This window comes from Schistocerca serialis, chromosome 1, assembly GCF_023864345.2.
Source record: "Schistocerca serialis cubense isolate TAMUIC-IGC-003099 chromosome 1, iqSchSeri2.2, whole genome shotgun sequence".
Taxonomy (NCBI): domain Eukaryota; kingdom Metazoa; phylum Arthropoda; class Insecta; order Orthoptera; family Acrididae; genus Schistocerca; species Schistocerca serialis.
This window is the reverse complement of record NC_064638.1, coordinates 86,464,165-86,608,343: the sequence shown is the minus strand read 5'-3', so window position 1 is coordinate 86,608,343 and position 144,179 is coordinate 86,464,165. Positions and strand designations below refer to the sequence as shown.

The 144,179-nt window shown below is 39.8% G+C and overlaps 1 protein-coding gene across 1 annotated transcript; it reads right to left on the bottom strand.

Moving 5' to 3' along the window:
* Positions 1-39,922: 39,922 nt before the first annotated feature.
* On the bottom strand, positions 39,923-137,051 carry LOC126462265 (cytoplasmic phosphatidylinositol transfer protein 1). Its single transcript, XM_050096059.1, has 8 exons — positions 136,869-137,051; positions 136,154-136,302; positions 111,104-111,192; positions 110,970-110,977; positions 100,744-100,815; positions 100,064-100,162; positions 77,095-77,250; positions 39,923-44,265 (listed from the first exon to the last, which is right to left on the bottom strand). The coding sequence occupies exons 1-8, from the start codon at positions 136,917-136,919 to the stop codon at positions 43,951-43,953; spliced, it is 939 nt and encodes a 312-aa protein (XP_049952016.1). The 5' UTR covers positions 136,920-137,051; the 3' UTR covers positions 39,923-43,950.
* Between the last annotated feature and the right edge of the window lie 7,128 nt (positions 137,052-144,179).

The window sequence follows — 144,179 nt, the reverse complement described above, 5'->3', positions numbered from 1 at the left end:
ATAAATACGACACTTCGTAATAATCTGGAACGTGTCAGGTTAATAAAAGGTGTCAATACAAGATATTACAATACACAAAATATTACGTGATTCTTAATTTTTTTGGTGGGGGTGGGGAAATTACCCACTTACTACATATCCAAAAATTCATCTAATGAGTAGAAGGAGTTACCATTCAGAAATTCTTTTAATTTCCTTTTAAATGCTATATGGCTATCTGTCAGACTGTTGATGCTATTAGGTAAGTGACCAAAGACTTTTGTGGCAGCATAATTTACCCCCTTCTGAGCCAAAGTTAGATTTAACCTTGAGTAGTGAAGATCATCCTTTCTCCTAGTGTTGTAGCCATGTACATTGCTATTACTTTTGAATTCGTTTGGATTCTTAATAACAAATTTCATAAGTGAATATATATATTGTGAGGCTACAGTGAAGATTTCTAGCTCTTTAAATAAATGTCTGCAGGATGATCTTGGATGAGCTCCAGCAATTATTCTGATTACACGCTTTTGTGCAATGAACACTCTTTTACTCAATGATGCGTTACCCCAGAATATGATGCCATACGAAAGCAGAAAATGAAAATAGGTGTGGTAAGCTAATTTACTCAGATGTATATCGCCAAAATTTGCAATGACCCTAATAGCGTAAGTAGCTGAACTCAAACGTTTCAGCAGATCCTCAGCGTGTTTTTTCCAGTTCAACTCCTCATCAATGCATACACCTAGAAATTTTGAATATTCTACCTTAGCTACCGATTTCTGATCGAAGTCTATATTTATTAATGGTGTCATTCCATTTACTGTGTGGAACTGTATATACTGTGTTTTGCCCAAGTTTAATGAGAGCCCATTTGCTGAGAACCACTTGATAATTTTCTGAAAAACATCGTTTACAATTTCATCAGTTAATTCTTGTCTGTTGGGTGTGATAGCTATACTTGTATCAACGGCGGGCTACAATCCCGCTGGAAAGGCCTACAAGCCGGTGGACCGTATATTACCGTTTACAGACGAAGGTGCGTCCTGCAGTGTGGCTGGCGACGAAGACTTCTCCATGCTGCCGCTTCCGTAGAAGATGCCCGCCGATGTCCGATCCCGAATTCTCCGATAATTATCCACAGATGCGGACAAGCAAAACTGAGAACTCAAACTCTTACTCAAAGTGCACCAGAGTACCGAAAACGACCGTCTCCTGCGACGACCGCAATAGAACTCAAGACCCCAAAACTTCATTCTACCACACAACGAGCAGCTTCTCTGTTTTAGCAAGAGAGGAGACCTGAGCCAGAAGCTGGCGCGGGGCGCTTTTCTGAACCGTGGCGCGATTGTAGGCGCCATCTTGGTGGGCGTGAGACCCACTTCCCAGGACTCGAATCACTGTGCCTCACCGACCCAAACATCGTTCCCCGTCCCACTTCTTTAACACAAGCCATGGTTTCACAACGTCTGCAATGTGGACGGAAAGCTATTTTGCGAGGCGCCAGGATTACGAGAATCGAAGCCTTAAAAGAAACCGCCGTTGGTTAGGAGGGTTCACAGTCCCCTCACCACACGGCCGACGCTTAGGTGGTTCTGCTACCCATTGTCCGTCAGGGAGTGGCTGCACGTCCGGAATACGCCCCGCCGCTACCTGCTCTGAGTCTCGTACCTTTGGCTTTACGACAGATCCAGAAGAAATATTTTTGTGAACAAGAAATGGATTTTCCTACTCATGCCATATAGACTCCTCACACGCAAATTTGGAGCCTCCATTCACTGCTATTACAGACCGAGCAGAAAGCTTTATGCAAATCGAAGTTCGATATGCCAAGAGAGTCGATTATCGATGTGTAAGAAAGATGAATTGACCTCTACGGCTTTTCCACATCTTCTGGAGGAGCCAGGAAGCCTGCCACCTTTCACGACGTCAGGCGCCACGTTAGCTACTATTTTGCCACCTGACAGCAACCTTGCAGCTTTCTTATTTGCTGCCGGCCGTGGTGGCCGAGCGGTTCTAGGCGCTTCAGTCCGGAACCGCGCGACTGCTACGGTCGCAGGTTCGAATCCTGCCTCGGACATGGATGTATGTGATGTCCTTAGGTTAGTTAGGTTTAAGTAGTTCTAAGTTCTAGGGGACTGATGACCTCAGATGTTAAGCCCCATAGTGCTCAGAGCCATTTGAAGTTGCTCTTCTCGCTTATGTTGTAATGAATCCAAACGTGAGCTTGAACAGGAGATTAGCATTCCTAAAACCAATGTATATCACTTTCCAAAACATCAGCAGTTCCATACTTATCATGTCCTGTTCTTTTTCTTATTTGCTGTTCTTGTTACAAATTTTAAAAAAATAGTTTGCAGTCTTTCTTACTGTTATAATGTTGTCACGTATATTTAACTATTGTATTTTTAGGATTGAATTTTTTTGACTATGATGTCATTTACGACGAAGTATGGCAGCAACATCACTACTATATTGCCACCTGGCGTGAATGTTCATTTCTGAGATACATGTTCAGACTTTTTTAGTGGTCTTCGTACAACTGTTACATACACATCCTATAAATTTTACATTTACGTGTAGCATGATGGTCCAGAGAAATACCTTGTGTGTACAACTGAGAGTTTCTCTTGTATTTCACTATTCTGACTCTGTTTTGGAATTTCCATATATGTTTACTATTTTTAACATATATCTGAAGATTGATAAGTCCCAAATGCGTATATTACGAGCAATAAAGTCATTCTATTTTTAAACATGAGATTTTGATTAGCGACCAATCCAGCCTTTATGCAGTATTACTTTCCATTTTCAATTTGGTTGAGTGTCTCCTATGTGACTTTATGTCGCAGCTGTTTCAATGTTTCTCGTTTGTCTTTGCATTTACTGTTGACTGATCGTAAGCCTCGTCTAGAGATCATTTAGGTTTTCTATCACGAATTACTGTGTTTTTATGTGAGATTTGAATTTTGGTGTCATTAACAAAGAGAATTTATTTCTCTGTATCTAGCTTGTTAAGGAAAGTCATTCAGTATTTCAACAAAAATGTCGGTTCTCCGATTCCCTAACACATGTCTCCTATATTAATTTCATTTGTACCTGACATTTACCGCACAGAAAATTTGGGTTTATGTGACTCGTGTGGTATTTTTATTTACACACACACACACAAATAACATCTCCGTATTAATTAATGTGCAACACTCTCGAAGTAGGCAGCAGCTTTCAAATAATCGCTGTAATTTCAAGAACGCAAGCTACCTTTCCTCAATGCAAGCCTATTGGTGCCTCGCATGCCATGCTGTTCACACTACCTCACGAAAAGAAATTTGTAGGCATTAGGTCGTGAAATAGTTGCGGTTAAAACTCTGACTCATCTCTGTTATGGAACGATTATGGAGACTACTATTCAGGCGGTCCTTAAAGTGAAGACGATAGTGTGCAAACACACTCTCGTGATGGAACCAAAATAGTTCTGTAACTGCCATCGGAACATTCAACATCAAGTCTAGTAAAAGTTACAGTAGAAATACCATTGTCTCCACCTAGCTGTTGAGTCGAGGGTAGGCTTCCAAGAAGACATAATTCCAGGAATCTCTTGGGGGAGAACGACACAACGGGGTACTCTTTCTCGCATGAAAATATATGTCTTTTTTCCTTCAGCTGTAAATCGAGCTTGTTTGACACCTTCTGTAGACATTTTGAGAGACTTGCTACTGTCCGATTTAGGTGGCACTACTCTTTAATCGCCGAAAATGTTTCGTTTGCATAGGAGAGAAGACACTGTTTTGAGAGCGGCCTAACAAAACAGAGAACACACGGGTCACTCGTGTTTAAGTGGTGGTGCAGATTCACGCGGTCAGCAGATTCCACAGTGAGAGGACAGAAAAAGTGCTGAAGCCCGGTTGTTCCCAGCGCGCCAGGCGTCAGCTTTACTGCTGTCCCAAGCACGACCAGAAATAACTCTTTTAACGATCGACACTAATAAATGGAAGGAGATACGAGAGGAGTCTAATGGCCTAGGCAATTCCATTTGCTGAGGAACAGTAGTTGTCTGGCGGAGCGTGAGAGTAATTTATTGCTGTGGCTAGCCTCTAAATTAGAGGAGCAGTAAAAATACCGCCTAATTGCTGTGGATGAGAGGCAACACTAGGACGTAAAATTAACACTGAGGTCCTTCTCAGTATACCTCCACAACTGTCCTAACCTACAGAAATGGGAACATTTGCCTGCATAGCGCGGGAGAAAAGATACATTCTCACCTGTGAAAGTAATAAAATCAGAAACAAGATTTTTCTATAACCTAAGGTATGTCGAGATCATGTTTATAGGTAGTATTTGGCGGTGAGGAATAAGTGATATCAGTGGTAGATATAATAATCATGAACAGTAGGGAATAATTCTGAGGATGGACTGAAATTTGTGCTCCTTCTGCTTTCTGAATTGTACAACTTTCTAATGTTATAAAACGAATCTCCACAGCGCTACACAATTAAAAGATGACTTTTTCGAAACCCCTTAGATGTATCCCATAGAGACGCATAAATTTGAAATTTGGCTCAAAGATGTCTACAACTATCCTTCGTAACGCTGCAAAAGCGAGGCGACCTCGAACTCGGCGATAATTCAGACAGCAAGGTGTCCACACATGCGAAAGAAAGGGCAGAGCTAAGAAGTTTACGTGAGGTACAAGGTGGGTTAATGATGTCACATTAGCACCAAATTCCTCCACAATTCTGTCCAACAGCGCCGTGGACATGTAACACGATGGAAAGGTCGTCACCCCTTCTTTTGGCGCCTCGTCGATAAAGGTCAGAACCGCGACGCCCAGCGTTGAAATCATCTCGTTTCCTTGTAAGCGGCCACAGAAAGCATTAGAGACACAGCCGCTCAGAACTGAAACTAAAAGGCCTTAGGGCGTGACGTAAAGAGCGTCAGTGAAAGCACTCTTTCCCTTGGGGCGCTGACTCCCTCACATTTTGTGATCGAAACCACAGTTCGCAGTGCGATGGGAAAAAGGACGACGTTCCTAATAATCTTTAACACTGCTGACATCCCCTGATGATTCAATGCTAACAGAAAAGCAACTGGAATCACTCAACAGAGGAAAGTTCACTGGACCTGACGGGATACCAATTCGATTCCACACAGAGTACGCGAAAGACCTTGCCCCCCTTTTAACAGCTATGTACCGCAAGTCTCTAGAGGAACGCAAGCTTCCAAATGATTGGAAAAGAGCACAGGTAGTTCCAGTTTTCAAGAAGGGTCGTCGAGCAGATGCGCAAAACTATAGGCCTATCTCTGACATCGATCTGTTGTAGAATTTAAGAACATGTTTTCTGCTCGCGTATCATGTCAGTTCTGGAAACCCAGAATCTACTCCGTAGGAATCAACATGGATTCCGGAAACAGCGATCGTGTGAGACCCAACTCGCTTTATGTGTTCATGAGACCCAGAAAATATTAGATACAGGCTCCCAGGTAGATGCCATTTTCCTTGACTTCCGGAAGGCGTTCGATACAGTTCCGCACTGCCGCCTGATAAACAAAGTAAGAGCCTACGGAATATCAGACCAGCTGTGTGGCTGGATTGAAGAGTGTTTAGTAAACAGAACACAGCATGTTGTTCTCAATGGAGAGACGTCTACAGACGTTAAAGTAACCTCTGGCCTGCCACAGGGGAGTGTTATGGGATCATTGCTTTTCACAATATATATAAACGACCTAGTAGATAGTGTCGGAAGTTCCATGCGGCTTTTCGCGGATGATGCTGTAGTATACAGAGAAGTTGCAGCATTAGAAAATTGTAGCGAAATACAGGAAGATCTGCAGCGGATAGGCACTTGGTGCAGGGAGTGGCAACTGACCCTTAACATAGACAAATGTAATGTATTGCGAATACATAGAAAGAAGGATCCTTTATTGTATGATGGCGGAACAAACACTGGTAGCAGTTACTTCTGTAAAATATCTGGGAGTATGCGTACGGAACGATTTGAAGTGGAATGATCATATAAAATTAATTGTTGGTAAGGCGGGTACCAGGTTGAGATTCATTGGGAGAGTCCTTAGAAAATGTAGTCCATCAACAAAGGAGGTGGCTTACAAAACACTCGTTCGACCTATACTTGAGTATTGCTCATCAGTGTGGGATCCGTACCAGGTCGGATTGACGGAGGAGGTACAGAGGATCCAAAGAAGAGCGGCGCGTTTCGTCACAGGGTTATTTGGTAAGCGTGATAGCGTTACGGAGATGTTTGGCAAACTCAAGTGGCAGACTCTGCAAGAGAGGCGCTCTGCATCGCAGTGTAGCTTGCTGTCCAGGTTTCGAGAGGGTGCGTTTCTGGATGAGGTATCGAATATATTGCTTCCCCCTACTTATAGCTCCCGAGGAGGTCATGAATGTAAAATCAGAGGGATTCGAGCGCGCAAGGAGGCTTTCCGGCAGTCGTTCTTCCCGCGAACCATACGCGACTGGAACAGGAAAGGGAGGTAATGAGAGTGGCACGTAAAGTGCCCTCCACCACACACCGTTGGGTGGCTTGCAGAGTATAAATGTAGATCTAGATGTAGATGTATTATTCTAAGGACATCGTGGACCAGCAACGACAATGAACGTGATAGCACCCCTTTGGAGTGAACTGCAGCCGGTCGCAGCTTTGGCTCTGGTGTTTAGGATGGAACCACTATGACTGCTTTGGACCGCGTACAGTTTTCGTCGAATGGCTAGGAGCAGTACCAAGCGGTTCCACCTTGTACACCAGAGCAAATACCGCAGTCGCACTGCGCTCGGAAGGAGAGCGATCACATTCAGTGTGGTTGGTAGCCCACGGTGACCTAAGCAAAGGGTTGAATCTTCCAGTGGATGTCAGCAGTATCAAAGCTTGTCAACAACGTCGTCTTGTTGCTCATCACACTGTGAACTGTTGTTTTCGACCTCGAAATGTGTGGAAATCAACGTTCTAATATGGATTACATCAGGGATCAAAGTATAATGTAGAAGAAAAAGAGGACTTATTGCACTATTAAAAACAGACAGCAGCCCTGAATTTGCTCACTACTTCAAAAAATACAAGTTAACTCTGAGTCGTGTAACAAGGGAAGCAAAATTAAGGGAAAATGACAAACTTATTATGGAATCATCAAAGAAAGCTAAGAAAATGTGGAACACAGTACAGAGACTTACTGGAAATGTGGAAACACACAAAAATATTGTATTGTCACAGGCGGGCAACAAGATCACTGATCCAAAATTAATTGCTAACCACTTCAATACTTACTACACCAATATTATTGGTGAGCTAGTGAAGGAACAAATAGGAAATCCATCAAACAAAATATTACAGGAAATTTTTGGAAATAGTGTAACAAATACATCCATGTTCCTTCGACCAATAAGTAGGGAAGAACTGTTAAACACCATATAGTCATTAGAAAATAAATATTCAGCCAGAGTTGACGATGTGCCAGACTAGATTATAAAAGTATCAGTTGAACAAATACTCGCACCACTGCTAGATATATGCAATTCTTCACTATCGAGTGGTGTTTTCCCGCAACAATTAAAAATTGCAAAAGTTGTACCCCTTTGCAAAAAGGGCGATCGGCAGCAGATGGTCAACTATAGGCCTGTGTCACTCCTCTCAGGTTTTTCAAAAATCATTGAAAAACTAGTTCTGTCACAATTAACTGATTTCTTTAACAAAAAAATATGATCTCAGGATGCCAGCATGGCTTCAGTCCTCAGTGCAGTACTGAAACAGCCACTTTTAGCCTCATAAATCGCATTTTAAATTCAGTGGATAATCACAAAAATGTTTCGCGGATGCCTGCCACACGAAAGTCTGGAATCCTATCTAGAAAATTGCTCTCAGACAACAGAGGTAAAACACATGAGAAAAAACGAACTTCAAGCTTATCAGTAGAAACCTCCCACATGAACCCACGGTGTACCACAAGGCTCAGATTTAGGTCGCTTTCTCTTCTTAATTTTCATAAACGACTTCCCCCTACACGTTCAACACTCCGAACCAGTGCTACTTGCAGATGACACGAGCATATTAATTGAAGATGAAAACGAAATGGCTCTAAGTTTAAATGCTAAAGTCACAAATGAAAATGTCACGGAGTGGTTTATGAGGAATAAATTACTGATAAACCCTCAAAAAACAGTCGTCTTACACTTCCATTCACAACAAAATAAAAACCGATTAAAACCAAACATATCCAAGAATTACCAGTGTCACTAAAACAAAATTTCTTGGCATCTACTTACAAGACAATCTTAAATGGAATTCCCACATCACATCATTAAATTCTAAACTATCGAAAATGACTTATGCGATGAGGATTATATGGAACAACACAAGTCCTGAAACAGTTAGAGCGGTGTATTACGCTTGCATACACTCCCTATTGAGATATGGCATCATATTCTGTGGAAATTCTCCTCACAGCATAACAACATTCCGGAAACAAAAAAAGATTGTGAGGATAATGAAAAATGCTAACAGTCGAAAATCATACAAACCACTCTTTAAAGAACTGGGGATTCTACCCCTACCATGTATCTATATGCTAGAAGTTGTCATGTACCTAAAAAAAAGCATGCTAAAAAATGGAAATGTATTTATTCAAAACAAATCTGTACATGAACACCATACAAGGGCAAATAGTGACATACAGAGACATCATTGTTATACCACACTATGCAAGAAAGGTGTATATCACTCAGGTTCACATTTGTTTAATAAGCGGCCAAGTAACTTTAAGGCCATAAACAAAATCCACAGCTTTAAAAAATCTGTAACTACATATCTATTGGCAAACTGGTTTTACTCAGTAACACAATATCTTGAAAAATAAGCTAATTTCTGTTGTAACAATATAAAAATGTAATGTAGCAATATAGCAATATAACAATGCAACAATTTATAAATGTAATGTATACAATCAATGTAACAATATATTAATGTAATGTCAATTTGTCCAACATCTAGGGTATAGTATATGTACCTCAAAGATTCAGGACGTAAATAAATAAATAAATAAATTTTATTATTTATTTTAGGAGAGGTTTCGTTGAAGCTCTTTATGACACCCCCTAAGGCCTTTTCGTCTGCACTCTGAGCGTCGAGGTGTCTGAAATGTTTTGCGTGGCCACCCATAAGAAAACCACGTGATTTCAACGCCGGGCGTTACGGATCTGACCTTCACCTGCCGAGGCTTCAAAAGAAGGGGTGATACGTGGGTGAGAGAGGGGTGGGGGGGGGGGGGGGGAGGGCAACCTCCCCATCGTGTGCTAGTCCACAGTGGCACTGGGCAGAGCTGAGGTGAAAATTTTGCCTTTGCGACATCATTAACCCAACTTGCACTTCACATAAACTTTTGAGCATTGCTTCTTTTCTCCGAGGTGTCGACACGTTGCTCTTTGAATCATTGCCGAGCCGCAGGGTGACATCGCGGGGCGCCACGCTTTTGCATCATTACAGAGGAAGATTGTAGGCACCTTTGAGCCAAATGTAAAAACTTACCTTTCTCAGTGGGAGACAATTACGGCATTTTGAAAAAGTCATCCTTTAATTGTCTTGAGTAGTGTAATTTCATTAATTATCTAAATACTGAAACAGCAAATACGTTTTCTCTGTCGAAGTACAGTAACTGGAAACCATCTCGGAGCCGTTAGGAACAAAGGGAGATATTCAGAAAATCGCACTGTATATTTATAGCAAATGTGCTCTAACTTCTGCAGTCACCGTGATAGCAGAAGAAAAGCAAGAATTGATACAGAAAATGTAGAAGTGCCTGTTGTTACAGGGAGGAGACGTACGTCTTTTTTAAGAATAAAGGCAGACATTAGTAGAAGTATGAACTACATTGATGAGTCAAAACATTATGACCACCTGATTAACAGCATGTTTGTCCACATTTGAAATGCAATGTAATGCAGCAGCAATTCTGCGTCGCATGGTTTCAACATGTCGTTGATTGGTTACCAGAAATACGAGACATTAGATATGGACATATCGCGCAATTTCTATAAATTACAGGTCGGTGATTTGCGGATGCAGAAAAATTGGAAATTTGTAGTAAGTTCCTATGGGACCAAACTGCAGAGGTCATCGGTCCCTAGGAATACACGCTACTTAATCTAGCTTAAACTAACTTACACGAAGGACAACACATGCACACACCCACACCCAAGCTCGAGGGATGATTCGAACCTGGGGGGGGGGGAGGAAAGTGCGAACCGTGGCAACGCCCCGCAGACCACGCGGCTACCCCGAGCGGCGCGGATGCAGATCTGGTGCACAGTAGCCCCTCTAATCTGTCCCATCGGATTCAGATCAGGAGAATTTCGTGGCCAAGACATCCACGTGAGTTTACCGTCATGTTCTTCTAAACACTCAGCCCGATTCTGGACTTGTGCCACCGACTGTTATCCTGCTGCAAGGTGTCATACATTACGCGTGAAGGAACGCAACTGGTTCGCATTAATGGTTGCACAGCTGTCACGTGCCTTCGATTACTACCACAAGTCACACGGAAGCCCAGGTGAAAGTGACCATACCATAATCAAATGTTTTTTATTCCAGTCTTTGATAACAATATTAATTCTTTAGACGATGACCGGTTTCAGTCCGTAATTACCATCCTCATTACGGACTGAAACCGGTCATCGTCTAAAGAATTGATATTGTGATCAAAGACTGGAATAAAAAACATTTGGCAGTATTGGATCACCGTTTGTACACGCGACTATGTCGCAGTTGGTGATACCATAATCACTTGGCTGACGACCAGTTACGATGGCGACAAAAATGTTCACTTACTCCAAACCTGATATATTCCACATGATACTGTCTCTTCATTATATGAGTAATGATGGTGGGAAGTTTGTCGTTTTCTACTACTGAGGTTGCGAACCACGCGGAAATCATGTACACTTACACCAAGAATTATGTGGGAATGATTTACAGAACCGCGTACAGCTCTATCGGCGTGCACAGCAGCAAATCCTCGCCAACCAGAAGTTATTCTCTGACGTTCTTTTTCCTGACGAATGTCCATATCAAACAAAGAACAGGACATGATAAGTATGGAACTGCTGATGTTTTGGAAAGTGATGTACATTGGTTTTAGGAATGCTAATCTCCTGTTCAAGCTCACGTTTGGATTCATTACAACATAAGCGAGAAGAGTAACTTCAAATGGCTCTGAGCACTATGGGACTTAACATCTATGGCCATCAGTCCCCTAGAACTTAGAACTACTTAAACCTAACTAACCTAAGGACATCACACAACACCCAGTCATCACGAGGCAGAGAAAATCCCTGACCCCGCTGGGAATCGAAGCCGGGAACCCGGGCGTGGGAAGCGAGAACGCTACCGCACGACCACGAGCTGCGGACAGAGTAACTTCGGCGCCTTCGTCTGTGTGAGTTCTACGTAGATTGCGTTGAAATTTCATACGTGCTGAAGCGTTAACAAGAAGAGGAAACACCAGTAGGGAAGATGGGTCTTTGCCAGAATATTGTTCACATTAGAGTTTCTCTGATTGAGTAGCATTATGACTACATTCAATGACAATAAAAGAAAAGTAACAGGAGCAAATAGCACTAAGGGTAGATGACACATTAGTAACCGATGGGCATAGTGTGGCAAAACCTATTTAACAAGTACTTTATATCCGTTACTGATAGAATGGGATTGTCAGGATCAGTAAATAATGTCCTTGAATATCTGAAACTAGCCTTTACAAATAGCTTCAGGTACATGAATATGTCACTCACTTCACCAAAAGAAATATCTTTAAAAACAAAGCGTTCTAGCGGTTACGATGAAATATCAACAAAGTTAATTAAGGCATGTTCTTGTGAGATTAGTACAATTCTAAGTTACTTGTGTAATCAGTCAATTATAATTGGGACATTTCCTGAATGGCTAAAATATGCAGATGTTAAGCCTCTATTCAAGAAAGGGGATAAAGAGATACCATCAAACTACAGACCGATTTCACTTTTGTCAGCATTCTCAAAAATTTTAGAAAAAGTAATGTACAGGCAGCTTCTCAACCATCTGACCACAAATAACATATTATCAAGAACACAGTTTGGATTTCTGAAGGGTTCTGATATCGAGAAGGCTATTTACACCTACAGTGAAAATGTACTTACTTCATTAAATAACAAATTACAAGCAGCAGGTATTTTCTGTGATTTATCAAAGGCATTTGATTGTGTGAACCACAATATCCTTTCAAATAAATTAGAATTGTATGGTGTCACGGGCAGTGCTGCAAAATGGTTCAAGTCATACCTCGCTAACAGGAAACAAAGGGTGTCAGTGCAAGGGACTAGTGAATTAAGTCATCAGTCATCATCAGAATGGGAAGAAATTACATGTGGTGTCCCACAAGGATCCATCTTAGGGCCATTGCTTTTTCTTGTGTACATTAATGATCTCTCATCAGTTACACTGCCAGAAGCAGAGTTCGTTTTGTTTGCAGATGACACAAGTATTGCAACGAATAGTATGTCCTGTGTAGTCCTAGAAAGATCTGCTAATGATATTTTGATGGATATTAATGAATAGTTTAAAGCCAACTCACTGACATTAAACTTCGAAAAGACTCACTATATGTAATTCAGAACCTGTAAGAGGTTTCCACCCAGCACATGCATAAAGTATGAAGAAGAGCAGATAGAAGAGGTTAACAGTCTTAAATTCCTGGGATTACAACTTGATAATAAATTAAGTTGGGAGGAGCACACCACAGAACTGCAGAAACGCCTTAACAAATCTGTATTTGCAGTTCGAGTGTTAGCTGACATAGGCGACATAAAAATGAAAAAGCTTGCAAAATTTGTCTACTTTCATTCCATAATATCATGTGGTATAATATTTTGGGGTATTTCTACAAGTCAAACAAAAGATTTCAGAGTCCAAAAGCGTGTAATACGTATTATTTGTGAAGTAAATTCACGGACGTCCTGTAGAAACCTTTTCAAAGAACTGGGTATACTAACTACTGCCTCTCTGTATATTTACTCCTTAATGAAATTTGTCCTAAATAATATATCTCTTTTCCCAACAAACAGCTCAGTTCATACATACAATACCAGGAACAAAAATGATCTGTACAAGGACTTAAAAACACTTCCTTTAGTTCAAAAAGGGGTCCACTACTCAGGAATACCCATCTTCAATAATTTGCCAGCAAACATAAAAGATTTAGTTACAAGTAAAGATCAGTTTAAAAGGGGCCTGAAAGACTTAGTGGCCAACTCCTTCTATTTTTTAATAGAAACAAATGATGTATTGTATATATTCATACTATTAGTATTGTTATTTCAGCTTAAAAAAAAAAAGAAATTGACATGTTCCACATCCACGAGGATCTCCTCACCACGGATCTATGGAACGAAAAACTAATCTCATCTAATCTAAATGCAGTTTTTAACCAGAGTCTACCTCTACTGTAGGCAACATATTGGTTAAAAGTACTACAGCGTTGCACTATATGACCCATACTGTAAACAAGGAAACGTTATGCAATTACTTTTCTGCTGCCTCACGTTCTCCGTAGATGCGTACATTTTGTACCTACTCTTCGCTGGTGTACATTGCACTTACACAAACCGTCAACTGAAGACGACTGAGAGACCGACTAGTGTTCATTTCCTCGTGCTTTTATTTGTATACTGTAAACTCCAACAAATGGACGAATTGCGCTACCCCACGAACCTACACTGTGAGCTACGAAAGGTCTTCAAAAAGTGAGTTACACATTAGTATGTCAGACCAAACAAGTTTTATTGAATCCTGCACTACACTTGAAAGTGACACAGATATACAACACTCATTTTCAACAGAGCCAGTGGTTGGAAAATTCTACCAATTATTACTTTAGTTGTGGTAGGTTGGGTACAGCGTCAACTGCGATCTCGGTCTTACTGTGTTGGTATAAGCGTAAATTTTTTCTATCCTGCAATGACATCATTCCAATGACATCACTGGAGTGGCCACCTTCCGACAGTGGAAGTTCAAGGAAGCAGGCAATCATTGATTTCCTCGGCGATAGGAGTCTGCTCCTTCGAGAAGCTCTGTGTGGACGTCTTCACCTTTGGAAAATCTCTTTCCCTGCCAGTTTTCTTTCAGCTTCCAGAAAAGGTTAGCTAGGCATTGTCGATGGCCTTCCTTCGTGACCATCCACGTCGGTGCAGCAACTGCCTGTGCCTTCTCTGGTTTCTAATTAATGCTTACCATTGTCAATTTTAGAGGTGTGATTGCATTGTGCATATGCAACAAGCCGTAACTGGGGCAAGAGCTTCCCCATCACTAGTTTTGGGTTAACGTAGGAGCACTAACTCTGGTGAGATTCCTCAGACAAACCTGATCCCGTACCTTGAGATTGTTAGGTCGTCTCCCTTTATTATAAAGTCTCGATCCATGCCAATAGGTGGCTTGAATTTTTTTCCTGGCCGGCCACCAGTTCTGTTAGGTAGAAAGTCATCAATAGACCATAAATTCGGCAGAGGTGAATTCGGCTGAAAGGTAAATTCAAGGTCACCTCGAATGTCCTTATGTGCCTCTTTTTTGGCAGTATTGAAACCAAACATTAAGCTCTCCAGTGTGTCGTCCCGCCCTGAATGGTCATGATTGTATAAGCAATTAATGTAGCATGAATGTTCTAGTTGACCCTTTCAGTCAGATATTAGTAGTGCTAGAGTGCCTCAACCCTAACGTAAAATAAAACTGTTTGAATACTTCAGACGCTAACACCATAGCATCATCCAACGCCAGAACCTTAGCCCTGATCCCCATAAAAAGTGGCTTTTTTCATTCCTTGCAGGCTCATCGTTTCAGACTCCCCATCGACCATTCGCATTTCACTACCGGCCCTCTGTCAGTTACCAAAAAAACTAATTCCTTCAGTTCATGAAATTCTTGGGATGTTGGGTAAACATCATCGACGATCTGTCCTGGGATTAATTGTTGGCAAACCTGTCTGTGAAAACTTTCAGTGGTTTCCCGTGATACTGCGGCCCTTGTCACCAGCTGAATAAGACTCCCTTTTACATGCGGATACAACATTTGCAGAATTTCAGTATCATGCAGCATAAATTCCTCTTTCTGCTCTTTGACCGACACCAAGTAATGCGAGAACTGAACCGTATCACCAGTTGTGTCAACTGAACGCTTGTTCTTTCATAGTTCCCAAAACCACATGTGGCAACCTCGAAAACTGTCGCACTGGCTTGCCCTGGGAACTTTCACCATCCTGTTCTGCGGTTACCACTTCCCTGTTACTCACAAGGGAACCTCCCCATAGCACACCCCTCAGATTTAGTTATAAGTCGGCACAGTGGATAGGCCTTGAAAAACTGAACACAAATCAATGGAGAAAACAGGAAGAAGTTGTGTGAAACTATGAAAAAATAAGCAAAATATACAAACTGAGTAGTCCATGTGCAAGACAGGCAACATCAAGGGTAATGTGAGCTCAGGAGCGCCGTGGTCCCGTGGTTAGCGTGAGCAGCTACGGAACGAAAGGTCCTTGGTTCAAATCTTACCTCGGGTAAAAGATTTACTTTCTTTATTTTCGCAAAGTTATGATCTGTCCGTTCGTTCATTGACGTCTCTGTTCACTGTAATAAGTTTAGTGTCTGTGTTTTGCGACCGCACCGCACCGCACTGCAAAATTGCGATTAGTAGACGAAAGGACGTGCCTCTCCAATGGGAACCGAAAACATTTGATCGCAAGGTCATAGGTCAACCGATTCCTCCACAGGAAAACACGTCTGATATATTCTATACGACACTGTTGACGGCATGTGCGTCACATGACAGGAATATGTTGCCGACCCACCTAACTTGTACACTTGGCGAATGGGTAAAAAGATTCTTCTACCTTGCCCGATTTAGGATTTCTTGTGGATGTGATAATCACTCCCAAAAAAGTGATGAAAACAGAAGAGTTTGTCACATAAACTGAAAATAAAAAATTAAAGTTTTCACTCGAGGGAAGACTTGAACCAAGGACCTCTCGGTCCGCAGCTGCTCACGCTAACCACAGGACCACGGCGCTCCTTATCTCAAGCTGTCCTAGTTGTTGCCTATCTTGTGCATGGACTACTCAGTTTGTATAATTTGCGCATTTTTTTATAGTTCCACACAACTTCTTCCTGTTCTCTCGATTGATATATGTTCAGTTTTTCAAGGCCTATCTACTGTGCCAACTTATAACTAAATCTGAGGGGGTTGCGATGTGGAGGTTTCCTTGTCAGTACCGACGCTGCCGACAACATACTGTTTAATGATAACTCCATGTGTGCCTTTACCTGGAAAAAATTATCATATGGCATTCCTGACCGGTAGGCGCCATCAGGGAAAGTTCGGCTGCCGAGCGCAAGTCTTATTTTAGTCGATGCCACATTGGACGACTTAGGTGCCGGTGATGAGGATGAAATGATAACGAGGACAACACAACACCCAGTTCACGAGGAGAGAAAATCTCCAACCCGGCCGGGAATCGAACCCGGGTCCGCTGCATGGGAGGCAAGCACGTTACCACTCGGCTAAGCAGGCGGACCCTTTGCCTGGACCACTTCACTACTCTCCCCTTACTTATACAGAATTTTCCAGTTACTCAAATGGTTAACATATGCTCTACCCTGGCCTCCAACCTCATCAGTTGGGACTGGGAAGGAACTTCCCCTTCCATAATTTAATAAAAGTCTCAGTCTCCTCCAAGGTTCACTGAACTGTTGCACTGCCTGTAATTACGTCTTGTTGTCCCTGAGCAACTATCTAAACAGGCTCTCCCAGTACCTGAAGAAGCTGGTGCGTCAGCTTGGGCACCGTAGTTGCAGGGACCTGTTCACGAATGGCCTCTTTGCAGGACAGTTCGTCCTTATGCAGTCAATCTATCGCCAGAACATCTCTGACAGCCATACTGCAGCAGCAAAAAAGTGAACAGAAATAGTACCGAGCCTTATTCTACACAACAGCTACGCGTGTGCACAACACACAGCCACGAGCTATCAGTTGGTGCTTAGGAAACGGCATTTGCAGCAACACAGGCTGTGAGGTGGATGTGGCTAGAAGCTGTGGAAGTGTAACGATACCCTTTATTAACAACACTGCTACTGAATACCATCACTAAACTATTGAAGCTGAACGCTTTAAAACGAAAGTATCTGGTAAGCCTTGCACAGAAGGTGACAGTAACAATTTGTTTGGAGAGCGAGTCTCATCGACTGCTAAGTGGTTGAAAATTGTTAATTTGTACCATGACATCGCAGAACCAGCCGGTAGACCCGCAATGATAGCTGCAAGAAACTTCCGCTATATGAGGCCTGTTTTACAGTGTGGTCACAGACATTCTAAACGACTTGCAAGGGAAATTTCAGGGTAGAATGTGCTGAGAAATAATTGTTAAGAAAAAATAGACACGTTGCGCTGTTTCCGAGATAATTAACATTGAAATTAGCCAATCAGGCTGTTGCGCGCTCAAATTCAAGCACCCCACATGATACATTTAGTGTCAGTTGTTATAGCTTAGATAATTGCGCTCTCTCGTTGTGTTTAGAAGACCAAGGAAGAACACGTTTGCCGACACTGTCTCTGGCGGGCCGCTTCAACTCGAGCGCAACGACCTGATTGGCTAGCTTGAGTGGTAGCTAACACGGAAACCCCGCAACATATCCAATATTTTTCTAACAATTATTTCTCAGGACAACCTACCTGCAACATCATTACAAGGTTGTCGGACGGTGCCGACCACCCTGTATATGCGTAAGCATCACAAAACACACTGTGTAACTTACCAATCGGCGATACTTGGGGGCGTGCTATTTTGAAATCCTCTCGGTCGAGCAAACGTAGTACTGTCCTGCCATTTTGGTGAGGGGTGGACTTGTCCCTAGGCGATCAAGTTTAGAAATCTCACAAGCTTGAGAGAACTTGCAGTAGTGTTTGTGAAATCGCAAAGGATATCGTGATCCGAATCATTTCCCGTAGGAAGGGCTCTGATTTGCACAATGCCTGTGAATGAACATCTTGGTCTCATGTTAAATTTCTCATGTCTCTAATTAAGGTTCAGGATAAGATTTTTCACGTGTGCACTTGAAATTACACTTATGATTGAGCACCTGAAAATCTACAGTCTAGACAGAATAAAATAATGTTTCTGTTTGCCTATTGTGTATAATCTGCACATGCATTTATGATGTGAAATGAATACCTACCAGAATGCAGATTTTGCGTAGTAAGGGAGGATGGCTCTGCTAGCAGCTTCAACCTGTGCATTAAATGCTATCGGTGCAGATTTCTTGACTACTAAACGGCGCAATGTCGCTGCGGGTCGATGATTTGATCTGCCTGCAAATGAGGCATCAATCACTTTTGGTAGCCGCCCCATTCCTCACATGGCAATGCCGAAATGGTTAGAGTTTATACTACTCTCCAACTTTCTGCGATGGATTTCACGCAGTGCACAGCCGATTCTGTGCTGCTGTCGTTGATCCAGTAACTGCTGAATGACATTCAGGCTTCCCGAATGGAAATTCACTTTATGAGCTTCGAGTGGTGCGCAACAACTCTGTCCCAGCACACTGCCGGTGTGGATGTCAGATCTCATAAGTATTTAGTCACCTTTTTTTTAAAGAGATCTCAACATCTATTTCCGCATAAAACTGGATACAGACACATGAAATAAATATGCGTGATATACTGAGGAGACAAAAGTCATGGGATAGCAATATGCACACATACAGATGTACAAGGTATAAAAGGGCAGTGCGCTGGCGAAGGTGTCATTTGTCCTCAGGTGATTCACGTGTTAATGTTTCCGCAGATTGTGGTCGCACGACGGGAATTTACAGACTTTGAACGCTGAGTCACAGTTGGATCTTTACGCATGGGACGTCCCGTATCGGAAATCGTTAGGCAATTCAGTATTCCGAGATCCACAGTGACAAGAATGTGCCTAGAATACCAAATTTCAGGCATTACCTCTCACCATGGACAACGCAGTGGCCGACGGCCTTCACTAAACGATTGAGAGCAGCGGCGTTTGTGTAAAGTTGTCAGTGCTAGCAGACAAGCAACACTGCGTGAAATAACCGCAGAAGTCAATGTGGGACGTACGGTGACCGTATCTGTTAGGACACTGCGGCGAAATTTGGCGTTAATGGACTACGTCAACAGACGACTGCCCCGAATGCCTTTCCTAACAGCACGACAATGACTCCAGCGCCTCTCCCGGACTCGTGACCAAATCAGTTGGGACGACCGGAAAAGCGTGGCCTGATCAGATGATTCCCGATTTCAGTTGGTATGAGCTGATGGTAGGATTCGAGAGTGGCGCAGATACCACGCTGTCAAGGTGCTGTGGAAGTTGGTGGTGGCTCCATAATGATGTGTAGTGTGTTTACTTGCATCACTGACGGGAAATAGTTATGTTCGTCTACTTACAGACCCTGTGCAGTCATTGACGCACTTCATGTTCCCAGTCAACGGTGGTCTTTTTATGGATCACAATGTGCCATGTCACCAGGCCATGATTGGTCACGATTGGTTTGAAGAACATCCTGGAAAATTTGAGAGAAAGACTTGGCCACCCAGACTGCCCGACATGAAACGAATCGAACGTTACAGACAGTTGTCTAAGTCCAACATGCAGCAGCACCTCTGGAACAGTATGGTCAGAAAGTTGATCAAGACTGCCATCAACTAGGGATTCTTCTGCAGAGATCAACAAATCGTTTCTCATGAGTCGTCCTCACTGATGTCTAGATCCACTTCAGATGAAGTTCCCCTCCCAGGAAGTCAAAGTGAGTGTCAATCTGTATCCAGCCCGCCAACACGATCAGGTTAGCGACCAGATCCTGATTTATTTTCCTCACCCTCAATTTAGTTGCTATGCCTCATGGCATATATTATACATGATAAGACTCAATTACAGTCGTGCCTTGTAGGATGCTTCCAATTTGAAGAAAGACACACTGCAAAAAATATTTCAAGTCAGTTAAAGGATGTTATCACTTCATATAATTTTAAAATTACTGTCATAATAACGGACAAGGCTTCAAAGATGAGATCAGCTGCCATGTTTTCGAATCTTCTGTCCCATGCTTTGTAAATACTTTAAACTTCACTGGGCAACACATCCAAGTCAACATAGAAAACTGTTGACAAGGTCAAATGGTTTTCAGAGTCGATTTACCTTAAGCAAAGTTGCTGAAGTCCAAGAAATTTAGAAAGAAAATTCAATCGCCATAAAGGGTGAGAAATCAATCTGAGAGAACTTCAATGATATCACCAGTCAGCTCCAAGGAAGTCACGACCTTAGATCTGCAGTGATGACCAAACTAGACAAATATTTGACAACTCGTATTTGCCTAGAAATTGACAGGTGATAGCAGGACACTGGGCTGCTGGAATAGAATGTCCAAATCCATATGAGAATACACTATAACGCAAGATTCAACCAACCATTCCGAAAATGTGAACTTTAAGCAAAATACAATTAAAAAATATATTTCATAAAAATTACTGCGGAGAAAACCTTTTAGGCAGCAGGTTAAGTTATCAAACCTCTGGCCGGATGGGCCCAGAACAGTGGTTCCCAACTTGGAGATAATTACCCACTGAGGTTCAAATGGCTCTGAGCACTATGGGACTCAACATCTTAGGTCATAAGTCCCCTAGAACTTAGAACTACTTAAACCTAACTAACCTAAGGACATCACACACACCCATGCCCGAAGCAGGATTCGAACCCGCGACCGGAGCAGTCCCGCGGTTCCGGACTGCAGCGCCAGAACCGCTAGACCACCGCGGCCGGCTACCCACTGAGGGGCAAAACGAAATTTTCTGGAGGGTAAGAACACGAAATGTTAAATTACGGTTCAGTCCGGTAACTAAATTACTTCAAAAAATCAATTTCACTACCTCATTAGACTAATAACTTTAAGAATGGTTGCTAATTCTAAAAGTGTCAAAAATGAGCATTAACGCATGACGGTACCTGGCGGAGGCCACAAAGAATATATTAACAGACATTATTGGAACTTGGCGCGCAGTAGGCGATCACAACTAGCTGCTGCAGGCTACTTGGCTGTATTGTTGCGGCAGTTCATTATTTACTCCGCCGAGTTACGTAGTTACCCTCTAGCTCATTTTGCTTCTCTCGTTAGTCACTTGTTAGCTCGCCAACCAAGTCGACGGATGCAAAGTGAGTGCCTTCGATTTCACTACCTTCTCAACGTATTTCGAATTGAGACGACAAACAGATGACTGAAGTTCTTCCTATTCAAGCGCTTATTGTTGGGTAAGAAATTCCTAATTAACAACACTGCTTTTCGTTTACTACTAGGACATAAAAAGTTGAGCCGATAAGATATAAATAGGTTTATAAGTTTCATTTTTATCTGTAGTTGTTGCCACTGAACAATAATCATAAAAAGATTACTACAATCTAAAAATTATTTAACAATAAGGACAGAGACACAGCTGTATTATCTCAGACGTGGGCATGGTCGTGATTAGAAGCTTGTGAGTTGAGGAAATCTAGAGGGAGAAAAATCCTCATGTAAGTCTGTGAGACTTACTCTAACAATATTCCAATTACAATGAAAAGAGATAGCATTCACTATCACCATAGTGCGGTGAATGGCTTCGCTTGTGACAAAGGCTACAGCAAATTTAACACCTGGTCATGCTTCGAAAGAAAACGCACACTTTGCGCTACATACGGCTGTGTGCCCTCCCCATTTTATCACAACGCTTGTGTTCGCAAAGCTGTCTCCTGAAAACGCCTGACCTAGGCATGTATAAAAAAGGTGACAGTACCGCTCCTGTAAAATTCAGTACGCAATGATTCATTGTTCAAACACACTGTCATAATTCTTTGTGGCAGACATTTTCGTCTTGCCACGCAAAGAATCGTGTGCCCACCTACGTAGATTTGATTCAAAATTGGTTCAATGGCTCTAAGCACTATGGGACTTAACATCTGAGGTCATCAGTCCCCTAGACTTAGAACTACTTAAACCTAACTAACCTCAGGACATCACACACATCCAAGCCCGAGGCAGGATTCGAACCTGTGACCGTAGCAACAGCGTGGTTCCGGAATGAAGCCCCTAGAACCGCTGGGCCACACCGGCCGGCATTTGATTCAAGGAAAGCTTAAAGCTGCAAGTTGGGTCGTCTGCTGCGCCGCTAAAAAAAGTTCTTCGTGTAAAGGAACGAAAGCTACAATAATCGGTGAAGTAGTTTTCTTTCGGAAAATGGTTTGCTTTTTGCATAAAAAATTAAAAACGACAGATTTTGGATTCGCATGTTTTTTCGCTATGCGGTCGTTGTGAAACTATTCGGTAAAAATGTTTGATTCTTTTGCATCTTAACCCGATATCGCAGTCTGATGATGACGATTCTTCGAAGTTGAGTAACTCACTTCCTGTTGTCCGAAAAATATGCGGTGAATTATGAGTGAGAAGTGCGACTGCTGATCCGCGGGAGACAGAAATTAGAAGTCTGAAAATGCCGTCTTTTTCCCAGATCCGTCTCCCAACCATCTCTACAAGCCTTTCGAAAACTTTTTTAGTCATCAGCACTCCATCCTCCATTTTTATGTAACTAGAAGGTTGTACCCATGTGCGTTTCTTATTTGAAGCACCTCATGCATCCACCAACTTTTTAAGCAATGTTGCTACTTTTCGGTTATTGCACTTGTAAATCATATATTGCTGCAAACGAAAGTAGCTACCATATCGAAATAATTTTTTATGTTCATAATAGACCAATAACTATTTCTCGTCAGTGGAGATTCGTATGCCAGTCTTACGCATAATTTTAAAGTGTCGTGCAAAAGTAATCTGAATACGTTAAGGTCCATCTACATTAAGTACTTCGCGTTGAACACGTCCTGCATGTTGCCGGTACTTCAAACGAATGTGAGTGTTCACGTTCATTCAGTCCGGGTGGGTCTGCGCCCCGTCGTTTATAGTGGTTCTAGCCGAGTCCCGCAACTGGAGCAAATTAAGACTGTAAATGCCGCATTTATTGTGCTGTACCGTAATCTGAAAAACAGCTGCTGTCTGTGGTTAACACCGGTGTTAAAAGGTAGGGTAACGTACGGTGGAAATGTTTTCTTTGAACTACACTCCTGGAAATGGAAAAAAGAACACATTGACACCGGTGTGTCAGACCCACCATACTTGCTCCGGACACTGCGAGAGGGCTGTACAAGCAATGATCACACGCACGGCACAGCGGACACACCAGGAATCGCGGTGTTGGCCGTCGAATGGCGCTAGCTGCGCAGCATTTGTGCACCGCCACCGTCAGTGTCAGCCAGTTTGCCGTGGCATACGGAGCTCCATCGCAGTCTTTAACACTGGTAGCATGCCGCGACAGCGTGGACGTGAACCGTATGTGCAGTTGACGGACTTTGAGCGAGGGCGTATAGTGGGCATGCGGGAGGCCGGGTGGACGTACCGCCGAATTGCTCAACACGTGGGGCGTGAGGTCTCCACAGTACATCGATGTTGTCGCCAGTGGTCGGCGGAAGGTGCACGTGCCCGTCGACCTGGGACCGGACCGCAGCGACGCACGGATGCACGCCAAGACCGTAGGATCCTACGCAGTGCCGTAGGGGACCGCACCGCCACTTCCCAGCAAATTAGGGACACTGTTGCTCCTGGGGTATCGGCGAGGACCATTCGCAACCGTCTCCATGAAGCTGGGCTACGGTCCCGCACACCGTTAGGCCGCCTTCCGCTCACGCCCCAACATCGTGCAGCCCGCCTCCAGTGGTGTCGCGACAGGCGTGAATGGAGGGACGAATGGAGACGTGTCGTCTTCAGCGATGAGAGTCGCTTCTGCCTTGGTGCCAATGATGGTCGTATGCGTGTTTGGCGCCGTGCAGGTGAGCGCCACAATCAGGACTGCATACGACCGAGGCACACAGGGCCAACACCCGGCATCATGGTGTGGGGAGCGATCTCCTACACTGGCCGTACACCACTGGTGATCGTCGAGGGGACACTGAATAGTGCACGGTACATCCAAACCGTCATCGAACCCATCGTTCTACCATTCCTAGACCGGCAAGGGAACTTGCTGTTCCAACAGGACAATGCACGTCCGCATGTATCCCGTGCCACCCAACGTGCTCTAGAAGGTGTAAGTCAACTACCCTGGCCAGCAAGATCTCCGGATCTGTCCCCCATTGAGCATGTTTGGGACTGGATGAAGCGTCGTCTCACGCGGTCTGCACGTCCAGCACGAACGCTGGTCCAACTGAGGCGCCAGGTGGAAATGGCATGGCAAGCCGTTCCACAGGACTACATCCAGCATCTCTACGATCGTCTCCATGGGAGAATAGCAGCCTGCATTGCTGCGAAAGGTGGATATACACTGTACTAGTGCCGACATTGTGCATGCTCTGTTGCCTGTGTCTATGTGCCTGTGGTTCTGTCAGTGTGATCATGTGATGTATCTGACCCCAGGAATGTGTCAATAAAGTTTCCCTTTCCTGGGACAATGAATTCACGGTGTTCTTATTTCAATTTCCAGGAGTGTAATTGCTCGGATCAAGGGCGAGAAGGGGGGGAGGCGGCAAATCGGGTTTCTGCCCCGGGCGGCAATTTCAGGGGGCACCAAATTCATTTCAATCAAAAAAAGACCTTGTTTCACAAAGTGTCTCAGCATCCAGAGCTCGTTGGCCTATCGGTTATTCTTATGATTTTGAAATTCATCCAGTTAGTTTTTGAACACATTCTAAGTTGATTTCTGAGAGAATCGTAAGTTGACTTTCTAATGCGCGCATAGTGTACGTGATGTCACTGCCAGGGGAATCCCGGTCGCATCTAGAAATGAAAAGACTTTCCCGCAGACGAAAGTGGGCGGGGCTATACGAGCTGAGCCGAGTAAACCCGAACGGATGACTGCCAGTCCCTGTTTATTTATGTGGTTGACTGGGTGTGTGAATGATCAGCGTTGTCATAATTATTAGCGAAATCCAGAGATTCAGACTACCATAGTGGAAATAAACGACTAACAGGAATAACAGCTCAGAAAGATTACATATTATCTTCTCGGTGATTCCAAGAAAATGAAATTTTGACAGAAATTTTTTTCCCCAGATCGGTACACTAACGGTTGTTCACTCTCCAGTAAGCAGCCGCTTTAAGTTCTATTCTAGGAAGAGCGCGGAAAACGCATTGTACGAATACGTAATAACGCTTGACCGGAGAATAAATACGGGATAACTCAACCTGTGTGTTAACCAGAGAATAAGTTTTGACAATGACAGAAATAGTTACAGAATTAGTGAAGACAAGATTGATTGTTAGAACGAGGAAGGAGAAGAAACGAGGGCATCACACAACTTATATGGAAGAATATGACGATCACAAATTTATATAAAAATTTCATACTACTACTTTCCGATCTCATGCTTGAGAAACTGGAGCGTATGAATGAGGTTTGAAGCTATTTCCAAACTTAAAACTCTTTGCTTGTAGTAGACCTAATAGGCATTTGATATTGGTACTTCGTGAGTTATGTTCTGTCATGTTTTTATGTAAAAATGACCATTTGTGCCAGAACAGTCTCATTTATTTGGCTTGTGGTACAATTGCTGCAGTATTAGAATGGCCTGTTTCGTTTTATCTAGCAGACAGTGACAATACAGATCTAATCGAATTGAGAAACTACACCAGTCTTGCGTAGTATTCGTATTAACAACGTTTTCAGTATTAGAAAACGACATTTCGATTTTTCATGGAGCAAAATGTTTGACGAACTTTGATAAGGTAATAGATTCTTTCGCAGAAAGAAAAGCAAGCCTTGTAAAACTGTAGCAATTAGAGAGGAAAAAAATTGCTGGGACCTAAGGATTGGAGAAATGTGTACTGTCTTGTTAGCCTCTTGTCGTTACTGGTTTTATGTTTACTATATTTAATTTTATGTCATACAAAAGAGAAAGTTATTAGCTAATAGGCAATAAAGCATTAAGATTTTCTCAAGAATTCTTATACTCCCAGTTACCGAGCCCCGTATCAACAATATTTCCTAATCGGGGCAAAAAGTTGATGGAGGCGCCCTGCCACTCCTCCCGCCCAATCCCTAGGTCCCAGCAGTTTTTTTTGTTTTTTTTTCTCTCTCTCTCTCTAATTTTGTTACAGCTTTACACGGCGTGCTTTCCTTCCTGCGACAGAATCAATTACCCGATCCATTAAAAATACAAATGTCGTTATCTAATAATGAAAAAGGTGTTAATACGAATAGTACCTAAGACTGGTGTGGTTTCTCGATTTCATTACGTCTATTTTTATCACTGTTGCTAGATGAAACGAAACAGGCCTTTCTAATATTGCAGCAGTTGTAACTCATGCCAAATAAGCGAGACCGTCTTGGCACACATGGTCATTTTTACGTAAATAACACGACAGAACATGATTCATGAAGAACCAGTATAAAATGCCTATTAGAACCATTACAAGCAAAAAGTTTTAAGTTAGGAGATAGTTTCACATTTCATTCATACGCTCCAGTTTCTCAGGCATGAGGTCTAAAAGTAGCAGTACGAAATTTTTATATAAATTTGGGATCGTCATATTCTTCCATATAATGTGTGTGATGTCCCCGTTTCTTATACTTCCTCGTTCTATCAAACGATCTTGTCTTCACTAATTCTGTTACTATTTCTACCATTTTCGAAATTTATTCCCTTGTTAACTCCACTAATCCTGACAGAACCACAGGTTGACTTATCCCGTATTTATTCTCTAGTCAGGCGTTATTACGTATTCGTACAATGCATTTTCAGCGCTATTCCGAGAATAGGAATAATAGCGGCCGCTAACCTGGGAGCGTGAAACTGGTAGTGTAGTGATCTGGAAAAAAATTCTGTCAAAATTTAATTTTCTTGGAATCATCGAGAAGATAATATGTAATCTTTCTGAGCTGTTATTCCTGTTGATCGTTTATTTCCACTCTGGTAGTCTGGATCTACGGATTTCGCTAATAATTACGACAACGCTGATCATTCGCACACCCAGTCAACCTCATAAATAAACAGGGACTGGCAGTCATCCGTTCGGGTTTACTCGGCTCAGCTCGTATAGCCCCGTCCTCTTTCATCAGCGGGAAAGTTTTTTTTTATTTCTGGATGCGACCGGGATTCCTCTGGCAGTGACATCAAATACACTATGCACGCATTCAAAAGTCAACTTACGACTCGCGCAGAAATCAACTTAGAATATGTTCGAAAACCAGCTGGGTGTGTTTCAAAATCATAAGAATAACCGATAGACCAACGAGCGCTGGATGTTGAGGTACTTTATGAAACAAGGTTTTTTGTTTTGTTTTTTCTTTATGAATATGAATTTGGTGCCCCATGAAATTGCTGCCGGGGCAGTTAGCCAGTTTGCCCCACCCCACCTCCTAGATTCGGGCCAGTGCTCACAATTAATCCCATCCAGTATAAATTTTGAGCTTTTTTTTTTTAAAAAAAAAGGGGGGGTAGGGTTTCAAACCGGCCAACTAGGAGCAGGAGCAGTCTCACAATACATTTTAATTTCCAGTGTCCTGAATGTAGGTTCGAGGGCTTCCATTACAAAATATACACGTTTGAATTCCACAGAGCGAAATACAGTGACGTGTGATAGAAGAATCCTACATGAAGAGGTGTGGCACTGCACTTTTGCACACTTAAGACCGAGTAACATGTCTTACATTTCCTCGAACATGTATGTTCTGTATGTGAAACTCTTCAGAATGATGTGTTACAAAATGAACATTTTTTGAAAAATCGATTTATTTTTATATTTTTGCCACCCTGTCTATTTTTGAAAAATCGATTTATTTTTAAATTTTTGCCATCCTGTCTCAAAATGCTTGAGGGGGGAGGAGGGGTGCGTGGCACTATCAAATTTTTGCACTGATTCAGAAGTATCACAGATCCAGGGCTGACTACTTGTTGACAAAGTTGAACAGTTTGAATTTTTTTATTGAATGTCATTTAAGGACTTAACATCTGTTGTATATGAAAATCGAATAATGCACACTGATTACATAACTGCAATATCAAGCAAACTTTCTGGCAACGGCAGAATCCTTTATGAGTTTCATGTATCATTCAATATATCAGCAGTTGTCACTGAAGTAAGTTTATTGTTCTTCACTTCATCGGTTTCACAAATGTTGCCATTGGCAACCCACTCCCAGTCATCAATTAGTTTAGTTTTTTATGTGATATTTACTGTCCTTAGAATCCCACAATTCCCAGTTTTCTCTACAAGGAGCTCTAAGTTGTTTAGTTTCTTTGTAGTAACGCTCCATACTCAATGGGAACCAACTGACACAATGTGAATATAAACACTCACTGGGTCATTGCACATGCGAATATTAAGTCATTTATGCAAAATGTGATACGCTACAACTTGTCATATAGCACACTGCATGGCGGCACTGTGCTATATTCACTTGTCAATTGTTTCTGTCTCATGTCAGCACTGGCAACCTTCCGCAACTCTGAGTATGAGAATCCCATTTCGGGTAGAATTCAAAATGCCTGGGATATAGTCCTGCAAGCACCGGATCCAATATGCAGTGACATGAACTCAATGAGTTGCCGTCCGGAAGCAGCCTTGGCGACAGTGAGCAGCAGTTCTGCGTCTCACAATCAGAGCGTACTGGGCTTTAGACTGCTGCAGCGTATTCTTTTATTCCGACCATCTCTTTCTCAGACGTAAACATGGTGCTGATACTCTGGCCAGATCTTCTCTTTCCTTTACCAGCTGATCGAGAGAGCTCCATGGTAAACTACAAATCTAAAAGCCTCGGGTTGCATCCCTGCTCAACCCTAGTAGTTTTATCTCTCACTTAGTACTTCTTTCCCCTCTGGCATTGTTTGTTGGGGTTAAAAATGCCGAGTTATACTATGGTTCAGGATCTATGTTAGACAGTAGTTCCCTCCATAACAGGCTGGGCAAATCAGTTGTAAAGTTGGAGGAAGGCAAGGTCATACCACCCCCAACAGGACCACATGTACTAAAACACTGTGGTGTTGAAAACAGTCTTTGGATTGATGAAGCTTTTTTCTTTGCTTACATAGAGCAATATTAACATTCGTGTTAAGGGGATACGGAATCGGATTTTGGGTTAAAAAATCGAATTTTTTTTTATTGGCGTATTATATTCTGCCATGTTTCCTCTTTAAAATGACGTATCATACATAGCTCTACTACAATTATAACTATTTTATTTTTATATATTTGTGAGATCGGGTATTGCGCTTTAGTTATACACGTCTCTCGTGGCTGACCATGAACTTTTTGGCAGTACCTTTAAAGTGACATGAATTCAAATATCCCGGTTTCCAGCGACTATTTATACACTAGTTGCCCGAAAATGTTTCTCTCTGGTTTCCTCAAGTTACTCTTTGACTTTGTGGCGGGACTGTTTTGTAAACAGTGTGATATAAGAAAGTAGTTGTTGTTGAGTTATTTCGTATTTAGTGCTTCATTTTTCGCAGTGAAAATGCCTAGAGCTAAAGCAAAAGTATTTAAAAAGCGTGTGAACTGGCAAAAGAAAAGAAATAATGATTCATTAGCAAAGCAAAGCAGTTCATCATCATCACTGTTGGAAAATGTGAATCCACTTATTACTGATTTGCCGAACGAACTTACACCAAATGAAAACAGTGCTTCTCATAAAAAACTAAGAGATTTGGAAGAGAAATATAATTTACTTGATAGAGGGAATGAAGTTTTTGAACTCATTGATACGAATATATTGTGTGAAGCTCTTGAAAACAGTTTGTGCTGCAAAAAATGTCATGGAAACGTTTCTCTGAAAGTAGAATCCCATGTTGGCCTGGCTGCCCAGTTTAATTTAATATGCAGTGTTTGTAAATACAGCTGTAAGTTTCCAAGTTCGGTTTCAGTAACTGTAAATAATGGATACAAGAAAACTGAACTTTATAGTGTAAATATTAGGTTAGTTTATGGATTGCGAGCAATTGGTAAGGGCAAAGCAGCTGGTGATATGCTATGTGGTGTTCTAAATCTTCCAAGTGCACCTTCAAAGTTTGAAGCTTACAATTATGTACTAGGATCTGCAGTTGAAGATGTAGCACAGAAGTCAATGCAGGTTGCTGTGGAAGAAGCAGTGGAAGAAAATGACGGCAGTCGTGACCTCACAGTGGCGTTTGATGGCACGTGGCAGAAAAGGGGCCACACCTCCAACAATGGTGTTGTAACAGCAACTAGTGTTGATACTGGCAAGGTTATTGATGTTGCAATAATGTCTAAATACTGTAGGTGCACAGGCAGGCTGAAAAATGAACACAGTGATGACTGTATTGCTAATTATTATGGTAGTAGTGGTGGCATGGAGGTTGCTGGGGTGAAGAAAATTTTTCATCGCTCTTCACAGTGGTATAATGTTCGCTATGTCAAATATCTGGGAGATGGTGACTCTAAAGCATTCAAAGAAGTTTTGGAAAGCAAACCATATGGGAACAGTGTAAATATAAGCAAACTTGAATGTATAGGACATGTGCAGAAGAGAATGGGTGCCAGGCTGAGAAGGTTAAAATCAGTTATGAAAGGGAAAAAACTAGATGATGGGAAAACCTTGGATGGCAGAGGAAGATTGACTGATTCCATAATAGACCGCATTCAGAACTGCTATGGCCTTGCAATCAGGCAAAATACAGGCAATCTTGAAGAAATGAGGAGAGCTATATGGGCTTTATATTTCCACACCGCATCCACGGATGAGCATCCACAACATGGTTTGTGCCCCAAAGGTGAAAACAGCTGGTGTAAATACAATAGGGGACTATCAACAGGAGAGAAATACATTCACCACCACAGTCTACCATCAGCCATCATGGCAGAAATAAAGCCCATTTTCAGAGATCTGGCTGACAGAAGTCTTCTGATGAAATGTCTTCACGGAAAAACGCAGAACCCCAACGAGTGCTTGAATAGTGTGATATGGCATCGTCTCCCAAAAACAGTGTTTGTCGGAATTAATACACTACATTTTGGTGTGTATGATGCTGTGGCAACCTTCAATCTTGGAAATATAACTAAATGCCAGGTCCTTCAAAAGTTGGGTATGTGTGTTGGTTCCCGTACGGTACGTGCTATGTTCTTTTTAGATCAGCACAGACTAAGGCATGCTGATAATATAATCAAGACATTAGTGAAAAAAGCAAGACAGGTGCAGAGGGGTGCCAAAAGAAGACTTGAAGATGATTATGAAGACTGTGAAGGGGGTATTAGCTACGGATCAGGAATGTTTTAATCTTCTTTCTCCGTTTCCCGTAAGTTTACTTTTTACTTCATCTAGGAACATTATCTCAGGTACTGGTCAACCTAGAAGTCTGAAATTTTTATGACGTAGTGACATAGGTCCCTATTACATACTGAAACAACGATTTTTTAATTACTTGATTTACAAAAGACTTAGGGGTGATAGTCTAGTAAAAAGCGATGGAAAAAATTTACTTAAAAATAAATGTACAATATCTCTGTAAGAAAATACTTTGACAATAAACTGTTGTTTCAGTATTGTTGTAACATATGAATGCACATACAGTAAAATTTTTACCTCTCTGTCTCCAGTAGTTTGTGAGAAAATGTTCCCTATAGTAGGCATATATTAACATTGCGGGGATAGGTGATTCCGTATCCCCTTAAGCTTACAATGAACAATAAAGCAAAAGTAATGCTGACACCCACGTTAAACTTACAATGAACAAAGTATAGCAACAGTATATTGATGATTCTGAGATTATGTCCAACTGCAGTTGAATTAATGCCAGGAGCAGTACGTAAATATGTATACACATCAGGCTACTAAATGTGCTTTGTAATAACGTGTGGCGAGACATTTATGGCAAAACATAAATTATTTCAGTTGCAAATAGTCATAAACCAGAACTCATCAGTATCAGTTGCATTATGTTTTCCAACATTTTCGTGACCCTTTTTCCCTAAACCGCATTATGGTGTGCTTCTTTCTCAAGTGTCCACACTTCAGACAACTTTCTCTTTAAATGGAAGCCCCAGTGTGCTCTGTGCAGTGAAGTGCTAACAGCAGAGATTATGAGAACCAGCAAATTAAAAGAACATTTTGAAAGAAGTTCACTGAAAAGCCATTGAATTCTTCAAAACAAAGAAGTTGCACTCACAAGTTTACATATGGGTTCGGCTGCTTTCCTCACTCAATAGAAGCTGGTCTTAAAGCTCCATACCAAATCGCTCTTCAAATTGCTGAAAACGAGAAACCTCATACAATAGGAGACAATCTCATCAAGCCTTGCTTTCTAGATGTAGTGTTGTTAGTTCTAGGAGAGCAACATGTAGGAAAGGTAAACAACATCTCTCTTTCTAACAACGCGATGAGAAGCCATGAGTTTGGATATTTTGAATACAATATTCAATGAAATAAGATCAAGTAGTTTTTTTGCACGGCAGTTAGATGTACTGAGTGATGTTGCATTTTGTTTCCAGCTGCTATGTTCGATACATAAAAGATGATGGCCTGAAAGAAGAATATTTTTGCTCGGAACCACTGGCCACTACTACACGTGGTGAGGATGTTCTTCGATCAGTAAAGGATTTTGCTGAAGGAAATATGTTGCAATGGTTGAAGTTGGTGGTTGAATGTACAGACGGAGACCCTTCCATGTTGGGCATTTGCTCTGGATTCCACAGACTGTTGAAAGAAGTTCATCCAAATGCAAAATTCAGCCACTGCATTATATATTGTTATGTTTTGGCAGTGAAAACACTTCCATCTGATGTGCTGAACATACTCGCCCAGGTAGTGGAGATTGTAAGCCATATCCGCGGTAGAGTTCTTGTTGGACCAAAATTTAATGTGCTCTTGTTCCACACAGAAGTTTGATGGTTGACATGTGGCAAGGTGTTGCATAAAGTACTTGCGCTCTGACCCCAAATTGCTTTGTTTCTAGAGAAGGTGAGGACAGAGAAGGAGAAAAACTCATATGCCAAAATAACAGATAATATACTTATTTCCAAACTGGCATATCTTGCGGATTTCTTTGCTGAAATCAATATGCTTAACCTTGGCTTGAAAGGAAATATGGTGAATATTTTGACGGCACAATATAAAGTTACCAGTTTTGTTCAAAGGTTTGAGATTTACCAACTGGGGCTGAAGTTCAAGACATTTCGGTGTTCCCAGAAATGACAATAATGCTCGATGCTAACAATGAAAAATGTTCATTCACAAATGGCATAAGTCAGCATTAATCATCAGTAATAAATTCTGACAATAATTATTTTCCTGAACTAGAGACACTACAAGTAAATGCCTGGGTTTTAAGAACATTTTCAGTGAACAAAGGAATATTTTCAGATAGTGAAATTAAATACGAAGCAGAATTTCTTGGTCTGAGTGAAGACAGCACACTTAAAACAGATTTCTCCAAAACAGAACAGGCAACATTTTGGAGAAAACTGAGTGGTGAATTTCCATTATTATCAGAAAAAGCAACAACAATATTGACTCCATTCGCCAAAACTTGTAGGTGGGAAAGTGGATTTGTGACTTTGGTGGCAATGAAAAAAAAAGCAAGGGACCAATTTAAATTGGAACATTTACAATGTGCACTAGCAGAGACCAAACTGAATATAAAAAAAGATTGTTCAAAATAAGCAGTACCAACCATCTCATTGACTTTCATTATTTCCTGGTTTAATACAACTCTTACAAAAACATGTCAGTTTTATTTGTTGAATGTTAATAAATTGTTGTATATTTTCCTGTAATTTTAAAAATTGGAACATTTAAACCTTTTTTCCCATAATAATGAATTAAGGATGGGTATGCCTTTTTACAAGTAAACAGTTGTTTTGTTTTACTACCCAGACATATTTCACCACAACTGCGGCATCTTCAGTGCCTTTTTTTTTTTTTTTTTTTTTTTTTTCTTACAGTTTACACTGTGCGAGTCCTGTGGCTGTCAATGGAAATCATCCACAGGTCTAGACTAGTAAATCATATCATCCTTGTTGAATTTGGACTGTCCTGAGCTGTGGCTGGATTGTATTTTGTTTCAAATACATTTTTGTGTATTTCCTCCTGCTTTTGTATTCTTTCCATCTCGTTTGTGAATAACTGCATTTTATTATTTTTTTTTCTTTTTTGCACTCAACTTCAGTGTCTAACTAAACTCTGTTGGGGTATTGGTTTCTATATGATCTCGTTCAGGAGTAATTGTCTCAAAAAGTTTGGGAACCACTGGCCTTGTAGAATTACAACTCTTATTCTACTATGGCACACTTCAGAGAGCATAGCCCTTCCTGAATGCACCAGACGGCAACAATTTCTGAGTCAGTACCCGACACAATACAGACAAAATAAGTCCAACTCCACAACATATACAAAAAGCAATAAATTCACTGCCAAGTGTGACAGTGCTTGCTGAGCCGCCAACCTTTATGAACCAACAACATGAGACAATATACCTTCCAATATGAAACCAACCAATGAAAGCAAGGATTTTTTAAATAGGTTTCTACACTGGCAACTGCTCCAGTTCATATGGCCGACATAATTCTATCTTTAAACTGCTGCACAGGAAAGTGAAAATTAATGAAACCACTACACCGTCTTTCTTATGTAACCACATCCAACTGCTTAAGCATATGTAGCACTATAAGAGCGACAGAATTCAGAGTCTGCTGAACCAGAACAGTAAAACAGTGCAATAACAGCATGGTACAGTTTATAAAAAGAAATGAGCCAATAACAACTTAATTGTTTGGCACACAGTACTTATAGTAACAAACTTCTCACCCACAAGAAAAAGTGCAGTCAGCAGCAGCAGCAGGAGCAGCGAGAAGGCCAAAGACATCGTGCGATTCATAGGACAGGACACAGCCACATGCAGGCGTAAACTGCCCACGCACAGCAACAGCTTCCACTATGGGCACTGCTAACACCAGTTCTGCTATGCCAAGAAGGCCTCATGACATGAAGTCCCATCTACTGTACCGCCTCTCCTTGTCGCATCAAGCCAACAGCAACCCCTCCTTGCTCTAGCATGGGCTACCCACCCAGACCAAAACCGCCGAACCACTTTTCACACAGGCGTACTGCCCTTTCCTGATCATCCCTGTAACTCTCTCTCCAACTTTGGTGCAAATCAACCGACTTCATGACCATCCTAGCCCACTCCATTAAATCTTTATGCAACCAATCATGGCACAGCATAGGCAAGCGAAATGGAAGAGCTGACATACAACCAGCATCAAAGATAAAGAATAGGTGCTATGGCTCAGAAACAATGATCCTTTAAATTCGTGGGAATCCAGAAAATTGCTCTACCCAATATTTTGCCAGCTACTTCTGAAAAGATTGTGTATTCTAGCTATGTTGGTGACCTGTAGGTGTATCTTTTCAAGACCAGAAAAAATATACAATAAGGAAAGAAAACAATTCACCTGGAGTAAAATGTGTAAAATTTTATTTCTAAGTCATAACACTGATTAGATTTTTCTTCTTAGACAGATGCAGGGTGGAAATTATTTAAACCAACAAACTCTGGGAGGTTACACGGGACACCACAATAAATATTATTCTCTAGTGTCATATTTCCCTGTGAGGATTTTTTTAAACCAAAATTAATTAATCCAATAAACTATGGGAGGTTGCATGGAACAACGAAAACACTTTTTCTAATGCGTTTTACTATAAGGACAAGAAGTATTGCTAACAAGTTTTAATTCATTATTATGATGAGACAACAATGTTAACACAACACGATTACTAAATTTACAGTAAGCTTCAAAAATGCCCCCACTGACCTGTATACAGAGTCATGTTCCATCTAACATGATCAATTCCTAGTGCTGCTGCTGCTGCTGTCAGGACAACCAGACCCTCTGATTCAACAGGGATTGTAAATAAGGCTGCATATCTCTCGTCACACAAAAAAAGTCCAGGGGAGTCAAAGCAGGGAATTGAGTAGGCTGACCACAAACATTTATTTTACCTTTACTGCCCGATTATACAACATACCAGGCTCCAACACTAGGTTAGTGTTAGTTCTGTTTGCTACTGCCCATTGCAACAACATTTAAATGCAAATGTATGGCTTGGATTGCCTATGGGACCTCATCCAGAGTTTGATAGCAATGAAATATATGCCACTGAGTAGGCCACCACGTCATCCAAAAACTTGAAAGAATTCCCTACCATGCCTCAGGATGTAGAAATAGAATGAGGGGAACAAGACTACACTGTTCATAGTCAGCACTCTACTTTAAGCATGCATACTGGGTCCAGAATCTGTCACAGCTATCAGGTGGTGAATCTTGATGTGTACTGGAGCCAACAATGACTAACACAGAATCAGCTTTTGTCATCCAGCACAAGAGCTGCCTACTCTTGACATTCCATTCCAAGCTCTTAGGGCACCCAGAAACTGTACTTCCACGGTTTCAGACATTTCTTGCAACATCCCAATAAGCTGTGAGCAAGCTTTCACCCTAAAATCATTTATAGAAGCACCCCTCCTTGTGTAACTAAGGCAGTGGTGCTGTACATTTTCTGGGACTAGATTGTGAGATGGTTTTAATTTTTGTGGCGTGTTGATCCTTGCAATAATTCTTGTTCATTGGAAATTATTTCATACCAATCCTGGAGTTCATTTGCATATTGTTTCTCATCAACTTTCTATACCAATGAAGGTTTTTACCACTTAGTTGTTCAAAACGATTTTTAAAGATGATTTTGCAGTACTGTAGAATCTTTCTTTGTAATAGTAGGAAGTAATTTGGCTACTTTATTTGAGAAATCTGAAGAGAGCGGAGTATATGGGCATTGCCCATGTCATCTAATGTGGGACACTGTCAGTGGCTTCATAGTAGTCAACGTCTATGTAAAAAAGTCTATATTTGTCAGTTATCACTTCAGCAATGGACCAGTGTACTCACAGTACACACAGTATATACAGCTATGTAAGTTTCTGTGTTCCAACAACACAACAACAGTAGAAACATTTGATTAAAAAATAAATAAATAAAAAATCCAAAACTCTATCATTAATGAGTCTACTAATGTCCACCTCTTATTATTAAATAAGAAAGTTCAGAGTGGATAGTCTCTCCCATCAACAACAGATCTGGGTGTCCAATGACTGTTTTCCACCTCAGTGCAAGGTAGAAGTGAGTGTACATAAGACATTATGACCACGTGAAAGATAACACAATGGCAGACAGTCATGTAAACTCAAGTCTCCTTCTGCACAGCTGCACCTGATCTTTTTCTGTTGATATCTCAAATTGAGTGTGAAACAACAGTCCCAGTACCACAGTCAACCAACACTTCCTAATAATTAAGTCTTGTCATATGCTAAAAGTATGAGAATATTTCTAACTAAAGTAAAAGAAGAAATTGTACAGAAAAAGTATAAATAGTGTGTTACAAAAGCAGTCACAAGTACTACTACATAAATGACATATGATGTAAATGATGATTTTTCAAGTTTTATTAAATATTTACTTTGTCAGTAAGCAATTCCTTAAAAAAATTATTTTTTGTAATCCCCTACAGTGTTGTTTACTTGAACAAATCGTAACAAGGTTTAAAGATGTAAATACCAGCTATGTAAGAATACATTTTTGCAACATGTTCCACCAGTTTGTGAGGCTTCGCAGCTTCAATTAAAAATGTCTCTTCACAAATGACACACATGGGTACAAAGGATGGGTTTCTATATTTCAAGTTTTCATAGACTATTTGCTACTACCTCTTCTCAACCATTGTGAGAAAATATCATTCTGAAATGTTTTGTTACAGACTACACGCCATACTTCTCTGCCTGCTCCATCAAATATGAGAAGAAGCACAATGGTATAATAAATATCTATTCAGCCGCATCATTATCAATACTGAAGATCCTTGCTGCTGGAAAGATGGTCTCTTCCATGCTTGTGTGCTCTATGCACATACACTGACTCCAAGACGATCTGCTGAGCTGAAGTACCACTTCTAGAAAATTATATTTAGGGAAATTTTTGTTGTTATACGTTTTTTCATATTACTTATTAAACAAACATCTGAAACATAATTTCAATCAATTATGCCAATTTCTGCTATCATGTCTAATCATACACTAATGTAATTGTATTAATATTTGTAAATTTTGTTTGCAAGTGGCCAAAGGCTCATACAAAGCATCCACACACACACACACACACACACACACACACACACACACACACACACACACACACACCTCCTTCTATCTGCCTGACTACCTTCCTGACTACCTTTTTAATTCATCTCCCCCTCAGTAAGAGAAATGCCATATTGAGAACCACTTCTAATGAATAAATTTCATATGTGCTTCAGTTCACAACAAATACTGTCTTCTGAAGTGGGGGTTAGTGGAACACACAACCACTGACTTCAAACTCACCAAAACCTCCATTACACCACAAAAAACCTAATTAGCAGGTTTCATTAGGCCAATGACAGTAACACGGGTGTTTACATTTGCTGAGAGGGTTCAGCTCAAGAACATGGGCAACAGATCTCCGTATACATCCATGTGACATTTTCAAATTTCTGCAACAGCCTGCATAACACCAACTCATATTGACTCATCTTAAGACAGTGTGGTTGTGTTGACTGAATCAAGTGCTTTGTCATTCTGAATGGAGAACCTATAGTGGCAAATACGGTAAAACCTAACTGAATAGCATTATTGCAATGCTCAGTTATACATGTTCCCAAAATATTGGTTATTTTGTAGAAGAGGCTAAATACCTTAGCTAAATGTAATAACTGCAAGTATTTCCATTGAAGCAAGCAAATCTTAGCATGGTGTCAAGTTCCCTATAAAACATCCTTCCTTAGAATACTCGAGTCGCTTAATCAGAGACAAAATCCCTAACACTAACTTATGGTGATGTAAAACCTATTTACAGAAATTGACAGCAAGATATGAAAATAAACAATTTTAAAAGAGGATATGCTCTGTGGTAACAAACATTATTGCCTGTAGGTGAACTGGAATGGAAAATAATAAAATCTTTATCTGTCAGCATCACTTCAACACTGGATCAGTGTACTGACAGTATACACAGTATATGCAATAATCAAAATAAATTGACCATTTCCTCTTTAGTTTGCAAGAAATATCAGAAAAATGGTTGTCCGAACAAGAAGGTTTGTGTATCCAACTTCAGAAGTGGAACACTATGTAACGAAGAAGTCATTCCAGACAGTGTCAGTGCAGTCTTCAAACTTCTCATATTCTCTACAACGTAAGCAACTACTTTCCCTTCAATATTACCAGACAATTGGAATTCTGTTGTCAGCTATTTCAAAACTTTACAAACTTATTCATATAGACAAATACTGAAGCATTATGGATATTTTCTGGAAGCAATTTTTAGGTTTTCCTTCCTTCCAACATGCAAATGAATGAATGACTGCCATCTGTAACAACACAGCAAAGCAGTACTATACACAAAAGTTTTAATGATTATTTAATGTACAATATGTTCTGCAGATTCTAAATTCAGTTTTGATTTAAATGCAATAATTCAAGTTAGATATTTTGAATTCCGATCATAGAGCAAACAAAACCATAATTTCTAAGAATTGCTAATGAAATCAAGATTAAAATCATACCAGGTAGTTAACTGTATGCTCACTTAGGTTAAAATAAAATAAAACTATACTAAAATGGGCTTAACATTTTGCCTTCAGCCCTACATTACTGCTTGTATTTGAGCAACTGATAGTCACATGTCCTGTCAGCCTGTCACATTGCTCTACTTTCCTTTTCTTAAGTTTTCTTTCTTTGCATGCTACAGCCAGAAATGGTCAATAACCAAAAATGAAAACAAAATGTTGCAGTGCAAAATCTGGGTTTTATTCTACAGATATTTATCCAACAACACAATACATAACTTGTGTACAGACATTTTTACTATACATAAATACATACAAGAGATGACAACAAGTCTTCATTTTTTCTTTTTACAAAGTCATATAATGCAGACTCAAGACAGTGTAAAACAGACAATATTTTGCACACTAATGAGGCTTGCTTCAGTAACACTCAAGAATGGGAGAAAAAAATCCAGGTATGAGGCTATTACTGAGTCAGTATATTGCAAGTGTAAGAAAATAACCATAGACAAATAATGGTCAAGTACACCAGGGAATAACATCTGGCACACTGTTATTGTAAATAATAATAAAAAAATAATATAATTGTGCAAAGTAATCTTCAAGCTGCTGCTTCTTGGATTGCAACTTCTCACATAATATAGAGTCTGAGCAGAAATACAGTAATTTTAACACCCTGAGACAATATTGATGATAAATCCCTATAAGGTACAAACACACCAATACTCAGCATGAAGCTCTTCTGGAGAAATCAAACATCAGGAGTAGCATGACTAGTGTTTCAACAAATACGAACATGCTATATTAAAAAATGCTTACATTAAATGCAGTCACAGCTCCTCTTTGAAAGAGCGAAATCTGGAATGAACTACAGAGGTCAAATTACACTTGAAAATACTGTAAAATCCAGATCTCACAACTCTAATTTCTTGTAATTCGGGTTTAAGTTGTTTGGTCCCTAGTAATTTTTTCCCCATCTCTTTCTTCATATAATTATCTAGCTCTCCCTTTTACTTCTTTACAGCATCTGCTTTCTTTCTGACCTGTTAGCAACATAAAATCAGGGTTTTACTGTATAATGACTAACACTAAAATCAGCATAAAATAAAAGTTTCTTCCTGGGTCCTCAGATATAGTTAAATAGCAATGGGTAACACACACACACACACACACACACACACACACACACACTCACACACGGTGTGGGGTGGGAGGAGCACATTAACGAGCAAACACTTTGCAAGGAAGCACACAATTAATACCATACTTAAACATGTCTCAGTTCTTTAATAAACACCAGTGTTTTTCTCACAGTTTTGATTGTGCTTGAAGTGGAATAAGCTAACAAACCACAGACAATCTTTCACAAAACTGAGTCATAATTTAAATAAACAAATTAACTGCACAACTTTGAAATCTAGAATGTAACCAGGAAGCAAACCTTTATTGCCAAAAAAATTGTGCCTTGTGAAATGGAAAGAAAAGTTTATTACCCCCCACAACACACACATACAAATAAATAAATGATATATCAGTTTGGTCTATGGACGTACTCGAGAACTTTTGCAGTTTGCATTTAGAGAGGAAGATTCTTTTATAGAGTTGCTTGTTGTAAGATACGTTCTCACAGGCTCTCTTGACTTTATCATTTTGAGTTAATTTTCTAACATCCAAACGAAAAAAAAAAAAAAAAAAAAAATCCACATTACAATTAAGATATGATTGTTCCCTGACTGCAGACTCATGCAGCCACATTAAAAAATTGAACTTATCGTTTCAGATAAACCAAAATATTTCACTAATAAAAATCCATAGGAAGTAAGTGTCTCACGGCTGTCAAAGAACAGCAGAACGCACATTCCAAAACAGAAATGTACAAGCATGATGTGGATATCTCCACAAATCTGTACTTCAATCATTCAAAGTACACAAAATAGCACTGAACATTAATCCACATCAGAGTCATCTAGTTTATGGACTACATGATGAGCAAGCACATATATTACAATATTTATGGATAAAATATGTCCAAGGTGATCAAACTTCCTATGATTACATGAACTTAAGGTGGTTATTCCTCATAAATAACAACAATGTAAATCAGATGCAGCAGCTCACAATGGAGAGATATTGCTTTATGATTGTGGAATAAGCAACCATTTCCCACACATACACTAATCCTGGATATTAGAATAGAAAGTTCAGAATAAGATGTATGAGATGCTTAATTGAGGTGATGTGATAATCCACAATATTTCTCATCCACCTACCTTTAAGAACACTATATGTCCGGCAGATATGTTTTTCCCCTTCTGTTCCATAGTACTGATATTTTTTACAACTATTTGCATCTTTTCTCATACCTAAATCATTCAGCCAACATTTTTTCCACTGATGACGTGTACTGAATATTAATTTCAAACCCAGGTGCAGCACACACCAACACAAAAATCTCAGTACCAGGCAGTAAATGTACTGACCACTATATTTGTTCCAATTAAAGTCTCCAAGTAAATGTATTCTATGTCTTTATGGTGCTAAGGAAACTTACTCTCTGGACAACCCTAGGACATACATAGCAGGGTTTGTACAAACCTCTCATTGTGCCTAAATGTCTAGTCTCCCGTCATGTTGATGGACTACTTTTTTTCCAAATGAATAATTACTGATGTGGCCTGGTTGTTGTAACCTGTTTTCATAAGTAGCACAAATTCACCACTTTTTGTACAGTTGGACAACAACAGCTCTAATGACAAACAGCTCTTTACTGTAGTTACAAGTGATTGAACTCTAATTGCTCCAATTAAATTTAAAATATGAACAATAACATTGTACATTAAATATTATGTTCATGTCCCATTTTCATTTCCGTTTATCAGCTGGAAACATTCAATGCTATAAGGTATTGGGTCATAAAAACTAAATTTATCATCATCATTTTGATGTAAGGATACAAATGGCAAACATTTTTTCAATGTTTACAAGCAAACAAATTTTACATAGAATTTTAACTATGTTATACCTGGATGTTAGCAAATTAAGTAGAGTATCTATATCAAACTGCAAAGAAACATGTATAAACTATTTCGATATAATTTTTTTGCATCATCCACATGGTGAGAGTTGATTATGTGACAATATAGTAAAGTTACATAAACTCTGTAATGGCACAGCCACATCAAGTACTAATTACACAGAAAATCATTCCAAATAAAAAAAAAAAAAAATTAAAACAATCTTCTACACAGGAATCTCTCTACTGTATTTTTTAGGACAGCCTAAATTTTAGGAACAAACATACACACACATTTAAGGATTTTCAATACATATCACATTAATGACGGCTAATACATATAATGCAGTTATATATGCCAACTGCTAAAACTATTAAGAAAGCTCTGCATTTCACATTTGGAAAAAAATTGCATTTCTTGAAGAAAATATAAAATTTACAAGAATATATGAATCTGTCAAAAAAACATTCACTAAAATTTTTCCAATAATCACAATACAATTTTGTGCATTAATCCCCTCTTCTTCTCATTAAAGAGGTATTTTAATAAGTCATAGACACTGTGTGGGACAATAGTACAAAATTAAAATAACAGAAGACTATCTTATATCTTACAAAGAAGTCAAATGTTTTATACAAGGATGACAAGACCAGTGCAAAACAGGTAAAGCTTACTTTCAATTATATGCTAATTGATTATGCCAAGAATGAATCTGCAGTTGACAATAATCAGTAACGTCAGATGCAATTCAAAGACTTTTCATGCGCATTCTTGTGGTATGTTCACTTGCCGATCAAGTTTGAAGAAGACAGTTTACAAACTGTCAAGTAGTTAAACTGAATTAACATGTTAAAGACAAGCATGTAAAGATGAAACAGGTCTCCACAAGTACATGACAGATGTGAAAGAAAAACTTTACTATTAACTTAATATTATCACCCTTTTGTCAAAATGTAAAAGGAACTGTTTTATAAATAATATTTCTGATAGCTAACATTAATTTACATTTTTAATTGCACAAATGCAACAGGTAACATTAAATATTGCTGCAGACAATGCTTTGTACTTGTCATGATAAGCAGGAAGGAGATCTTATCACTCTGTCAGAGCACAGAAAGCCACGACCATAAATAACTTATCAATAGTACATCAAAATATAACAACTGAAAGTCAACACTGATTGCAGATCAGATACTGTTGGCAACAAAGGCTCAAACATTAGAGATACGCAAGATGACAACATCTTATGACCAAGAGAACCAAGACCTAGGAGTTTTTGGAGTGTCAGGAACGCTATCAGCTGGTGTGACACTTGATGTGACAGTATCAGGCAGAGCAGCAGGTGTGTCTGTGATGTTTGTAAGTGCATCTACAGGCGCCCCTGCAGTAGACGGTCTTGGACTGGAAGGAGATTCTGTGTTCCCACCAGTTACCTTTGTATTTGTCTCCTTTTGCATGCGTCCTTCATATGCACGTACATCTTCCAAAGTCATTCCATGCCATTCATCGATCCACGCAAATGCTTGTCTGTGGCCCAGTAATAAGATTTCCCTTATTGACTGTAACAGAGAAATTTTTCCTTATAGACTGTAATAGAGAAATTTTATAATCATAATGTAACACTTTCAAATGAGAGCCAAATGTTTTCACAGTCAGGTCTCACCAAAACATTTATAGCTTTGCAAACACAAGCACATACCAACGATAACTGACAATTCTGCCCGGTAAACCATTCAGCAATGATGATCACAATGGAATATGTGGTCATCTTCCGCTGTATTGGATATTACAGAGAGTGGGTCAGGGCACCTCCCTATCTTGTTAACAGATTACATCTCTCGTGAAAATTAGAATTACTAACCATGAAGGGAACTTATTAGCATATTCTTAACTTTGTGTTCATACTATCTTTTTCCCGACAAAAGAGTCAAAGAGTTTTCTCCTGTTTGTTTATGTCACAAGTTATTTGGTACTCTAGATGAGTAAGCTCCAAAAGTACTAAACTACAACTACAAGATCAGTGAAAAATCACATTATATAACGATTTCTTTCCACCCATTCTGTGAAAATAAGTAACAAAGTGAAAAAACTTGCAACGAAGATTAGAGTTTAACATCTCGTCAACAACAAGGAAATTACCGAGAGAGCACAAGTTTGGATTTGACAAGGATGGGCAGGAAATCAGCCTTGGTCTTTTCAAAGGAACCATCTGCTTCCCTCATTTACATGATCTAGGAAAGAAGAAACATGGCAGAGTGATCTTTAGAACTTATTCCAAAAGCATAAGAGACAATTGTGGTTATAATGTGGCAAAACATTAAAAATTTCTACTACCGCTACTATATAACACTTTCCTAAATACACACAAAAACAAATATCTCGTTATTCATCAATTCTCAATTGAAGGGGATCTAAAATGGTACAGCAGAAAAATGTGGCTGGCTTATCAGTATAGGTGCCACCATTTCCTGTTAGAAGTTTCTGATACATCTGCCTACAATTATCTTCAGAAATCATCATATACACGCTTTTCTTCCTGCATTTCAAGACTTCCTTATTTTTTACCCCTTCATCACTATTACAATCATTGTGTCATTGTTTTAAATGATTGAAATGATTGTGGAAAAGCTATAAATAGCTTGGTTTTGGTCCTCTGCTCTTTCAAGAATTTATTGTACATCCAATCTCTGTTCTGATATGGCTAAGAGATATTTATTTTCTTATTATAAATATAATAATATTTTTTATATACAGTAATTTAACAACCCCTCCTCCCCCCTCCCACACACACACATTTCAATGTACCTTGTACTCTGTACAACATGTCAAGTATATTAGAACACACAGTGTCTCCTATGGTAGCAGTGCAAGTAACTACAGGGAGTAAACTAGATGGAAGCTCTGACTTACTCACCTGTTAACTGAATCCACTAACTACACTCCAATCAAATCATTGCCCTCTCAATATGTTCCTGCTGATTGCTGGAGGATTCCAACAATAGTGCACAAGATAACCACAGGGAATGTGTTACTTGGAACTTGCTGCTTAACAGAACATATTGACCAGCTGTAGTACCTGATGAGTGGAATAAATCCTAAGTGGCGAGTATAGCTTTATCCTGTTACTACAACAAGGAGGATGAATTCCATGGTTGGAATGGTGATTTCAACATCAGCAGCTTGATGTTCCACACCTCTAGTAACTCTTCTTCCCACTGGCACAGGTCTGGCTCAACATTGATATTGTGGCACACGAGGGATATTTTAACTGTTTTAAACCCTAGAGGTTTACTTGGCTGCAAGATCAGCTTGTTTATTTCCCCTGATTCCTATGTGTCCCAGTGAACAGCAGAATGTAACCTCCTTTCTCTGTCTTTGGACGAGGAGAAGTATCTACAATATATTCTCAACCATTTTTATGAAAGAAGTCAGTGAAACTTCTTTCTTTGGTCATACCTCACTTTTTATATGTTCCAATTAACTCAGTGTTTTATACTGCAAGGTATCTGGCAGGCCTAGCATGACGGCATGATCATTGAAAACTACTGAGTGATCCAGGAAGTTTTCCAGTTTCATCCCACCAGTCTACAAGATAGTAAATTACTGTGGCAGTCTAAAATATTATAAAGCATATCTAAAAATATTATTCTAAGAAATACTTTTATTCATTGTGAACTTAGAGACAGCTATGTGATCATATAATTCAATCATAGGTATTAGAACAATTATGGCACAGTTATTTTCTCTTTTTCTTTCTCTTGTGCAGATTTCAATTGAGTAACTATTCATTATCAGATAGTCAAAATGTGTGGTTTTAACATATGTATGTACAAGATCCCATGCCAATAGCCATCTCAGTGTTACTGTTTGGAGCAATCATCTTCTGTTTGTAATAGCTGGGACAGCTATTGGCATGAGCCCTTGTATGGAAGTGTGTGAAAACCACATATTCCGCATATCAGATATTATTATAAACTGTAAAGGTTATGCACTGTAAACAAATAACAAAACAGAAATGACTGGTTCTGTTAAATATATTAATACCTAAAATTATTTATTGAACTTTTTTACCAAATTGTCAAATCTAAAATAATTATAGGAAAGGAGAAAGCTGTTATTATTGGTTACTGGAATGCAGTAGTTTGAGAGAACACACAAAAATATTACTGGGAATTTCATGCTAGGGAAAACTAACAACAAATGACAACAGCTGGTTGATCTTTGCAAAGAAAAGAAGATGTCATCCGTCAACAAACTATTCCAACAGGAGGAGGAGAGGAGATACACATAGGTTGCATCAGGGGTACAGGCAGATCCCAAATTGATTACATTAGTGTCAGAAAGAGGTACTGAAATGAAATCAAAAATGTAAAATGTATCCTGGAGCTGATGTTTGCTGTGACTGTGCCCTAGTCTGCAGGAAAGTTCACCCGCAACTAAATAAAATAAGAAAAAAAAAAAATTTAGACTAAGTTCTGATGCAACAAAACTGAACAATGAGAACTCCAGGATATGTACAACAAGGGAAAGGCAACCATTTACCTATATCAGACACATGTGGATGACAGAAACACATAACCGGGAACAGTCTTGGCTTTAGCTTTTGAGCTCTTGATCTTTTTCTAGTAAAAGTGCTCATGTTCACACACACACACACACACACACACACACACACACACACACACACGCAGGCATGCAAATACACATTCTCAAGCCACTAGATCACAAAACGAAAAGTTTTTGTCAATGAGGTTTATGAAAAAGGATTTCCAAAGCTTTTTTTTTCCTTTTTTACCAGTATCTAAGAAACTACAAATGACAAGTGTATAGACTATTGTACACTATGTTTGGTACCCCATGACCCCAATATATTGACAAAGGTCATAAGTGACAAAATATCAAACAAACGTTATCAAAATCTTGCTGAAGTTTGTGTTTAGGCATTCTCCTATGAAGGCATCACCTACAAACTAATACTTTGTACAGCAATGGATAGCTGTACACAACTATCCTATCCCAACCCATTCATGGGCCATCTACAAGAATCCTTTCTAACCAACAAGAACCCCTAACCCCTCATCAGAATCAGATCTATGTGATCTGGACCAAAACTGAGGACACCCCATCCACATTCCGGCAGAACCTCAATACCCTCTCCCCCATTCACTCCACCTGATCCTCCTCAACACAAGTCACATTTATCAATGTTGACCTCAACCTCAAGAAGGGTAAGTCACGTGAGGCAAATGCTGGGATGGTTCCTTTCAGAGGCCAAGACCAATTTCCTTCCCCATCCTTCCCTAATCCGAGCATGTGCTCCATCTCTAATGTTCTCATTGTCAATGCTATGTTAAACACTAATCTCCTCCTCCTCCTCAAGAATGGTGACATCAGTACCTTCATCCACATCTAAACTACCAACCACCAACAATACCTCTACTCTGACAGCTGCTGCCAATTAAATACCAAGAAGTCTCTTCAAAACAGCTTTGTCACCATGCTTGCCGTGCCTGTAATGATGAGCAGATCCTTTACAAATACGCCAAAGGTCTCACTAAAGCATTCACAGATCAAAATTACCTTCCCAACCTTGGCCAAAACCAGATATCCTGTGCCTTGTCCCTCCAGTCACCTGCCACCTCCCACATACATCCAGTCAAAAAGCAGCACTTCTCCAGTGACTCAGCATCACTAACGACAGAAGCAAATAGATCACAATCTCTGATAGGGTTTCAACCACCTCTCATTCTGCTCGAAATGAGGAGTAACCTCCCAACCCTTCACACAGTGGTATTTTACCATTCACCAAACCTATGCAATATCCTTGTACATCCCTAATCCACTCCTCCAAACTCCTTGCCTCATGGCTCATAGCTCTGCAATATACCTAGATCCTACCCCATCACAGAAGGGCCACTTGTGAAAGCAGCCATATCATCAACCAACTAAGCTACAACACCGTGCCACTTTCTACGTGGGCATGAGAAATAACAAGCTGTCTATCCACACAAATGGCCACTGCCAAATTGTGGCCAAGAGACAACTGGATCACTTAGTTCCTGAACATGGCGCCTAATATGATGTACATGACTGCTTCACAGTTTGCACCATCTGGACTCTTCCTGCCAACAGCAGCTTTTCTGGATTCCACAGGTGGGGACTCTCCCTACAACATATTCTTCATTCTTGTAGCACCTCGGCCTCAACCTTTGCTGGACCCTGTTATCCACCGATTTATCCTTTCCCTACTCCCACTCCAGCACTACACAAACTTTTTGTCCTACAAATGCACCTACTAGACTTTTCTCCTCCTCTAAACCCCCGCCCCCCTGCCCCCCCAAAAACACATGCTGCACATAGCAGTCCCATGCAGGTCCCCATCACATCCCTGCACACACACGTACGCACGCAGGCAGCGCAGTATTTTCCTCCACACTTTCCTTCCCACATCATCACATCATATCTCATTCTTACACCCTACACCCCCCCCCCCCCAATACAGTACTCACGGTCATACCACAGCACACAGAGACAATAGTCATGTATATGTGAGGTGTGGTTGAGTAAATGTGCATGTTTTCCACTTTGGAAGGTGGACTCTGTCCGAGAGCTTATACATTTTAGCACTCCTTTTCACTGTGCCTGTCTTTTACTCAGTGCCTCCTCTATGTGGTGATTAACATTTATCCTTTCCATATTATTGCTGGAAAGATAGTGATACAGAAAAGTGTGACAGTGATACAAATATAGCCCCATTCTTATCCATCATCTATCGGAGATCATTGGAACAGCGGAAAGTTCCATGGAACTAGAAGAAGGCCCAGGTCATAGCAATCTACAAAAAGAGTAGAAAATCAAATGCACATAATTATCAGCCAATTTCACTGACATCGATTTGTTGTAGAATCATGGAACATATTTTGTGTTCAGATATAATGACCTTTCTAGGCTCTGAGAAGCTCGTCTGCAGAAACCAGCACGGTTTTAGGAAACAGCAGTCATGCGAGACACAGCTGGCCCTACTTGTGCATGATATACAACACGTTCTAGATACTGGCTCCCAGGTTGATGCCATATTCCTTAACTTTCGAAAGGTGTTCGACTCGGTTTTGCACTGTCGCTTGCTCCAAAAAGTGCGTGCTTACAGTCTATCTGTTAACATATGCGGTTGGACAGAAAGTTTTCTAACAGACAGAGAGCAGTATGTTGTCATGAATGGGGAGACTTCAACAGAAACAAAACTTAACTTCAAGTGTGCCCCAGAGCAGCATAACAGGTCTGATTCTTTTTACGATTTACATAAACGATCTGGTTGACGGTATTGACAGCAGCATTAGACTGTTTGCCGATGATGCTGTTGTCTAGAGGAAAGTAGTATCACATAAAAGTTGTGAACAAATCAATGAGGATTTGCAGAAAATAAATGCCTGGTGTAATGGCTGGCGGTTATCTCTCAATATTAGAAAATGTAACCTATGCGTATAACAAAGAGAAAATCCCCATTAATGTACGAGTACAAAATAAGTGCCCAGTCTTTGGAAGCAGTAACCTCTGTCAAGTATCTGGGTGTAACTATTCGAAATGATCTCAAATGGAGTGATCAGATGACACAAGTAACGGGTAATGCGAACACTAGATTGTGATTTATTGGTAGAATCCTGAAGCGATGCAGTCCTTCAACAAAGGAAATTGCTTACAATACTTTAGTTCATCCAGTCTTAAAGTATTGTTCGTCTGTATGGGACCCTTCCCAGTTGAGTCTGATTCAAGAGATTGAGATGGTCCAAAGAAGAGTGGCAACATTCGTGACTGGTACATTTAGCCATTTAGAAAGTTTGAAGTGGGACACACTTGCAGATAGACGACACACTAAATGGAAGGGACTGCTCACTAAATTCCAAAATCCAATCTTCGCCGAGGATGTAGAGCATATATTATTACCACCAACTTTCAAATTGTGCAATGATTACCATTCAAAGATAAGGGAAATTAGAGTTTGTACTGAGGCATTCAGTCAGTAATTTTTTCCTCACGAACCCTCGAGTGGAACAGGGGAGAAATATGACTTTGGTGTGAATAGTGCCCCCTGCCACACACTGCTTGGTGGCTAGTGTATAGTATACGTAGATGTACATAAGGCATTTGACAATGTAAACTGGATCATCAAGACAGGAAAACAATCCAGCAGCTTTACAGGAATCAGAGAGAGGTTATCAAAATAAAATGCTGTGACGCAAAATCTGGAAGAGCAAATAAAGGTGTTCCCCATTACTCTTCAACTTATACACGGAATAAAATAAAAGAACATACGGTGAAATAATAACTGTATGTGGAAAAAACATGAAAATGCTTAGATTTTTAGATTATATACACTGAAGTGCCAAAGAAACTCGTATAGGCATGCATATTCAAATACACGGATATGTAAACAGGCAGAATACGGCACTGCGGTCGGCAATGCCTATATAATACAACAAGTGTCTGGCGCAGTTATTATATTGGTTACTGCTGCTACAATAGCAGGTTACCAAGATTTAAGTGAGTTTCAACATGGTGTTATAGTCGGCACATAAGTGATGGGACACAGCATCTTCGAGGTAGCAATGAACTGGGGATCTTCCCATAAGACCATTTCACAAGTTTACTGTAGCTATCAGGAATCTGGTAAAACATCAAATCTCCAACATCGCTGTGGCTGGAGAAAGATCCTGCAAGAACAGGACCAACGATGACTGAAGAGGGTCGTTCAACATGACAGAAGTGTGATCCTTCTGCAAATTGCTGCAGATTTCGATGCTGGGCCATCAACAAGTGTCAGCGTGCGAACCATTCAACAAAAGATCATCAATATGGGCTTTCGGAGCCAAAGGCTCACTCGTGTACCCTTGATGACTGCATGACACAAAGCTTTAAGCCTCACCTGGGACCGTCAGTACCGACATTGGACAGTTGATGACTGGAAACATGTTGCCTGATTGGATGAGTCTCATTTCAAATTGTATTGAGTGGATGGACGGGTAGAAGTATAGAGACAACCTCATGAATCCACGGATCCTGCATGTCACCAGGGGACTGTTCAAACTGGTGGAAGATCTGTAATGCTGTGGGGCAAATGCTGTTGGAGTAATATGCGACCCCTGATACATCTAGATATGGCTCCAATAGGTGATACATGTGAAAGCATCCTGTCTGATTACCTGCACCCATTCATGTTCAATGTGCATTCCAATGGACTTGGGCAATCCACCAGGACAATGTGACACCCGAAATGTCCAGAACTGCAATAGAGTGGCTCCAGGAACATTCTTCTGAGTTTAAACACTTCCGCTGGCCACCAAACTCCCCAGACATGAACACTATTGAGCATATCTGAGATGCCTTGCAAAATGCTGTTTGGAAGAGATCTCCACACCCCCTTGTACTCTTACGGATTTATGGACAGCCCTGCAGGATTCATGGTGTCAATTCCCTCCAGCACTACTTCAGACATTAGTCGGGTGATGCTGAGGGAATTAGATTAGGAAATGAGGCACTTAAAGTAGTAAAGGAGTTTTGCTATTTGGGGAGCAAAATAACTGATGATGGTCGAAGTAGAGAGGATATAAAATGTAGGCTGGCAATGGCAAGGAAAGCGTTTCTGAAGAAAAGAAATTTGTTAACATCCAGTATTGATTTAAGTGTCAGGAAGTCATTTCTGAAAGTATTCGTATGGAGTGTAGCCATGTATGGAAGTGAAACATGGACGATAAATAGTTTGGACAAGAAGAGAATAGAAGCTTTCGAAATGTGGTGCTACAGAAGAATGCTGAAGATTAGATGGGTAGATCACATAACTAATGAGGAAGTATTGAATAGGATTGGGGAGAAGAGAAGTTTGTGGCACAACTTGACCAGAAGAAGGGATCGGTTGGTAGGACATGTTCTGAGGCATCAAGGGATCACCAATTTAGTATTGGAGGGCAGCGTGGAGGGTAAAAATCGTAGAGGGAGACCAAGAGATGAATACACTAAGCAGATTCAGAAGGATGTAGGTTGCAGTAGGTACTGGGAGATGAAAAAGCTTGCACAGGATAGAGTAGCATGGAGAGCTGCTTCAAACCAGTCTCAGGACTGAAGACCACAACAACAACATGCCACATCACGCTGCAGCACTTCTGCGTGGTCGGGGGAGGGGAGGTAGGGGTCCTACATGATATTAGGCAGATGTACCAGTTTCTTTGGGTCTTTAGCAAAGTAGTGTTTGCTAAAGAGTCAAAGAAACCAAATCTGAATATAGTCTCCAAAAGATCATAGAAGACACTGAACAAAGTATTTTCAGAGAAATACAATATGAAAATAAAAAAGAAGAAAACCAAAAATCTTAAATGCAGTACAGTTTCAATAGCAGCAAACACACATTTGCATGAAGAGAATCAAAAGCAAGCCACCAGATTTAAGTACCTGGGTAGTACAATAACAGAGAATCATAGATCATGGCGGGTGATTAAATGTAGAATTGTACAGGCTAAAACAGCATTTAATACAGAGATGAGGAAGCTACTCCATCATGAAATTTTAGTTTATACATCAGGAAACAGTATGTAAGAACTTATGTTTGTAGTATTGCCCTATATGATTTGGAGACACAGAGAAAGAATGATCAATGAAGAAGTCTTTAATAACACAGGAAAGATTTTTCTGAAAAACTATCAAGGGAAAGAGAGCCCAATGAGTTAAGACACCTCATGCAGATATTGCCCATTCATTGTGAAATTAATAGACAAAAAAATGCTCGAGTAGAATACAAGAGGAAGAGGAAGACCAAGACTTCAGTACATCAAGCAGAAAAAAAAAGATTTGAAATTGTTAACATACTCTGAAATGAAGATACCTGAAGAAGATACAGAAAATTGGAGGTGGAGAATTGCTGCTTTCCAATCTACAGATTGAGCACAGAAGGAGAAAAAGTGGGAGAAGAAGAAGAAGAAGAAGAAGAAGAAGAAAGCACTGGGCAAGCAACGGTAAGGTATGAAAACATTTTATGTACAAAGTACATGGTGCGATCACTTTAATGTGACCACCGACTACCGTATTTACCCAATTATAAGACAAGGTTTTTTCCCAGATTTGTCATTCAGAACATACATAGTCATCTTACATTCACAAATTAAATTACTGTTGCCGAGGTTAACATTTTTACGTTGTTTAATAGAGTAATACGGATAATTTTACGCGTATGGATGAAAATTTGGCTATTGAGGGCATATGCAAGTTTAATTTTGAAGAATCCAGAAGGGCAGGACTGGGCAAATGCTACTCACATGCAAACAGGCTCAAGACTTCCCGATACGCCAAAGCACTCAATACAATGTTGGCATAGCTTGAAAAATCATGTGACATTTGACCTGCGTGGCGCTAGTACAAGGGATATGCGAGAAACTATGAACTAGCTGGTACAACAGTCTGTTGCTCATTTAAAATTGCACCATTCTGCGAAACACAAAAGAAAATAGCACTAAATTCCTTCATTTTACAAACTCTCATTTTATTTGAAACAGTTCTGCAGTATATGTTCTCATACATGTATGGATTCTGTGTACAAACATTACTGCTGCTTTTTAAGTAAAGATAATACTCAAAAATGAAAATGTTGCCTTTCAAAAACATTACTACATTCTGAACCCAGATCAATAACTCATTTGATTATCAGAGACTGTAATGATTTACTAAGTGGGTTGCAAAGGAGAAATTCGGTTGCTGGTCACGTATTAGAACACCGGATAAAAACATTATCAGATTTTAATCAACTTTACAACACGGCGGTGACATGAAAAAACAAAAAGGAAAACCAACACAGAATGAAATGTTTAACAAACAAAATAAATCATATTAAACTGACTGTCATTGATGACACATGAACAAATTAGAGTGGCAAGGCCTGTCATAGAGATAGTACAAATAGGTGTCAGTAGATTGCGGGATGAGCGAAGTTTGAAAACTGGACTGAGTAGTGATTAAGTTCTTTTATTTGCGTATTAGTTGCTGTTGCTACATATGACTTGCACCCTAGGAGATACTGGCCCGTGTCTCACGCCTGCTCAAACACAGCAGTATGGAGGGGTTGGAGGTGGAACAGTGATTCCAGTTTGACAGAAAACTAGCACATTACATCATGTTGCCAACCACGGGAATCTATATCGTGTACTTTGACTTTTTAGGAACATCTACCACTTTTAAACTGTGATTTGCCTGAATCCATTTGTAGTCAGCATTGAACCAAATTTGAAATTAGACAAATACTCAACAACATATTTCATTTCTGCAAAAAATGATAAGAGTCTAGAGAGATGGTAAAAGTCTAGATAGGTGCCAGTGGTGTACTTAGGTGTTTTGTACTGCAGTGTTATCGATGCTCACCGTGACGTATGACAGGAACAAAAGGCTGCTGGTTCTATGCAGGCAATGTGAGAGTAGCGGGCAGGTGATAAGTTTGGAGGCAAGAGACATCCTCATGTCAGCACAGAAGCAAAATCCAATATGCAATCGGATAAAAACAACTGTGTTCTCAGGTCTCATGGTAACCACAACCTCAGAAATCACAACATATTTGAAAGAAACAGCCAAATATTTGTGACAAACAAGATCCAAATTTCACAGCTATTCTGTTAGGATGGTAATGATTAAAAATAGTGATACCACAGACGACAGGGTTAGTAAGTGAAAAATGTAGAAAACAAAACATTCAGTGAGTTCATGTAAACCATTTCTTTTCATTTATTTTATTTCTCCTTGTTTTACCAAAATATAGACCGACACTAAATGGCATAAATTTAGAATATATATAATGGCACCTTTTTAGTGAGATACTTTGCTAGTAAAACAGTCTATAATTCTGTTTAGTCAGAATATGTTAAAAATAAATTTTAAGAAGCATCTTGAGAAAAACAGGTCATCTTATAATCAGGATTTACTCAAGTAAATACATTATGTTCAGTGTCACCATGCAACAACCATTCACTGATGGCTGGCGGCAGAACTAGCAGTGTAGGATACATGAAGTGGGAGAGGGGACACAGAAAACAGTGTAGTAGTTGTAAAGCAGAAATGGAGTGATACGTGCAACTGTTGAGCAACTGCCTGCGCAGACAAACCAGGGGGCTACCAACAGTGTCTTCTTAATGACCGTTCAGCAAACATTGCTGCATATGGACCTCTGCAGCAGCACTCGATTCATGTACCCATGCTGACTGTTCACTGGTGATGAAGGGTGGAATTTACATGCAAATACCACAACTGTACGTCCACTAACTAGCAACAAGTGGCCTTTTCTGATGAATCACATTTTATGCTCCATTGGACAGATGGTCGTTGGCATGTGAAATGCCTGAACACCCTGCAACAATTGTTGGAAGGCTCCAGGACAGAAGGGCAACGGCCTTACCGCAGTGGGTACACCGGTTCCCGTGAGATCACCGAAGTTAAGCGCTGTCGGGTGTGGCCGGCACTTGGATGGGTGACCATCCAGCCACCATGCACTGTTACCAGTTTTCGGCGTGCACTCAGCCTCGTGATGCCAATTGAGGAGCTACTCGACCGAATAGTAGCGGCTCCGGTCAAAGAAAACCATCATAACGACCGGGAGAGCGGTGTGCTGACCACACGCCCCTCCTATCCGCATCCTCAAATGAGGATGACACGGCGGTCGGATGGTCCTGATGGGCCACTTGTGGCCTAAAGACAGAGTGCTTTTTTTTTCCAGGACAGAAGAGGGAGTGTTATGGTCTGGAGAATATTTTTGTGTTTGTGCTCTGGACCCTCAACCATGAAAGCTAGCACAGCTGACCACAGCACTAAAGTCAGCATGGCTCCACATTATCTGTTGGTACCTTCCACAACATTATTGACACTCTTCCCCTCGCAGCAGTCCATGCTGCAAAATGTGGTTATTCAGGCTTTTGACAGATGGTCACATTAATGTGACTGGACAGCGTATATTCTGCATGCCTGTCACATCACAAAGAAATCTCTTATCCAGCATTTGGAGCATGCTGATGCAAATCCAAAACTATAGAATTTTGAATAAAATGTCATTACCAGTTGCACTTTAATTTTATTTTAAAAACTACAATTGGTTTTGGCCCTCAGTGCCATTATCCAGTGGTTATATGTTGGACATCCCGAGAAAACAAAAAATGAGTCTTCTACGTTTTCTCAAGACGTTTGACATATAATCACTGGATAATTGTCTTGAGGGCTAGAACCAGTCATGGTTTTTAAAATAAAAATTAAAGGGCAACTTGTGCTTGCATTTTATTCAAAACCACACAGAAATTCTGCACAATTTGAAGTGACATTTACCAGCCTTGAAACAGGGGCTAGGAATGGAACTGATATTAAAAGCTCATGTGGCCAGAACATGGTGAACTGCATATAGTACCTTCAGGTATGATGGTTTGTTTGAGCCATAAACCATGAATCTGTATGTAAGCAAACAAAACTGGAGTATGCAAGATCTGTCTCATACACATTTACTACACACAATGCACTTTAAATTATTAATTGCCTTGAGAGGCCCAGTATTCAGGTCTTTCAGATGTGGCTTCTGATCAAATGCAACATGCAGAAACTTCACCAAACCTACCAAATTTAAAAGGATGGCACTCACTACATCACAGCCTTTACACTGACAATTTACAAACCGTAGTTAATGCCTATTTCTCTAATCTTCCAATTCTCAACTGCAGCAATCATGCATTGCTGCAAGGCTGAAGGAGAAATTGGGACCTTAAACATGGGTTTTTACTGTGGATGTAATAGAGTCTACTGCTACTGCAGACATCACACTTAAAAAGCTACCTTGAGGGAGCATTCTCTTGCACAAAGTGATCAGATAGGATTTAACAATTATGTGTGTGCAACACTGTGTGAAGAGCAAGGACAGGAAGTCATTCAGCAAGTGCCATGTGTGGAGCTGACAAGGATATTGTGCCTCCAAGTAATGTCTTAGGCTTCTCAAGATCAAAGGAAATCACTATTAGGTGATGCCTGTGCAGGAAAGCCAATTACAAATCTGCCTGCAACAGAGGCAGTTTATTAGTGATGACATTGAACTCCCACTGAGGGCTATTAAGGAACTGCCTGGATTCAAAGAACTAGAAATGGTGGTAGTTGAGTATGCACGCAAAGGTCTTTCCCAGGTTTCAAGAAGGGTATTCCAAAAATGTACTTCCCTCAGTAGAGCACTGTCCTGTTACCCATAGTAAGTTAAAGTTTGAGGGATATTTCCTTAATATTCATGGTCTGGGCCACAGACATGCTGGACCTGCTATATGCACATGACACAACAGAGTTGAAGCCAGTTTCCATATGGAAAAGGGGCAGCAGATATAAACCCATTCACTGGCAAAAGCGGAATCCCAAAGGTCCTTCCCAATAATAACTTAGAGGCAAGTGAAAGCAAGAGCCTGACTGATGGTCGCAATGACTCAAGTGAACTATTACACCGTGCTCTCAACATCTCCTTGGATAATCAAGAGAATCCTACTGTTGATCACATCATTAATAGTGCATCAATTACCTGAATGGTTAGCTGAATTAACATTAGCTCATGAAATATTACGATCACATCTCTTTGTTTTTCATAATTATGAAACAGCATTTTGCCCTCCACCTGGGAAGTTTCTAGGTACTCTGGAAATAGTCTGCAGCTGAACCCCAATACAACTACGTGCCTGTCCCCAGTTGCAGAATGGCACTCATCACTCCACCAAGGGACAGACTATCTTTTAAGCTACCTTCAAGATTTGATACTAATTCGTCATCAGCACAGTTGTGTGTACTGGTGATGTGATTCACCAATTCATTAACACTGTGTCTATGTCCAAAAACAAGCAGTTGGGTGACTGGCTCCTGTTTCACCTTGCTGGGACCCCATCTCGTTAGATCACTTTTGGGCACTGCCTGATCTGCTAGGTGTATCTATATCAAAAATCAGTCATGAGCAGATCATCAAAATGCCTGTCACTGAACAATTTGTATAGAAGCGCTGAAGTCAAAATAAACGACAGTGAACACTGCTCAGTATGGGTCTAATGGACTGATAACATTTCCCAGCACTAGCTCATGAATGTTGAAATCTTCAAACCTAATCACAAGCCCACCCAGCACACTTCCCTCAAGTGCTCTCCATTTGGTACACCCCATAGGCAAATTTAGGATACTGAACACTATGCACATTGCAAGCAGTGTCCAATTACGCACCCTCCCCACAGCCTAATAGGCATACACTTAGCCAAAGTCAATTTACAGATCTGATTATAGGAGGTAACAAGTAGAGTACTGCACCTACATGACCAAACTGCATGACAGGCATTCATTCCCCATCAATCGCTTCACACTCATTGCAAAAGTACGTGGCTGACAGTTTCCTCATGCACCGTCATGCAGATGCACACTCAGTGAGTAGTGCATACTCACTAAGTGGGCCTGGCCATGCAGCTAAGGAAACAAACTCTAATAAGCTTTGTCACAACATGGCAGCACTAATGGGCCTGCCAATTGTTGAAGAATGTTACTGATGGTCACTGATTTAGATGAGGAATTGTAAATTTGTTTGAATGAATAGCTGAAGAAATAATGCTCCCATCAAGTTTGCAGCTTGTTGAGAAGTGTGACCACTTATAATTGCCAACATAGTTTATAATTAACAAAAAATAATTCAATCCAGCAACACTGTAGGCTGGCTCTCCTGAGTCGAGCAAATAAACTAATAGGACACACAACAGCTGTCATTGTGAACTGCACTGACCACAAAGAGAAAGGAAGCGCAAGATTTAGCAGTAAGCAGATACGGACAGCATTTGAATCAATTTCTGTCTGCATCACTATTCAAGTAAGTAGATCTTATGAAACAAATCTCTTCACAAATAAAAACAAATCTCTTCACAGATAAATTACTCGTGTTTACTCTGTTTAATTCCTGCTTCTCGTACAGAATTCTATAAGTGATGTTGGTTTCCTTTGCTCGCTGCAGTTTCTGTTTAGTAAATATTTACAGTGTAATACATGCAACATAAAAACACAGCCTTTGCAATTGAACTACTGACACAGTCCAATTTAACTGACTCTGCACTTGCCAGTACTCCTGCCGCCCTCAATAGTAACAAGCAAAGCACTCTACACAAGTAACCAAATGTGAGATGCAGCTAACAGAAACTCTTAATATGTAACATCTTCATCCATTGTACCAAGGTTGCTCGTACTATCAGCTATAGATGTCTCACTGATATAAATATGCAATTTGTTAATGTTTGTAGTGTTAAAAAAATGAGCAATTCAAGTAAGACCTTGTGGTTGCTAACAACTACCATCAACAAACTTTAAAGTCTCCTAAAGTGTTTGTGGAATGCTGCTGGACATACAAAGTCATCTGAAAGTCTTTAGTGCTAACTAGGAGATTAGAAGATGGAACAGCTTTTCAATCTGACACGCATCAATGCAATTACACAGATTTTTCAGATTGAAAAGATTCAGAGCATACACTGAGGTCCAAGAAAAAAACAAAAGAGGTGTTCACAATATTGCAGCACACTGGCAACTGTTTTTATCGAGAAAGTGGAAAGAGACAGTTGAAAGAATTTTTTCCTTTTCTACACCAACTCCAATCATTGCAGCAACATCTTACACTTCATTTAAAAACAAATAGTTCACCTGTATTATGGTCCATTAGCGAGAGTTGCTTACAACAAACTACAGATGTATAACAACCAAAAAAGTCAACAAAAACATAAAAAGGAAGTTTGTTTTGAACATTATTTGGGAGTTAATGCCAACATCATGAATTATTTGCCAAAAACTGCATCGGAATTGACGATTTCTCAATTTTTGCTGAAGGAACTGTGATTTGAAAGTCTTACACCATTACCTGGAAATGAAGAAAATTTCAGGAGATATAACACAATGATATCCTCTTGGTAGATTTAGAACATATTTTCTGTAGTGTCTCACAATGTTAAATCTTTAACAATCAAACAACCTATTTGACGAGATGTTTGAAAAAAAGAGTTGTTCTGAAAACTAATTTAAAACAAACAAAATGTACATTTCTTTAATAAATGACAAATAAATGGAGCAATAAATGTCATTGGATTCAAATTTATCTATTTGTAATTCACTTAACTGATGAACAAATGTTTTTGTTTGTGTAAATGAATAATGTTTCGAATAAATATTTTTATTTGTTATTCATGAACAATAATTTTTATCTGCATTTATTATTCATCATTCACATACGTTTTGCCTCACTCTGGTAGTAAGGCAAGCATACTGTGCATGCACACACCGAAAATTCACAACATATGTGCAAGTGAGTGCGAGTGGATAATATCTGTATGGCTGTGGACTAGCATGTAACATCAGCATGGCTGTTGGCAAGTGCCCACTTGTGTGTCATCTTCAGCAACATCCGCTGATATCTTGGACGTGTATTCATGCTCTCTCTCGCACACTTCAGGTGCATGCTGGCCATGTGAACGCGCCGCACACTTGCGTGATTCTTGCAGCAGGTATGTCATCCACTTATGGAATTACAATATTAATAATAACCATTACTACTGTCTAATCATGGATGAGGAAGAAAACCTACAAAACTCTGAAGAAAATGACATGTGCAAAAAATTGTAACAAAAAAGTAAACCGGTCTCCAAGCTAAAGATTAGATTGAACACTACAATGTTTTACTGAGCATTGTGTGCTCTTAGATTCCACCAACCTATGAACTGACTTTCCCAGCAAGTTATAAGAGGACCTAAGGTTTTATGTGGATTTGAAACCATTATCCACCTCGGTATAAACCAATTAGTGCTAAGAGTGAAGGATGCAACAATGGCAAAAAATGTCCTACAAGCAACTGCAGATCCAATCATGTTGTTGTCTGACACTTACCCATTAGCCACAGAAACACACTAGTAAAACATATTAACTTCTCTGCAACTTGTATTCAAATATCAGCTTGTGTATTCTTAATATTTACTGAGATTTCAGCTTCTCAGTTATTGCAACAAATGATGCATGACACAATTCAACAACATGACTCTCTAGTTAGGTTAGCGATACTTTATGGAGATAGATGGATAAGGAACAGTTGCCTGTTATAGAAAAGGAAAAATGCCTCTATTACATGAAAACCGTGATACATATATACTAAAAATCATTAGGCAGCAAACGTATAGATAAACAAGAAACACAATTTCATAGTGAGCACTTCTTACACTGATCTTGTCTCCACCACAATAAGTAAGCAGCAATAAAATGGCGTACAACTTGATGGAAATAAAATATCTGACTGACAGCAATAATATGTTTTAATCATTTCACTTCTATTGATGAGCTGTCCATGTTTTGTGTCCCTGTGAATCAGGAATTAGGTAGTCATAACAATAGTCACATTTCATAAACAGTTCAAGATATCAAAATTAAGTTTTTTGCAAATGACAGCATGCACAGAGGCACATATGTTGTATGATAAATATTCAAAACACTTTTATTCACCGAGATATGGAAGTAACTCATCCACAGCAGCTAGAGATCGGCCATTCAGGTCACTTACAAATGTCAATTACACTATAGGGAAAACGCAAGTACTGCGCATATACACATTCATAACAGAATTGCTCTTTCAAAGTTTAATATAATAAATATTATAAAACATTAAAACCCGATATTCATTTATAAACACTCTGTATAATGACTAAGAATAACTGTCTACAGAAGAAATGTTTCACATCACAACATTTACCACAAATAATGACTAAGAACCAAGTATTACTCAACAAAGCCACTTTTTGAGAGAAAGAAGAACAGTAACAATCACTAATACTTGGCATTTTTACACATGGAGAGCTGTCACATGCTAACTACTTCACAACCCTTAAATGTTAACTGGCACTTTGTATGATATTTATTTATTTACTTGTTCACAATTACGTCATCATATCATATGCTAATCATGTTATCACACTGGCATAAAATTATTACTACTTGCTGCACACTCAAAATATTCAACTACTTTTATCATAATACCAAACGTCACTTCGTAAGTATTCCGGCACAGTGGAGTGAGAGTGAATAAATGCCTCATCCAAATAAACCATTGGTTGTCTGAATCCCGGCAGTTATTTTTTTGTCCTAAAAATATAGTACTGTATACTCCATTGAGATTTGTTTGCTCAAACACCTTCAAAAAATGATTTCACAAAAAGAACAATTTTTCTGAGCACTTTTTTACCAGGCTAGAGTTTGGTATAGTTGGCAACATGTGGCATATGCTACATCAGTATGTGTAGGATGTGTTAGTTATGCTCGATGAAAGGAGTAGTAACTCTAAATTTTTCTCATTAACAAATGTTGCCAGAGGTGAAAGAATTGAAAAGTAACATAAAAATCCCATGAAAAACTGTATAAATGAACTATTAAATAAAAAAATTACTTTTAAACCAATTAACTGAATAAAAATAATGATCAATGCCATTTCAATAAAAATTTTAAAATACAGAAGTTTACTGCACCTGACAAGGTTCAAAGCCACAAACTCCTGCATGTTAAACTATTATCCTATCCACAACACCACGCAACAAGTCTATGTAACATGAATTTTTCAATGTTACTGAGAATCATGCAAAATTCTGAAAACTTTTTTCATCAATAACTCGCAAACAAGGGTCCGCCAGAGAGAATGGCTGCACGGTGTGATACCTGGGATCTTAACCTACTTCACCATATATTTGATTTCAAAAAGTCGATCCCACCACTGGGGACCACTCCTTGTAAGTTATTTCAGGTGAAGTATAAAAGTGTATTTACACATATTGTCAATGAAATTACTACTCTAATCATTTTGTTTCTCCTCCTCCTCTGCAGTAAATACTAAATTCATTTTCCTCAGCACAGTTTTGTTCTGACTTCAGTATCACACAAATTTCTATCTCAACACCAATATTTTGCATGCACATTCCTTTGCCTACCTTGTTGGTAACGTCAATTTATCTTCTTTTGACTGCCTATTAATTCTATGAGTTCATATCAAACTATGATGTCTGCCCACAAAGACAATTTATCTAATCACTTTCTGAACATGCAAAGTGAATTAACGATGTACAAACTTGAGATCTCTGTTAGCTGTGTTTGTTCAGCTGACAGGTATTTAGATGAAAGGTCAGATGTAACAAGTAGTTGCACTGAAATCCTCCTCCAACATGAATTTTGGGCAAGATATAAAACAGTCAGATTAATTAGGACACATATGGAAGGAACATATTTCTTTCTATACTCTGTCTACTAATGGGATAATAAGGCAACCAAATATACACCATACAAGGATACCTAGTATTCATACAAAAGACATGATATGTCACATTGGGATTACAACTTGATAATAAATTCAGTTGGGAGGATCACACCACAGAACTGCAGAAACACCTTAACAATTTGCAATTCGAGTGTTAGCATACATAGCCGACATAAAAATGAAAAAGCTTGCATACTTTGCCTACTTTCATTCCAAAATGTCATATGGTATAATACTTTGGGATAACTCTACAATTCAACCAAAAGTTTTCAGAGTCCAAAAGCGTGTAATACGTATTATTTGTGGAGTAAATTCACGGACGTCCTGTAGAAACCTCTTCAGAGAACTGGGTATACTAACTAGTGCCTCTCAGTATATTTACTCCTTAATGAAATTTGTCCTAAATAATATCTCTCTTTTTCCAACAAACAGCTCAGTTCATACATACAATACCAGGAACAAAAATGATCTGCACAAGGACTTAAAAGCACTTACTTTAGTTCAAATAGGGGTCCACTATTCAGGAACACTTATCTTCAATAATTTGCCAGCACACACAAAAAATTTAGTTACAAATAAAGATCAGTTTAAAAGGAGTCTGAAAGTCTTACTAGTGGCCAACTCCTTCTACTCCATAGACGAATTTTTTAATAGAAGCAAATGATGTATTGTATATACTCATACCATTAGTATTGTTATTTCAGCTTAAAAAATGATGTATTGTATATACTCATACTACTAGTATTGTTATTTCAGCTTAAAAAAAAAATGACATGTTCCACATTCACGAGGATCTCCTCAGCATGGATCTATGGAACGAAAAACTAATCTAATCTAAACATTACAGCAAAGATCCAAATTTGTGAAGAAAATCTGAAGATAAAATCATACACGTAGAAGCTGACTTACACATCAAGTCACTATTAAAAATATGGCTGATGTAGGAATTCACATCGTATGACAATTTTGTGTTGAAGATGGCCTACACATAACTGAAAAATTAGCGAGCATAAAAATTTCATTAAAAATTCAGCAGTGCAACCTCTAAAAAAATCTCTGTGTGCGCGCGACACACACACACACACACACACACACACACACACACAGTATCTTACTTAGCAAAAGGATATTATTGTTGTGGTCTTCATTCCAAAGACTGGTTTGTTGCAGCTCTCCAAGCTACTCTATCCTGCGCAAGTCTCTTCATCTCTGAACAACTACTGCAACCTACATCCACTTTAATCTGCTTACTGTGTTCATCTCTTGGTCTCCCTCCACAACATTTACCACTCACACTTCCTCCAACACTAAACTGATGATTCTTTGATGTCTGTGATTGTATTCTATCAACTGAACCCTTCTTTTGGCCAATCTGTGCGGCAAATTTCTTATATCCCTAATTCTATTCTGGACCTCCTCATCAGATACATGACCAAGCCGTGGAATCTTCAGCACTGTTCCGTGGCACCTCATTTCAAAAGGATCTATTCTCTTCTTGTCTGAACTGTTTATTGCCCCTTTCACGTATGGCTACAATGCAGACAAATACCTTCAGAAAAGACTTCCTCATAGTTAAATATATAATTGACGTTAACAAATTTCTCTTCTTCACAAACACTTTTCTTGCCCTTGCCAGTTTACCTTTTATATCCTCTCAACTTCAACCACTGACAGTTATTTTACAGCACTAATAGCAAAATTAATCTATCAATTTTAGTGTTTAATTTCCTAATCTAATTCCCTCAGCAACATCTGATTTAATGTGACTAAATTTGGTTATCCTTGTTGATGAAACTCCCTGGCAGATTAAAACTCTGTGCCGGACTGAGACTCGAACTCGGGACCTTTGCCTTTCGCGGGCAAGTGCTCTACCATCTGAGCTACCCAAGCACGACTCATGCCCCGTCCTCACAGCTTTACTTCCGTCAGTGCCTCGTCTCCTACTTTCCATGCTGTGAGGACGGGGCGTGAGTCGTGCTTGGGTAGCTCAGATGGTAGAGCACTTGCTCTTGAAAGGCAAAGGTCCTGAGTTCGAGTTTCGGTCTGGCACACAGTTTTAATCTCCCAGGATGTTTCATATCAGACCACTCTCTGCAGCAGAGTGAAAATCTCATTCTGGATCCTTGTTGATATTCATCTTATATCCTCTTTCAAGACACCATCCATTCAATTCAATTGCTCTCCCAAATCGTTTGCTCTGTCTGACAGAATTACCATTTCATCAGAAAAACCTCAAATTTTTTATTTCTTCTCTCTTAGTTTTCATTCCTTCTCCAAATTTTTCTTTGTTATCCATTACTGCTTGCTCAATGGACAGAACGAATAACAGCATAAACTACAGTCACGTCTCATTCCCTTTTCAACCAGTGCTTCCCTTACAAGCCCCTCAACTCTTGCAACTGCTGTCTGGTTTCTGGACAATTTGTAAGTAACCTTTCACTCCTGTATTTTACCCCTGCTACCTTCATAATTTCAAAAGTGTATTCCAGTCAATATAATCAAAAACTGTCTCTAAGTCTACAAATGCTGTAAACATAGGTTTGCCTTACCTTAAACCAATCTTGTAAGAGAAGGTATAGGGTCAGTATTGCCTTGCATTTCCCTACACTTCTCCAGAATCCAAACTGATTTTCCCCAATGTCGGCTCTACCAGTTTTTTCACTCTTCTTTAAATAAGTTGTGTCCGTATTTTACAACCATGACTTATTAAACTGATTGTTCAATAGTATTCACACTTGTCAGCACCTGCTTTCTTTGCAATTGGAATTATTACATTCTTCTTGAAGTTCTGGGGTATTTCACCTGTCTCATACATCTCACACATCAGGTGGACTATTTTTGTCATGGCTGTCCCCAAGATATCAGTAGTTTCGATGGTACGTCATCAACTCTAAGGCCCTTGTTTCCGCTTAGGTCTTCCAGTGCTCTGTCAAATTCATATCGCAGTATCGTGTCTTCCATGACATCTTCAACTACCTTTCACTCATACAGTCCCTCGATACATGGAGAACAGTGATAAAACTGACAAGCTGCAGGGACGGATTCTTGGCTGGGAATGGAGGGAAAAAGTCCTATGAACATGCGTCTGGAAATGTATCATTGATATACAAGGTGGGGCTGACGAATGACAGTTCCTCTGACCATGTGCTGTGTGTTTCTTTTATGTTGCAGGCTGTGCAATTGACAACATACTGCAAGCAGCAGAGTGGTTCGGTATTCAAGTCAGGAACAAGCTGAGATCGTGTCGGTGAATGGCCAAGAAGATGGGAACTGTTGTGATCACACAAACTCCCAAAAATCATTTGAAATGCTGTGTGATGTGACTGGTGCCTGTGAGAGTACTTGTTCTGGTATAGCCATGCTGTCTCTCAACCATTTCCATCTGCTTGGTTAGTTCCCAACATGAATACCGAACCATTCTGCTGCTTACAGTGCGCTGCATCAATCACACAGCCTGTAACACACAAGGAACATGCGGCACATGATCAGAGAACTTTCATTTGTCAGTGCCCTCTATCGTGGCAATGATACATTTCTGGACACATGTTCACAGGAACTATTTTCCTCCATTTTCAGTTAGGAATCTGTCCCTGTAGTTTGTTGGGTTTATTTCTGTTCACCGTGTATACTCCTTCAACCTTTGAGCTTTCCCTTCTTTGCTTAGTACTGGTTTTCCTTCTGAGCTCTTGATATTCATACAGCTGCTTCTTTTTTCTCCATATGCTTCTTTAATTTTTCTATAGGCAGTATCTATTATTTTCCCTAGTTATATATGCTGCTGTAGTGTTACATTTGTTCTCTCGCTATTCCTGCTTAGCCATTTTGCACTTTCTGTCAATCTCTCTCTCTCTCTTTAGACGTGTATATTCCCTTTTGCCTGTTTCATTTGCTGCATTTTTATATTTCCTCCTTTCATCAATTACATTTATTACCTCCCGTGATATTTAAGGATTTCTAACAGGCTTTGTCTTTTTACTTATTTGAGCCTCCGCTGCCTTCACCATTTCATCTCTCATAGCTACCTGTTCATCTTCTACTGTTTTTCTTTCCTGTTTCAGTCAGTCATCATCTGGTTTCCCTTCTGAAATCTCAATAGCCTCCGGTTCTTTCAACTTATCTAGGTCCTATCTCCATAGTTTCCTACCTTTTTGCAATTTCTTCAGTTTTAATTCAGAGTTCATAACTAATGAATTGTGATCAGAGTGCATTTCTGCCCTTGGAAATGTCTTACTATCTAAAATATGATTCCAATGCCTGTCATAGATTTATATAATCAATCTGACATCTCCCAGTTTCTCCAGTTCTCTTCCATGTATACAATCTCCTTTCATTTTTTTAAACCAAACATTAGCATTGATTAAACTATGCTCTGTGTAAACTTCTACCTAGTGGTTTCATCTTTCATTTCTTTCCTCTATTCCACAATCACCGACAATTTTTCCTCCACTTCCTTTCCTATTGTTGAATTCTAGTCCCCCATCACAGATTTTTCTCTCCCTTAACTATGAGTAATTTCTTTTATGTCATTATACATTCTTTCAATTTTTACATCGTCTGTAGAGATAGCTTTTACTACTGTGGTGGGTGTTGGCTTTGTATCTATTTTGGCTATGATAATGATTTCACTATGCTGTTCATAACAGCTTCGCTTATTTCCATTTTCTTATTCATTATTAGAACTATCCCTGCATTACCAATATTTTATTGTGCATTTATAACCCTGCATTTGCCTAGCCAGAGGTATTGTTTCTCCTACCACTGAACTCCCTATCCATGTCCCTTTTTAAATTTTCTAACCTACCTGCTCAATTAAGGGATCTAACATTCTATATTCTGACCCACAGAATACCAGTTTTGTTTCCCATGATGACAACATCCTTCTGAGTAGTCTCCACTCGGAGATCAGAATGGTTGACTATTTTACCTCTAGAATATTTTACCAAGATAATGCTACCATCTTTTAACCTTACAGTAATGTTGTCATATTGGTTGTAGTTTCTCCTTGCTCTCAGCTGCTTGCAGTATCAGCACAGCATGGCCAGGTTCTTTGATGTTACAAGGTCAGTTCAGCCAATCATCCAGACTGCTGCCCCTGTAACTATTGAAAAGGATACTGTCCCTCTTCAGGAACCACAAATTCGTCTGGGCTCAACAGATATCCCTCCATTGTGTTTTTTCTACAGTATGGCTGTCTGTATCACTGAGGCAGGCAGGCCACCCCGCCATGGTAAGTTCTGTGGCTCATGGGGAAGAGTGAAAGGATAGCATTCACAAAAAATACTTGCAATGAGCTCAAAGTATCATGATGTGGTGCCTGTAAAAAAAAAAACCAGCAGCCAGCCTAACTGGTGAGCAGAGCCCAAAAGTACAATGAGGGACCAACACAGAAATCAGAGTGCCAACAGTGGGAAGTGTTCATATAGCAAACGTGAGTGAGTGTTGGCCAAAGTAAACAAGAGTATGGTCTAGAGCTAGCTTGGGGATGATCTCTCAGTCCACAAGCTCACACAGTCCACGAGCTCATGCCAGGGAAGTTATGCATCTGAAGCAATGAAAGTGACACTCCCGCTGCTTATGATGGAGTTGCAAATCACTTCGACTCTACGTCACAAACAACTCATCATCCAATACACAGGAGTCCGAGGGTGATACCAAATCCCTTGCTCCTTTAAGAGACACACAGGGCTGAAAATGCCCTGGCCTCACCATAGGCATACCTGCCTGGGGTTCTGCTAGGAGCATTCCACCAGGACATCAGAGATGACACTGGTGGTGGTGATTGTCTGATGCTCCACCACCAGAGGTGGTCTGGAGATGTCTAGAAGGAGGGCAGGCACTTAATCCTAGCTGCGTTGAAGATGGAGGGAGGTTCTCCATTTCCATCAGACCCCCCCTGGAATGCAGGTTGCCTATGTGGCAGTTTTCTCCAGTTGAGGGCACAAGTCATAAGGCAAGCAACATAAAGGCAGTGTGAATGTCTGTGGGTGTAGCTCAGTGGTGTAAGCAAGGGTTGGTTGACCCTTCCTGCCCATGGCACGGGCTCCTGTTTGCCTGAGATATGGACATGCTGCTCATTTTGATGAAAGCATAGCTGGTTCACATGGTGTGTCGGGCACTGCCAACCCACCACAATTATTATACTGGGTCTATACGTGGACGAGGAAAAAAAATTCCCGGATTTTTCCCGGAATTCCCGGTTGAAAGTACATTTCCTCCCGTGTGAAAAGACACTTTTCCGTGTTAAGTGAGAGTATACTTTTCCTCAGGACTGTAAAACTTATCAGTCTTTTGAATTGTTATGGTTTTATACACGGGCGTAGATTTTCCCGGGACTTTAGAAAACAAAACTCAGGGAACCAAACACGTTTTGGGAAGATGTCTGACGTGCAGCAACATGTACACTGCACATTTTCATATTACGAAAGTATAAATTCGAATTCCACCAAACACCGCAAGTTACTTTCCAAAGCATTGAAATCGTGATTGCGATGCGCTTTTGTAAGCCAGTCACAGCTCACGTCACGTGATCTCGCCACCCGATGACAGCGGATATTCAGAACATAGGACGCGTGATGTAGTCGGCCAAAAGCAACATCACTGTTAGGTAACGCGAACACACAATAGGGAAAGTTAATGGTTTAAATTAATATACGTAGTGTTGCTACAAGAAAAGAAAAGCTTCCACATAGAATGTTGCCCCTTTTTTGCACTTGTTACACTTTAAGATACATCACACAAATGTGCCAATAAAATGTCTAAGAATGACATAAATGTTAGATCTTCTGGGCTCGAAATTATTCTAAATCATCGTACTCAAAGAGTTGATTTTTAAATGAAGAATCAAAAGCTCTGGGATACGTGAAATTCATCGTACATTCTCGCACATAGTTCATCTTGTGTAAAAGGAAATTTACTTTGAAAGTAACGCTTTTCAAACCACCATTCGCAATATTTTCCAGCCATTCGCAATATTTTCCAGCGACCAGTTAGAAATAGGTTCGTTTCAGCACTTGCCAGAGGGCATCTGATAACAAGCGTCTTACATAATGTCATAAAAGAAACAAGACATTAGAGGACACTCGAAGAGCACGGGTATTTTGTGAACCATACTAAAATGCATAATTCGGCTTAAAGTGCACATTCGTATGTCCAGATTCGGACATAAATATTCTTGGAGTACCAGCACTGTATTATCTCATGTTTGGTCCTTTATTATGGTATAATGCCATATGTTCTAGAAGATGAAAACATGCACCTGAAATGCAGCGAACAGTTGAAACTAGCCAATAGTGTGGAATTAAACACTCCGTTTCAAATAAATTGGAAAAGATGAATAAAAACCAAATTTCTTTAGCATATCGACAGAAATAACTTCATTGTTGCCCCCCCCCTCCCCCCTCGAGCGTTTGAAGTAGGACACCAAAAATATTTTAAAAAATAGACTTTTCAAAAATGTCCATTTTGTAGCGCACATCTTTCTGAAGAGCCTGATACATAAAATATGTGTGTTTGAGGAAATGTAAGACATTGTTTGGTCTTAAATGTGCCAAAGTGCAGTCCCATGCCTCTTCACACAGCATTCTATCGCACGTCACTGTATTTCGTTCTGTGGAACTCAAACATGTAACATTTTGCAATGGGTGCCATCAAACTATATTCAGGATAGGTGCCTCTCCTGCTCCCAATCGGCCGGTTTGACAACCTGCCCCTGTTTAAAAAATAAAATTAAATTAAAAAAACCCTCACAATAAATACTGGATGGGATTATTTGTAACCGGGAGAACAGTAACTCTTCAGAAAATTTGCACTCGCACTCTTTATTGCCTGTTAGCTAATAACTTTATGTTTTGTGTGACATAAAATTAAATATAGGATACATAAAACCAGTAAAGACAATAGACAAGCAAAACAGTACACATTTCTTCAATCCTTAAGTCCTTGCATTGTTTTTCTCACTAACCTTAGTACAGCTTTACATGGCGTGCTTTTCTTTTGGGTAAGAATCTATTAGCTCAACAAAGCTCGTCAAACGTTTTGCTACATGAAAAAACCAAGTGTTGTCTAATACTGAAAATGCTATTAATACGAGTAGAAGCCAAGACTGGCGTGGTTTCTCGATCTGATTATGTGTATTTTGTCACGAAATAGGTCTGCCCAATATTGCAGCAATTTAACACGCACCGAATAAACGACACTGTTTTGGCACAAATGGTCATTTTTATAACACGACAGAATATAATCAATGCCTATTAGGCCTACTACAAGCAAAATGTTTCATGTTAAGAAATAGTTTCACATTTCATCCATACGCTCTAGCTTCTGAAGCAGTAGTACGAAATTTTTATATAAATTTGGAATCGTCATATTCTTCCATAATTTGTGTGATGTCCCCGTTTCTTCTCCTTCCTCGTTCTAACAATTTTGTCATTACTAATTCTGTGAATAGTCCTGCAAGGGTTAAAAGTTATTTTCAGGTTAACTTGACTAAACCTGCCACAATCACCATTTTATTTATCCCGCATTTTTTCTCTGGTTAGGTGTCATTATGTGTTCGTACAACGAGTTTTCCGCGCTGCTCCCACAATAGAACTTAGCTGCTGCTAGCCGGGGACTATACAACTGGCCCTTACCAGTGTAGCGTTCTGGCAAAAAAGCGGGAGAAGGTACTACTCATATGCGACTCAAATGCGTATGCGCATGAACTCACTAGCACCTGCTCAAATGAATCTACTGTAAGCAGTTGTGACGTCACACTAATCGGAGGAAATTTGCTGTTACGAAGCAATGCATAGTCTTCCTAAAGCTGTTGACACATTTTGCTGTTGGCAGACGCTTGTGTGAGCACTTGTTTTGTTTCTGTATATGGTGTATTTCCTTGGCAACTTTGTTTTATTTTCGTTTTTTTTTTTTTTAAGTTTTATTGCTGCAGTATTATTCTGCAGTAGCGAAATACAGTAATATCGTTTGTTAGAGTATTGGTTCTTACTGGTCAATGTTACAAAAATTTAACTCAAAACTAAAACAATGAAAAATTCCCGGAATTCTAAAAGAAGTCCCGGGCTTTTCCCAGTTTTCTCCCGGATGAAAAAATTCCCGGGTTTTTCCCGGATCTCCCAGTTGTCCCGGGCCGTACACACCCTGTTATACAACTTTGCTGCCCCTTATGCCCCATCACAATGCCTTGCCTCTATCCAGGTGACTGCACAAATAAGCATGCCTGGACTGTGGAATTTTGCCAATACCTTGGAATGGCCCATGTGTAAGAGGTTACGGCACTGGGCACAACAGGTCAAAAAGATTGCATGGTTGATGGTCATGCAGCACTCCTGCCGGACTGCGCCCACTGATTGGAGTTGCCCAGTAAGATCCGAATAAACTGAACAGAGCATCCTTTTGAGGTACTGTTTTCTTTAATTGTGACTTGAATGTCTTTGACCAACCACTTGATCTCTTCACTTGGAGCCAGATAGAACACCTCAGTTGTCAGGTGCTGAATTTCAATCTGGCAGCAGAATGTTTCAAAATCCTCAGCCAGGAACTGACAACCATTGTTGAAGACTAAGGTGCACAGCACACCCCCAATAGAGAAAATAGCAACTAAGACCAAATCTTAGTGTGTGATATCGTGGAGGAAAACTGAGCAACATAAGAGAAATTAGACAAGTTGTTTATCACCAACAGCCACTTGGCCCCCATCAAGGGACCAACAAAGTCCAAATGCAGCTGATCCCATGGGTGCTCTGCCATGAGCTATGGAGAAAATTTTTGTGGTGGAGGCACCTGGTTGTGGGCATCCACTAAACAGGCACACACCACATGTTTTATGGCAGAATCAATTGCTGGTCAATGGAGATGTCACTGGGTACGCACTTTTACGTGGGACATTCCCCAATGGGATGCATGCAACATTTGCAGAATGTGTAGTCACAGCAATGGTGACATAATGAAGGAGGAGGAGGAAATTAGTTTTTAATGTCCAATCAACAAAGAGGTCATTAGCGACAGAGCACAAGCTCAGATTACAGAAGGAGATGGGAAAGGAAATCAGCTGTGCCCTTTCAAAGTAACCATCCCAGCATTTGCCTGAATGATTTGGGGAATTCACAGAAAACCTAAAACAGGATGGTCGGCAGTGGGTTTGAACAGTTGTCCTCCCAAATGCGAATCTAGTGTGCTAATGAATGCGCCACCTCACTCAGTTGGGTGGAATAATAATGCGGCAATTCTGATCTGTAGCTAGCAGTAGAACACCCTTTACAGCATTGAACCTATCATAAAGTTTGAAATATGTCCAAGGCACTGGATCTGATGCTTTGGGAAAACATTCTGGTCATCCCTGCTGGACCACTGTAATGATGCTGTGCAGGAGAGGCTCCTCACTCGTAGCTGCAGCGACTTTCCATGCAGTCAGTGTAAAGACAGTATCCTGAAGGTTTTGAGCCAGTGCAAGACAGCCTGCCTCCTACTTCTCGAAGTTGACATCGAGATCGATTGGTAAGCGTGACAAAGTGTCTGCAGTCTCGTGCTGGGAGGTGGGACGGTAGTGAAAGTCATAAGAATGGTTACTGAGAAACAAGACCCAATGCTGTAAATGCTGTGCTCTTCTGTCCAACAGCTTGGACTTGGGGTCAAAAAGGAAGGTGAGTGGCTTTATGGTGTGCAACGAGGTGGAACTTAAGTGTTGTAGAAGAATACATGGAACTTTTTTATGCTGTTTTTGAGCACATGTGCCTATTTCTTGATCTAGGAATAATTTCTCTGTGCTCCTGGCAAAGCCTTGGACATGAACACAATAGGCTGCTCAGAGCCATCAGGATTTCTGTAAGAGAGAGTGGCACCAGTGTCATACTGGGACACACCTGTGGCCAGAGTTGAAGACCTATTCTGATACTGAACTAGGCCAAACAAGGACTGGAACATGCTGCTTCAATTACTGAAACACCAGCTGACAAGCCTCCGACCACTCAAACTTCGACAAAGCTGATTCAATGGATGACAAAAGTGAGCAGCTCTTGGAATGAATTTCACATAATAATTTATCTTCCCTCAATAGGACTGCAGTTCCCTAATATTCTTACAATCTGGTACTTTGTCCATCACTGCAACATATTCTGCCATTGGAAGTACGCCATCCTCACTTAACACATGCCCTAAGTATGGCACTCCTGGAGCACACAGTTCACAACACAGCCTGTTGTCTAACAGTTGCTGAAAAACAGACTACAAATATGGAAAATGCTGTTCTCTTGTGGAGCCAAACAACCAAATGCCATCCAAATAAGTGACCAGCATAGAATGTCTTTGACAAGTCACTTGGGAAACACTGAAATATTCATAGAGATGAAGCTACGCCAAATGGTAAATGGTTAAGTTGGTACATCCCAAAAAGAGTATTTAATACTTAAGATGCACCAAGACTCAGCATCCAATGGCAATTGCAAGAATGAGTGCCTGAGGTCAATTTTGAAAAAATATTGACCATTAGCCAACTTAGCCAACAACTTCCCTGAATGTGGTATGGGATAAACATGTACTTCCTTTGTGCACTAACTGTGTGTTTAAAACTGCCGCAAAACTGAACATTGCCATTGGGTTTCTGGATCATGACCATTGGGGTGGCCCACTAGCAGAATGAAGCCAGTGACAACAGCCCAAGATTCTGCCATCTGTTCAGTTATACCTACAGTTTATCTCATGGCATGGGGTGGACTCAACAGAACTTAGGAGCTACCGATGGTTTCAGCGTAATGTGGGCCTCAAAATTGGTGGCTCAACCCTGATCCTTACAAAAGAAGTTTCTCAAATGACTGTAGCAATGTCTCAAAATTTTAAAATAGCGTTACACGGGAGACAAGGTTAACTTTGTTGCCACTTCAAATTCAATAATTGTGAGAGCATCAAGATCGAGAATATATTCCGCCAACTTCAAATTTACAACCAAATGTGTGAGGTGTTGCCCACATATTTGTGTTTGGCCTCGACTAGTAGTTGTTCTTGATCAGACTGGTAGAGGCCCTTCCGTTCAATTGAAACCTCATGCCACACCCAGCTACCTCCAAGTCTTCCACAATATGGTGAGGCTGCAGAACTGCTGATGAGCTGGTGTAATTGATTGCTAACACAGGAACGTTACTCCATGGCACGAGCAGCATTTTCTGAATGTAGCTGCTAAATGTTCCAGCATGTGTCAGGCTTCACAAGTTACATAGAAATAGTGGCATTATCTCCTTTTGTGTGAAGACCAAAAATCTGGGCCAGAATGCTGTACCTGTAGTGGTGAGTCCTTTGCAGGGGAAGGATGGTGCTCTGTGCCTGCAGTAAACTTAGTGGGGGACTCACGTGGCAGCAACTGAGTAGCTGGCCAGTTTCAGGATGCTGTAGTACCCTATGTCACAATGCTTGACTGACCAACTTTGTGGTGTGCTCATTAAAGCCTGAATAGCCTTCGATTGAGCTGTGTCCTGCTAGCGTGACTCATCAATTTCCGCCACCTGTCAATCTGCAAAAACATTTTGGCTTCAGCAATAAACACCTCTGCTTCTGCACTTTGTGTTATGTCTTCTAAGGCTGGATCTGAATGTGCTAATGCCTTAGTCTGTACTGCACTGTCTGGCAGTAGCCACACTACAAAATAGCAAATTAGAGTGTCTGCACACAATAGGCTACATTGTTTACATCCAAAATGTCATCTAAGTGCTGACCCCTGCAAGTTGGCTATCTGCACCATGTACAACTGCCTGGAACACTTGTGATGTTGATTAAATTGTAAGTATGCAGCTATCACGAGCATCTGCCAACCACAGCCAACTCCTCATCTGACATACAGGAATCTGGTGGGGGCATCAAACCAACAGAAAGTTTAAATTAAAAATTTTGATGATCTATTTTTAAAAGTGATTACTAACGTAAATGTTTACAGACCAATCTCCAAGTGTTTCCTTTTTTTCTGAAACTGTGTATGAATTTCACCACAGACAGACAGACAGACAGACAGAGACAGAGAGAGAGAGCTCCGAGAAAATGGTAAGATATTTAAGTACTTTATTGATCATCAAGAGACACTTACTCTTTGTATCATTTCTTCAACTCTCGTCTGTAGTCCCCAAACTTCAAATGAAACTTGGACTAATTTGTAAGAACACATAATGGGAGATGTTTTATCTCGCCATCCTTCAACAAGTGGCCCTCTACCAGTCTTTTGCGATCTGAAGAATCTCAAATCCTGAAAAGAAAACAGTGCAATAAATTCACATGGTTCCATTAGCTATGATAAAGATAATTTTTTAATTAAGTAATATACCATGGATGTCTATTCATATGATCCCACAGTTACAGATACCCATAAATAAAAAAAAAGGTAGATACCAAACTGAAACAAGTTGTTTCATTGAAAAACATTTGGTACTAGCAATAGAAAACTAAACACACATTTAATGGTGTGCAAACTGCCATGTGTTGTTGTTGCCTTCAGTAAGAAACAGAGGTCTGATAAGATGCCTTTCAAGTTCCAGACAGAATAACATTCACCGTAGCAGCTCAGAGAAAGAAAACTTTAATATAGTACTGGTCAACTGCAGGAGCATCTATGGAAAGGTCCTGGAACTAATCTTGCTTCTACAACGGTAACAACACCCACATAACAGAAAGACAGAAAACTGACTGAAACTTCTGGTAAATAGCAATGAAAGTCTTAAGTCTGAGTGGCATGTTTATATCAGATAGGTTGAATGCTGGGGCTGGAGATGTGTTTGTACCAACAAAAATTATGATAATCTCTAGTGAAATTGGTACAGATTCAGAATGTGAAATAACTTGGGTGAAGATAAGTGTTAAAGGTGGATTAAACATGGTCATACTGGATGCTTTTCCAAACCTCCTGCCTCAGCAACAATAGTGGCGGAGCAGTGGAAGGTCAACATGGAGAATATTTTGCATAAATTTCCTGGTCATGTCTTGGTTTTAGATGAAGATTTTAATTTACCAGCTACTGACTGGGAGACTCTAGTGATCAGGGTGGGTAGCAGGAAGAGAGAATTGTGTGAATTTGTTCTAAGTGCCTTATCTTAAAATTACGTTGAGCAGTTAATCTGAGAACTGACTCATGAAGATAACATCTTAGACCTGCTGATGACAAACAGACCCAAGTTTTATGACTCAGTTGCCGGCCGCGGTGGTCTAGCGGTTCTAGGCGCGCAGTCCGGAACCGCGCGACTGCTACGGTCGCAGGTTCGAATCCTGCCTCGGGCATGGATGTGTGTGATGTCCTTAGGTTAGTTAGGTTTAAGTAGTTCTAAGTTCTACGGGACTGATGACCACAGTAGTTAAGTCCCATAGTGCTCAGAGCCATTTGAACCATTTTTATGACTCAGTTAGTGTAGGACATCAGTGATCATAGGGCCATTACAGCATGACTGAATACGGTTGTGAATAGGAATACAAGGAAATGCATAAAGATCTTTCTGCTCAGCAAGAAACAGATTTCAGATTACCTGAGCTGTCAGCACGAAAATTTGCAGCACTTACAACACTGAATATCAACAGACAAAATTCGACAGCATTTTACAACATGCTTTAGACAAGTTCCGAGCAGAATTGTGAGGAATGGAAAAGACCCACTGTGGTTTGACAACCATGATAGGAAGCTACTAGAAAAGCAAAGAGAGCTTCAGTACAAATTTAAGTGTAGCCAAACCCTCACAGGCAAACAAAAACAAAAGGAGCCAAAATTAGAGTGAGGGCCAGCATGAAGCGTTCAATGAATATGAAAGTAAAACTAATTACACACTTGACAAAAACCCTATGAAGCTCTGGTCTTACGTTAAATCAGCAAACGGATTAAAGCCCGCTGTCTAAACAGACTGTCACCATCATGGGACTGAAACAGAGAATGACACAGAGAAGGCCGAAGTACTAAACGTCTTTTTCCAAAACTGTAATTGTTACATAGAGGAAGATAAAATTGTAGTTCCTCCTCTAAATCATCACAAGAGCAACAAAATGACAGATATCAAAATAAGTGAGCAAGGTATAGAAACCCAACTGAAGTTGCTCAACAGAGGAAAAGCCACTGAACCTGATGGGATACCCATTCGATTCTACACAGAGTATGTGAAAGAACTTGTCCTTCTTGCAATGGTGTACTATAGGTCTCTATAGGAGCAAAATAATTCCTAATGATTGGAAAAAGCACAGGTAATTCCCATTTTCAAAAAGGGTCATCGAAAAAATGCACAAAACTGCAGTCCTATACCTCCGACATCTGTCTGTTGTAGAATTTTGGAACATGTTTTATACTCGAATACAGACAGAGAATCTACTTCGTAGTAACCAACATGCATTCCAAAAACAATGATCATGTCAAACCCATCTCACTCTGTCCAACCAAGAGATTCAGAAAGCAGTAGATACAGGCACCCAGATGGATGCCATGTTCCTCGACTTTTGGAAGGCATTCAATATAGTTTAGCCCTGCTAACTAATGAACAAAATACAAACATATGGGATAACAGACCAACTGTGTGATTGGACTGAAGAATTTCTAGCAAAGAGAATACAACATGCCATTCTGAATGGAGAAAATCCTTCATATATAAAAGTACCTTTGGGCATGGCACTGGGGACTGTTACAGAACCATTACTATTCACAATACTGAGTATATAAATGACCTTGTTGGTAACATAGGAAGTTCCATAAGGCTTTTCACAGATGAAGCTATGTATTCAGAGAAGTAGCAAAGCAACAAAATTGTAGCAAAATGCAGGAAGACCTACAGAGGATCATCAACTGGGACTAAGTGTGGCAACTGTCCCTCAACATAAACAAATGAAACATATTACGAATATGTAGGCCGAAAGACTCTTCATTGTATGATGATGTATTGCACAACAATCAGTGGAAGCAGTTACATCCATAAAATATCTAGGAATATGTATACAGAACAATTTGAAGTGGAACGAACACATAAAAGTAATCACGAGTAAGGCAGGTGCCAGACTGAAATTCAATGGAAGAACCATCTTAGGAAATGCAGCCCATCAACAAAGGAAGGGGCTTACAAAACAATCATTTGGCAAATACTTGAATACACTCTTCAGTATGAGATCAATGCCAGATAGGATAGGGAAGATCCAAACAAGAGCAGCATGTTTTGTTAGAGATTCATTTAGTAAGTGTGGAAACATGATGGAGTAATCCATTTCTGGTGGCAGACACTGCAAAAAAAAAAAAAAAGCATTCTGCACCACAATAATGGTCCATTGTCATATGTTCCGAGAGTGTACACTCCTAGAAGAGCATAACAATATGTTTCTTCCTCCTACGTATATCTCGCAAAAAGATTCTCAAGATAAAGTCAGAGAGATTCAAGCCCACACAGAGGCTCACCTGCAATCGTTGTCCACATGAAACATATGCATGTGGAACAGGAAAAAGAGGAAGCAACTCTGGTATAGGAAGTACCCTGTGCCACACAGGGTAAGCTGGCTTAAAGAGTGTAGATGTAGACGTAGGTGTAAGACGACAGGTCTGATGCAGTTCTTCACAATAGCCTGCCACGATCAAGTGTGCATACCAAAGCCACTTTAACCAGCTTACTGTAGCCTAAACTTGATCTCCCTCAACAATTTTTAGTTCCACACTTTCCTTCTTTGAAAAATCATATATTTCTTGATGTCTCATGACACATGCCATCACCCTAGCCATTCTTTCAGTAAATTTGTGTCTACAAAGAACTTCTCTTCCCAATTCAAATCAGTGCCTCTTCGCTAGTTTCTCATCTACCCATCTAATGCTCAACATCCTTTTCAAACGTCACATTTCATAATCTTCCATTCTGTTCTTGTGTGAACCATTTATTATCCAAATTTCACTTCACATAAAGTCATACTCCATAAAAATACTTAGCTAACAAATTTACATTCTACTGATCTGATGGAATTACATTTTCCTGCAGACATATGAGTCTCAACTTTACATTCGATAAGGATAGAAGCTGAAGCAATGAATTAAAATTTGTGCCACAGCCCGGACTTGAACCCAGGTCTCCTGCTTACTATGCAGATGTCTTACAGTGGTGTAATGGTTAGCCCATCTAGTGGTGTAATGGTTAGCCCATCTGCCAATTTACTAGGAGATCCGGGTTTGAGTCCCAGATATGGCACAAATTTTAATTCACTGGTTCAGCTTCTATCTTTATCAGAAAAAAATTATATTCAATGTTAATAGATTAATCTTTTTCAGAAATAATTTTCTTGCAACTGCCAGTCTGCATTTTATATGCTTTTTATTTCGGCAGTTATTTTGTTGACCAAACAGCAAAACTTAACTATTTCTTTTAGTCTGATTTTTTAATCCAACTCCCTCAGCATCACCTAATTTAATTTAACTACAATCCATTACCTTTGTTTGACCTCTGTTGTTATTAATAACTTTTCATCGCGTTTTGTTAACTTCCAAGTCCTTTGATATCTCTGACAGAAAATCATCATCAACGCCAAAACTGAAGTTTTTATTTATTCTCCTTGAACTCTTAATTCCTTTTTGAAATTCCTCCTTGATTTCCTTTACTGAATGCTCTATGTACAGACCGGATAACAAATATGATAGGCTGAGTGAGGTACGTATCACTAACTCCCAATGACCACCATGTGCATTATGGATGCAAATGCGCATGGTGGTCATGCCCAATGCAAGTTGGTGATATGTACCCTTACTGTTGCAAACCTGCCTCACACCCTTCTCCGTTACTACCTTATTTTCATGTCCTTTAACTCTTGGAACAGCAGTCTGGTTTCTGCACAAGTTGTAGGTAGCCTTTCCTTCCCAGTGTTTTATCCCCGATACCTTCAGAATTTCAAAGAATGCATTCCAGTCAACACTGTCAAAAGCTTTCACTAAATCTATAAAAGCTATACATGTCCATTTGTTTATCTTCAATCTATTATCTAAAAGAAGTAGTCAGATCTGTGCTGCTTTGTATGTTCCCCCCCTTCTCCCGAATCTAATCTCATGTTCTTTCAGGTCTGTTTCAACCAGTCATTTCCCCCAACTATAGATAGTCTGTGTTGGTATTTTGCAACTATTATATTAGTAGGAAAACGGCATTTCACTTCGTTTGGTCTCTTCAACTAAGTTACCTGCCAATTATCTTATCAGTCAAATAAAAGGAATATATAATCTAAATCATCATCATATGATGAGGCACTTAAACAAGTTGGGAGACTAACTACTATCATATGAAAGTGACTTTGGATTTTTCTGTAATTTAAACTCGTCTTCATTATTGGTATGAGATATTGTCTACCACATGCTCAATTCACAAGACACAAATTTCTTGGAGAGAGCAAGTTGAGCATTACAGTAGTTATATTTTACTGCCATTAAGTCTCTGCCATTGTGCCTTGGCTGGTGTTCAGTTGGTTGGAGACTTGCGTCAAAGTTACACCTTTTCCACAGATCTCAAAAAACATGTTGGACTGGTGATGGGACAGGAACATTAATCACACAGCATAACTAACATTGGCGTAAGAGCAGCACTATGTAGCTTATGGAGCTCATACCACACACTTTCTGCAACTAAGAAAACCAGCTGGTGAACTATGTTGCAGAACAATACACACTAACATTTCTTACGTTAAACCATGTAAGTCAAAGCAATTTGAAGCTGTTGCAACTGAAGGACAGTTGCAAAATACTTAAGAGACCCATTCTGGGGGGCAATGCAGTAATGAACAATTGAGGATGGAACACAAGTAACTATAAGAGAACAGCTTGCTTCTCTGTGAATTAAGACGCATTGAGCACCAAATAAGCACATGAAAATGTGGTAGGTACATGAATTTTTTGCATGCAATCTTTCTTCAGCAAATGTCCATAGTCGTGACTGTTTACAGTGATTGATCATTAATTAAAATAAAGTGTCTTTCAATCTATTTCCTTAGAATTTGTCACATTTGTTTACAGTAGAACTTCACTGATCTGTCCTGTAAGGGATTGAGAGCATGGCCGGAACACAAAAAAGGTCATATAAGAAGAACACTTTTATTGGCCCATATAATCGCAATACAGTACAGTTCAATTTTAATTTTCATCCGTAAATACTGCCTGAAATATTGTTCCATGTTAAAATAGTAACAAAATGAAGAGAAAATTTAATAACTATGCATACCTTACTACAGTACTGCACTGAGACTTAACTTACTTGCACCTGACTGTTTAAAACATGAGAAATCATGTAATAAAATTGTTCTGTTCTTAAGCAGGACGAAAAGAGACTTATGTTCTTTTGCTTAGCAGACAGACAACACTGATTTTTCTGCAAAGTTCTGCCATGTCCTAAACCACAAAATGTCTGTTGGGGTAGACGTAGGGCTTTGTTCAATTTATTGAAGAGCTCCATCAAATGCATTTTTAGCATATGTATGTGATACTTGAGTACTCAAGACTTAGGTTCATTGTGTTTATCTTTCTGTTCTCACTGGTTGTTCGAGTTACAGCATCAGTGATTTCTTCATCAGTTAAGTCTGAGTGCACTGTGCAGTCAACATCCGCTATATTGATCTACTCACTCACATCACTTGGCTCAATGTCTGGTTGTAAAGGTAGTATCACATTTTTACATTTAGTTGGTGCCATAATTTAGTTTTACACACTATAAACTGCAATTTATAAAACAAATGCATGGACAGTAACACTTACTGATTGAGTACCGTATTTACTCGAATCTAAGCCGCACTCGAATCTAAGCCGCATCTGAAAAATGGGGTCTAGTGAAGCAGGGGATACAACCCGTCGGCTTTGACCAATGACGTCATACATTAGTCATAGATAGTAATGTCTTCACTTCGAGGCATAGATAATAAAACAGTTCTGTGTTCCGGAGAAGCGCTATCATCATACATTAAAATTAGTGTCTTACTTTCGTTTATAGAAATGGATTGGTCTGTTTGTGGGTATGTAATTTTCGTTGCTGTCTGTCTAGGCGAGCTTCGGTTATTCCTCGATATTTCCGTGTGGTAAGCTCACTTTTCCATTTGCTTCTTTCACTGTATTTCACAATTTTGACATATTTCACAGTTTTATTCCACCAATATGTGTATTTTTGTCTTGTGAAGTACGCAATAGAAATTTCTCCGCTGTCGATCTTCTTTCGTTTCCCAGCACTAGTATCAGTACGACATTTGCGAATGTGTACTTGCTATATTACAGGCAAAAGCCCCTACACAACTAAAATTTGTATCCCGTCCTTCACTTCGCCTTTACACTGACACTATATATGTCAATTGGCGAGCAAGATACAAATGTTGCGTATAGCTATAGAGCTCAAGTAACGAATGGGATACTATTAGTGTCCAAGGCAACAAAAAAAGTGTACCCCATAGTGAAGTACGGGATACAAATTGTAAATGTGTCATCTTCTTGTCTCCGTGTAGTTCAATTGAGGTACAGGTTGCAAATGTAACGTACGTCTATTTCCACCTTTTCATTACCAGTGTACATATATCGAGGCCAATGGAAGTCTGGCATACATATATTACATAAGTAGGTCCTTCTGTCATCAGTAGTACTGATATGAACGTAAGAAAAGACTGTTAGTAATAGCGGAGACAAAATAAACAACACATCTAGAATTTGTATCCCGTGTTCCACTTAGGGTTTACTGAAGTGGAGGATACATCGTTCAAGCGAAGAACAGGACAGTAATGCTAGTGAAAACGAAGACATCGACATGTTTGGGTAATAATCAATCATCTAACTGTGGCCAGACAGGTTGTTCAGGTAGGATGTGTGAGGCATAACATCCGTGCACACGGCTGTTAATCAACTAAGCACCTTTTTCTTCCGAAACATTACTACTTGACCTCCACAGTTTGTGCTTTCTTTGTATTCTACTGACAAAGTACCTTAATTCTTTTTAAATTTGTTTTGGTGTCCCTGTTTCATAATTTTTAAAAACTTCGGTATTTTTCTTCTTTTTCCAGCTAAAAGTGTTATACACCATCTTGTACATATTAAAATACTTACAGCAAGCATGGTTAAATTTATCTTTTGTTATTGTTGTTACTCCATGTGGTCCAGATATTTTTACAGTTTTCTGACCATGTCTGTTGCAATACCTCTGTTACATTACATGTGTTTAGATGATTTATTTGGTGTTCGTATTGAGGAGAAATGAATTTGCTTGTGTGGCTGGGTGTGAGTCAGCACGGCGAAGATGGCGCACAGCCACTGTAGGTGAGCTCAGGTATCAAGGTAGTCAGCATGTGGCCAAACATGGATAAACCTAGAACAGGGGGACTAGGAAAGTAGCTGCTTGCATTGCTTGACTGCAGAAGATGCACCAGTAGTGGCAGTGTTAAAGACAGTCTAAAATATGGCTACAGACAAGACTTGGAAATTCAATACTAGATCACAGTTCCATAGTAGATTAAATCTGAATACATCTGCAGTCTCGGAAGAATGAGGTGCATCCAATGAAACATTAATATTTTCAGTATCTTGGAAACTACAGATGTTAATACTCTGTAGTGACTGCATATTTTCACTATGACCTTTATCATCAGTAACTTCTAAATGATTCATGCGATTTCAACAAAAAATGTTTCAGATGATGGCATTGCAATATAGTTTTCACGTCTGAAAGCTACACATCTCTATCTATTTCATATATTGACTTATTACAGTTTTATATCTTTTCCATTATGCAAATGTTTGTCAGAACACCATAGTCTCCACACTCACAACACAGCAACTGAATGCAGTATGGGTTGCCTCATATGTTGTCTTATTTGTGTAGTTAGCTAATGAATATTTTACCATTTTTTGCCAGCAACTTTATTTTAACACTGATTATGGCTGATATAAAAAACCACTGTACAGGGTGTTTCAAAAAGAGTACATGTATTCTGAATGCATATATTTATTAAACTTTAAGACATACGAATTTAAAACTTTACACACATATTTATGAACCTCTCAAGTTCAGATTACAGTTGTTCAATATGTCCTCCATCAGCGACACAAACAATATCACATCGAAACTGAAATTCCTCCCATACTCAGGCAAGCATGACCTTTGTCACTGATGTTATGGCAGTACGGATCCGGTTCTTAAACTCTTCCTCGTTCTGTGGGACTGGTGGTACATAAACATGGTCTTTAATGAAACTCTACAGGAAGAAGTCAGAGGGTGTGAATTCTGGTGACCGTGGAGCGCAGCTGGTGCATGCTAAGTCGCCAGCTCCTCGATGACCAATCCAACAGTTCAGTAGTGTTTCATTTAGATATTGACCAGGGTGTATACACGGACAAGGAAAAAAAATTCCAGGATTTCTCGTCGGTTGAAAATACACTTTCTCCCAGTATACTCTTCCTCGGCACTGTAAAACTTATCAGTCTTTTGAATGTTTATGGTTTTATATGCCGATGTAGAAATTCCCGCACTTTAGAAAACAGAACTCAGGGGGGGAAAGGGGGGGGGGGACACGTTTTGGAAAGATCTTTGATGTGCAGCAGCAACATGTAAGCTGCATATTTTCGTGTTACAAAAATATAAATTCGAATTCCACCAAACACTGCATGTTACTTTCCAAGGCATTGAAATCGAGATTGCAACGCGCTTTTGTAAGCCAGTCATAGCTCATGTCATGTGATCTCACCAGCTGATGACAGCATAGGACACGTGATGTAGTCAGCCAATAGCAAGATCACTCTTAAGTAGCACAAACACACAAATAAGAAAAGTTGATGGTTTAAATTATATACATAGTGTTGCTACAAGAAAAACAGAGGTCTCGAACATTAATACACTGCAAGAGAAGCTAAGCTTCCACATATAATGTTGATATTTTTTGCGCATGTTGCACTTTAAGATATATCACACAAATGTGCCAGTAAAATTTTTAATAACGACATAAATGTCTGATCTTCTGCACTTTAAATTCTTCTAGATGTTCGTCCTCAAAGAGTTGATTTTTAATTGAGAGTCAAACGCTCTGTGATTTAAGAAATTCATCGCACATTCTCGCATATAGTTCATCTTGTGTAAAAGGAAATTTACTTTGAAAGTAATGCTTTTCGAACCATAATCCGCAATGTTTTCCCGTGGCTTGTTAGAAACTGATTCATTTCAGCAGTTGCCAGATAGCACCGGATAACAGGCACCACAGCTTTTGCGCAGCTATGATGACACAGGAAGCCCGTATGTTCGTACATGTAAAACATTAAAAGATCTTGCACTATGTCACAAAAGAAACAAGACATCAGAGGACGCGTCAAGTTCATCGGAATTTCATGAACCATACTAAAATGTATAATCGGGCTTAAAGTGCACATTCGTATGTCCAGATTTGGATGTAAATTTTCTTGAGTACCATGTTTGAGTATCTCATGTTTGGTTCTTTATTATGGCATCATGCCATGCAAGCTAGAAGATGGACAACGTGCACTTGAAATGCAGCGAACAGTTGAAACTAGCCAACAGTGTGAAATTAAACACTTTGTTTCAAATAAATTGACTGCCTCAGCGCAAAATATTAATAAAAGCCAAATATCTTTAGCAAAGTGACAAAAATAACTTCATTGTTCTGCAAGGTGATTAATGCTTGACTGTCAGAAAGGTGGAACTTTAAAATAATAATATATTTTAGCCTTCCATAATTATCTGGCCACAGAAATACGTTTTGTTTTCATTTGATATGAGAGTAATAAATGAAGAGGAAACAGCAAAATCACTAAATGTAAACACAGGTCACATGGAGACTACCCACCTCCCCGCCACAACTCAGACTGCTCTGTGCATCAGCCCCAGATCTACGATATTTCCGAACTGGGGCAATACTAGATAGTGGCGCCCAGCCACACATCCGTAGCCCAAAGCGGGAGAAGGTACTACCCATACACGACTCAACTGCGCATCCACAAGAGCCTGCCTGTAACTGCTCAAATGAATCTATGTCAACAGCTGTCATGGCACGCTCATCGGAGGCAACTTGTCGTTCTGAATCATTGCATAGTCTTTCTAGAGCCTTTGGCACACTTTGCTGCTGGCAGATGCTTGTATGAGCACTATGTTTTGTTGTTGTATATGGCAGATTTCCTTTGCGGCTTAAGTTTTATTTCCGTTTTTTCTTCCTCTTGTTAATGTTTTGTTGCTGCACTATTATCCTGCAGACGCGGGATACAGTAATATCCTTTGTTGGAGTATTGGTTCTTACCAGTCAAAATCACAAACATTTAACTGAAAACTAAAACAATGAAACATTCCCGGAATTGTAAAAAATTCCCAGGCTATTCCCGGTTTTCTCCCGGATGAAAAAATTCCTGGGCTTTTCCCGGATCTCCCGGGTCGTATACACCCTGTTGACGCACTTGTGACTCCAGTGAGAAGGTGCCCCATCTTTTTGAAAAATGAAGTTGTCTTCTTGTATCCTCGGAAACAACTAGTTTTGTAACATAGTGAGATACTGCTGACCGTTAACCATGTTTCCATGAAAGAAGAATGGGGCGTAAATAGATGATCGTGATATCACACAAAACATGTTGACTTTGGGCGAGTCTCTTACATGTTCAATGGCTGGATGTGGTTTCTGTAGGCTCCAAATTCGAACATTGTGTTTGTTTACCTGACCACTAACATGGAAAGTCGCTTCATCAATGAACATGATGCATTGTCTGTAAGTGCTATCATTGTCAATAGCATCAAGAATCTCATTAAAAAATGCCAGATGTTTGCGTTTGTCATCAGGATGCAGAGCTTGTAACAGCTGTAACTTGTATGGCTTCATAACCAACCGACATCTTAAAACACACCAAATTGTTGTAGGCAGTTGTAACTCCCAACTGGCACGATGAGTTGATTTTGTAGGACTATGTCAGAAAGAGGTTCCTGAAGAGGGGCAGCAGCCTTTTCAGTAGTTGCAAGGGCAACAGTCTGGATGATTGACTGATCTGGCCTTGTAACATTAACCAAAACGGCCTTGCTGTGCTGGTACTGCGAACGGCTGAAAGCAAGGGGAAACTACAGCCGTAATTTTTCCCGAGGGCATGCAGCTTTACTGTATGATTACATGATGATGGCGTCCTCTTGGGTAAAATATTCCGGAGGTAAAATAGTCCCCCATTCGGATCTCCGGGCGGGGACTACTCAAGAGGATGTCGTTATCAGGAGAAAGAAAACTGGCGTTCTACGGATCGGAGCGTGGAATGTCAGATCCCTTAATCGGGCAGGTAGGTTAGAAAATTTAAAAAGGGAAATGGATAGGTTGAAGTTAGATATAGTGGGAATTAGTGAAGTTCGGTGGCAGGAGGAACAAGACTTCTGGTCAGGTGACTACAGGGTTATAAACACCAAATCAAATAGGGGTAATGCAGGAGTAGGTTTAATAATGAATAGGAAAATAGGAATGCGGGTAAGCTACTACAAACAGCATAGTGAACGCATTATTGTGGCCAAGATAGATACGAAGCCCACACCTACTACAGTAGTACAAGTTTATATGCCAACTAGCTCTGCAGATGACGAAGAAATTGAAGAAATGTATGATGAAATGAAAGAAATTATTCAGATTGTGAAGGGAGACGAAAATTTAATAGTCATGGGTGACTGGAATTCGAGTGTAGGAAAAGGGAGAGAAGGAAACATAGTAGGTGAATATGGATTGGGGGACAGAAATGAAAGAGGAAGCCGCCTGGTAGAATTTTGCACAGAGCACAACATAATCATAACTAACACTTGGTTTAAGAATCATGAAAGAAGGTTGTATACATGGAAGAACCCTGGAGATACTAAAAGGTATCAGATAGATTATATAATGGTAAGACAGAGATTTAGGAACCAGGTTTTAAATTGTAAGACATTTCCAGGGGCAGATGTGGACTCTGACCACAATCTATTGGTTATGACCTGTAGATTAAAACTGAAGAAACTGCAAAAAGGTGGGCATTTAAGGAGATGGGACCTGGATAAACTAAAAGAACCAGAGGTTGTACAGAGATTCAGGGAGAGCATAAGGGAGCAATTGACAGGAATGGGGGAAATAAATACAGTAGAAGAAGAATGGGTAACTTTGAGGGATGAAGTAGTGAAGGCAGCAGTGGATCAAGTAGGTAAAAAGACGAGGGCTAGTAGAAATCCTTGGGTAACAGAAGAAATATTGAATTTAATTGATGAAAGGAGAAAATATAAAAATGCAGTAAGTGAAACAGGCAAAAAGGAATACAAATGTCTCAAAAATGAGATCGACCGGAAGTGCAAAATGGCTAAGCAGGGATGGCTAGAGGACAAATGTAAGGATGTAGAGGCCTATCTCACTAGGGGTAAGATAGATACCGCCTACAGGAAAATTAAAGAGACCTTTGGAGATAAGAGAACGACTTGTATGAATATCAAGAGCTCAGATGGAAATCCAGTTCTAAGCAAAGAAGGGAAAGCAGAAAGGTGGAAGGACTATATAGAGGGTCTATACAAGGGCGATGTACTTGAGGACAATATTATGGAAATGGAAGAGGATGTAGATGAAGATGAAATGGGAGATATGATACTGCATGAAGAGTTTGACAGAGCACTGAAAGACCTGAGTCGAAACAAGGCCCCCGGAGTAGACAATATTCCATTGGAACTACTGACGGCCGTGGGAGAGCCAGTCCTGACAAAACTCTACCATCTGGTGAGCAAGATGTATGAAACAGGCGAAATACCCACAGACTTCAAGAAGAATATAATAATTCCAATCCCAAAGAAAGCAGGTGTTGACAGATGTGAAAATTACCGAACTATCAGCTTAATAAGTCACAGCTGCAAAATACTAACACGAATTCTTTACAGACGAATGGAAAAACTAGTAGAAGCCAACCTCGGGGAAGATCAGTTTGGATTCCGTAGAAACACGGGAACACGTGAGTCAATACTGACCTTACGACTTATCTTAGAAGAAAGATTAAGGAAAGGCAAACCTACGTTTCTAGCATTTGTAGACTTAGAGAAAGCTTTTGACAATGTTGACTGGAATACTCTCTTTCAAATTCTAAAGGTGGCAGGGGTAAAATACAGGGAGCGAAAGGCTATTTACAATTTGTACAGAAAACAGATGGCAGTTATAAGAGTCGAGGGACATGAAAGGGAAGCAGTGGTTGGGAAGGGAGTAAGACAGGGTTGTAGCCTCTCCCCGATGTTGTTCAATCTGTATATTGAACAAGCAGTAAAGGAAACAAAAGAAAAATTCGGAGTAGGTATTAAAATTCATGGAGTAGAAATAAAAACTTTGAGGTTCGCCGATGACATTGTAATTCTGTCACAGACAGCAAAGGACTTGGAAGAGCAGTTGAATGGAATGGACAGTGTCTTGAAAGGAGGATATAAGATGAACATCAACAAAAGCAAAACAAGGATAATGGAATGTAGTCTAATTAAGTCAGGTGATGCTGAGGGAATTAGATTAGGAAATGAGGCACTTAAAGTAGTAAGGGAGTTCTGCTATTTGGGGAGCAAAATAACTGATCATGGTCGAAGTAGAGAGGATATAAAATGTAGGCTGGCAATGGCAAGGAAAGCGTTTCTGAAGAAGAGAAATTTGTTAACATCCAGTATTGATTTAAGTGTCAGGAAGTCATTTCTGAAAGTATTCGTATGGAGTGTAGCCATGTATGGAAGTGAAACATGGACGATAAATAGTTTGGACAAGAAGAGAATAGAAGCTTTCGAAATGTGGTGCTACAGAAGAATGCTGAAGATTAGATGGGTAGATCACATAACTAATGAGGAGGTATTGAATAGGATTGGGGAGAAGAGAAGTTTGTGGCACAACTTGACCAGAAGAAGGGATCGGTTGGTAGGACATGTTCTGAGGCATCAAGGGATCACCAATTTAGTATTGGAGGGGAGCGTGGAGGGTAAAAATCGTAGAGGGAGACCAAGAGATGAATACACTAAGCAGATTCAGAAGGATGTAGGTTGCAGTAGGTACTGGGAGATGAAAAAGCTTGCACAGGATAGAGTAGCATGGAGAGCTGCATCAAACCAGTCTCAGGACTGAAGACCACAACAACAACAACATGTCAGAAAGCAGTTTGAATTCGTGCAACATTTCCTTCAGGAAGATGAGGGCGGTCAGGACTCTTTCCTTTACATACACATCCGGTATCTAGAAGCTGTCGATACCATTTGCGAATTTTCCACCCATTTGGAGCATCAATTTGATACCTCATCCTGCAATGTCTTTGCACTGTAATCACGGAACTGCACTTTGCAAACTCGAGAACACACAATGATTTCTGCTGTGGAGTAGCCATTTTAAACATATGATGGTTACCAAGCAAAACAGAAGACAGGTGACATCTAGCGACTATTAATATAAACTAGACTCTGTATTTGTTTCTCCAACAGCCGAACTGAGGTGCAGCAATTAATAGTTTGGGCAAAATAATACTTTGTAATACATATATTCTTTTTGAAACACTCTGTATTTTAAAAATGGTCAGTTGCATGTACAAGCTGAAACCATCAATGAACTCAGAATGCCAAAAGGTGCTGTATCAGTGCTGCCAAAGTTACTGCTTAACAAACATTTAACAACATTTTATTATCATTTAACATAAACACACCTGTGTGAAGATTGTGTTATTCATTTATCATCAACTATTATTTATACTTATTGCAAATGGTCTGAGTGGGACCAAATGTTAATAACCTCCCATTTATTAAATATTGTAGTAATATGCTAGTTTAATGCAGAAGGTGGTCAAGTAAAGTCAAAGTAAGTCTTTAGAAGCTAAGAATACTGTATATTTTGGTGGGAATGGCCTTCAGCCAATGAGAATCAGGCAGTGGCAGAGCTAAGCTTGGTACTGGAGATGGGCACTTAGTTCTGAGAGCTGGAAGAAGGCGGACCTGCTGAGATAACAAGTGGTATTCAGCTGTGAAGATGGTAGGTTTTGGGTGGTCAACAGCCACTCGAGTACTCTAACTTTCAAGGTGACTTTAATTTTCACGAGTTCTAAGTGTGTTCCAGTTCTGAACTCTGATTTTTCTGCTTGCATTGTGGAATTAAGAGTGGAGACAGTATGTGTTTATACTATTTAGCTGATGTATGTAGGTATGTGGTCACCATACCTAAGCTTAATTTATTTTGAGCTGGTGAATGTTTCGTGTTTTGTAATCACAGAATGGGATTTAGTTTTCATGCATCTTTGATGATTAGCTGGGGTATCTGCTACCATTCTTGTAGTGCACTTAACGCAACTTTACTGCTTTTCAATATGCTTTTATTTCTGATTGTATTATAACCATTAACTTTAAGACACTCTTTCCAAATATTTATGATTATTTGATTGAACAAACCAACAATTATTCAAATGATCCTCTAGTGTTTGTCAACATCAATTTCAGGCATTAGAAAAAATACCCTTTTGATTAATTATTTAATCTTCTCTCATATTTAATACAAATGATTATTTTATTAATTTGCAATTCCAGCGAATCCATAGACTATTTGACTGCAGGATCACAGATACAAATTATTATCTGCAGTGAGTTTAGCTGCTAGGCATGAAAGCAGACACATGCAGCTCGACTCTATGACTTGATCAAGGCTACCTTCGTAAACAGAGTCGCACATAGCTCAATTACCAATCTACTGTGTTTAGCCACTTGAGCCAGGTTACAGCTGCTGTAAAAGACTAGTAATGTCACAAACTGAGCATCTTTTTCTTCTTAAACTTTACCCCTATCCCCAACAATCTGTGCTCTCTTTGTACTCTGCAGACCAAGCATCTTCCTTCTTTTTAAGGGTGTTTCAGTTTCCTTATTTCATAATTTGTAAAAACTTCAATATTTTTCTCCTTTTTCCATCAAAAAGAGTTACACACAATAATGTGATAACAAACATCTTAAAACAAGCAAGGTTAAATTTATCTTTATTTTTGTTACTCACATGGTCCGGAAACTTTTCCAATTTCTTGGCCAGGTCTGTAAGAATACATTCATTACTCAAATGCAAGGACATTAACTGCTTATGCCACAGCAAGGATATCACATTTTATAACAGCACCACTTAGTCCTGTACTTTGACTTTATGACTAGAAACACTAAGTGTGCTTGAAATTTTACTGCTGTACTTGGGCAGGTATTTTAATGAAGTCAGAACTCACTAGTCTGCAGTTAACTTTGACCTCCATGTTGGGCAGTGATAATCAAACACTGTTCAAGCATTATTGCAACATTTCAAAACAGCTGTTAATATTGTTGTTGTTGTGGTCTTCAGTCCAGAGACTGCTTTGATGTAGCTCTCCATACTACTCTATCCTGTGCAGCCTTTCATTTCTGGGTAACTACTGCAACCTACACCCTTCTGAATCTGCTGAGTGTATTGATCGCTTGATCTCCCTCTACGATTTTTATCCTCCACGCTTCCCTCCAATACTAAATTGGTGATCCCTTGATGCCTAAAAACGTGTCCTGCCAACCGATTCTTTCTTCTAGTCAAGTTGTACCACAATTTCCACAATTCTGTTCAGTACCTCCTCATTAGGTAATTGAACTACCCATCTAATCTTCAGAATTCTTCTGTAACACCACATTTCAAAAGCTTCTATTCTCTTCGTGTCTAAACTGTTCATGTTTCACTTCCATACATGGTTACACTCCACACAAATACCTTCAGAGAGGACTTCCCAACACTTAAATATATACTCGATGTTAACAAACTTCTCTTCTTCAGAAACGCTTTCCTTGCCATAGCCAGTCTACATTTTATATCCTCTTTACTTTGACCATGAGTTATCCCTCCTTAAATAGCAAAACTCATATACTCATTTCCTAATCTAATACCCTCAGCATCACCTGATTTACTTTTCCTACATTCCATTATCCTCTTTTGCTTTTGTTGATGTTCATCCTATACCCTCCTTTCAAGACACTGTCCATTCCATTTAAGTGCTCTTCCAGGTCTTTTGCTGTCTCCGATAGAATTACAATGTCATCGACGAACCTCAAAGTTTTGATTTCTTCTCCATAAATTTTGATACCTACTACGAATTTTTCTTTTCTTTCCTTTACTGTTTGCTCAATATACAGATTGAATAACATAGGGGATAGGCTACAATCCTGTCTCACACCCTTCCCAACCACTGCTTCCCTTTCATGTCCCTCAACTCTTATAACCGTCTTCTGGTTGCTGTACAAATTGTAAATAGCCTTTCGCTCCCTGATTTTACCCCTGCTGCCTTCAGAATTTGAAAGAGAGTATTCCAGTCAACATTATCAAAAGCTTTCTCTAAGTCTACAAATGCTAGAAACATAGGTTCCTCTTTCGTTAACATATCTTCTAAGATAAGTCATAGGGTCAATACTACTTTACGTATTCCAAAATTTCTACGGAATCCAAACTGATCTTCCCCAAGGTTGGCTTCTATCAGTTTTTCGATTTTTCTGTGTAGAATTCTTGTTAGTATTTTGCAACCATGACTTATTAAACTGATAATTCGGTAATTTTCACACCTGTCAACACCTGCTTTCTTTGGGATTGAAATTATTACATTCTTATTGAAATCCAAAGGTATTTCACTTGTCTCGAACATCTTGCTCACCAGAAGGAAGAGTTTTGTCATGGCTGGCTCTCCCAAGACTATCGGTAATTCTAATGGAATGTTTTCTACTCCCCGGGCCTTCCTCTGTCAAATTCTTCATGCAGTATCATATCTCCTGTTTCATCTTCATCTACGTCCTCTTCTGTTTCCATAATACATCGCCCTTTTATAGACCCTCTGTATACTCCTTCCATCTTTCTGCTTTCCCTATTTTGCGTAGGACTATTTTTCCATCTGAACACACTATGTTCACACAGGTGGTTCTCTTTTCTCCACAGGTCTCTTTAATTTGCCTGTAGGCAGTATCTATCCTACCCCTAATGATATATGCTTCTACTTCCTTGCATTTGTCCTCTATCCATCCCTTTTTAGCCAATTTGCACTTCCTGTCAATCTCATTCTTGAGATGTTTTTATTCCTCTTCGCCTGTTTCATTTAATGCATTTTTATATTTCCTCATTTAAATTCTATATCTCTTCTGTTACCCAAGGATTCATACAAGCCCTCATCTTTTTACCTACTTGATCCTCTGCTGCCTTCACTATTCATCTCTCAAAGCTACCCATTCTTCTTCTACTGTATTTCTTTCCCCTGTATCTGTCAATCATTCCTAATGCTCTCTCTGAAACACTCTACAACCTCTGGTTCTTTCAGTTTATCCAGGTCCCATCTCCTTAAATTCCTACCTTCCTGAAGTTTCTTCAGTTGTTTTAATCTACAGTTCATAACCAATAAATTCTGATTAGAGTCCACATCTGCCATTGGAAATGTCTTATGATGTAAAACCTGGTTCCTAACTCTCTGTCTTACCATTATATAATCTATCTGAAACCTTCCAGTGTCTCCAGGTGTCTTCCACGTAGTATAAGTATATTCATGATTATATATTCATAGTATACGTATATTCATGATTCTTAAACCAAGTGTTAGCTATGATTAAGTTCCGTTCTGTGTAAAATTCCAAGAGGCGGTTATCTCTTTCATTCCTTACCCCCCTTCCATATTCACCTACTACTTTTCCCTCCCTCCCTTTTCCTACTATTGAATCCCAGTCCCCTATGACTATTAAATTTTCGTCTACCTTAACTATCTGAATAATTTCTTTTATCACATCAAATATTTCTTCAATCTCTACATCATCTACGAAGCTAGTTGGCATATAAACTTGTACTACTGTGGTAGGCATGGGCTTCATGTCTGTCTTGGCTACAATAATGCGTTCAATATGCTGTTTGTAATAACTTATACACATTCCTACTTTTTTATTCTTTATTAAACCTACTCCTGCATTACCCTTATTTGATTTCGCATTTATAGCCCTGTATTCACTTTAGTGAACTTCGCTAATTCCCACCATATCTAACTTTTAAATTGTGAGACATTTCCAGGGGCAGATGTGGACTCTGACCACAATCTATTGGTTATGAACTGTAGATTAAAACTGAAGAAACTGCAAAAAGGTGGGAATTTAAGGAGATGGGACCTGGATGAACTGAAAGAACCAGAGGTTGTAGAGAGCTTCAGGGAAAGTATTAGGGAACGAGTGACAAGAATGGGGGGAAAAAATACAGTAGAAGAAGAATGGGTAGCTCTGAGAGATGAAATATAGTGAAGGTAGCAGAGGATCAAGTAGGTAAAAAGACGAGGGCTAATAGAAATCCTTGGGTAACAGAAGAGGTATTGAATTTAATTGATGAAAGGAGAAAATATAAAAATGCAGTAAATGAAGCAGGCAAAAAGGAATACAAACGTCTCAAAAATGAGATCGACAGGAAGTGCAAAATGGCTAAGCAGGGATGGCTAGTAGACAAATGTAAGGATATAGAGGCACATATCACTAGGGGTAAGATAGATACTGCCTACAGGAAAATTAAAGAGACCTTTGGAGAAAAGAGAAGCAATTGCATGAATATCAAGAGCTCAGATGGAAACCCAGTTCTAAGCAAAGAGGGGAAAGCAGAAAGGTGGAAGGAGTATATAGAAGGTTTATACAAGGGCGATGTTCTTGAGGACAATATTATAGAAATGGAAAGAATATAGACGAAGATGAAATGGGAGATATGATACTGCGTGAAGAGTTTGACAGAGCACTGAAAGACCTACGTTGAAACAAGGCCCCGGGAATAGACAACAATCCATTAGAAATACTGACAGCCTTGGGAGAGCCAGGCCTTACGAATCTCTACCATCTAGTGAGCAAGAAGTACGAGACAGGCGAAATACTCTCGGACTTCAAGAAGAATATAATAATTCCAATCCCAAAGAAAGCAGGTGTTAACAGATGTGAAAATTACTGAACCATCAGTTTAATAAGCCACGGCTGCAAAATACTAACATGAATTCTCTACAGATGAATGGAAAAACTGGTAGAAGCTGACCTCAAGGAAGATCAGTTTGGATTCCGTAGAAATGTTTAAACACGTGAGGCAATACTGACCCTACGACTTATCTTAGAAAATAGATTAAGGAAACCTATGTTTCTAGCATTTGTAGACTTAAGAGAAAGCTTTTGACTATGTTGACTGGAATAATCTCTTTCAAATTCTGAAGGCAGCAGGGGTAAAATCAGGGAGCGAAAGGCTATTTACAATTTGTACAGAAACCAGAAGGCGGTTATAAGAGTCGAGGGACATGAAAGGGAAGCAGTGGTTGGGAAGGGTGTGAGACAGGATTGTAGCCTATCCCCGATGTTATTCAAACTGTATATTGAGCAAACAGTAAAGGAAAGAAAAGAAAAATTCGTAGTAGGTATCAAAATCTATGGAGAAGAAATAAAAACTTTGAGGTTCGCCGATGACATTGTAATTCTATCAGAGACAGCAAAGGACCTGGAAGAGCAGTTAAATGGAATGGACAGTGTCTTGAAAGGAGGGTATAGGATGAACATCAACAAAAGCAAAAGAGGATAATGGAATGTAGGAAAATTAAATCAGGTGATGCTGAGGGTATTAGACTAGGAAATGAGACGCATAAAGTAGTAGATGACTTTTGCTATTTGGGGAGCAAGATAACTGATGATGGTCGAAGTAGAGAGGATATAAAATGTAGACTGGCAATGGCAAGGAAAGTGTTTCTGAAGAAGAGGGATTTGTTAACATCGAGTATAGATTTAAGTGTCAGGAAGTCGTTACTGAAAGTATTTTTATGGAGTGTAGCCTTGTATGGAAGTGAAACGTGGACAATAAATAGTTTAGACAGGAAGAGAATAGAAGCTTTCAAAATGTGGTGTTACAGAAGAATGCTGAAGACTAGATGGGTAGATCACATAACTAATGAGGAGGTACTGAATAGAATTGGAGAGAAGAGGAGTTTGTGGCACAACTTGACTAGAAGAAGGGATCGGTTGGTAGGGCATATTCTGAGACATCAAGGGATCACCAATTTAGTATTGGAGGGAAACGTGGAGGGTAAAAATCATAGAGGGAGACCAAGAGATGAATACCTTAAACAGATTCAGAAGGATGTAGATTGCAGTAGGTACTGGGCGATGAAAATGCTTGCACAGGATAGAGTAGCATGGAGAGCTGCATCAAACCAGTCTCTGGACTGAAGACCACAACAACAACATCTAATTTTAAACTATCAAATTTCCTTTTTAAATTTTCTGGGCTATCTGCCCAATTAAGGGATCTGACATTCCATGCTACAATCTGTAGAAAGCAAGTTTTGTTTCTCCTGATAACAACATTTTCCTGAGTAGTCCCACCTGGAGATCCAAATGGACTATTTTACCTCCAGAATATTTTACCCAAGAGGACACCATCATTATTTAAACATACAGTACAGCTGCATGCCCTTGGGAAAAACTACAACTGTAGTTTTCCCTTGCATTCAGCCATTCGCAGTACCAGCACAGCATGGCCGTTTTGGTTGATGTTACGAAGCCAGATCAGTCAATCATACAGACTGTTGCCCCAGCAACTGCTGAAAAGGCTACTGCACCTCTTCAGGAACCACCTGTTTGTCTGGCCTCTCATTAGATACCAGATACCCCTCCGTTGTAACACCTACGGTACGGCTGTCTGTACCAATGAGGCACACAAGCCTCTCCACCAATGGCAAGGACATGGTTCATAGGGGGGGGGGGGGGGAGGGGGGGGGCACAGCAGCCAGAAGCTGTTGATATTATATCCCTTAAAGTGAGATGCACTTAAGGATCCATGCTCACCACAAATAAATTTTAATAACATGTTCATGAAACTTCGTATTGTTTCATTACAATCACAAAACACGTAAATTTTCAAAAATATATTACACATATACAGCAGATTTCTTCTTATACTTTTCGCTTATATTTTCCAATGAAGGATAAATGTTTTAACCTGCAATGTCATAATGAAATACATAACTTGTTTAAATCAACAATGTCTTTTCTTGGGCACCTACATATCACTAACGACAGTAAATTATTGATCACCTAAGTTACACAGTATGTGCTGAGGATGGCAGAACTTACCTCTTCCTCTTTATAGTGTTTAGGACTAACTTCATCGTACGCAATGTCTATTTCATCTATACTTCTCTCAGCTAGAACCTCTGGCGTCAGGTTGAGGCACTGCAGGCAAACAGAGAGATATCAAAAACTGTCCAGACTTTACATAAACTACATTTTTAAACAAACTTTATTACCAAAGCATCAAGTAACACTTATTAGAAAGATATTCAGCCTTCTTTGGAAAATATAAAATGTGATCAGCAGACCTCACAATGATAACAAATAAAATTAGCCTTTCTATAAACTTTATTAAACAGTCACAAGTACAGAGGTATGCAATGAGAAAATTTCAGTGGTCCAAGACAGTGAACGGAGAAAGAAGACTACCTAAATTATAACTGAAAGCTTTTACTAAGAGTTTACTGCATCTTTTAAGAAAAAAAATGCATGATAAAATATGAAAGTGAAATCTAGAAAAAAAAGAAAGAAAGAAAGAAAGAAAGAAGAATGAAACATTAATAATAAAAAGACAAAAACAAATAAATGTCAGTAGGTGTTACTTCAATACATGTTTGAATATTTGAAATTTGATAGCTACCCAAAAAACCTAATAGCAGCACAAAAAACAAAAATATATTTCCATTAGGTGGTTGAGTTAATAATTACTCTTAACTGAAAGGTAAATCAGTAATTTTACTTACATTTTCAGTAGAACCATTGTTGTTTTCATATTTTGTCTTGATGGATATGTTGAATTTTGGTATGAATGAGCACTGAAACAAAATTTAAAACGAAAATTTTAATGGTCTCGTACAGGACTTATGTGTCACATGTCAAACAAAGCCTTCAACGGGAATGGGTGGAAGGCAAATTTATTCTAACACTGTAAACTGCACTTAAAACTTAATCTTAATCATTCACTAAACTCACAGTTTCCGTCTTCCAACATCCAGCAAAGATATGAACATATCATGGTGCTACTAACTAGTTCTTCTACAGGAGAGTATGTAGAACAGAGCTGTAGAAATCTCACTATTAGCGTATTAATTACAGAATGACTTGATTTATTAATGGTATGTGGAAAATGGTGATATCCATATTCATTTTTACTTATTTCTTTTAATGAGTGATAAATTTATGACAGTTTCACCAGAGTTCATCCTTCAGAAAAATCTAAGCACAATTTCACAATAATGCTGTTATGGAACTCAGTATATGTCATATGGAATTATTCAGCTACTAGCAGAAACTATCAAGAGAAGAAAGACAATTAATGAAACATCCTGGCAGGTTAAAACTGTGTGCCAGACCGAGACTTGAACTCGGGTTCGGGCTCAAGTTAGAATCTCGGTCCAGCTCACAGTTTTAATCTGCCAGGGAGTTTCATATCAGCGCACACTGCACTGCAGAGTGATAATTCCACTCTGGAAGGTAATTAATATTATCTTTTGTGCAAAACCCAATTTTAGCAAAAACATTCAAGTGATGGAGGTAACAGAAGAGAAACTGAGTATCATTATGCTTCAGGATTATCTATAAGTGGCAATTCAGGTATTTTTCAATAACTATTTCTGACAATGAGACTGACATGACAGTTATCAAAACATAATTTACACCTGGCCTGCCACAAACTGCAGTTTCTCAGAATGATATTTATATTAACTGTTATCCATAATGCCAATGCAATTTAATGATGGTAAATATAAGTGTGTAGTATCAGAGCAAAGTGACACATCATCTGGAAATATGAACAAAGATCAAGTATGTCTACAAGAACTTTCTGATAAATGTTCCATATATATTCACCATGAATGGTGGACAGTATGCAGGCTACATGAAAGTAAGAGCAAGTGATTTTTTTTCCTTCTTTTTTTGTGTGGGAAAGTCAAAACAATCATCACTAGTGGGCACTTAAGAGCAGCTGCAGCAAATGAAAGACTATCTTCCAAATGAAATACTGAAAGCTGAAAGATGTGTTCCCTGCTTTTTGACTTGCAAACATAGAAATTGTGGAGTCTGAAATCCCCTAGTTTCCCTTTAACATTATTCTCTGAAGGATAATATTTTCTTGCACCACATCATCATTTGGAAGATGCGACCAAAATGCATTGCATCCCTACTGGAATGAAACACTGATGCAATTGCAAAATGTGTAATTATCTTTTAAAACAAATTTCAAAGGTACAATCATAACAGCAGAACAATGCTACGAAATGGTTAATGGTATCGTGCAAAAGCTTGCAAAAATAGAAGCATGGAATATTTAACAAAGGTATGAACCTCTTGCTCAGTGACTCCAAGTTAGTGGATGTCAAATATTCTGTGCTTCAAAGTTTTCATTTACATGTGTCCAGCAAATGAGGAATTTCTGGGTGTATGATAATCATTTAAAGATACACTCTTTTTTCAATCTGGTTCCGTGATCACTGAACAGCCTATTGTCACCAAAGCATCAAAAGATTATTGCCACCATAGAAGAAGCACATAAAACTGAAGCTCACAAATGTGAATACGAAATTTTAGTTGTGGTGACATACTGATCAGTGGCATAGTCCAAGATCTAGATTAGGTTGAAAGATGAATATTTGATTGTAAGGTGAAAAGTCAATGAATGAAATGAAAGTAATTATAATTCTTGTTATAACACATATTTTACAAATACTACATTTCAATGAGTGCTTTATGTGTCATAAAGTAGACAGGTGGTATTGGTAGTTTCACTGACCCCCCACCCCACAAACATCATGGCATTTCATTGAAGAGTAGCTGAATACTTTTCTGGTTAATTTCTTTCCATAGGATTTGTATGCACATTGACAAAACATTAATAGTGGTTGCTGAAAGACTATGACCATAAAAGTTGCCAACAAACCACATCCCAGACTTTTCATAGGACAGCATGTCACATGAAAGTTCAGCCCAGAGAAAAAGTGTTCTCAGAACATGGCACATCCAATGGAAAAATGTCATGCTGAAATATTGCATACGGGGTTGTCTGAAAGAGGGAGAAGTATATCAAGGACTAAACTGTAGCAGCTGAGATTCAATTAGTCCTTAATATGTAGAGGTCAAGATAATGTGTGGTATCCAAAGTCATACCAAAACGTAACACTACATTTGCTCCTCAATAGTGCCACTACTACTACAGTAGCCACAGTAACATCTACCACTATGTGGCCATCATTATACGACAGGTTGATGTGAGATTTTAAAAAAGATTACATTTCGTCCATCCATTCAACAGCTTTAGTTTTCAAGGGCTCATTGCAGTCTAGGGCATTAATTTAATTAACAATGGAAGCCAACACAATGGCATGCCTGGAATCCATCCATTCAACAGTGGAAAGCATTGAAACATTGCAGCAATCAGCTCTGAAGACAACTCCGATGACAGAGCCATGCAATATGCGTCCTGCTGAAGTGGGGTAGCTTATGTGTCTCAGTGATACAGGTAGTCATACTGCAGGTGGACCTACATTTATGGAAAGTCTTGACTAACATATTGCTTCTGTTTTCAGCAGTTGCAGGGGCAACAGTTTGGATGGTTGAGTGACCTAGACATATGACATTATCCAATACTTTCCTCCTACATTACTACTGTGAATGGCTGAAAGCAAGGGCAAACTACGGCTATTATATTTCAGATGGGCATGCAATCTTACTGCATGGCTTAATAATTATGTCACTCTCTTGGGTAAAATATTCCGAAGGTAAAGTAGTTCCAGACTCAGATCTCATGGCAGGGAGTACTCAGGAGGATGTTCAGGGGGTACTCAGGAGGATATCATCATAAGGAAAAACAAAATTACACTTCTATGGGTTGCTGCGACGATGTTAGATTCCTTAACAGGATAAATAGGTTCAAAATTTTAAAGGGCAAATGGATAGGTAGGTTAGAGAATTTAAGAAGAGAAATGGATAGGTTGTAGTTACATACAGTGGGAATCAGTGAAGTCCAGTAGCAGGAAGAATAGTATTTCTGGTCATGTGAATACACATTAATCAGCAAAAAATCATATAAGAGTGATGCCGGTGCAAGACTAATAATGAATAAGAAAATGGAAATACAGGTGAGATTCTTTTCAGCGCCCCCTCCATCCCCTGCCTGATGATTACACAACCAGAGCCATGATGCACACAAAGCCAACAGCCACCACAGTAGTACAAGTTTACAGGCGAACAACCTTCACAAATAAAGATACTGAAAGAATCTTTAATAAGATAAAATAAATTATTCAGTTAGGTAAGGGAGATGAAGATGAAAACTTAACAGTGATAGGTTGCTGGAAAAGAAAGCAGAAATAATATGGACAGTGAGACAGCAATGAAATGGAGAGCCTCCTAGCAGAATTGCTCAGAACATAATTTAATCATTGTTAACTTGTTTTAAGAATCATGAAAGACTGTATAGGTGGATAAGACTTGGAGACACAGAAAGTTTTCTTATATATGACATAGTAACAGTAAGGCAGAGATTTAAAAACCAAATTTCAAAATGCAAAAAACAAGCAGATGAAGATTCTTGGCATAATTTATTGGTTATGACCTGCAGTTTAAAACTGGAGAAACTGTAGAGAGCTAGAAAATTAGGAGATGGGATGTGGATAAAGTGAAAGAACCAGATGATATTGAGGTTTCAACATTAGACAACTGACAAACAGGAGAAATGAACACAATAAAAGATTAATAAGTAGCTGAGGAATGAAATACTGAAGGCAGCAAAATATCAAATAGGTAAAAAGATAAAACCCGGGAGAAAACCTTGGATGACACATGACATACTGAACTGAACTGCAGAAAGAAAATATATAAAAACATAGTAAATTAAACAGATAAAAGAGAATACAAATGTCTAACAAATTAGATTTATGGACAGCACAAAATGGCAAAGCAAGGATGGGTAGAGGAGAAACGCAAGGCTCTAGATGTATGCATGACTATGGGAAGGATTTATGCTCGCTAGTGAAAAAATACTGGGAGAAAAGAGAATATCAATATGAATATTAAGAGCTCATCTGGCAAGTCCGCACCAAGCATACAAAGGAAAGGTGAAAGGAATATGTAGAAGGACTACAGAAATGAAATGACCTTGAAGACGGTATTATGAAATGACAAGAGAAAGTAGGTGAAGCTAAGGTGACAGGTATGATACTGAGAACAATTTTGAAAGAACACTGAAAGACCTTAGTGAAAACAAGGCATCTGGAGCAAATTCTTTAGAATTATTGAGATCCTTGAGAGAACATATCTTGGTAAAACTGTTCTGCCTGTTGCGCAAGATACATGAGGCAGGCAAAACATCCTTACACTGCAAGACGTATATATGACTCAAAATTCCAAAGACAGGACTTGCTGACAGTTGTGAATGTTACCAAACAATCAATTTAATATGTCCTGGTTGTAAAATTCCAACACCAATCATTAACAGCTATTAGACTTCGACCTCGTAAAAGATCAGTTATTATTCAAGAGAAATGTAGGAACATGCAAGACAATACTGATCCTATGATTTATAGTACAAAGGCACACTGAAAAATAATGTGTCTGAATTTTTTATGGGAAAACTTTTATGCAGCTGTTTAAATAAAACAAACATTATTAACATTCTACATCTTTATTCCTCATGTCTAGAAATTTATTTCTCAACATAGTGACCCTGGTAATGAACACAATTCTCCTTTACCAGTTTGTTGATAACATCACTGTAAAAAGTTTGACTTTGCTGATGGAGCCACAACCTCACCTCTCGTTGCACTGCTTCATCACTATCAGCATAAAGTACTCGAAGGGGGTCTTTACAGAAAGCGACAAAAGTTGGATTGGGTCAAGTTGGTTCTATAAGGAGGATGATCGATGACAGTGGACCCAAGAAGTCAGGTTGTTGCAGAGCTTGTGCATGGTCTGGCATTGCCATACTGAATGAGAGGGTGCACCATGTGTGGACAGTTAGAAACTCGATTACAAGTGAGTGACTCAAATGAGCAATATGGATGACATGTAATACCTCAACCGATACTGAGAACAGAATAAAAAATTCGGAGGCATTACTTTTCAGCATGCACTTGAATGACAGAAAAGGCAAAGGACTTGGAAGACAATTTGAACATGATGGATAATGTCTTGAAAACAGATTATAAGATGAACATCAACAAAAGTAAAAGAATATTAATGGAATGTATTCGAATTAAATCAGGCAATGCTGACAGAATTGTGTATATTACAAAATGGGATCGTCCAAGTGGTCAAAGGGTTTTGCTATTTGGGCAGCAAAAAAACTGACAATGGCCTAAGTTGAGAGGTTATAAAGTACAGATTGACAATGGTAAGAAAAGTATTACTGCTACAGAGAAATTTGTTAACATCACATACAGATTTGTGTGTTAAGAAAGCATAAACTTTCACAAAAGTGAGACACATGCAGTTCAGATAAAAGAATAGAAGCTTTTGAAATATGGTTTGGCGGAAGAATGTGAAGATTAGTTGGATATATTGAATAATTAATAAGAAGGCACTGAATGAATTCACTGAGAAAAGAAACATATAAAATTGTGTACAGGCAGTCAAGGCTTGACTACAGTAACCAGGTTCAAATGGATGGATGATGCTGTAATTACACAACCATGAAGAGCCTTTTGGGGTAGACTTGCAAGGAGAGCAAGTGTGTCTAAAATTATGTAAGTCTGGCTGTAACATTTAATATTAGTGCTAACTATGGAAACATTTTGAGGTAAAGATTGGGGCCAAAGAGTTAAATGAGTAAGTTAAGAGTGTCAAGAGTGAAGTTGTAAGATTTGGTAAAGATCAGTAAAGGCAAGTTGGTGATTACTGCTATGTGGTGCAACAATCAATAACATTCAGTAAGATAACTATGTCTAGGGCACTGATTCCAGAAGCAGATAATTGTTTAGCATTTGAAGTCTGTCACTTTAACAGCTTATTCTAAAGTTTTCCTCTTTACTTTCTTAGATATAGCTGCTAGGTCTAGGAGAATGGAGGAAACTTCCTGGAGAAAAATCATGGGATAGGACTAGAATATCAATTTACAGTATGTGGACAGCAGAATAATCTGTGAAAACTGTAAGGAAATGGTACAGATAGTACAAAACATAAGAACAGCTGCATCAACAATGCACTGTCTATAATGGATGATGATAATCCCATTGAGAAAGTAAAGGTAGAACTGAAATAAAAAGAGTACCGCAAATTTTATTGTCCATCTAGATTGCATATATTTTTAAGATTATAACCTATTGCAGTTGAAGTAATGCGCAAACACCTGAAAGCTACATGCATAAGCAGCGTGTTATCATCTGCAAGAGTGCGCTGAAAAAGAGCTACACTGTGAACTTCTAATACAGCCCACCACAGGCGAGTGCCTATTTAAACCCTGTCACGCTACGCTAATTTATCATGTTATTTCTTCTTGCATACGTTGTTTTATCTTATTGCATCCAGTGTAGGTCATGGTGATTGGCATACAGGTGCAGTCTAGTAAAGTTGTACTAACATTCTTGGTTGTGTTGTGTGTCCCAGTTACAACACTAGCAATGACGAGTGTAGGAGTGTTCTCCGTGCGGTTTTCAGTCTCTGGTTGGTCATCTGTTGCACCTACGATGTCTGACGTGTTACTGATGAATTTTTACGCCTGCTGATTGATCAGCAAGGGGTTCTTACTGCGACACTGCAGCATCACTGTCATTTATCTCCACAATATCTGGCTTATGATGGGTCTGTTGGAAAATGGGATGAATTCGAAAAACAATTGCGACAGCAGTTTCGCATGTGTTTGGATTGACTGTTGTTACCTCATGCCATGCTTTCTTTTTGTCTTGATTATTGCTTCGCATGTATCAACTTCTTTGCCAACCGGCCCCCTGTAGGATATGTCTTCTCTCTCTTTTGATAACATGTGCGACCCTCTTTCGAAATACTACTGTAAAGGAACACAATTCATTGCCACTCAATTTGAGTTCTATATGAATCACAAGAAAGCAGAACATTCCTATAAGACTTGGGCAGCTGAGCTTCGCGGTTTAAGCTGTCATTGTCACTTTGTAACTGATGTACATAAGGAGTTATATGCTGGCCAAGTGATTCATGCTGCAATCATTCAGTATGGTTACAGTATATTCTCAATGCACATCACAGCATTCTGCCTTGCGGGAAATGTTGTCTCCGTGACTGCAACCTTCGCAGGCCTTGGACCATCTCCACGTTGATTTTGCAGGCTCTTTCCTTAATGCATATTGGCTAACAGTAATTGACACATTCTCTTGGTTCCCGTATGTTGTTCGTTATCCATATATTTCGGCCGCTGCCACTGTGGTAGCCCTGTTGAAAACTTTTTCCATCAAAGGACTTCCAGCAATGTTGGTCTCTGATAACGGCTCTCAGTTTGTGTCACAGGAGTCTGCCTCATCTTAAAACACCTGTGAGATTCGCCACATCTTTGTCCTATCCTTCCACCTGCAGTCCAACAGTGAGGCTGAAAGATTAGTTAGGACATTCAAAATGGAAATGAAAAAGTACATGACTTGGTCCCCATCCACCATTGCCTTGGATCAACTTCTGTCTCCCTACTGTCTTTGGCAACAACAGCCCCACTGAGCTCCTCCAGGGCATCAACCCTGGACACTCCTGAATCTTGTGCAGCCTGGCCGGGAATGTCAATCCATGCAGCCATCATCCTGTTTCCCACCTGGGGGAGTGAGGGGGACAGGGGATGGTCTACGCACATGGGTTTGGTCATTGGCCAAAATAGATTCCAGTCGTCATCTCCCAATGCTGCAGCCACCGTCTCTGCCACATCCATACGGAGGAGGACCTCTGTGCACCTCATTATGACCAGTTGTGCCTGGACAACCCCCACCCAGGACATCGACATCGCCACGTTAGTCTGCATTGCTTGAGGGATCACCTGATGTGGCTGGGTCCCTGCCATGACATACAAGGGGTCCTCCATGACCAGTGGACGAACCTGGCACAGCTTCCCAATACTGTTACTAGTACCATTGCAGCCATCCATACTGAAGCTGTCTTCTCTGCCTCAGCCACCAGCTGCAGGGGCAGGGGCACCAACACCACCACCACCACCACCACCACCACCACCACCACCAGGCCTTGGACCTGACGTGGAGATGGAGCTCACACTGACGTCACCCGTCCTACCTTATGGACTGACATGAGAAGGTGGACTGCAATGCTGCTCGGCATATGCCCCATTATCAGCATGTCATCTCAGTAGGAGACTTATGGAGGAAGACACCATGGACATCCTGCAAATCTGAGCTGATCCCCAAGGGAAGAGGAATGAAATAATGTGCAGACATTTGAAAGCCACGCACTTTAGCAGTGTGTCGACATCTGCGAGAGTGCACCACAAAAGAGCAATACTGTGAACTTCCGACAGAGCCCATCACATGCAAGTGCCTATTTAAACCTTGCCACACTATGCTCATGTTCAGTTATCATGTTGTTACTGCTTGCATACCTTACCTTATCGTATTGTTTCAGTATATGTCACAGTGAATTGCATACAGGCAACAGTCTAATAAAGTTGTACTAACATTCTTAGTTGTGTTGTGTGTCCTAGTTAAAACAGTGTTTCAATCAAACCATCCACAGACCTGAACATGTGACAGATACACGAGTAATCTGTCAAATTCTGTAAGCAAATCCTGCATGCTATGTGATAAAAAATATAATGAATAAATATATTTCAGTTAAAATAACACCTTTTGGAAGATGCACTGTCATTTTATAGGAATCATAAATAGTTAGTGGAAAATTCCAATTATATTTGCCTTTATGCTCTATCTTGATTGTAATCCCAAATATTACACTTTGTAAACAGTTCACACCAGTATATAAATTAATTCCAGTTTTTTTATCTGAGGAGACATCAGGAAAGTTTGACAACAATATCCCAATTTTAGACACAGAACTTAGAATTCTTTGTTGAGGAAATGAAATACCTTCCACTGGAGTCTATGATAGGTAACACACAATAGTCACCTTAACTTACTCTGAATAACTTATTTTCACAATAAAAATCAAAGGAATATTTAAATGAAAAGATTTTGATTAAATTCTTGTTAACATAACCCTGAAGGTCATCTCAGAAAGATGAGCTCAAAAAACTGCCTTTGAGAAAGATGAAGTTCCTAACACTGATGTACAGGTTCCTAGTCTCTTAGGTGAGTAGTAACCTTTTCCTGGACTCTTACTTCAGGATTATGAACCCACAACAAGTATAACCACTGTAAGGTTTACAGACTACAACTCTTTCCACATTTCCTGTTAAAACACAGTAACACTTCAGTCACATTAATAGTTACACAAATGTGTACATATACCTCTGCTACATACTGGGTGAAACCAAACTCCAACAAAATTTCGGATGTTTTTCAGGCATATTTTCTGAGTATTTTGTTACAAGGGAGCCATAGTCTCTGGTGACTCACCACAGAATAATTACAGTCCATTTGATTTTCTACCCCCACTTACTTTTGTATCTTATTTCAATGAAAACATCAGCAACATCAGCACAACAGTGCAAATGTCTACAGAATGTGCTGTGTGTATCGTATGGAGATACACTTGTTCCATTTACTCATTGTACATGCCACTGACAACAGCATTGCTCACTTTACTCTTTGCTCTCAACCATAAGTTATGTACTGCTCGGTTGTCGAAGGTTTCTTTTTCTGATATTGTTAGTTGTATGGTAACACAGCAACATGGAACTTAAAAGTAGACACTCCAGACATCTAAAAATAGGCTGTGCTGAGTAAAAAGACACCAGAAAAATAACCTAGGTATAGTAATTAAGCTGCAACATAAAATGCTCTTAAAATATAAATCCTTCGCAAGGAGCAAATTTTAATAAACAGTAGCCCAGAATACTTATTAAATACTTTATACTTACAGTGTATTCTGAAATCCACATAATTTGGAAAAGGAAGCACATGTAAAAGAAACACTCAATTAGTAAAAATGCCCAGAAAGTATTTCAACTCTATGGAGGCTATGATCAAGAAAGTTAACAGCAAAGAAATCTACCTGTAATTGTGAATGGGTAGTAATTCCATGCTTTCTCTGTCACGTAGAATACTCGTGGTATCAATGACTGAACCCAGTATGGAAGTCTACTACAAAAGAAAAAAAGACAAAGCTTAAAAATATGTAAAAGCTTCCAACTAATGAAAGATTTTTGTACACTTGTTCATCAGACTACGAAAGCACCCACTTCACTTACTTTCAAACCTGTAATAATATCACTATTTGAAGCAAAAGCATAATAAACCAAGTACATACTGCACTGATAATAATTTACTAACATAACAGTATAAACACTATTTAAAATGTTATCCAATAAATGGAATCCCTTCTCGTTCAAAAGTGATAAAGCAATTGGTTCTGGAAAAACAAAATTCATCAAAAAACAAGATAAGCCTACTATTAACATCTGCAAAATGACCATCGCTAATGTTTCAAATAATTGGAGAAAATACCAGGGAACCAAAGCAAACAGAGTAATGGCCTTCAACACAAGAACATACTGTTTCAGAAGAAACACAATGAACTTAACACAAATTACGAGGGCAGTTCAATAAGTAATGCAACACATTTTTTTTCTTGGCCAATTTTGGTTGAAAAAACCAGAAATTTCTTGTGAAATATTTTCAAACATTCCCGCTTCGTCTCGTATAGTTTCATTGACTTCCGACAGGTGGCAGCGCTGTACGGAGCTGTTAAAATGGCGTCTGTAACGGACGTGCGTTGCAAACAACGGGCAGTGATCGAGTTTCTTTTGGCGGAAAACCAGGGCATCTCAGATATTCATAGGCGCTTGCAGAATGTCTACGGTGATCTGGCAGTGGACAAAAGCACGGTGAGTCGTTGGGCAAAGCGTGTGTCATCATCGCCGCAAGGTCAAGCAAGACTGTCTGATCTCCTGTGTGCGGGCCGGCCGTGCACAGCTGTGACTCCTGCAATGGCGGAGCGTGCGAACACACTCGTTCGAGATGATCGACGGATCACCATCAAACAACTCAGTGCTCAACTTGACATCTCTGTTGGTAGTGCTGTCACAATTGTTCACCAGTTGGGATATTCAAAGGTTTGTTCCCACTGGGTCCCTCGTTGTCTAACCGAACGCCATAAAGAACAAAGGAGAACCATCTGTGCGGAATTGCTTGCTCGTTATGTGGCTGAGGGTGACAATTTCTTGTCAAAGATTGTTACAGGCGATGAAACATGGGTTCATCACTTCGAACCTGAAACAAAACGGCAATCAATGGAGTGGCGCCACACCCACTCCCCTACCAAGAAAAAGTTTAAAGCCATACCCTCAGCCGGTAAAGTCATGGTTACAGTCTTCTGGGATGCTGAAGGGGTTATTCTGTTCCACGTCCTTCCCCATGGTCAAACGATCAACTCTGAAGTGTATTGTGCTACTCTTCAGAAATTGAAGAAACGACTTCAGCTTGTTCATAGGCACAAAAATCTGAACGAACTTCTCCTTCTTCATGACAATGCAAGACCTCACACAAGTCTTCGCACCCGAGAGGAGCTCACAAAACTTCAGTGGACTGTTCTTCCTCATGCACCCTACAGCCCCGATCTCGCACCGTCGGATTTCCATATGTTTGGCCCAATGAAGGACGCAATCCGTGGGAGGCACTACGCGGATGATGAAGAAGTTATTGATGCAGTACGACGTTGGCTCCAACATCGACCAGTGGAATGGTACCGTGCAGGCATACAGGCCCTCATTTCAAGGTGGCATAAGGCCGTAGCATTGAATGGAGATTACGTTGAAAAATAGTGTTGTGTAGCTAAAAGATTGGGGAATAACCTGGTGTATTTCAATGCTGAATAAAACAACTCCTGTTTTAGAAAAAAAATGTGTTGCATTACTTATTGAACTGCCCTCGTATTAAAAAAAAAAAAAAATTCAGCAACAGTCCTTGAATTAGGTTTAGTTTATCACATGGACCAAGATGTGAAGATTGGGCGGCCAGTAGAACACCACTTTAGGAGACGTGAGTAGGACCTTGGATAGGATGTCCCTCATTTCAATGCAAGATGAGGGATAATCAAGGCTCTTTCCTGTCCAGAGTGATAGTGGGTGATGAGGGGGACACTCTTTTGTAGCGGTTTCTTGGGGGTGGTGGGAGAAGTGGGGGCAGTAGGAGGATATGGAATGGGAGATTTGTTTATGGATTAAGTTTAAGGGGTACTGCCTTCAGCATTCTGGGGAAGGGAGTTCTCATCACTTTCAGATACATTGTCCACATGTGGCTAGGTCATATGGGTGGGATTTTTTGGTGTGGAAAGGATGGCAGTTGTCAAAATGCAGATACTGTTGGTGGTTAGTTGGTTTAATGTGGAACCAATGGTCTTTGTAGTCTGGTCCCTTCAACCCCCACATTTTAATGTGGACACAAGTGTTGGTAGAGCCATCAGAGAGATAGAGGTCAACATTCAGGAAGGAGGAAGGACTACCATATTGTGCATCAAAACACATTTTAACCCTTACACATCTGCACCTGCCATCCAAGAACAAGTAATGCATTTCCTGCAACATTCTGTCATCCTGCACCATTAGTCAGAGACTAGCAGCAGCCAGATGAGGGAAACGTTCCATGCATAGGCTGCCATTAACACCACAGCACAAACAGCTGTGTTTGGAGTGGTGCCGTGTCTGCAAGGCAAGGACTGCTTGTAACACCATAGCTTACACACTACATACTCTTTGTTGATTCATTTAGCTTTCTATTTTGTTCAACAACCCATCATTGAACTTCTGTAATTAGTGTACGATTAATTCGATACTGTAATGAAGTGTCATTTCTGTAATATGCACAATATGAGCAAATGATCTTTTGTTTTCCTATATAATCTCTTTGGTTACCTTTAAAATTAAATAATTTTATTTAAATAATTTTGTGTAGAACTACCAATATATGCAAATGTTCTGTTTTATTTAAAATGTTTGTTTGCTGTTATGTAAACTGCTGACCTTCACTATGGGTTTCTAGTTATTTTGTATGTAAAAGGTGTTGTGGTTCCCCTCGGGAATGGAGCTGTGTAGCACGCGCAAATTGTGGTTGGCCTAGGTAGAAAAGGTGGAACAAAGAGTCAGTCAGGGATGAGGCTACCAAACTGTCAACTGCTCATGTAAAAGTTGTATATTGAGCTGGTGCCGAGAGAGGCTTTCCGTGCCGCTTTTTAATGCCTCGGATGGATGGATAAAGAGCTGGAACTATTCTGGAATTGGTATCTATCATCGCCACCAAGAAATGACAGAGTCCAGCAATTCTACCTGCAAATCCACCTACCGACATGCAATCGTCACCACACTGCACAATCACTGTAATGGAACTCTATAGTAATGTACAGTGAAGGATCAGCTCATAGGATGTTATAGTGCACCCAAATATAAGGTAAAATTTGACTGAACTCTTGTACCTACCGTGATTTATCCTCAGTCACATATCCATTTAGGGTTCCTCCCACGCTAAAATGTTTACTGAGTGTCCTTTATTGAAGGCATATTAAAATTAATATTGTTTGTTGACAGGATCTTACAAATATCTCAAATTTGTGTTTCACTGTAGTAAAAGTTGAAAACTGCAATTGTGGACAGTTATATACTCATGCTTGCTAAGCACTTGTTTCTCTTGCGTATTAAAAGTGCATACTAATGGTGTAACAGGGTCAACAGTTTGTCTATTGTGCTCATGCTAGATAACGAATAATAGAAAGGCCACTATCTATGAAAATAGTAACTTCTTTATTCAAAAGACAGTGAGAAGTAATTTGTTAGTGAAATCCAATTAATTTTCATTCTAAGTAGAAAGGTGTTTAGTAGTGAGAGACTTAATCTATGCACAGTAACTAAATTTGCTGTGAACCATGTCCATATTTCATATCAGATAGGAATTTGTTTGAAAAGTAATACTAAACCTATGTCCAATTTACGATTCTACAGTGAATATTAAGGGTAATGTTATTGAGATCATTCAGTTTGACCAAGTCCTCATGATAAAAGTGTGTTTTGTTATCTGTTATGTTTATGCAAATAGTTTGTTCTGATCTGTTAGCTCCAACCTTAATGTGAACATACTGTATTCAAGTGCCAGAGTTCATTGCGCTCATGTGTGGCAAAGTATAGGTTGTGTTTGTCTGTTAAAGTTACTCATACCTATTTTCTTGAACAAGATTGTCATTCATTCTCTTGCCTAATTAGGCTGGTGGCCATTTGCTTTATTCGTTGAACAGTGTAGACAGGTAAAATATTGTTTGTTACTGTTTAAATATTTACGTAATTCTGACTTTCACTTCCGATAAGCCACCTAACACAGTCTACATAACAAAATTCCTCTCAGAGGGTAACACTGCTCTGCTTCTTTATACTATAATTGCTTGAATAAAAATAATTTCATTATACGAACTGCCTCCAGCTTTAAGGTTATGGTATAGCAGTAGCAGATGGAAGTGTTATATGCTGATGACTGGCAACGCATAATGTTCACGGACAATTTGCAGTTCTACATTACCCCGGATGACCATCATCAACAAGTATGGTTATGACTTGGGGAGAAGTCTCATTTTTCCAATGTTTAGGAGAGGCAATGGAGTTACTCCTGGTGTCATAGTGTAGCAAGCCATCACACACGACTTCATGTCACAGCATTACATCATAGACGTCCTTCTTGCTCATGTGTTACTTCTTGTGCAACAGTATCACTGTCATATTTTGCAGTAGGACAATCATCCTCCACACAAGGCTCATGCCTATGTGAACTATCCGCGTGTTGTTGAGATATTCCCATGGCCAGCAAGATCCATGTGTGGCAAACAAAATACAAGCTAACTGAATCCTGCCCTATACCTATGACAGACTGGAGACTTCCTTACAGATTGAATACAGTACATCTTTCTTGTGGTGAGAAATCTTCCAATGTGTAACAGTTTCAGCGGAAACACAAAAGGAGTCTTATAAGATCATTACTATTTACGGTGTGTGTAAGTGCTGTAGTAGATAATGTCACAAGCTCCACAAGGCTGTTTGCTTCTGACACCATTGTATATTAGGGAGCTGCGACAGAAAAAAATGTTAGTGAACTGTATGAAGAGTCACAAAAAGATAGTTAGCACAGGTGCTCAAAATAAAAGAAAATGTAACAAATTACACATAAGAAAGTAGGAAGAACCATTAGCATTTGATTTCATAGCTGGCAATCAATCACAGGAAACAGTTACAACAACAGAATATCCCAAAGTATGTGACCAGTAGAACCTAAATTGAAACAACCATATGAAACTAACTGAATGAAAAGCAGATGCCAGAGAGATTGAGTGGTAGGATCCAACAGAAATGTAATTCACCCACAGAGTAGTACCTGCAAAAGTCTCAGTGAATTGGTTCTTGCCTGCCATTCATCATTCTGAGACACTTATAAGGTAAGATTGATAGAGGAGATACACAGAAGAGTGGCAAGTTTGTCATGGGTTCATCTAGTAAGCAAGAGTGTGCCATGGGTGGTTACTGTGGTTTCTGAGAGCATGCCTTCATGAATCAGGGAAATTCAAACTTATAAGGAAACTTATCAACAGTCACTCCTCACACAAACAATTCATGATGGAACAGAAAAGGGGTAAAATGATATCGGAATCAAAAGTACTCCCCACCACTCGCCAAAATGTGGTTTACTAAGTGTAATTTAATTACCTTTGTGCCACAGCTAAACCACTAGATGCAGAGTAGAATTTAAAAAATCCACACTACTAACTAGGTAACTTTGATTCCTACAACATCAACATTTACATCTAAATACATACTCGCAAGCCATTGTACAGTATGTGGCAGACAGTCCTTGAAGGGAAAATTATATTAGTGCTTAAGTAAAAAGGTGGCTCATCGAAGCATTCTGTACAGAAAGGGAGGGACAATACTTCACACAACATCACCAGTTTGCCCTCTATATGATTCCATTTCAGCACTAGTCAAACAGTTGTTCCGGAAGCATGGACATCTCATTTTATTGGATAACTCTTGAAATCTACAATTTTAAACATACTTTTTTCTCTGATGAGTAGTCTAATCTGCACTAATGCCAGCTCTACGGAATCTATTAACTTTGTGCCTATGTTGTTTTGTAATCCCTATTTCAAAAGGAACGTACGCAAACTTAGAGACACTGACAACCAATAAAAATTCCAGTCTGGTTTGCAATGACTTGTGGGGGATTCTACTCCTCAATATCCAAGTGATATCACAAAAATTTCCTGGTTTGTAAAGCAGCAGCTTTAATGGTTTACATGGAGTGGATGCTGACATTATCAATTACAATAACTGCAACATAGAGGGAGGTATGGAAAACAGTAGTTAGGAAATATTTCATGTTGTTTTAGCATGGTAAACCTCCATCATTACATATACAGGGTGTGTCACAATTCATGTTACACACTTTTAGAGGTTGTAGAGATGACTTAAATACCAACTTTTACACAGGAACCCATGTCCAAAAAGGGCATCCAACAATGCTACAGAGGAAGAAAGTTATAGTCACCAGTGCCTGTGAATGTATGTACAGGACAATTCCGTGACGATGTTACAAACTTTCCAGGACGATGGTGATGGACAAATGTATCAACTTGAGGCAAAAGTTCCTTACAAGAAACAAATGAGTTGAAAGTTATAAGTGAAAACCATTCTGATACTTCCGACAGTGGAATACATGTAGCGGTACTGTTGTTGCTAAGAATGTTGGACATGCAACTTTCAGAGGTGGTAGTATGGACTAAGACAAGGAAAAAGTATCCAGTACACATGGGCTCTAAAATGCACACCTCAGGACCTACAAGCACTTGTTCATCTTCGCTACTGTAAAACATAGCTTCTCTTTTGAAAAAGTGCTCATGGGCACGCATTTTAGAGCTCACGCTTACTAGATAATTTTTCTTGTTTTCATCCATACTACCACCACAGAAAATTGTCTACCCTACGATCTTAGCAACAACAGTGCCATATATGTAATATACTGACAGAGATCAGAACAGTTTTCACTTATAGCTTTTAACTCATTTAATTCTGGTGCAGGAACCCTTACCTCAAATTGATACATTTGTCCTTGTCCATTATCCTTTAAAGTTTGTATCATCATCACGGAATCATCCTGTGTATACGAGGTCTGTCTAAAAAAGTATCCAACCTTTGATTTTCCCACGCAAAATAGAGACGATAGTGCAGCACCACAGTAAAGGAAGAGACCTTTATGTGCATGCATGAATTTTGTCCCCACCTTCCAGCGTATCAGTCGCTGTCAGATGCAGTGGGTGTAACACAAATTAAGGAGTGGTTCAACCGATTCAAAAATGGCTGCACATCAGTGGAGAGTGACCAGCATTCTGGCAGGCCCCAAGCTGCTCGGAGTGCAGCTATTGTTGAGAGGGTGCAAAATTTGGTGATGGCTGATCGTCGTTTGGCCGTGCGGGAGACTTCCCAAGAGGTTGGGGCGAGTAAAGATTCTGCACATGCAATTTTGCATTATGATTTGAACATGCACCGAGTGGCTATGAAATTCGCACCCAAGTTGTTGTCACTGGAACAAAAAAATCTCCTTTTTGACGTTGCACAGGGCCTTCTGGACACCACCAACACTGATCCTGGATTTCTGAACACGTGATAAATGGAGATGAGTCATGGGCATACGGGTAGGACCCAGAAACAAAAAGACCATTATCGCAATAGAAGCATCCCGAGTCTTCAAGACCGAAGAAAGTGCGGCAGGCGCGAAGCAAAATCAAGGTGCTGCTGACTGTCTTCTTTGACATCCGTGGGATTGTGCATCACGAATATGCACTGGGAGGACAAACAGTGACAAAGCAGTACTATCAAGATGTTCTTTGGGGACTCCATGACGCAAATCAGCGCAAAAGACTGTGGACAGCAAAACACTGGTAACTGCATCATGACAACACCCCCGCACATTCATCCCCACTTGATCCAAAATTTCTGGGCCAAACATGGAGTCACAGTCATTCATCAATCTCCCTACTCTCCAGACACGGCTCCTTGCGACTTCTGGTTGTTTCCAACATTGAAGACGCCACTGAAAGGATCCCATTTTGAGAGTAGAGAAGAGATAATGTGGAACACGACAACGGAGCTGAACACCATCTCAAAAGAAGACTTCCAGAGGTGTTTCCAGCAGTGGAAGGATCAGTGGGCTGAGTGCAAGCACAAGGGGCCTACTTTGAAGAGGATTAGGGTCCTAACCTCGTCAGGTATTCGAAATATTTTTTCTGGCCAAATGTAGGACAGGCTTCATACATAAATTTACAGGGGCCAGCTGTAACATCTTTGGATGACATTTCTGGGCATGGATTCCTATGTCAAACCTGCTCTACTACATCCCCTCTACAATTTCCAAAAGTGTATAACATGAATTGTGAAACACCCTGTACAAGCATACTCCAATACATACACACACACATGCTTTATTAATGTAATAAATGCCAGATGTGCTATCACAGATTTCTGTCATTCTCCCTTGCACCCAAAATATAACTCCTGTCCAATGCTAATTTCCTCCCACTGGTTATTCTAAGACAAGTGGAATCTATGCCTTTTAATATTCTGAACACGATTTGTCAGCTTCTGTTGAGATCCACAACTTCTTTCATTCATTCATGAAATTGAGATATCTGCAGTTGGGTATTCATTTCTAATATTCAGAGCACACCAAGCAACATGCAGCTGGTAGAGTTACACTACTGACTGCAGCATTAACTAGTATACTGCCTCTTGCTACTATGATTCTCCCAGAACCCACTTCCTTACCCACACAGGACTCTAGAGATATTCTGTCCTATTTCATTCACATCCTCAGCAAAGGAAAAATGATTGCATATGGAACCCATGTACACAACCTATTCTTAGACAGTGGCAAAACTGTCCAACAGTCTTCCTCAAATGCTGGTTATCTGATCTTACAAAATAGGATTGTGGATCCTTCTTCCAAAGATTCCCACAAAAGCTACCCAAGCATCTCTTTTACACTTACGTGTGGGTTGTATGGACCTGATGACCTGTCCTCCCCTTGGTAGAATAATCTCTATCTCATATAAGCCAAGATAATGAGGGGGTGGTGGAGGAGTAACACATCAAATGCCTTGATCCAAGTGCCTAGGTGATACTGCAATTTAAGAGCCTCTATCCATATTTAGAGTAAAGATTGCAGCTGACTGTGATGTGTATGGGACAAGGCTATCATCAACACAGCTCACAGAGCAACAACAGCTACCCTTTGTGTTGGTGTTGGAGCACAGAGACGTTTCATCCTATTTGAAGACAACAGTTGCCCAACTGACAGCAGAAATGAAACTGATGCACACTGATGTTTTAGGAATCAGTGAGATTCAATGGCTAGAAGAAGGAGGATTTCTGAGGTCACAGGATTATTCATGCTAGGTCAGATAGTGAAAGAGTAGGTGTACAAAATGATATTGAACAGGGGACATGGCACTGGAGTAGACAATTATCTGTAGCAAACAGTATGAATGTTGATGGTGAAACTGAATGTATATCCAAAAGACGTTACTATCACATTGTTATGCATGCCAACCACATATGCAGATGACAATGAAAGTGAAAAATTTCATAATATTAATGAATTCATAAAATATGTCCAAGGGATGAGAATTTAATCGTAATGGGAGACTGAAATGCAGTTGACAGTAAAAGTAGTGGACAGAACACAATATGACAGTACAGTCTCAGCAAGCAAAATGGTAATAGAAGCCTGAGCTGGCCTCAAGTTTGTCATTGCAAGTACACTTTTTGAAATCTTTTGGAGAGGCAGTATCTGTCTGGAAATCAAAGTAATCAGATTGACTACATTACCTCCCCAATTGACATTATACGCTTATTACAAATCAGGTCAGCGAATTTCTGTACATTGTGTAAAATGTAAATTTGACAGAAAGCTCTGGCGACACAGCTTCGCTTCATGCACTCTGTCACTGCTGCCAATCTTTCTGCTTTACAGTGTGTGTGTGTGTGGGGGGGGGGGGGGGGGGGGGTGAAGTATATAAATAAGTAATATAGTTGTGTCACAACTGTGTCATGTCATCTTTGAACACAAAAGTCTTTAAAATGTTCTATTTCCATGTGACATCTATGTCATAGCACATCATATGCACAAAAAGTATATTTTCAGCACTTCACAAAATGCTTTAATCCCTACTCCTGTTGCTGATGGAACATTCCCCCCTCTCCATTCAGTAGGTGAGCTCATTTTAAGTGTGTTAGTGTGGTGCGTGGCTGCGCTGGCTATTGGGTGACTTAACAAGTTGCCAGCCAGGAACGGGCAACATTTTCTCACTCATGATCATGCATATTCTTCAGGACTCTGAATTTATCAGGTTCATGATTGATAATGTTGCTGAATACAGTGCAAAAAGATGAGACTGAGTTCGAAGTGCCACAAAAATAGATGGTGGCTGGGCCCCTTTGTTATGTATTGGCTTGGTCAGGAACACATTGCATTGACTGTCTTGTTTTTCCACTACCACTGCAACCCAGCAGTAGTTGCATCGTAATTGTGTGGTGAAGCTATAAGTTGCAAGTTGTGTTGGCAACACCGATTGCAGATTATGTCAGCACTACCTCTCTCACATCTCCTCTCTCCAAAATGGCCTAAAATATTCCCTTAATTCTGCCACCACCTGTGGTGCAAACCTTCTGTCTTTTGAGCCACTTAAACTTCATCAGGCACATCAAATGTCAACAGGAAGAAAACGAGATGAAGTCAAGCGAGGCGTCGAAAAAGAACTTAAAAGTAGATGTAAGCCTTACTAGGAAGAAATGCACACTACTGGCCATTAAAATTGCTACACCACAAAGATGACGTGCTACAGACGCGAAATTTAAACAACAGGAAGAAGACGCTGTGATATGCAAATGATTAGCTTTTCAGAGCATTCACACAAGGTTGGCGTCGGTGGCGACACCTGCAACGTGCTGACATGAGGAAAGTTAACAACCGATTTCTCATACACAAACAGCAGTTGACCGGTGTTGCCTGGTGAAACGTTGTTGTGATGCCTCATGTAAGGAGGAGAAATGTGTACCATCACGTTTCCACCTTTGATAAACGTCGGATTGTAGCCTATCGCAATTGCGGTTTATCGTATCGCGACATTGCTGCTCGCGTTCGTCGAGATCCACTGACTATTAGCAGAATACGGAATCGGTGGATTCAGCAGGGTAATACAGAAAGCGGTGCTGGTTCCCAAAGGCCTCATATCACTAGCAGTCGAGATGACAGGCATCTTATCCGCATGGCTGTAACGAATCGTGCAGCCATGTCTCGATCCCTGAGTCAACAGATGGGGATGTTTGCAAGACAACAACCATCTGCACGAACAGTTCGACGATGTTTGCAGCAGCATGGACTATCAGCTCAGAGACCATGGCTGCGGTTACCCTTGACGCTGCATGACAGACAGGAGCGCCTGCGATGGTGTACTCAATGACGAACCTGGGTGCACGAATGGCAAAACGTCATTTTTTCGGATGAATCCAGGTTCTGTTTACAGCATCATGATGGTTGCACCCGTGTTTGGCGACATCACGGTGAACGCACATTCGAAACGAGTATTCGTCATCACCATACTGGCGTATCACCTGGCGTGATGGCATGGGGTGCCATTGGTTACACGTCTCGGTCACCTCTTGTTTGCATTGACGGCACTTTGAACAGTGGAAGTTAGATTCCAGATGTGTTACGACCCGTGGCTCTACCCTTCATTCGATCCCTGCGAAACCCTACATTTCAGCAGGATAATGCACGACCGCATGTTGCAGGTCCTGTATGGGCCTTTCTGGATACAGAAAATGTTCGACTGCTGCCCTGGTCAGCACATTCTCCAGATCTCTCACCAATTAAAAACGTCTGGTTAATGGTGGGCGAGCAACTGGCTCGTCACAATATGCCATTTGTGGTGTCACCGCCAGACACCACACCTGCTAGGTAGTAGCTTTTAAATCGGCCGCGGTCCATTAGTATACGTCAGACCCGCGTGTCGCCACTATCAGTGATTGCAGACCGAGCGCCACCACACGGCAGGTCTAGAGAGACTTACTAGCACTCGCCCCAGTTGTACGGACGACTTAGCTAGCGATGCAACACTGACGAAGCCTCGTTTATTTGCAGAGAAGATAGTTAGAATAGCCTTCAGCTAAGTCAATGGCTACGACCTAGCAAGGCGCCATAGCAATTGATAGTTATCGTATGAAGCATGTCTCATCAAGAACGATGTATACAAATGATGGATTAAAGTTAAGTATTCCAGCAGCTACGTACTTTTCTTTATAGCATTCATTACGTATCCTGTTTCAGACCTCACGCCAGCCTGCGTGAGTTTAAGCGCGTGCCTTTCGGCTACTTCTGAGTGGTGTGGCTGTCTTGCTACGCCACTACACCATTCACTACTCTTGATGAACTGTGGTATCGTGTTGAAGCTGTATGGGCAGCTGTACCTGTACATGCCATCCAAGCTCTGTTTGACTCAATGCCCAGGCATATCAAGGCCGTTATACAACCAGAGGTGGTTATTCTGGGTACTGATTTCTCAGGATCTATGCAGCCAAATTGCGTGAAAATGTAATCACATGTCAGTTCTAGTATAATATATTTGTCCAATGATTACCCGTTTATCATCTGCATTTCTTCTTGGTATAGCAATTTTAATGGCCAGTAGTGTACAATGGCTAATTTTGATCTCATGGGTTTTCCACAGGGGCTACAAACTTAAGGTGCAGAATCATGAAAAACGTAAAATCGGAGAATGTAAAATCAGAGTTCCACTGTATTAAGTATTTTAAAGTTTGTGATTTATGAAACTCAATAAAATTTAATTTCAATGTTAGGTTAAAAACACAGAACTCAGTGAGGTTTTATGAAACACCTGAAATTCCCCGAGATTTCCCTAACAGTTCCAGGTAAAATGTAATTTGTTGAGAATTCCAGATTTTCCAGAAGAATCGCCCTCCTGCATAAGAGTTACCCAGATGCTGACATTGATAGTGACAATAACACAGTACCAATTAAATGCTGCTTAAATTCAGAACACTACAAAGTTGAGACTTAGGCAAGATGAAGGATCTAAACACTCCAACCATCTTGAAAGAATGTGACAAAAGAAGTAGGAAGACCTCAAGGAATGATTGGTGTAAAAAACTAATGGGAGAGTGTAGCAAAAACAGTCAAGACGTACTAGGATTGAAAAAGGCAGAACAAAAACAGCCATGGACAACAAATGAGCAACTGGAATTAACACAGAAACAATTAGGTTACTTTGAACTGCAATTATCTAGAAATGTATAAAAGCTGAAAAAGAATGAATGTAACAAAAATGTCACACTATAGAAGTCAACTTGAAACATGTTACAGTAAAATCTGCCACACACTTCATAGCGTCACTTTAGGGAGCACAGAACATGCAGCATAATTGTCAGAGATAACATAGGAAACAGAAAATACAGCAAGACAATACAAAAAAATACCTGGAGAAACTTCATGGTTGCCCAGAAGAAATTAGGCGAAATGAAAATGAGGACACAGTGCAAGAAGATGACTATACTTCTCTCAGTTTCAAAAAGCTCTGGATGAACAGAAGGGACAATTTCAGAGTACTGATGCAATGCTGACAGAGCTCTATATACAGGGCTCAGGCTAAACAGTGGAGCAGGAACAATACAAGCTCATGAATGAAAACTGTGTACCTGGGGAAGTTCTACCAGATTCTGGAAACAAAATAATTTTACACACTCAAAGAACGCAAGAGTGGATGGATGTGAAAATTACCACACACTCAGTCTAATGTCATTTGCATCAAAAATACAGAAGATAACTTCCTCAAAGAATGGAAAGGAAACTTTGAAGTACATTTGGAGTTGACCAGCCTCAATAGGAATATATAAAGCAGACAGTTGACAATGCAGCATGCAGCAGTTATGGTTATGTGATAAGGATGATTATCAAATGACAGAAATATAAAACTGCTCAAGAACAACTGCAAGATCAGCTAATTTTGACACAGCATTCTTGGAAAGTAAGCTGAATCAGTAAAAGAAACTTGACACACACATGCTAGTACAACAAATTAGAAAGTACTGTATACTGTACCAGTGCTTGGAGTTCTCATCAAGTAGGCATGACAGCATACATCGAATGAATTCATACACATACTGCTAAGATTGTAACAGATCAGTACAGTCCATATGAAGCTGTAAAACAGATGGTCTGAGAATTCAAATGAGAACACCACTGGATATATGCAGAGTGCCGATATTTGAAAGAAGACCAGAAAAAAATTCTGCACCCTCCATGGTTTATCGCACATAGGAACTGTGAGAACATGTACTGAGACATATCAGCATAGAAACTAATTTTTTCCCTCACACCAAACACAAATTGAATAGGATAGAAAATTATCAACACCGTTACGAAATATCCTCTATCAAAAGTATTATTCAGTGGCTTCCACAGCATATGTTAAGGTGCAGAAGGTAAGACGTCCAAAATGTTTCCCTTAAAAGTGGACTGTTTGACTAATTTTATGAGGCAGTTGTCTGATAATGTGTTCAGAACTACTTCTGAAGGCTTTGTCACAGATGACAAATGTATCCACAGCTTCATCAATCAAAACTTGGTAAATTAAATTCACCCTTATTATTAACATCATAAGATCAGAAAAATATCTGATTATATGGTGTTCATAATAAGGGTGAAATTAAATTTTCTCTGCCATCAAATTTAGATTTGATTATCTCTGAATGAGGCTACAATTGTTGTGGTTCAGTCTGACAGCAGGGGGGGGGGAAAAAAAAAAAAAAAAAAAAAAAAAAAAAAAAAAAAAAAAAAAAAAAAAATTATGAATCCAAGTCTGACATCACCACTACTTACTTCTGCCTGTATGAGCTTAGTCAGTTTTACTTTGAACCTCACTACATTTAATGTTTTTGCTATGAACAATCCACTGCCTGCATTAGGATAAAGAGAATTAAAGTTCGACTTCCCTAGAAGTCAGGATCATTAGTTTGAGAATAAGTGCAGGTCAGGAGAGAGGAGGAAGGGGGGGGGGGGGGAGACACAGTACAGAGTTTTTATTCATTACAGAACACTCATACACTTCTAGACATGGTTTCCACTTATCCAAGTTGGCTATGGAGCGTACCACAATTGTAGCAGAATCAAATTACTCTTCACAATCTTCAACAATAGCTGAACAACCTGCTTCCTAGAGCATTGTGTGGATACACAGACACGATATGTGGTATCTGTATGCTTTTGCCGTGCCTTAATGATCACTTTCACAGGGACTTTGTCGTCTACACCGCGAGATGACATCCATGTGTATGTTTCACCATTTCACAGAGGTAGAAGGAAAAGTAGCCTGCAGAAGGAAGCTTTGTCAATTAATTGAGTGCATTAGGTTTACATAAAAAGGAAATGCTACTGCCAGGTCTGGCTATTCAAAGTCTTAATCCTGTGGATTTCAATAGGCTAAAGCCAGAAACAACAATCATCCTTATTTTTCACTGTTGGTATGGCCTGGCAGGAGTCAGCGATTGATGTTTTTAAACAGTAAACCACATGTCCTAAGTCATCAGCTGAAACCATTTCTAAATAATTAGGACTTTGGGGGAGAAGGCTTTGGGTGATGAAAGCTACTGATAATGAAGTTGTGTTTCTTCATTTGTCTCAGATACAATAGTGATTAGGCTCACTCTGCAATTTTCTATGTGTATGTCATACCTGGATGTGCACTGAATGGCTACCATTATTTCTCTTATCGAAACTATTCACAAGAAATGTTGTATGATGTCACACGTGTATTGCATAATTTACAGCTCAGCAAAGCTAATGGTTTCTGGGACAAAGCAACTCAAAAATATTATAACAATGAGCTTCTTACTCGAAGCAATACTAAGATATGATTTTTGGTCAACAACAGCACAAATGTCTATAAATCTATCAATCACTGATGATACTGACAAACATACAGAGCTTTTTCCTGGCAAGAAAAAGGCTGTATTAACTTCTCCAGCTTTGCCTGCTACTATATGCATGACTGAACAATCCTTCAGACTATAGGAAGAGTAAAACTGCAGTTGTGTTCTACAACGAGTAAAAACTTGGTATGTGAGTTGTACATGCTAAGTATTCACAGAAGAAAAGTGATTGAAAACCTTATTTTACTAAGTTAGTCAATACAAATTATTACCAGACTCTGTGATTGTTACATTAAAACAATACCAAAAGTAATATTACATTTTTGGTAGTTTCATATCACATATGGTACTTCATCTTTTTTTAAATTTTTTTATTGGCTTTTGCGTCACGCCCATTCAGCCACCTCAATAGTAATATCAATTTACATGATATAAAAGTAAGAACAACGCAGTGCCCAGTCCTCGAGTAGAGAAAATTTCCAACCCAGCGGGGAAGCGAAACCACGCCCATTCGCTTAGCAATCCGTCACTCTACGAAGGTGAAAAATTTCTTCATGGTTAGTCATTTTTACATCAGCTCATTAGGAGAACATTTATTTCAAACTGTAATTTGATATGATTGAAACTGCATTTTTGTGAATGTGACTTTACTTTTTGTTAGCAGAGCTTTTGATAACAACGTATAAGCAGTTTTAAAATTTGTTCTCTGCATCTTCACTTTCAAGGAAGATTAGTAAAAGGTTCTTTATGAATGGTTATTTTTGTTTATAACCAACAGTATTCCTATTTCTAATTTTTCCTACTTCACGATTTTCACAAACTACATCAGTTTACCACTATTCGTGTATGAATAAAAATATAGTTTCTAAATACTTTATGCTTTATTTACCTACGTGTTTTCAACATAAAAGTTTTCAATCAGTTTTCAACATAAAAGGATACACTTTTAGCAATTTACTACAAAAATGTGTCATACCCATAACCATTTTATAATACGAAAGAAAAGGTAACCAAACACTGCAGCTGAGGTTACTAACACATGTGCTGGCAGTGGCATTCGACGTGGAGGTAAGCTGGTTTGAATCCTAGTGGTGGAAAAAAAAATTCACTTTCAGCATTTGGCTCGCAAGGGGAGCAGCGTTGGTGGCATAAAGTTCCTCATAACCACACTTTCCGCCAATGTGCTTGTTTGAATACCGAACCTCTCCTCAGTGTCTCACAAAATGAGGGCACATGAAACTGCTGATGAGGATCTATTCATGAGATGGGAACATTAAGCTTGGTGGCCCCCTGGGTGCTGTTCACGAGTGGTAGGCTACATGCTGGCACTGGGTTTCACCTTCTCCTTTCTCTCACCACACACATGTACTATTAGTGGAGCATGCTGTAAAAAAAGGTTACTTTGAAGGTAATCTTGAAATCATGCTTAATGTTCAATTATCAAGATAATCTACCCAGAAAAAATACCAAGTAGATAATCATCGTTTCTTGGGGATACAATAATAAATGGCAACTTTAGAACCTTGCTCCCAACTCCCTCACTTCACCCAGAAAATTTTCTGTGGATGCCTGTGTGTGAGGGCAACTGCTTTCATGAAATGAACAGTATAAAAATAATAGTCTTCTACATCTCCTTCAACTTCCTGATTGTTAATGGTTTTACCTGGTTCAACCATCAGTTTCTTTCAATTGTGCCTTAGGCCAGATGAATTTTCCTCACCACATCTTTATTTCCTTAAACTCTCTCTCAATGAATCATTTGCCACTCTGCCCTTTAGGAGGAACTTTGTCCATGTTTTTGTAGGCTTGAGCCAACACAAAAAAGTGCTTCTTCTTTTCAATCTACAGGAATGGGCAATAAAAGTGGCCCAGACAAGGGGATATGAATGTATGCATACAACACACCCTGTGACGCACACATGACATGATCTACACCAGTTCAAAGTGCACTGAGGACACTCTCTCTCTCTCTCTCTCTCTCTCTCTGTGTGTGTGTGTGTGTGTGTGTGTGTGTGTGTGTAGCAGTGCAAATGGGGCAACTGTACTCATACTGGAGCAGCAGGTGTTCATTGAGGAAAGTTACATGACAGCAAAGTCATGGAAACCGTGTTGTCAGTTGTTTGCTAAGCAGTTTAATGGTGTCAAAGTTCCAGCAAAGAGTGTCATACAATGTTTAGTCTCAAAATGGGGTCAGACAGGATCTGTTTTGAACAAGCAAAAAAGGATTCCGAAACATTCCTGCACACCAGAAATGTTGCTGCAGTTCACCAGAAAATGCTTCAAAGTCCTACCAAATCAACCTGACACCTTCTGCAAGAGACCAGCATATCATGTTGATCATCCAGACGAATATACCTGGACCTGAACATACATACCTACTGAGGGTCTTTTGTTCATGCATTAAAACCAGCAAATGCCACTCAGAGTGTCCACTTTTGTGAGTGGCTGTTCACTGAGATAACAATGAATGGCTTGGACATGAATCTGTTCTGTGTATCTGAGGAAGCCTTGTTTCACCTCAGTGGTTATGTGATCTGACAATCACAGGTTCTGGGCAGCGGAGAATCCGCGTAACTTCCACGAAACGCCTCTCCATGATAAGAAGGTTCGGGTTTGGTGCGCCAGTGCCTGTACGTCACATTATTGGTCCCATCTTCTTTCATCAGATCCTGTCTTTGGTATGTTACACTGCCAACATTTTGAAACAATTTGTGGCAGTGATAATGGAGGAGGAAAAGACCTACAGTTACTTCCAACAAGATGGAGCAACTGCCCATTACTGCCAGCTGAACCTTGGTGCACATTTACACTGTCTTCGCGCCTGACATAGTTGTTAGCAGCGGTTAGTCTGGTCATGGTCCTAGGTGGCCACGCAGGTCACCTGATCTTTCATTGTGCAGTTACTTTGTGTAGGAGCCCTTAAGTATGACGTGTATCGCAACAACCCTCACAGTCGTCACGATCTGAAGTAGCACATTTTGGACACAACTGCAGCAATTTCAGCAGTCCAGCTTTGATCTGTCTTCAGCAACTCGCTGACCAGGGCCCAAAAATGCTAAGAGGTGACTAGTAGCCACTAGCAACATTTGCTGTCGCCAGATTAGTACAGTATTTCCTTTCTTCTGCTGTGTTTTTTTGTACCTCAGAGCTCTATTTTCCACGCCACTTTTGTTTGCCCCACCCTATACAGGGTGTTACAAAAAGGTATGGCCAAACTTTCAAGAAACATTCCTCACACACAAATAAAGAAAAGATGTTATGTGGACATGTGTCCGGAAACACTTAACTTCCATGTTAGAGCTCATTTTAGTTTCGTCAGTATGTACTGTACTTCCTCGATTCACCGCCAGTTGGCCCAATTGAAGGAATGTAATGTTGACTTTGGTGCTTGTGTTGACATGCGACTCATTGCTCTACAGTACTAGCATCAAGCACATCAGTACGTAGCATCAACATGTTAGCATTCATCACGAACGTGGTTTTGTAGTCAGTGCAATGTTAACAAATGCGGAGTTGGCAGATGCCCATTTGATGTATGGATTAGCACGGGGCAATAGCCGTGGCACGGTACGTTTGTATCGAGACAGATTTCCAGAACGAAGGTGTCCCGACAGGAAGACGTTCGAAGCAATTGATCGGCGTCTTAGGGAACACGGAACATTCCAGCCTATGACTCGCGACTGGGGAAGACCTAGAACGACAAGGACACCTGCAATGGATGAGGCAATTCTTCGTGCAGTTGAGGATAGCCATAATGTCAGCGTCAGAGAAGTTGCTGCTGTACAAGGTAACGTTGACCACGTCACTGTATGGAGAGTGCTACGGGAGAACCAGTTGTTTCCGTACCATGTACAGCGTGTGCAGGCACTACCAGCAGCTGATTGACCTCCACGGGTGCACTTCTGCGAATGGTTCATCCAACAATGTATCAATCCTCATTTCAGTGCAAATGTTCTCTTTACGGATGAAGCTTCATTCCAGCGTGATCAAATTGTAAATTTTCACAATCAATATGTGAGGGCTGACAAGAATCCGCACGCAATTGTGCAATCACGTCATCAACAAAGATTTTCTGTGAATGTTTGGGCAGGCATTGTTGGTGATGTCTTGATTGGGCCCCATGTTCTTCCACCTACGCTCAATTGAGCACGTTGTTATGATTTCATACAGGATACTCTACCTGTGCTGATAGAACATGTGCCTTTACAAGCACAACACAACATGTGGTTCATGCAAGATGGAGCTCCTGCACATTTCAGTCGAAGTGTTCGTACGCTTCTCAACAACAGATTCGGTGACCAATGGATTGGTAGAGACGGACCATTTCCATGGCCTCCATGCTCTCCTGACCTCAACCCTCTTGACTTTCATTTATGGGGGCATTTGAAAGCTCTTGTCAACGCAACCCCAGTACCAAATGTAGAGTCTCTTTGAGCTCGTATTATAGATGGCTGTGATACAATACGCCATTCTCCAGGGCTGCATCAGGAATTCCTTGCGACGGAGGGTGGATGCATGTATCCTCGCTAACGGAGGACATTTTGAACATTTCCTGTAACAAAGTGTTTGAAGTCACACTGGTACATTCTGTTGCTGTGTGTTTCCATTCCATGATTAATGTGATTTGAGGAGAAGTAATAAAATTAGCTCTAACATGGAAAGTAAGCGTTTCCGGACACCTATCCACACAACATTTTCTTTCTGTGTGTGTGTGTGAGGAATGTTTCCTGAAAGTTTGGCTGTACCTTTTTGTAACACCCTGTATATTTCCCACAGATAGTCTTGTACTAGTTTAGAAATTACTCTGTACCATTTTCATAGGCCTGAAGAATGCAACGTTCAGGCAATGGCAAAAATTTCTTAACATTAAATAAATTGTCACAGCAGGAACACCACATAGCCAGAGAATCATATTAATCCACCCCTGTGAAGTGTGTCTGTATTCAAACCCAGATGCACAAACTTTGTTTGTTGTAACAAGTGATGGTCTTTGGGACCATTTCTTATACAAAGCTTCTGAACAAGCACATATCTGTGTACCACACATGAATGGAGGAAGTCACCAACTGGTAATCAACAAGATACTAAGTTCCATAGCTGAAGCTCAAATGTAATTTTGCACGATCATTGCTGATATCGGTCTGGTCAGAACTGGACACATTATATTTAAGGGTATCAGCAAGGTTATTTCGAATTAAGAAAACACCGTGTCATAAATTCTCATGACACACTTTCTTGGGACACCACAATAACGGACATGAAAGAAATGTGTACCACATCTCTGATTCATTCTAATAACCCACAGATCCAGTCTCTGTCAGGGATTGTAAACAAAAACTGAGCACAAATTGTGCCTTGCTCAGCCCAGTACCTGAACAAAAATTTTGTATCACACTCACTCAGTGGAGAATCTCATTAAGCACAGCTTGATGACATTCAATACGGGGTGGTCATTCCACATCACACACACCAATTTCAGGAATCATCTAATGAGATCTTTCCAATTTAAATGAAACTACCAAAGAATAAAACTAAAGTGTTCAAAATTTAGCTCAATACACAAAAAATTCAAGGTTTTAGAAGGCTTTTTGTGGATGGTGCACAATGTTTTGTGAGCTCTACAACAGTTTTAGTCAGTTTTCAGGCAGCTTAAAATTGAAATTAGTAGTAAAATACACGAAATATTCAGATCATGTTCACAATTTTTTGTGCTCTTCGCACTGTTATAATTCCACAGCTGAGTCTTCCCTATTTTCATACTTCATATGGTCAAAGTGGAGAAAAATCAACTGAAAATTTTACAACCATTTTGGGACTGCAGTGATTCTTAAGCAAACCAACCACATTAGAATCCTTCCGTAGCACCACAGAAAAGTTAATTATAGTCAGCTCACCAAACTGCTGTAGTTATTTGGATGCATTCTGGAAATATGTATCCACATTTTTATCAAATTAATGTATACCACTACATTAAGAATATAATGTCCCTTTATTTTAATTTAATTAAAAATAGCAAGAACACTTCTAACAGAAAATATTTTGAGTGGGTGAATTAAAAAAAAAATCCACTTGAAAATACTGTCAGACACATACAAACTTATTATAATTAACATTTGATATATTTTTGTTATTTATAGATGCTGTAATTTTATATATTTGCTAATACTTTTATGTTTTATCTGTATGTAACCTTAACCAACAAATTAATATGATCACGGGCAACCAGAATATAAATTTTTTTTTAAAGAAATACATTCTATCACCCACCTATAGAAAATTTTACAAATGACTTCAAGCACCATGCACATCCACACATACTTGTTTCTGGATGCAAACTGTGACATATCAGGTTACCTTCCATTCAGAAGGCTGTTGCACACAACAACAGTTATTGACTTGTAAATAATAGATTTCAGCTATCAGTCGTCCTTTTTAAATTTGTTACTGGCAGATCCAGATTTCAGCTAGAAACAAGCCATTCTCAATGTACTATCATTTTTGATCAACACATGCAATGCCTGTTGGTTGGGCTTCATTCACAGTTCATTATGAAGCCCGACCAACAGGCATTACATGTGTTGATCAAAAATGATAGTACATTGAGAATGCCTGGTTTCTATCTAATATCTAGATCTGCCAATAAAATTGGGGGGGCAGAGGGGGGGGGTGGGGGACACCACACACAATGGAAATACTTCGTAAACAGTTGTTGTTCCTCATAACTTTTAATCTTTTTCCATAAATTTTGGTTTCTTATTTCGTGTCTGATTTGAAATCCAAAAGATGATGGACATAAGACAACAATGTTTCACTTACACTGTTCTACTACAATCACGTAACAGCTGTTTTGCCAACAGACAGGGCTGATAGCTTTTATAGCATATAATGCAGTAATGTGTTATTTATGTAGGTCTACACACGTTTTGGTAGGTGAAATGTTAAAAGTATATCACAATGTATAATATACAGCTATTAACTTTTGAGTTGAGTCTTCAATCGTGCATTATGTGGTCCAAGAAACTGCCTCCTTTACTTGTAATAGATTTCATTGTTTGGATGATTTACAATGAAGATGCACTTGTTAAAAAATGTCTGTCGTAGTAGCAAAGTTATCAGTGTTTTGTGATTTTTGTCAATAATGTGATACATAGCTTACTTAGAATAAAGGCTACGCAACCACTGTAGGTGATGATGATAATAATAATAATAATAATAATAATAATAATAATAATAATAATAATAATAATAATAATCATCCTTTCCACCATTCCCCCTCTTCCACCTTCGTCCAGTTCTCTCCTCTTCTCATCACACATTCCTTCACTCCCTTCACCCATCTATCTCTTGGTCTTCCTCTGGGCCTCTTCCCCTCCAGTTGCAGATCAAACATCCTCTTTGGAATTCTTCCCTCATCCATTCTCTTCATGTGTCCATACCACTGCAGTCTCAATTTTTCTATCCTGTCCTGTACTGGTTCCTCCTTTAGTCTTTCCCTCACATACACATTTCGCAATCTGTCTCGTCTTGTTACACCAAACCTGCTCCTCTGGAACTTCATTTCACTAGCCTGTATTCTACTTTTGTCGCTTTTGTGCATTACCCATGTCTCACTTCCGTATGCCAATACGGTGATAACAACAATTTTAAAAAAATAATCAGGAATCACCTTTTTCAAATTTTGATTACAATGCTTCAAAGTACAGGTTTCATGTAGATGCAGAAGACATTCAACCTAGACCTAGGGCCAACCAGTGTGTCTTCGATTCAGTTCATCATATGTAGCGTTTTAATGCAACATAGGAATCTGACTAATGACTTGAATGGCAATGATCATAAAGTTCATAATGAGTGTACATTTTTTGTATAGTTCTGATGCTCAAGATGATAATGGCACAGCATGTGACAGCACAGCAACAATACACATACAATATATGTGCTGGAGAAGGGAACAGTTAAGTAATTGTATTATCGGTGGATTGTTCTGACAAAATGCATTAGTAAATATCTTTTGCCGTCATCCTTAATTTAAAAGGTTACAACTCAAACAACAGTATTTCTTTATAAACAAGTCTAAAAATGTTGGTGACAATACTAAGCACAAAACACTTATCAAGTTTGTGATCAATTATTTTTCCAAACAATTACAACAAAATTATCCTTTATGAAAGCCAAGGTGAAATGAAACATAATTATATGTAATAAAAGCTCAAATTGGTTTTACAAAATAATAAATGCACATACAAGAATGTATCTCTACATCACAAATAGTGGTTTCAATAATACAGAAAGTCACAGCAAGTTGTGAAGGTTCACAGTACTGCAGATGCTCCTGCACCAAAGTAGTAGTTGCAATACATCTTGGTGATTGCCATCTTCAATCCACCATTTGCCCAAAATCTAACTTCTGACAGTTGAAAGCAAGGGAATCAAGAAGTCAAAAATAAAAACGTGGACTGCAAAACTACATGTTGCAAATATTGCCAAAACTTATTGTATCTTGATTAAATGTGACGTTTTTAAATTATGCATAGTATAAACTTTACATCTGCACATGCCTGCCATACGTATCACAAACATTTATTTAATGTTAGAATGTATAATTGTGTTGCGATTTATATTTTATCATATAAGCCATAAACTTCAGTTTTCCACATGTGCGCGTACAGACATAGAAAATCATTGGTATAGAATTTAAATGAAGAGTAAAACACTACAGTAAACCCAGAGTTATACAGATAAGGCAAAATAAGTGACACTCTTAACTAAATTTCAGTCATACAAACACAAAAAGAAGAAAAGCAGAGAAATTGAGGTATTTATTGGGGAATGAAAGTAAGGACTTAAACAATGTCTTGGAGCAATATATTACCACAGCATGGATAACACATGCTTCATCTTAAACACACAAATATTTCAGAATATCTCATGCAACATTCCTAAGACCTTGTTCATGCCTTTATTGTTTAAGGCCACAAGGAATCTTACCTTTAATTCAATTGACACTTTACAGCCATTGCATAACAATTTTAATAAAGCAAATTAATTAATGGCCAATATAATATTGTAAAGCCAACTACCTAGAGAGATGAATCCTTTTCTCCGTGTATTGGCCATTCCCATATTCTGGATCCTCGCAGGCAGTGTTTTCTATCACCTCAACACCTTCTCCAGAATCTGTTTGTTCATGGCTATGTCGAGCAATCATGTACAACTGCCCTATCTGATACTGGAATTGAAAAGAAAAAGAGAAACAACTGAAATGAGAACCAGGCGATTAACATGATAGGGACAGAATACACCAACACTTCAAAATTATTATTTCTGCAAATAAGTTATTTCAAAGAGAAAGACATAATCCGCAGTAAATGAGCAGCCTATGTTAGAGACTGGAGATGAGTTCTTGGCAATTCCGAGAATAACCAATCAATTATGCGCCCTGAACCAAATATCAGCTAAGCTTGATTATTATCTCAAATTTAAACTCTTTACGGTACAGGGATCTGTTTTTCACTCGCATCAAAGGGAAACCACTGATAAATGTACCTAATTCCGACATATAAAATATTCTACTCCTAACTCATAGTTTTATGCCATTGGTAGCTAGAAGCGAAAGCAATTTTAATAACTTACTGCCAGAATATGCAATACAACTACATAACAGCCAACTGTTAGTAATGTGGCTTTATTTAGGGTGTTTATATACAGGACGCCTATAGACATCCGCCGTGATAAACTTTGTTTTTCTTTTTCATCTCTTCTCAAATTGTTTAATAAAAAAAAAAAATGTTTTACCTCCTCAACTGTCAATGGCATACATATCCTATACTCCTTCGTTAGAACCATTCTATTGTGACTTGCGGGAACGGTACCGGTGCGAAAATATACACTTCCCCTCAATTAATTGCATCCACAGAGATGCCGCATAACAACAAACACAGGAGCTCGCTGATCACCTGCAATTCAAGTGCACTACCTAAACGCAGGCGCAAAGACGATTTCTCAAAGATACTTCACACCTTCCGCACGGGAAAGATAATGTGCAAAACCAGTGAAGAGAATCCAGGTTTCTACCCGCAAATAAAGTGAGGCCCTAAAAAGTGGCGTTGATGCTCAAAATGTAGTATCGCCGTGAAGTAGCCTTTCCAAACACAGAAGAAAAACTTATGATATCATATTTCATTTTTACAATAATTCACTGTCGCAAACGTGACTATACTGAATAAAGGAATAATATATGAACCTAAGTTTTCAGCAAGAAATATTCGTGCTTTATCTACATCTACATTCTCCTTCTCCCTACCGTTTACACCGTCTAATACACTGTCCGTTTTTCAGGAAACGTCCAATTTTATTTTATTTAACTTGTGGCTGGATAGCCTTTCTGATGTCACAGTCGCCACGGTAACCTCCTGCGTTCTGTATGTCTGTAAACTGTAGAATCTTTGTTCTCTGTGTTGTTGTGTTTTAAGTTTCTGTATCATGTCCTCTGAGCGCGTCTTACAAACCATCCCACCATTTACCCCAACACACACAGCCTGATCAATGCATCTGCCCACAATTTTTAAGATGCCACGTGGATTTGATCTTGGTGTAGCTCATCTCCCAGTCTCACAAACTAGCATGCCGCGCATTACACTATACTAGGAATCCTGGGCAGAATTGGCAAGAAAACTAAGAGTAACACCACTATCAGTAAATTATCTGTCTATTTAGTGACAGTTATCCACAACACACATCATTAAACATTTATATCTGCATCTACATCTAAATCAATACTCCGAAAATCACTGTAAAGTGCATGACAAAAGATACTTCCCATTGTACCATTTATTAAGGTTTCCTCCCATTCCATACATGTATGGAGTGTGAGGAGAATGATTGTTTAAATGTCTCTGCACAGGCTGTAATTAATATAATCTTCTCCTCATGTTTTCTATGGGAGCGACACATAGGGGGTAGTATTTCCTGGAGTCAACACTTAAAGCCAGCTCTCGAAACTTTGTAAAGGGGCTTTATCGGCATCTTTTAGAGTCTGCCACTTCAGATTCTTCAACACCTTTGTGACACCCTCCCATGGGTCAAATAAACCTGTGACTTTTTGTGCTCCACTTCTCTGCATACATTCAATATCCCCTGTCAGTCCTACTTGGTGAAGGTCCCACACACATCAGCAGTATTATAGACCAAGTCACATGAGTGACTTTCAAGCAGCCTCATTTGTAGACTGCTCATATTTCCTCAGTGTTTTACCGATAAACTGAAGCGTACCATCTGCTTTACCAATGATGGACCCTATGTGATCATTCGATTTCACATACCTACAATGTTTTACAACATATTATTTGTTTGAGTTGGCTAGTTCCACAGTAACTAATTGATATTTTCTCGTTGTATGAAGTGCACAATCCTGTATTTCTGAAAATTTAAATTAATTTGCCAGTCTTGGCTCTACTTTGGAAACTTATCAAGATCTGACTGAATATTTATGCAGCTTCTTTCAGACCATATTTCATTACAGGTGACTTCATCATCTACAAAATATCTGTGGTTACTATTAATGTTGTGTGTGAGATCGGTAATAAATGACATGAACGGCAAAGGGCCCAATACGCTTGCCTGGGACACACTCGAAGTTACTTCTACACTTGATGAGATCACTCTGTCCAAACTAACATGCTACATCCTCCCTATCAATAAATCAGTGAACCAAGCACAAATTTCTATTGATACATCATATGATCATACTTTTGATAATAAGTGTAGATGTGGCACTGAGTCAAATACTTCTCTCATTACTAAAGGGTGAACACATTTTGTTGAGTGTCTGAAAGAAGAGTTGTTACATATTTGTCCTATTACTTTGTGTGGAGGAACAAAAGCAGGAACTTTACCTGAATTTCATAAGATGTACCATGTGAAATTAAATATTTTATTCCAAGGAAAGGTATTAATCATAATTTACGACTTGTATATCGTTTGAAAAAGTTGAGGATGCACATGATTATTTAATGATCTATAGAACATCAGCGGAAGTCAGAGCCTCCTTGTATAATATCATATTACATTGGCAAATAATTAATGTAAACCAAAACATTGGCAAATAATTCATGTAAACCAAACGTTTATAATGAAGCATACTGATTTGTTTACGTATCCCTGGTTTGGCATACTGATATAGAGAAATTAGCTGTTAAAGACAGAAGTCATCGTTTCTGTCAAAAGAAACCTATTAATAGATTTTGTGTTTTTCATTTCTAGTCAGCCACAGGCTTGGCTCGCAGGGACCTAGAGGGTAGCTGCAATTTAAGCCTAGTTTACACGACGAAATCTGGTTGCGCCACTCATTGCGTGAATGAGTTGCATGCAAGTGGTTTCATATATGATGACGACACCAGTATACAATTCAGTTTCTTCATTTTGTGGGTAAATGAGTCGTGTCTGAAATGAAAGTTTTGGCAGCTGCACATCGCACGAGTTGTGATGGAGTTAAAGTCTGTTGTGTGGAATCGCTGCATAAGAAAAAAAATAAGAAATGTATTTCGATACAGGACTCTATGAAGAAAAGACGTCAGCTCGGTTGCTCAGCATCCTTGCTGAAATAATTTATAATGGAAGATCTGAGAAGTTCTTTTAATTACCTTAGAATGTCACCAGAACTGTTCACGTTTTTTCTAAATAGAGTTAATTATGCAATAAGGAATAAAGGTACTATAATGCATGAAGCACTGTCACCAGAACTGAAATTACATATCTTATTGTGTGCATTACAATCGAGAACACTCGGCATGCTATAAGATACAGTTTTAGTTGGTAATGACATTATTTCATTAACAACAATAATTATTAACCACACCAATAACAATTATTAACATTAGCAACAATAATTATTCGAAGCAGGCCACATTAAGAAGAGAATGGTCTGCAAACTACTCTCTTGAAACTTCCTAGCAGATTAAAACTGTGTACCGGACCGAGACTCGAACTCGGGACCTTTGCCTTTCGCGGGCAAACTTTACAGAAGCTCTCCTGCGAACCTTGCAGAACTAGCACCCCTGAAAGAAAGGATATTGCGGAAACATGGCTTTGTCAGAACCTGGGGTAGGAGACGAGGTAGTGGCAGAAGTAAAGCAGTGGGTACGGAGTGTGAGTCGTGCTTGGGCAGCTCAGTTGGTACAGCACTTGCCTGCAAAAGGCAAAGGTCCCAATTCGAGTCTCGGTTCGGCACACAGTTTTAATCTGCCAGGAAGTTTCATATCAGCGCACACTCCACTGCACAGTGTAAATCTCATTCTACTCTCTTGAAGACAGATCTGTACAGTGGTAATATTTCAGAATTATAACATATGTGAATGGGGAGCACTGCAGCTATGTTTTAAATAGATGAATACTTAATAAAGAATGCAGGTTCTTGAATCTGTATAGCCTTCCCTCCTGTCAACAATATTCCTTAACAAAGAGTTGGTCAACTCGAACGATGGGATTTTAGTCTTGTAGACGAGAGCATTTCCACAGCTAGAATTACACTTGCTTGTATTTTTCTTAATTCACTTGTTAATGTGCTCCTAACTCAATAAACTTTGCCCTGCTGCTCAGATATTGTCAAACCATCTATGTTATGATCGCACATGACGGTCTCAGCGGCAGCAATATGTTGCTAATTTTTGTAATCAGCATCACTGAAATCCCACAACACCTATGCAAAGCATAGATATCCAAAAAACAAACATTATTCTCCGTTCCCCACTTCATATTTCAGTTTGTCTACACTCTACAAACACACATAACCGCAGAACTCAAGCAGCTAGTGTCGCAAAAGTTGGAACACGCCGAAAGTGTTTAGTTTCTCCAACTAGTTGCGCAAACCCGCGGCGACATGCACAGTGGCTGGTAACGCAGTTGCCCGCAACCTAGTGTTGTTATGTAAACTAGGCTTCGACACAAATTCTTTGTTACCTGATATTACTTTTTTTTCGTCAATAATTTTTCATATTTGTTTTGGTTTATTAACAGATCATGCAAACACTTTACAATTATATCCTAATTTAATTTTCTTAATATCCATTCTAAACTGATGTTTCAGTTCTTTGTATCTTACCCTGGCAAGCAAATGAGAGTAGATCTTTGCTAGGGATTAGAAATTATTGTACTGATCATCACGTTTTTGCAGTTCATGTGTGTACCACTTATTGTTTTTGGAAGTTAAAAAGATTATTGAGTTGCTTTTCTGCTTCATTATTACCATACATACAATTCCAATTAAATTTTCTAAGATAATTTAGAAAAACAAGTGTATTACAGTTACTTACGGTAAGCTGTATCTTATAAATCACAGAAGGTAGATAACACTAAGTTATCAGAGATTCTGGATTCGAATTTAATATTAAAATCAACCAATAAGTGTACATTAACTTTTATTAAAAACAATGTATCTAATAGGGCACTAAAATTTCAAAAATTTCTCTTTCGTTTTCTATAATAGTGGTTCTCTGTACGTAAACACTGTGCCATAAGTTACAGTATAACAAACAGATATTAAAAAGTCTCCTGCACTGGTAAATTGGTTATAATAAGCAATAACTTAAATACAAGAGAGTTTATAATTTAAAAGGCAAAACCACATTGTTTTTTATCTATAAAACGAAAGTAAGTGACTACTGTTGCAGGCCAACCTTATACAGGGCAGTAAAATAGGTAAAGTTTTCGAAGTCTTAGAGCAAAGTTATTTCACTAAATTATGGGAATGTCGAAACGAGGTGGCCACTATGAAAATATTTCGCCACCGTGACTGGGTCAGAGCAAAACACATCAACGTTTCTGGCGAGCCACGCAGCAGATTTCAGCAGAATGTAGTGCGTCAGAGCAGCCAAACAGGGTCACGCCAACTTCGTTATGTGATGAAAGAAAGCTAAGGCGAATGCAACAAACGGTACCAAGAGCTCTTATGAACCAGTTCTATACTATAACAAACTCATTAAGCAAGCACAGTAGAACGGAAACCGCTGATACCTGTGTAATGGCAAGCCCTGTGGGGTCAAGATGAAGGATGCTGGTTAACATTGGCCACTACTTGGCACCATAAATACCCCGACAGTTTAACTTGTGAGACAGATGGTCAGATGGATCAAAGGCATATATGACGTTTACACTCAATTCCCTCATTGCAGTGAAGTAACGTCTAGCACAAGTCGGCTGTAAATTTCCTGCGTGCTATAGACAATAACAGCAGCTATTGGGAGAGATGACTACCTCGCCATAATCACCAGTCACAGATTTCAGCACCACAGTTTGCCTCTGACGCAGACTGGAGGACCTGGAGGCATTTCTGTCCCACCAGGATCGGGACACCAGTATTCCTGACATTCTGGCGAACTGAATAGTGCTTACCTGGATGGCAGACAACTATCATCAAACTTCACATCTGCATGACAACAGTCAACACTGTACAACAGATGACAAAGAAGGGTGGTGAGCAGGAGGGAACAGAGCACCTCCCAAGTCGATGTATATAAATTCAGTGTAAGTGCCGCCATCACTCATTGTTGTGGTGTTGTGGAACAGCCAGACTGGGCTCACCACAAGCTGTGAACTGCCAGTGCAGCAGCTGGAATGAATTGCAGCATGTTGTAACGGCGCCTGGAACGGTCGCGGGGTTGAAGTGACGGAAAGCGCGGCGGGACCCGTGGAGCGACCCACGAATAACAACACAACAGAGAGGATGGACACGACCAACAAAGGGCAGAACGAACAACAACAAGATCGAAGCAACGGAGTCACAAGAAAACCTAACAACCACGTCCACCCATACACAGAACAAGAAAGTAAATAAGCTGTCTAAGGCGAGGCGATGTGTCCTGAGACATATGCAAGATTAGACTCGCTAGCTGAGCGAGAGGCAGGCGCTTAAATACTCTATCGGGGGCGCCGCTATTGGCCGCTCGAACCACGTGTTCCACTGTGGCGCCCTCACACTAAATGCAGGCCAGGAGGTGCACACCACCACAGCTTATGGCGCGATGGTGCAGAGACCTCTAGGGGTCTTCGTCGTCCATGACGTCTTGCGGGGATTCAAATTCCGAGGCGCGTGGTACCAAATCCCTCCCCCCCTGAAACTTGTGCATAGGGGAGGAAACGCCCTGGACAGTGTCGAGGTGGGCGGCAGTGGGAAGAGGAGCTGGGCTCCTCAACCGCTATCGGCGGGGAGGAAGGGAGGCCTGAGGTATCCATGATAGCTGATCCAGGTCCAGTGCGGGGGAGGGAGCGGAGAGGGCCGGTAGCAGGCCCACAGGGAGACAGCAAACAGGGGGCAAGGACAGCGACTCGAGGACTGCGTCTGCACCCTAAGGAGGTAGGGGAAGAGGTGGTGGTGCGAGTCCCACAAGGGCATGTGGCAGAGCTGATTATGATGGCGGCGCTCCAACCCTTTCAACGTCTGCACAGACATCGCACACCACCCATGGGCCGCGATGACTGTGGTGGGTGTCCAACCTGCCTTGCACCCGTACTCACGGGTCCACAGTGCCGTGCCAGGGGCATACCACTGTGAGGGCCAGCAGTGGGGGCGGGAGGAGGATGGCATCAGCAAATGGAGCAGGGTCCGTGGCTGTCGCCCATGAAGGAGCTCTGCCGGACTGCGTCCATCAATTGGCGTAGTGCAATAGGTGCTCAAAAATAGGGTGAGGGCTGACTTGGTTGGAGATGTGTCGACCGCCTTAGTTAACTGGTGTTTAAAAGTGCGTACAAACCTCTTTGCTGCCCCACTGGATGAAGGGTGGAAGGGGGGGCTATGGATATGCTTGATACTGTTGGCCTGACAGAAGTTGTGGAAGGAGGACACTGTGAATTGGGGACCATTATCGGAGACCAATGTGTGTGGCAGGCCCTCAATGTCGAGAACCTGGGCCAGGGCCGTGAGAGTAGCCTCTGTGGTGGTGGATTCCATGTGGAAAACATATGGATACTTGGAGTAGGCATCAACGATGAGTAACCACATGGACCCCAAAAACAGGCCTGCCAAATCGATATGGATGCAGTCCCAGGGCCAGCAAGGCACAGGCCAGGGTGCAAACGACTGAGGTGGGTTGGCCTAGTGACGTGCACAGACAG

Coding starts and splice junctions, on each gene's coding strand:
- LOC126462265 (XM_050096059.1), bottom strand. CDS start 136,919: ATGGTTCTAACGAAGGAGTATAGGATATGTATGCCATTGACAGTTGAG. Junction 136,303..136,868: donor TGCCATTGACAGTTGAGGAG/GTAAAACATTTT, acceptor TTTCAATTCCAG/TATCAGATAGGGCAGTTGTA. Junction 100,163..100,743: donor ACAATGGTTCTACTGAAAAT/GTAAGTAAAATT, acceptor GTTTGCCTGCAG/TGCCTCAACCTGACGCCAGA.